Source organism: Cajanus cajan, chromosome 4, assembly GCF_000230855.2.
Source record: "Cajanus cajan strain Asha chromosome 4, NIPB_CcT2T_4, whole genome shotgun sequence".
Lineage (NCBI taxonomy): Eukaryota > Viridiplantae > Streptophyta > Magnoliopsida > Fabales > Fabaceae > Cajanus > Cajanus cajan.
This window is the reverse complement of record NC_138520.1, coordinates 2,110,254-2,254,432: the sequence shown is the minus strand read 5'-3', so window position 1 is coordinate 2,254,432 and position 144,179 is coordinate 2,110,254. Positions and strand designations below refer to the sequence as shown.

Sequence of the window (144,179 nt, the reverse complement as noted above, 5' to 3'; positions counted from 1 at the left end):
CTTGTCTTTTCTCTTCCTGCTCTTTGGATCGGGAAGAGCGATGACAGGGGGCGTCGGTCGGGGGCCTCCATGACTTGCGGCTGAGGATCAATCGAGACACTACGATGATCTTCGGCTGAGGACCCAGCCGGAGCCTTGTTCCTCATCAGCTGCCGATAAGACAAGCCCAACCCCTGCTGCGCCATCCAACCTGCAAAAATACAACAAGTCACAAATCAACCTAACAAGCACGAGCAACAGCAGATAAAAACAACACATACCCTCTAGCTCAAAACGAGGCCGAGGCGACTTGGGAAGCAGCACCAGGAACCGAGACGGGATGCACTTCGGCAATCCCTTAAGAATGCTTAAGGCCGACACTTCGGCGTCGGTCATCATATCCTCGGGAAAGTCATCGTATTTCCGAGGCTGACGAGTCCAATAGAAGGGAAAAAGAGGCTTCCCGTCAGCATCGTAAAAATAATTTCTGCCGACTACAGGGTCTATGATCACCTTCACAAACCCTGCTTTAAAGCCCTTAAAGGACGATGTGAAGGGCGTCAACAGCGGTCGGTCAGGATTCCAAATCAACGACAACCACTTCACAGTTTTATTAGACGGGCGTGTACAGAAAAAATGCAAAAATAAACCTACAGCCGGCTCTACATAATGGTATCTACACAACACCCGAAACTCTTGCATATAAGCCCACGCGTTCGGGTGCAACTGGGTCGGAGCCACGTTCAACACGCGAAGGACCCCCATCTGGAAATCATCAAAAGGAAGCGACATCCCCATTCCCGAAAGAAACACTCGTACATATAAAAGAAATCCCCTTGACCTTCCCGCTTCGCAAGGAAAACCAGATCGAGCTCCCCAGGGCCTTCGGCCCGGCATCGACGCAGCATGATAGGATAGGGGTCCCAACCTTCCCATCGGCCCATCGTGCACAGACTAAGAAGGCGTATCACGGCGGCCCTCTCATGAAAACGAGAGAAATAGGTCGCGACTTCACCATCGACCCAATCGTACCCGGGGATCTCGCAAGGAGGGTATTTCTGCCTGTAATCCCCAGGGCTCATCTCGGCATCGGGTAATTCCGACCCAGTGGAACTCCCCGATTCCCCACTACGCTCTGGCCCCGACCCAATGGGACCCTCAACTATCTCTACTTCGGCGTTAAATGCTAGCATCTCGGCATCCACATTTTGGGCCGACCCCCCATCGCTGGCCGAGGACCCTGACGACAAGGTGACACCTTCGGTGGCCATTATCACACAATAGATAAAAAACAAAAACCAACCTTTTGGGAGTATTCGGCTCAGTGAAGAAAATGTACAGAGGCCGTGTAGAGAAAGCTTGAAAAAAGAAGCCCCACCTCAACACCTTATATAGACCACTCGAGGCCACCCAAGAGGCTCACAATAAATGCACCTGAGCGCCAAAGGACACAACCCTAGGCACGAAACCCGAAGGCGGCGGTAGCATGCAACGGTCACTATCTAGACGACACAACTCCCGAAAATGCACACCCCCCTACGTTCTAAACCCTAAAACTCCCCGAGCCTCTTTAATGTAAAACCCCTTCGTCTTTCATCCTTGGGCTTGGGGGGGTAGTGTACTAGTAAACACCCTTTCGGTCATGCAATAGGCCGAAAGGGGCGCCCAAACTAATGAAACGCACCAATTGGCACCCCTTCGGTCGGACAATAGGCCGAAAAGGGGGGCCCGAACCAAGGAGCCACACCAACTGCCCCCTCAGGTCAGGCAATAGACCGAAAGGAGTGCCCTAGCCGATGAAACACAACACCCCTTCGGCCCCAAGCTTGGCCGAACACCCCTTCGGCCCCAAGCTTGGCCGAACACTCCCTCGGTCTCGTGGGTAGCCAAAAACCCAAAGAGAAGGGATCTGAAGCTATTCAAAACACCCCTTCGGCCCCAAGCTTGGCCGAACACCCCTTCGGCCACAAGCTTGGCCAAACACCCCTTCGGCCCCAAGCTTGGTCGAGCACCCCTTCGGCCTTATGCTTAACCGAAAACTTGAAGAAAGAGCCTATGATAAACACGTGGCAAGCCAAATGCCTACTATGCATTAATTACCATACCAGATTAAGACAGGATTAAGGTTAAGTCATGTATTACCCATTTCCCAAGGATGAAGGCCCATCAGGCCCGCATATGTCACTATAAATATACAGGTGGTGTGACATAAATGAGGTACGTTACTATTCAACATAAAAGCATTTATTGCTCTATACCAAACACTTACTTGATCGTTGGAGTGCCTTTGCAGGTACCCTCCCCACCCTTTAAAGACGGTGTTCGATCGAGACTGAAGACTTAGAAGATCAAGCAGGAAGAACGACGAGAAGAGTGTTCCTACGCAGGAACAACAATAAAAGTGATTGTCTTATTGACAAATCTTTTCAAAAACCCTTTTAAAAATACTCTAAAACAAGTGAGCAAAGGAACATTGAAGCACTAAACAAAGTAAAAAAACCAGGTCACGTGGCGATCTCAGATAAATGTAATAAGTTTTATGTAAACACTATTTTGTTTAAACACAATAACTTCTCTTCCTCAAGCATTAATAGATGCAAAATATTTTTATATTAGTTCATTTGGTTCGCTACATTTTATATTTATCTGTTAAAGTTAATTGATCGATAAATAAAATAATGAAGTCAAACGTAACTCCCTAAATTAATAAGAAGTTTTTTTTACTGAAAAATTAATAAGAAGTTAAACGCATAAATTATAAATTCTAATAAATTTTAATGAATAAAAGAAATATGTTAAAAAAGTGTAATAGAGAGTAACCCGTGATCTAGGCTTATTGTCAAATAACATCCACTTATGATTGATGGTGAGAGGTCGTTTGATGTGAAAGACATGTAGAAGATCATCTTTGATTTCTCAAAGGAAGGGAATTAGTCGGGCTCAATTTTATGGCGGTATTCGTTTGTTGCATTTAAGTTTTAACTCTTATAAAGTGAAAAGTTATTATTATGAAATAAATATAGAATTATATTTATTAATTAAATATATAATAAAATATCAATTAATTTCTCATGGAATAAGCTACATTTTTTAAAGTGTATAATAATAATTGTCACGTTTTTTTCAAAATTGAAAAAAAAAATCAAATTAGTTCTTGAAACTTCATCTAAGTTCTTAAATTTAATGATATATTAATGTTATTTTAGTCCTCTTATATATATATATATATTTAAAGTCTCATTTTTTGAATTATAATTGATATATATGATTAATGAGTTGCACTTTTAGGAATCTGTTAATTTTAAAGATTACAGTAACAGCGTTGTATACTTTTCTGAACTAAAATAATTATTTACTCTTTCTCACATTATAATTCCAATTGAGTTTGGTACGTAATTGTGTGACGTTTCTTAATTTGTTATCTCAAAACTTTCAATTCTACGAATCAATTTACGAAAGTGTGCTAATACTTTGGATAAATTATTTCATCTAATCAATTTCTTGAGTAGATGAAAAACGAGTGAGTTAGGTACGTAGGTAATGACATTTCATTCTCTTTGGCTAAATTCACGACACATGTAAGTGGTACTAAGTACTAACTGCTAAAAAAGAGAGAAAACGAGTACCACCACATAAACATAAACATACATGACAACAAAGGAATATTACCAATACATAGAATCCAAGAATGTGAGTTCCTGAGTTGGATGTAAGAAAGTGGATCCGCTGATCCACGCGGAAATTGATCCATGTGGTACCTCATAAAATATAAGGTTGACACATCAAGTCACACCAACAGTGACTCGCATATGTCAAAAGTGATCTACGTTATTCCTTAGCTTCATAATCATATCCGACAGAGATGTATTTTATATGCATGATTCTTGTCATTCGGTGGAAGTTCATCCCCCAATTGATAACTTAAAGACGTTAATATTTTTCATCTAGGAGTGGCATATATAGGTAAGCATGCACATAATCACAAATTCATTTGAAAGTGATCATCATCAAAGGTAAGGCTGTTATAGCCCCAAAACTGGTCCACGCACTATTCTAGCTAGTACTAATTGCTAAAACAAATGAAAACAGCACCAGAAATACCTTCTTCTCCACCACCACCACTACCACATGGCCAAAAAGAAAACGCAAACGAGATTCTCTTACTCTAACGTACCAAGAAAAAGCCAAAGAAGTCACAACATTAGTAAGTTGTAGTGAAAATCTTTCCTCACACGTATATTGTTCTAAGTAATTAATGGGTTTTTGGTCCCCCAGGCAGAGTCCAAGTGTCAGCATTCTAACCGCAATCAGTAAACCATGATGGGGTGCCATACTGCAACATCCCTAGTCCCTACCATAGTTGGGAAATTCGTTAGCTTAGATTTGAAATGATAATGAGAAGGAACATGATGATGATCCATGATATATATTGATAACACGTTGAAATAAAAAAGGACGCACCAATATTATATTTTAGATATATAACAATATACTGAATATAGCTAGTATTATAGGACTTTCCGAAAATTCTAACTTCTAAATCATTGAAAGGTAAGGGCACCCCTAAATATTCTAAAAAATGTGATCAAATCATTGAAAGCTTAAATTCATTTGAGAGTCGCTAAGGCGAAATTACTGCTTGAGTGGTTAATTATATGCAATTTTTTTTAGCAGGATTTAATATCAGTACAAAGATATCCAAAAAACTTTTTGCTTGCGTATATATAAGTGCATGTGAAAGGCTGCAGCTAGCGAGAAATATCTGTCACAAATAAGTGCATGTTGAAGGCATAGATTGCCAAGTGTGCCATGGAGAAACCATTGACAGAATTTTATCAGTTTCAATCATTACAATATTTGTTGCTTATTGTTCCAGTCCACGACGCATCAAGTATATTGAGAAAGACTTTTTTACCAACTCTGGAATACCGTTTTGCTTTAATATTATTAGTACATTTTAACTCTTTAACAACCCTTTCCTTTTTTCAGATTTGTTAAAATATTACTATATATTAAATAAATAAGTTATTTTACAATATTTTTTTAAAAAATATTATTAAATAAAGTAACATCTTTTATTTATCTAGTAAAAAAATGTTATAGAGATTATTTTGTAACACTTTTTTAAAAAATATTACTTTAATTACTTCTAAAATCAAAGTCTCACATCGAATAAAAAAAATATATTTCTCTCATATCTAAATGTTATTCATAATTAAAGTCTTACATCGAATAAACGAATGACTCATAAAGAGTATATATAATCATATATATACTTAAGATAAATAAACTTTGATATTTGATATATAATTAGTAGTGACTAATTAAGAATGTCTTTAATCTTCTCTTAAAGAATTCTTAGGAACTTAAGAAACATAAAAAATATAATAAATGAGATTAATATCTAAATTAAAATTAATTATTATTTGTTAAAGTTAACAAAAACTCAGCAATATTATTAAAATGTTACAAAAATACTACTTTGATAACATTTTAAAAATATTGTCTAATTGTATAAAAAATATTATTAAAAATATTTAACAACATGAACTATATACAACATTTGATAATATGTTATTAAAAACGTTTAGTAACACTTTTATACAATTAAGTAAGAATTTTCAAATATTACTAAAAACTAATTGAGTTGCAGTGTTTGCATATATATATATATATATATATATATATATATATATAATACATATATTGGATAAAGTTTCTATGGTATAAGTATCAGTAATATCACATCGTAGGAAATTGAATTAATCTTTGTTCAAACCGCATCTTGTGAGGATTAATAATTATAAAAACAAATTATGTACTAAGCACACACAAGTCTCATCTTATGAATGTATTTTAATTTAATTTCCTATATATCTTTTACTAACTCCTAGTCCTCAACACTGCAGTAGTCATCTATTTTGTCTATCATTCTTCCACGTAAGAGGATATTAATAAGTGAATTTTTTGATTTTTATAAATATTATATAACACTCTTAATTAAAAAAAAAAAAAAAAACTTTTCTCCCCAAGACTCAACTCTCACACATCTTATAAGGTTTACTAAGTCTTGTGCCAGTAAAGAAATTTCTAACCAAAAGTAATATGAATCTGCTTAACCTTTCATCGCTTCAATTAGACATGAATTCAAATCCATCCTTTATTATAAATCAAAGCCCTCATTTTTATTAATCTGCTTGTTTTTTTATAACTACTCTAATCGCTTTGGATATGCTCTAAGATGCATTGGATAAGAAATCTAGAGGAACTTTGGTCTCTCAATGTGTTTTCTTACATTGTTGAACTTAATAACCCTCAAAATAGAATGATTGTTAGTTTCCTCGTAATATTTTTCTAATATCACTGTAATTTTTTAATTATCCATACGAATCAAACACTACAAAAAATCAAGTAATTATTGGCGGTTTTTTTCTGGCGGTTTCAATAAACCGCCAAAAAATGTTACTTTTGTGGCATAAATATCAATCGCTAGAAGTGACGACATTTTCTAGCGGTTTCAAACCCCCAAAATGTTCAATCCCTTTTATTTATGCCTTTCCTTTTATTGGCTAGCCGTATCACAATAGGTGACCAATTAGATTAAATTAAAAAATAAAAGAGAACTAATAAAAATAATTTAAATAAAATAATATAAAAACAATTTCCTTTGTTAAAAAAATATGAACCAAATTGAAATGCATTTTTACATCCGCATTCAACCCACGCATTCCTTTTACACGAAACCCGCTATACGATTTCACATAAGCAAAATGAAAATCGATTTGTGAAAAGTGATCGTTCGTTTTTCCCTTTGTTGAATTTAGGATTCTTATTCGATGCGATCCCGAGCTCGTAGATCGACCTGAAGCTTCCGTTTCAAGGATTTTTTTTAATCATTCTTTTTCCTAGCTACCGGGTTAGATTATGTTTTGTAATGCTCGCTTTGTAATTTTCTTAATCATGCGGATTTGTACGAAGGATACACAAGTAGGGTTCGTGTTGTAATTTATTTATTGAATTATTCATATGAAGGAATTGTGTTGTACCAGGTGAGTCCTATTTCGGTTTTCTGGATTGAGTTTGTGGAACATGCTTTGGCTTTGGTAGGTTGAGCTACGGGATTTTGTCTTGGTTTTGGAATTTTGATGTAGTAGGTTTATTTGGTTGGTGATGGTGTTTTGAGTAAGTGGTGGCAACTATTTTTGAAAAAGTTGTACGAATCAAAACTCAAGGTATTTAAAGTGTTCCCTTATCAGTTTCGCAGTGAAACTCAGGATTATGTTTAATAAATGGTTTATTTTATACAAGATGCAGAGGTTCTTATTCCAATATTACCATTCCTAGATGAGGTTCTCCCTATTTTTCTTTTAATTGGATGTAAATTTTGTTGTTGCCTTTTTTTTATTAAAATCATGATTTGTATATCAAGAAAAGAATTAAGTCATTGGATTTGACTTAAATAAGACGTTTTTATCCATAGGTATTTCTTTTTAATTTTACTTTCTTGTTATCTTGAATGACATTGTTCTTCATTTGGTGAACATGTTTTAACAATTCTTTTGATAGGTAATGCCAATTTTCCCTCATATTGTAAATCTTCCTTTGGAGAAGTTCCAAGCAGCACTTGGTCGCATATTGCAGGTATCATTTGTTCCTTTACAGTCAATTAAGTGATATGCACCATGTGATGCCAGATAATTTGCTACAGTATAATTCACCAGTTATGCTATTCCAAGGTAAAAGTGGCATTCAATTATGGTAATGAAGAAACATTGTACTAGGGGGACTATATAAGATGTTTCCAGTTGAAGTAACAATGAAAACTATTACAGCTTTAGGCACAATAATGGCTTTAGTTCTAATAATTACTGTTTTTGATTAAATTCTCATGATTCAAGGAACAATACCTCATTTATTAGGATTATCCCTGTGTTTATGAAATTTAGCACTTGTATTTTAGTGTTAACTTCCATGATCAGCAAAGTTAGTGGAAAAGACACACCACAGTATTTTAATTAAAAAAATAGTTCTGACCTGTTGCGTACATTTTGGTAATTGAATTAATTGCAGAGTTCTTTTACAGGGATCATCACAATCTAGTCCGGTGCTTACTCCTGCTGAAATTTTAATTGCAATTCATGGAATTGATCCTGAAAGGGACGGAATTCCCTTGAAAAAGGTAGGTATCTAATAATGATAGATTTTATGCATCAGGATTGTTAAAATATGAAGACACATTTTGCAGTTGCACAACTAAGGTGTTATATACAGGTCACAGACGCTTGCAATGCTTGCTTTGAGCTGCCGCAAACTTTTACTCAAGAAGTTATTGCCAGAGTTTTGAATCAGTTGGTGTGTTATGTGGAATTTTTATTGTGTGCCTTAATTGAGGAATCCAACTTGTAGTTGATTGTTTACAGCTTACAAATATAGCTCTAGTTTTGAAGCCCCACATATATATTCATCGAAACTGCCATTTGTCTTTTCTCTATTGCCCTGTTAATATTCTACCTTCAATTTAGATAATTATTTTCCGACTGAAAAGATTCTAACATGCTACCATCATTCCTTGTTATCCGTTTCTATTGAATCGGATATTCTGATCTATTTGTACTAAGTGGTGGCAACTATTTTTGTATCGTCTACTCATTAATAAAAGAGGAGTTCTTGTATGAAAAAAGTATCAAGAAACACAATAACTAATCCAAAGCTAAGATAATATTAAAAGAAAAAGTGAGAAAAAATAGGTTATCTAGTTTAAATAATCTTGTTATTCTGCTTTTGACTATTCTCTTGTTATTTTTAGTCATCATTTTCACTTCCGAATGTAAATTTTATGTCTTCCATAATGCTAAATTTTGTTTGGTGGTTGCATCATATTTACTTCAGTATGTAGAAAAAAAAAAACTTTAGATTTTTCAAGTAGTGTGAAGAATCTTCAACTTTCTGCATGCTTGTTTTTATCCTCTAGTAGATGACTTGTTTAAGCATTGTGTAAAAAAGGAAAAAAAACCATTTGTGGCGGTTTAAAACCGTCAGAAATATTGTATTAGGCATAATTAAAATGGATTTTGTGGCGGTTTTAAACCGCCAGAAAATGTCAAACAAGTCAAACAAAACTACAATTGTAGCCTTTTTAAATTGGTATTAAAATGCATTTTGTGGCGGTTTTAGACGGCCACAAACAGATTGAATTTTCTGACGCTCAAAACCAGTGGCGGTTATTAATGACGCCGGTAATGCAATTTGTGGCGGTTTTTAACCGCCAGAAACCACCAAAATAACCGCCACAAATAACACATTTTTTTGTAGTGAAACTCATCAGTATTATAGAGGCACAACAAATATTAGACATACCACTCAACCAATTGAACTAAACTTATTGGTAATTAAGTAATTTGTATTTGAACCAAACATAATTCTATTTGTTTATTAGTTAAAATGAAAAGAAAAAAAAATTTATGCTCTAATAATATGAAAAGGTATACTTTAATCTAATTACAAGTTGACATGTATTATAAGTCTATTGATTTTTATAATATTACTTTAAAAATAACTATCATGGTTTTTTTTAATCGATGGTGTATGTTTTGTTTTTTAAACTAGCAAGTGATAGTATATAAAAAATAAACTTTTATATAAGATTTAAAGAAAATAATTCTCATAAATTCTAACAGATGAAGTGAAAAAAGGTGGACTGACGCAACGCATTTTAACCTTACCCTCTTTTGGGTGCTCGCCCTGTTCGATAGGTTTTCTTCTTATTTATTAACGTGTTTTGTTTCTTGTTGGGTCAAATGACCCCGCGCTTTAATTAAAAAGAAAATGATGTAAAACTTGACGATGGTGTATTATGAGACGTTTGCTACCTTCAAACCATACGTCCACTAAAGTGAAAATAAAATATTTCAAAGTTTAACATACATAACCACGTGCAATATCTTATTTTCATGTCAAAATTATTAATTTTATGTGTATATAATTTATTACACACATATTCCAACTATAAATTAATAATTAACATCATCATATCATGAACTGAATTTGGCCCATATTTGTGCATATCACTACAGCTATCTCTCATTTCGTTTTCATGTTAATCATATACCTAGTTGTTCACTTTCCTTCCTATTCTTTTTCTTTTCACCAATATATATATATATATATATATATATATATATATATATATATATATATATATATACTTAATTATCTATACATTGTTAGTATAAATTTTTTTTTACACTAATAACTAATTATATCTTTTAGTTATACCATATCACTATTAAAAATAAGTATATTTATAATAACATGGTATAATTAAAAAATATAATTAATTGTCAGTAAAAAAAAACTTTATACTGATAATGTATAGTTAATATTATATATATATATATTTTGCTCCAACTTGAGCAAAGCTTATAGGGTATATGGTCTATATCCTTGGCACTGGTATTCTTGCAGCATGCAGGCACTTATTTTTTTATTTTATATATATAAAAAAATCAGAATGCATAACGTTTCTATGACAAATGACTGAACAAAATAAAAGGAGCTTAATTAATTGATAAAAATATTTATGTAGATACACCATTTTCAAAGGCCCAAACCCTACACACTTTACCTGTTAGAGGAGATCAATGACATACAGCTCAATCTTTATAACAATTGTGCAAATAAATTATTTTAGAAAAAACAATCAAAATCTGACCATTTTTTTTATGTAGACTATTAGAAGAGATTATAGTAAGTCTTTGTAAATTTATTTTACTCAATAAATTATATATTACATTAAACTTCAATGATTTAATTTTTAAAGTAAAAGTTTTTAATATATATATATATATATATATATATATATATATATATATTAAGTTTATAAATTTTTAAAAAAATTAAAAATTATTTAATATTTTACTTTATTAATTCAAATTCATTAATAATTATAAAAAAAATTGTGTTAATTTAAATTTATATGACAAAAAATTATATAAATTTTAAATTTTAAGAAAATTTATAAATTTAATCTATACATTGAAAAAAATTATTTCCACTTTATATAAATCTTTTTGTTCCGTGTTTATATTTTTTCATTTTATTCTAGAACTGAAATGTATCTGCTCATAAACTAATAATAACTTTTTAATTTAATGTAAGAAAAAATAAATAAAATATATATAATAACCACTCATTTTTTATTTTTATTAGAGGTACAAAATGTTATTGTTTTTACTAGTGATTAAAATCTAGAAAAAAAATAATTTTTATATTGTTAGTATATTGATTATTATTTTTTATTTGTATCTAATTTACAGTACGTTCGAAATTTCCTTAGGTTATAATTTAATTGTGTTTGATATAGATACTTAGAAAGTTTTGATAGTGGTCTTCAATAAAATTACTAAGTTGATGAATTAGTTGTTGAATAGCATGAATTGGTATATATTAAATTTATAAATTTTATATAAGACATATTATATATGAAAACAATTAATAATTAAGGAATATTTTCATTAAAGTATATGTTTTAAGATTTAAATGCTTAACATTATAAGTAAGCACCCGTGTTTGGAGCGAATCATCTATAATTCAAATAAAATTGTTTTTAATGAAAGATATTTTTAAAGTTAAAATCTTATGAATTGCACTTTGCATGTTTGGTAAGTTATTTTAGTTAGTTTCTATTTATTTGTTTACTATTTGAAAAGTTTGATTGACCTTATTAATAATTAATGTTTGGTAAACACTACGCAAGCTCTTTTTAGTAATTTGAAATGCCTTACTTTGGAGATGTTACTTCAATTTGCAATTTTTAAAACGTTATCTTCTAACTTCTTATATACTTTATTCTTGCCTTATTTTTAAAATTTCTTTTTATATGCATGAAAGATAAAAAAAAATTATTAATGTAAAATAAATTTAGATAAAATTACTTTTGGAATAAATGAATATATATATATATATATATGTATATATATATATATATATTCTTATATATTAGATATGAATTATTATTTTACCTAAAGATGTTTTATGCATCTTTTTTAAAAGATGGTTTGTAGATATTTTTTTTAACTTTTTATTTAATTCAAATTTTATTTATCATAATTATTTATAAATAAAATGTTAATATTTTAAAATAAACTATCAATAAATAAAAATATGTTTTTATTAAAATTTAATTTATTTATCATAAAACTAAAACATAACATATATGTTTAAAAATATTTATTTAAACAAAATTTAAATATATATAATAAACTTATATGTGCATTATACATGTTAAAATACTAATGTGTTTGTGTGTGTATGTCTATATATATATATATATATATATAAGGAGGGATCCACTAACTTTAGGAATAAATTTATCACACTCAATAAAGACATATTCTACATCAAATTGTAATGATTCAACCATTAAATTGAAAAAATTTAATACATAGATTAAGTTGGCAAATTTTTAAAAATTTTGAAAATTATTTGATACTCCATTTCATTAATTTAAATTAATAGATAATCACAAAAATATTTTATACATTGATTTAAATTAATGAAATGGAGTATTAAAAAAATTTTAAAAATTATTTGATACTCCATTTCATTAATTTAAATTAATAATATTTTATACATTGATTTAAATTAATGAAATGGAGTATCAAAGAGTTTTTAATTTTTTTAAAAAATTGCAAACCTAATCTATATATGAAGAATTTTTAATTAAATGGTTAAATCGATAAAATTTGATATAAACTGTGAGTTATTGAGTGAAATAAATTTAAACATATATAAAGAGAGAAACAAAAAAAAGGAATTAAATGACTCTAAGAGTAACTCTTCCTTAAGTTACTCAACTCAATAACTCAATATTTGTTGAATTTTAACCATCTAACCATTAAATTAAAAATTCTTAATGGTATAAAAATTTTTAAAAAATTTGAAAATCATATATCATACTTTATTATATTGATTCAAATGAACATATAAAATGCTTTTATATTGGACTTTTAGCCTTATATGCTCATAGCCCATGTACCTCGCACTGAGTGAGTTTATGCATGTTCTAGTGATGTTATTTGTTTTGAGCAGGGTGCTTCTATGGTAACTTTGAGCTAATTTCACTCACTCAGAATATCGCTTCAAGCAATAATTTATATCTCAAGAAAGAAAAATACTAAAAATACTTAATATTTAAACAATTAAATCCTAAAACTGAAGTTACCTCTTGACAAAGTATTTTGTGATAAAAATAACTATAAGCATAGAATATACTAATAATTGTTTAAATTGAATAAAATATATATATATATATATATATATATATATATCTTTAATAATTATAAATCAAAATTGACATAATGCATTCATTTAAAAATATATTAAAATATGAATAATTTGATAATCTTTTTTACTGTCTAATTTTAACAAAATTTGACAAACATTTAAGGTAATATAAATTTACAATACAACAAAAATAACTTTTTATATAAAGTTATTAAAGAATGTAATATTTATTAAAGTTACACTAATGTAATTTAATTTCTCCTATATATATATTAGCTATATTTTATTTTATTATTTAATATTTTTTTATTTTTAGTGGTTAAGAGTTTATTTGGGATAGTTACAAAAAAAAATTTATTTTATTTTAAAATACATTTTTAAAAACAATTTACATTTGATAAGAATAGAGTTGAAATCATTTTTATCTCAAATACAAAATGCTTATACATCCATTTTTAAAAATTTAAAAATGATAAACTTTATTTTTAATTTTAAAAAAATAATTTTTCATTACATTTAATAAGGAGCATTTCTTGTTATCATTAGCACAAATATTATCATCATTATTACCACTATTTCTATTGACATTGACATTGTTACCAACCAACAATGTATCATTATCAATACCTTAAGCATTAATATTTGAGTTAATCACCAATACACCGCCAATATAAAGTTTTTTTACACTGGCAATCAATCAGATCTTTTAAATTATTTTATTAAATAAGTAACTGACATAACACTATTAAAAGATCTGATTGGTTGATAGTGTAAAAAAACTTTATACTGGCAGTGTATAGATGATTAACTCTTAATATTTTGTCAATATCATCATTAACATTATTGTTGTCGTTGCTGACAAAAAATATACTCTTAAACTAATTTTAATATGATAAGAAAATTTTATAGTAAATTTACTTTAAAACTAAAAATTTAAAACTATTGTATTAAAAATTTTAAAACTAAAAATCACTTTGTAATGTATAGAAAATAAAGGTTCTCATAAGTAAACTTAATAATATCTTAACAATCTTATAATGAGTATGTTTATCAATTTCTTATCCTTAATAAATCGTCACTAAGTCTCTTAAAAAAAGTAGAATTACAATGAATATCTTTTTCCATTATCTTAACTAATAAAATATTTATTCAAATCATATTTATCTATTAAGGTAATTTTTGTATTTATCTAAATTTTTTTAATTAATTATCTTCTTATTAAGAAAATATGTATAAAAAAATTCGATGAAAGAACTCATATCTAGAAAAAGAGGTATCAAGTATATTTTTAACCTAATTCATCATCTCTATGAGACTACTTCTTGTCAAAGTCCCTTTTCTTTTTCAAATACTTTTACCGGCATGAACTATTGAATTAAGAAACCAAGTGCATCGAAGTCCTACACCTAAATTCTAATAATAATGCATTCCAAACACAACAAGTTTGGAGTACTTACACAATTTAATATTTTTTCATAAAACACAAAAGTTAAATTACATTAAACATTATAAGTTTCAATAAAGAAAATTTAAAAGAAAAGTTTATGAAATCTTCAAATCAATTGCTCTCATAAAGGACAACTCATGTGACGTGACTTGACCAAAACACTCCAACATCAACATTTTTATAATTTTTATATAACTTTTTCATTAATATTTATTTAATATAATACATGTGAGAATACAATTGATTATAAATTTGAGTTGAGTATGCTAAGTAAGGGCAAGAGTCCAGATCTCAGCTCATGGCATCAAAGACTGAATAATGAGTATTCTTCAACTATATATATAATCTTTCATAGAGTTTTGATGCGAAAAACCTACAACAGGTGAACACACTACAATAAATGTTACATATAGTGACATATATATCACTATAAATATAATATATGTAGGTATATATTTATTTGATATATAGTTATACACAATTTTAGTGTTAATTTTGAATGAGATTTAACAACATATTTTGTGTGTGTTATTATAATCTATATCTACACTTATTAATAATATACTAACATATATTATAATTATTATGTGAGTAAAAGTAATTTTTAGTGACATGTATAGTGTCACTATAGGATATGTGTCACTATATGACAATTTTGTTATAATGACAAGCTAGACAAACAATTCATGAGGTTGAACACCCCAAAAGAGGAGGAAAAGGTAGGTTTTGCTGTGTAATCTTGAAGGAAAGGTTAAACAAAAACGATAGTTAGATGAGTTGGTAGCACATTAACACCACCTAATCCTGCAACAGCATATATAAACACCCCCAACAGCTCATCTAATCATGAATAGGAGGAGCAGTACGGAATTTCAGAAAAAAAATATAGAAGAAATAAAATAATTAAGTTTATAAGTATAAATTAAATGTAATAATTAGTGTAACACAATATCATCTGTTATGTCTGATTTTAAGCATTAAATTATATTATTTAAATGTCCATTATTTTTTAATTAATTATGTTGTTAAAATATTTATTCGTAACTTTTATTATCGATTTTATGTCAAGGAGTCATGGAAGTGTCATCTTATCTATCATTTTTCACTTATAAAAAAATTAAAATATTTTTTTAGTTTCTATAATTTTACTTACTTTATTTTTTAGTTTCTATAATTTAAAATAAATATTTTTAGTTTCCATATTTATCTTTTTCAATCATTTTTAGCCTTTATAGTTTAAGATAATTTTTTTAGTTCTATACTTGCAATTTTATATATTTTTAGTCTCTATGGTTAATTTTTTTTAACATCTATTTTGTGTAGTCGTGGTAAAGATTTTTAATTTTGTAAAAGTAAAAGAAATAGTATCTTAACAATATAACGAGATAACATGTGAAGTTACAACAGAAGCATGCAGAGTCAAGAGACTTAATTTAGAATAATTCAACAAAATAAATTTGATATCATATACACAAAATTAAATTCATGTCAATACAAAAAAGATAATATTTAAAAAAAAATAATGATTAGAACTAAAAAGATTAAAAAAAAAAGGTTGCAAGTATAAGAATTAAAATATTTATATTAAATTATAAAGGACTAAAAAAAATTTTAAAAAATAAGTATAAGACTAAAAATATCTATTTTAAACTATAAAGACTAAAAGATAAAATAAAAAAAAATTATATATAAAAAAAAAGTATTTTAACCTTAAAAAAATGTTATCTTCTAATTTAAATAAATGCAATTAAATGATTATATAGAAATAATAATGAAAAATGTTATTATGGTGATCAGATTAATATTATATATAATTATAAAAATAAGAAAGAGAAAATAACAACATACATTCTTTTAACACTACCACTTTATCTTGAACTAATTAGTTATGTGGATCTTTGTCCATTCATATAAACTACGTACCTGTCAAAGGTAACATAGAGACTGTTCAAAATGCATGATCTATTATCATGGCCAGAGAGAGGGAGAAACAGAGAGAGCGTGTTGTCTTAATCAGAAATATTATTTTCAGTATCCATATTACAATTTTCCCACTTGTAAGCTGTTTTCCAAAACAACCAAACAGACTGAAGAGTATATGCATTAGAGTGTAAGCAGGTCCTAAATGATCAGTAAATTAATTCGATAAATTCAACTCGATCTAACTATATTTAATAAGTTGATTTAGGTAAGAGTTAGTTTGAGTTTCTTTTAGTTGAACCAATTATAATTAAGCAGGATATATATCAGGTTAATAATGACTTCTCCAACTCTACTTGATTTAAATATAGTATTAATAATAAAATAATAAATATTCTACTTGTATAACTTAAAAAAAATAACTTGATTTAAATATTCTACTTGTTTTCAAAAAAAAAAAATCACTAATTGATAATATGTGTAAAATTTAACCTAACTCACACCTATAAGCAATTTCGTAAAAAATTGTAAACTTGTCAATATTAAACTATTACAATGTGACTAATATTTAATGGTGTCAAAGTGAGATTTATTAGGTGATTATCTAACAATGACTCTCAATCTTGTGGAATAGTGATAGAGTTTTATCAAATTATTGGCTCTATTGTTGTATTATTCATTTCCACTATGTTACAATGCATGGTTTTTCATGATCAGGATAATTAAGTTGAGTTATATTTATATTTTGAAATGACAGCAACTCCGTTGTGTCTCTTGATAGACATTAGGTAAAACTCAATTCACCTATTTACACCCTTAACATGCATGATGAAACATTTGTTTTTTTTTTAGGAGTTGATGAAACATGTTTAATTAGGAGTTAGACAATAGCGCTATCTAGGCTGGACTGGACAGACAATGAACCGGCCATGTTGCAGCTGCATTCAGAGCATTACTGCTCAATTGAATGGTGACGTCACTATTATTTGTGGCTGACTGAGAGCCACCACATTTGTATCTCTTTCCACTTAGAGAGGATCTAACATTATTCTCCAGATGAAATGAAACTCCTAAATATATTAAATTACTTATCATTGATACCTCACATTACAATTTTTTTATGATTATTATGTAATTTGAGTTTAAATTTAAGATTGTATTAATAAGTGGTTTAATCTCATTAAAACTTTTTGTTGAAGTTAATGGTTTTTTTTTTTTTACTTGTAATCTTAATCATACTTTTTTGCTAAAGCTAGTGGCCAGTCTGTCTAACCAAACGAAGTGCACTTCTTTACCACAAATGATCAAAACTGAAAATGATCCAACAAAAAGAATTTTGATCTACCAAATGAAATATAAAGTAATAAAAACCAAATAGTTTTAAATCTAATTTTAAAATAATCTAATAAGAGTTTAATTCAATATTTTAAAATGACATTGTAGCTAAGAAGTTTACATATTAATATTATCAGTATGATTAGTTAAAAAAATTATTAAAATTCAAGTTAATTTAGCTTCTTTCTTAGACTTGAATTGTACTGTAGGTTTGACAATTTATTTAAACTTACTTTTTAAGAAATAAATGTTTTCAATATATTTTGATTAATCGATTTAATTTATATTTGTTTTATTGTATTTTTTTCCAATTTAATTTATATGCTATAAACTTCTAATAATTTTACATATTAAAAAATTAATTAAATTTTATTAGAATCAATTAATTAGTTAATTTTTCAAAAATATTCTAACTAAATTCACAAACATTGATACTATCTATAGTCTATATTTTACACTCTTTATTAGTTTGGTTTGGTCCACCATTCAACTTATTCCATGTATTAAATATTTAGGCGCTCATTTATGCATAAGTATCCAAAAACATAAAAATATAAGTGATTTTTCAGAATTATTACTTATTTATTTTTAAATATGATATTGATAATTTTCGTACGAGACCGTGAATATACATAAAATGATATTTTATTTTTATTATAATTTATTTCATATTCAAATAAGAAGGAACATATACACAAATTAATTGTAGGAAACAATAGTGTAATATTTTTAAAGCAACAAACCAATTATTTGTATTTGAAAGAAATAACGGATAACTTTGTATAAAGGGAAAAATAAAGTGGATACTAAATTATATTCACCGCCTAAAGAAGAAAAGAGAGAAAATAGATAATACTATATGATAAAAAGATAAATTTATAAAGAAAAACAATGAATTATGATTGAGTATTTTTTTGTGCGTGTGAATTATTGTTAGAGTATTTGATATAGAGAAGAATAATGTCATATAAAAAGGCTGACCCATCAAAACAATTAATCTCTTTTCATTTATCGCTTTTGCTGCTGTTTAACATTTTCCATAATTTTATGAAAATGTAAGTTGGTGAACGTACTCGTGACTAGCGGGGACTGGCCTACAACGAGTTTAGCCAACCCCATTAGGTTTTGTCGCAGTTTTTAAGTCTTAAATGACGAGGACGTTTATGAGATAGGGTAGAGGTTTCAGTTTCACGCGTTCAACTATATACATGCGGTTGCTCATGTTCTCTATATATATGAGCTAGCTCAGCCACACATCTTGCATAATTTTTCTAGCTCCTTCTATAAATTACCAGTGTCAGTGGTTCTTATAATGTATATGGCCACTCAAATAATATAGAACTTCATTCTAAACCAAACTCATCATATCTATATTTCTGATATCCTGAAGAGATGGCTGAGGGTAAAGTAGCAACAGCTCAGAAATCTCTTCAGGATTTTGATCCTCAAAAGAGCCCCAAAAGGAACAAGTATGCTTTCGCTTGTGCCATTTTGGCTTCCATGACTTCCATATTACTTGGCTATGGTGAGCGTTCATTATAATACACGTTGACACAGGACATGCATGAATATTATATTACTAATAGGCAATAGCATATGATATCTATATGTATGTATATGTATGTTTGATGCATGAAAGCTTAGAATTACTGAGTTTGTTGTGATGATGTTACAGATATTGGGGTGATGAGTGGAGCGGTTATATATATAAAGAGAGACCTGAAATTGACGGACGTGCAAATTGAGATCCTGGTAGGGATCATAAACCTTTACTCTCTCATAGGTTCGTGCCTCGCCGGAAGAACCTCCGACTGGATCGGACGCCGTTACACCATCGTCCTCGCCGGAAGCATCTTCTTCACGGGAGCCATCCTCATGGGATTCTCTCCAAACTATGCCTTTCTGATGTTCGCGCGCTTCATCGCCGGCGTCGGCATCGGCTACGCCCTCATGATTGCACCCGTCTACACCACCGAAGTCTCACCCCCTTCCTGTCGTGGCTTCCTCACCTCCTTCCCCGAGGCACCTACACACTAATTACTAATTACCCATCGTCTTCTATTATCTTATCATATTATCAAAACTTACGTAAACATCAATTCAGTTGTGGACACTTCTACCGGCTGAAAAAAATAAAATTAAAATAAGTTTTTTTCGAACATAAAACTAACTTATGTTTGGATTAAAAATAAGATTTCAAAGAAGTAAATAAGAAATTTTTTATAAATTAATAATTTTTTTTTTCTCTTTTAGAAATGATTTAAGAGAAATTTACTAAAATGAAGCCAAAATAATAAGTTTTTTGATAAATTAATAAAAGAATTTTGCATAAAATAGATTATGAATTTAGTTAACACACTCTTAAATACACATTGTTAATCCTAAGTATTTGATTCAGCGGTAGGGATTGATCTACGTTTAAACAAGATCAGAAATATTTTGAATCCTGACTTGTGTATGCAGTCGTATTAAATCTTAGGGCAGTTATCCCACACTTTCAATAAATGTATTAAAAAGAGTGTATAAGAGAGTGTACCTTTCTCTTATAAAGATTCTAAAGTTTTGTTTGGATGGTTAATTATAATTATGATAACAAGATACGAATTCTCTTGAGTCTCAACACGTTCTATATTACTTTTAACTCTCACTTGTTGCATTTGGTATACTAAAAAAAGATATATTTACGTCTTATGTTATATATGGTGTGATTCAGGTATTCATCAATGGAGGGATATTACTAGGATACATATCAAACTACGGATTTTCGAAGCTACCACTTCACCTGGGATGGAGGATGATGCTGGGAGTGGGCGCGCTTCCATCGGTGATCCTCGCAGTCGGAGTCTTAGCCATGCCGGAGTCCCCGCGGTGGCTGGTCATGCGTGGCCGCCTCGGAGAAGCCACGAAAGTGCTCAACAAAACCTCCGACTCCCTCGAAGAGGCCCAGCTCCGGCTAGCCGACATAAAAGCCGCGGCCGGGATCCCGGAGTCCTGCAGCGACGACGTCGTTGAGGTGACCAAACAAAGCCACGGCGAGGGCGTGTGGAAGGAGTTCTTCCTCTACCCTACGCCGGCGGTGCGGCACATCCTGATCGCCGCCCTCGGCATCCACTTCTTCCAGCAGGCTTCGGGAATCGACGCCGTCGTTTTGTACAGCCCGGAGATCTTCAAGAAGGCCGGCCTGGAATCCGACGCGGAGCAGCTCCTGGCGACGGTGGCCGTTGGGTTCGCCAAAACGGTTTTCATCTTAGTGGCGACGTTTCTGCTGGACCGGGTGGGGCGTCGGCCGCTTTTGCTGACCAGTGTTGGCGGAATGGTGTTGTCGCTCCTGGCGCTGGGCCTGGGCCTGACCGTGATTGAGCAGTCGCGCGTGGTGCTAAAGTGGGCCGTTGGGCTGAGCATAGGGACTGTTTTGTCGTACGTGGCGACTTTCTCGATTGGGGCGGGGCCCATCGCGTGGGTGTACAGCTCGGAGATATTTCCGTTGAGGCTACGCGCGCAGGGTGCGGCGATGGGAGTTGTGGTGAATAGGGTGACGAGTGGGGTGATTTCGATGACTTTCTTGTCGCTCTCTGATAAGATTACCATTGGTGGGGCCTTCTTTCTCTTTGGGGGAATCGCTGCCTGTGGCTGGATCTTCTTCTATACCATGCTCCCCGAAACACAGGGCAAGACCCTTGAGGAGATGGAAGGCTCTTTTGGTAAATTCGCAGCCTGGTCCAAGTCCAACCACAAGGACAATCCCCAAATCCAATTAGCCAATTAGCCAATTAGCCAATTAGCCAATTAGCCAATTAGCCAATTAGCTTGCTTCATACTTTTCATCGTCAGTAACTATCTACTGCACTGCGTTGTAATATGAGAGTTATCCAAGTGTGCGTGGTAATCTATTCCAATACTACGCTTCTAAAATATTAGTACTAATTAATGTAACATTTCCTTTTTCCTGTTGATATTTCATCATTTTACCTACATGCTCCAACCCAATTACTCTTCTTATGCATGCGTACTGTTGAAAATATATTCTTTGATTAGATCTTATTGTTTTAAAAGATTAGTTCTTAATTTTTAACCTAAGTATATCTTGACTTAAAAACAAAAAAAAAAGCCATGTTTCCTTAATTTTGGAGGACTAAAATTCACATTTTGTTAGGAGATAATGCATAAATATAATGGACTTGAACTATGAAACACATTTTTTTTATTCAATGAAAGCTGCCAATAAAAATACTTTGTTACTGTGAAAATTCAGAAGAATAAATAACTTATAATTATATTTTATTTAGACAGATTGGACCCCTAGAATAAATACTCGTAACAGGTCTAGGTCTAGCTAGATCAATTTAACATATAATACTTCCACTCATTTTGGATGTCTTTGTTGTAGGTATCATTGAGTTTGTATCTGATTATCATTCATATTCTCCCACCCTTAAAATCTCAAATTAATAATTATAATAACTAATACTAGATGAAATATATTTTTAATTGATTTCACATTTTTTCTTTTTCTTTTTTGAGACCAAGACATGATTAAGTATTTAAGTTTATTTTATAAAAAAAAATTGTGCATTTTTATTTATACCTATATATAAAAGAAATTCTTTATTTTAATATACATATTATTTTGATAATTTTAACCCTACACAAAATCTATTTGAATTGCATAATAATAATTAATAAAGAATATAAAAGTCTTTTATATAAAAGTATTATTCTTGGAATCGTCATTAACTCCACGTTACTTTCACTAACATAACATTAACTCCATATATATGAAATGTCTTTTTTTCATTAATATATAATTAAGTCAATAGTCATATAATCACTTCCAAAATTATAGTGGTGGGTGAATTTAGATAGCATGCAGAAGGTTTAAGAAATTAAAATAAAAACATTAAAGTTGCTACATGATATGAATCCAAATCCAATGATGGGTATATTTTTTAAAATACAAGTTTAGGATGATACTATTGGAGTTGAAAAAATGAAAATATACCAATTGGGGTGGTAATACACACTCTAGGAAAAAAGAAGTATTTATTGCACTTTAATATTTTATGAAAAATGTTAACCAATATCCTTGTTGCATTGATTAAAGAATTAAAAGTAAAAAACTGTTATTATAAAATATATATATATATATATATATATATATATTTATTTATTTAGTGAGCATATCAAGTGAGAGGGAATTTATTATGAGAGATGAGATGGTTAAAATATAACCCTTAGATTAATTTCCTCTCACTTAATTAAACTCTAAATTTTCTCTCACTCGATTAATCTAAGGATTATATTTTAACATTTTCATCTCATAATAAATTCTCTCTCACTTGATATGCTCCCTATATATATATATTCTTCCATGTAACTTTATTTTTGTTCTTAATGAATATTTTCTACATATTGATTTCTTAACCAATATTGTTCTAACACTGGTTAGAAAGAGTGCAAGACCCATATTTTATTTTCAATATACTAAAGATCATCTTTTTCAATAAAAAAAGTATTTATTACACTTTAATATTTTAAAATATGGTGTCACATCATGTATATATATATATATATATATATATATATATATATATATATATATATATATATGTGTGTGTGTGTATGTGTGAGAGAGAGAGAGAGGGAGAGAGAAAAAAAAAACCTTTTCCCTGTTCAGAATATCGGATGATGAGTATCTATAGTCAAGAGAGGATACAGTTGTTCAAATTCATATTCTAGTGTGCTGGCTGATAAAGAAGCGGACGACTGACCTCAATGAATTGTATTAACCATCAATAAATAAGATTACAAAGCTGTATTTTTTACATCACGAGGAACTCGCAAAAAAATATTACAGAACATTTGGATCTTCATTCGCCATTTACTACTATTCCCTCCTCCTCAATACTATAACCAAGAAAATTCCTCAAAAAATCAAAGCACAAGACAACAATGAATGTAAAACTACAAGCAATCATGTACATGTTAGGTCAGCTCTAAATTATCTCACTTCTCGATGCCTTGCTGCAGGTACTGTATCAAGTCATAGCCAGCAGTGGTCCACTTGTTATAAGCATCTTTACAAACATGGGTCATGAAATTGGCTGCTTCACGCTCACTCATCTCCGGATGAAATCTCTTCCGAAGATTGCCAATCGGGTCACCTCTGCTGAAGCAAGGTAACCCGCTGTCTAGCATTAATGCCACTGTAGTGATGATCCCATCCATTCGTCGACGGGCAGCAAGGTACCCTTTCACACACAAACTAGATGTACAATAAACAGTGAAACAAAGAACGCTCAGTTTTTAATATATGGACATGCTGGGAAAAAAAAAGTTTGTGATCTAGATTCAAATGCCCTTATTACCTTAAAAATTGGTTCCATGTTTCACTCTTCATAACACCAGATGGATCTAGTAATTGTGTCATTTCATGGCTCAGCTTAAAATGAGCACTTTCAAAACGCATATTCCCACCCGGAGAAGTTTCTAGGATGAAACCGAAGTCAATATGAACAAGCCTCCCAACACTGCATCAGCATGCATATTAGTGATGCCTTTAATCGGACCAGAAAGCAGAAGGGGCAGGGGGAATAAAGATCGCAGGTGAATCGAAACAATGAGGATATTCAAATGCTTCAGAGGCATCTAAAGCTAAATTCAAATCCACTAGCAACTATAACTGACTTGCTGACAATGTAATGGAAGAAAGACAAAGATCTTACTTATCAAAGAGAAGGTTCCCATTGTGCCTATCCTTTGGTTGAAGTAAAAGACTAGCAACGGCATAACCAGCACTGCTAACTATAAAGTTCTGGCGAGCAGCCTCAAAACTGTTGGACCCAACAGGTCCATAGTCTTGCTGAAATATCTCAAACAAACCTCCATCGGTCGTTTCCCCCATCTGACTTCTACTTCGTGTATTTGGCACAACCTGGAAAATGTAAAATAAAATAAAAAATTACAAATCCACAAAACAACTACCCCATACATGACATAAGTAATTAACATTGAATCTGGTTTCCAACAAAACTCTTTGGAAGTCATTTAATATTTTTTTAGAAATACAAGGCCAAAAAAGAATTTTTTTTTAAAAAATAATAATGACAACAGAACCTTTTGACCTAACTGTTTTAGTATGGTTAATTCAGCACTTGCATTATTTCTTAGTTAAGCAAAATGGAAAATGATAATACCATAAAATTAGCACCATAAACCAAAGTAGCATCATAAACCATCATTCGCATGTTGCATAAGTATCTAACAAAATCAACTAAAATTATTTGTTGAGTCCAAAACAATGTATACGTGTTCGATAAAAAGAGAGTTTCAACGTGATTCAACTTGTTTGTGTCCTAGGATCACAAAACTTGCAAGTCTTTTAACATGAGAATTTGAACAACCATGACTCCTAGAATGAATGAATGAATCCAATTTTGCTCAAAAGAAATACATCGCTCAAAAATGCACTTCCAGAGGCTACATAAGATGACAGTTATCGCTGCACTTCCATTATGATCAAGAAAATACTTTGACTGATGACTCACAGAATTCTCACAATGTTGAAGCATATTGGGAATAAACTCACCTCTATTATACCTCTCTCAGGACCAGTAGGCAGAACACCATAAGGAAATAGATAAAGATTTATTCCCACAGCTTCAAATATATCTCTTAATAGTGCTATTACTTGAAGGGCAAGAACATCTTGTCTACAGTCATCTCCAACCTTAAATGTAACAGAACACAGACAGCCCAAGAATTAAAAAAAAAAAAAATCACACACGAATTAGGCACAATTGACAAGAAGCAAGAAAATAAATATGTGCTGCCAAAAAAATTGGTTTATCTAACATAACACTAACCATACTCCCAACATATTGCTACTCTTTATTTGATTCATATATCATATGTAACTATATCTAGCCATCTATAAACCCACCCAAAAAAAGGGAGGAAAAAAAAACTATTTAAGAGAATATACATATATAACTAGAGTATACATGAGCCATACTAAGATTATATTTAAAGAGGGTTAATTTTCTAAGTCTCTATAGCTTAACGTTCTGCAGTTTTATTTACACGATAATAGAGTATGAACGCAAATGCTAGGATTGAGCCTTTAAAGGATATCATCATAAATACAGCCCAGCTAACCTTGAAAATGCAAGCTTGTGGCTTTATATCATTTTGGTCCCCATCTCGATCAGCTACATTAAAAGTTATCATGATTGGGACTTTTGCAGCTGATTGTAAGGGAATACCACTATCTACTCGAATACCCTTAACAAGTTTGCCAGGAGCTGTTGGTAGATAAAGGTCCTCGCCATCCAGTTCAATTTTCTCCAACTCCCTATCATATGTAGTAAAAATACACATTAACTTTTACCAAAAGCACATTGAAAATGTAACTTAAAAACTCACAATAAAAATCAAGCCTTCAGACATTTTCCAGTACCTTCGGATACCAGCTCGACGCTCTTCTTTAGGGAGTGGAAATAGTACACCAGAGATGGATGTAACTTTGTCAAAGAAATCAAATTCTCTTTTAAATATGTCAAGGGCCTTCGGATTAAATCCATCAATTATACGCTGCCTAACAGCTGGCAGCAGTTCTAAAAATGAACCATTCTGAAATAAAAAAGAGATACAAACTATGTAAAGTAAGAATTGAAAAAGAAAAAAAAAGGATTCTATGATGAAAACATCACTTTGAATATATTATATTGAAGTGTGTTATCAACACATTCTCTAATACACTCTTAACTATAGGCTGAAATAGTGAAATTTATTTGAAACTACAAAAATGAATGAGGTTCATTAAACTAGGAGTGCCATGGGACTTACGAAATTGTGATTTCCAATAAAATTCCGCCAATAATAATAAAGAATGTGTTTAAAAGTGTTGTAGAGTGTGTTGCTAATATTTTCCATTTATATTTTCACAAAGTACTGAAAGTAGTGCTGCATATTCAAATGCTAGTTTCAAATGTATCTGCAAATTGAGTAACTTAATGTAATCTGAGCAACTATCATGTTGATGCTAAGCTCGAGATAGTGTTTTCTCATTGCATCTTCTTATCTGTCAAGACAAGAAACATATTACACCATATAATTTGATTATGAGCCTACAATGTTCTGAAAACTAAGAGCTTGAATATATAATTACACATTGCAGCTCACCATTTAATTCTGAAGCAAAGAAATAGGTAATGCACTGATTGCTATAACTTTACAAGCCTGAAACTAAAATTATATCCCCTCCAATTTTATGTCTCACTTTCACCTTTGGAGTCCCAAAATGCATCTCACTTTGAGAACCAATAAGACAACTTTTTACTTTACTCAACTGTTCTCACTTTTCTTTCAAATTCAAAAACATTGAAGATACTTTTGACAATGCTTGATTTGATGCAAAAAAAACTAAAACGTATGTTCTTAGAATTCTTAAAATATATGAAAAGTCAAATGAGACACATAAAAAGGTATAACAAAATTTTTGAAGAAAAACTTAACATAGAATCAATCAATAGCATAAACATAAATTCTTAAAATACATGTATCAATGATAATAATAATAACTAGTGCACAAAAGACACTTCGTGCCTCTGTGAATTATTTTGAAAAAGTAATAAATAATAAAAACTATATAATAATGGATAGTTATTAAAAATTACAGACAGTTGTGGAGTGAAATTGACAGAAAAAAATAAAACAAAATTATAATTTGTAAAAGAGTAGTTATAAAAATTATCTAAGAAGTTATTACCTAAAGAATGAAGTATCTGACTTGCATAAATTCTGACACTAAGTGAGGACTTGAGTTTAAAGCTTAAAATTCATGACATTTTCATCAGTATGTGATAACAATAACTAATTAACTATACTGGATACAAAGAGACTTTCTTTTGGCATACCTTCCCACTGTTTGGATCTTTTCCTGGCTCAGGTACATCCTCACCCTGCCCAAAATAAAATCAGTGTTTAACCATTTATTAAATAATAAAAAAACTAACTTTAAGAATGCATATATTATCAACACTAGAAAAAAGGGACCATAACCCGCAGGTAAGAAAAACACAATTATAAATAAGAATGATGTGTATAACAAGTAAAAAAATAGCAATCATTTTCATGCATAAAAATCACAAGTTATACCTGCAAATGCCAGATAAGAATATGAGCAAATATGTCACTTCTTTGAGCAGCTCTAAGCAAATAACCTTCAACTAATTTCTGCAAAAATGAATTTAAGCAATTGGTTACTACCAAAAACGTATTAAAAGTCATTATTGGCTTGACATTACTTACACTTTTACATCAATTATTAAAGATTAACTTCAGAAATGTAAAATTCAGAAAAGTTCAAAAAATATTTTAGAAACTTTCCTTTTTGAAATGTCTGAGTTGAAGAGGTTTCATTCAACGGGATTTTTCATAATGTCGAAATATTGTATATGTTATTAAAAAAAATTAAAACAAATGGAGAAGTGACTCCAAAAATTCAGATAACAAAGCATAATGAGATTCAACAGGGTGAAAAAATTAATTTTATTGATATTTTAGTTTGAGCAGCCGTAATCTTTTCAAAATCTCAATGTGATTACATGACTTTAAGAAGGAAAAAAAAAAGGCTTATTTATGCTGTAAAAATGGTGAAAGAAAGAAAGAAAAAAGGGAAAACCAGGTTTTATATTGCCATTGACAAATGGTAAGAGGAAAGCACATAGTAAGGGGATAAACCATGAAATTAAATTTCAATAGATATCTAACCCCTTCGTCATGTCGCAAGGACTGCACCAGCTGTGGCATGAAAAAGGTCACCCGTTCAGGAGGATAGGATTCCAGAACCCTTAGAACATATGCCATGACCCGTGGATGCCCCTTGTATGCAGGTGTGAGGAACTCTAGAGCTTGCGTAATAGAACAAGGAGCCCAATGAGGCAATTGTTGCAAGAGCACTGAATTATCATCAACTGCCTTTGGGGTGATAAAATAAGGTAATGCTTCTGGAATGTTGCGCACATCCACTATATTTGCCTGTAAAGCAATGGTATTATCTTATATGTTAAAACAATTCCCATTTTGCAGACACTCAACTGACTAGGACTTACAGTTCACAATCTTTATTATTGAAAAGAAAAAGGGAAAGAAAACATACCTGTACAAGCTGAGTTACTTCAGTTTTTACAAATGAATTGGCCGGAAACCTTGAGGCCAAGGATAAAGCAATCCTAGGATCCACAGAGAAGGCAGTCCTAGTATATTCTACCCATTTATCTGCACTATTCTTGGGTCGGGAACTACTTTCCCTGAAAATACATACCAGGCATTTGAAAGCTTAGGACAAGAAGAAAAACAAAACACAACAAAATTCCAATGATCAGAAACAGATATATACTTGGTGTTAGTCGGCTGTGCCCAGACGTCAAGCCTATCAGCCTCATGCTGGCATAGCATTAAAAGTAGCTGCCTCCGTTTTTCTCTTCCTACAGCATAGTTCTCCATTTGACCCCAAACAGGATGATAGAGATCACTCTACACAATTGTAGAAATTAGGATTAGGATATCTGTAAGTCCATTGGAAAAATTAAAACCACTTTCATAGAGAAATCAAAAATAAAAAGTACATGATAATGATTTTAAGATTTAAGTCAAAAATTTAATGTTCCAAAGTCCCTAGTGTAAGCAGATGTTAGTACTAGACGTAGAATTATTACCGCATCAGCCAAAGAGTTCCCATTTTCTTGTCCATTTCCTTTTGAACCAAATTGGACGGTATCCCCTTTCATATTTGAAAGGTAGTTAACAAATAGAGAAACAGACTGAGCCTCACACTGAGCAAAGTTTGTATAGTTTGTGTCATACCATTCAGGCTCAAAAGCAAACCAACCCAAAGCGGCCCTACAAATGCACCAAATAACATTTTCAATTAGTCAAAAGAGGTGAACATGATAATCCAACTTGCGTCTATCTTTGCAAGAAATAACATTTTCAATTGCTGCAAGAGCACTGAATATTGAATTATTTAATGATCAGAATTGAAAGATAAGGGGTAAAATTTAATGATATTTAAGTCACGGAGAACATAATGAAAAGATTGGAATTTTCTGCATAAAAAATTCAAGTGTAAGAGACTGATTTGATTTGAGCAGAGTTAGTCTACATAACTTCATCAGTTCCAAGTTGTGCAGTTTCCAATAAATGTTTGAAGCCACCAAGATACGGGAATTAAAACCATGCAAGAGAGGAACTTAACAAAAAAATACAGTTTGTGATCTTTCATTAACTATGGCAAGCACTTGCAAAATGCATGATTTATGAAGAACAAGGCAAGGCAGAAATTGATGAATAAATCATAGCAAACAAAGCAATATTGCCAGCACTACACTTAGCAGTTAGCATGAGTAAAGAAAAAAGAACAATTTAGGAGAAATGCACCAAGAATGCCAAAGAAAAACTATAAGAGACACTGGTGTTCACCTATAAATCCGATCTTCCAACAGCTGAAGCCCCATTTGAAATTTTTGCAGATTGCCCTGAAACTGGCAAGAGCAGTACTTAAGCCCTAGAAGCATAAGAGTGAAAAAAGTGCCAGTGGCCGCAGGATGGCGCGAAAAATTCCAGGGAAGCTTTGTTGTCCCCTGCAACATCCTACCAAGAAGCAGGAGTTGCTCCACACTTTGGTGTCGAACTGCCTAGAAGAGACAGGATAAAAAGTGATTTGGGGAATTAATTCAAATAATTGCAATATTTTAAGTTGAAACTAGATTCAGTATTTAATACATTAGAGGAAGGGGCAAGGCAATGCCTTCAAGCATTTTGATCTTGCTTCAATGTCATCACATGTATCGACACATTGAATGTTAAAAAAAAATCATCAGCAATTAGCCAATCAGCATAAAAGCACTAGCAACTAACATTTGGTGGCAATTTAACACTAAAACAATATCCCACATGCTCCACTAACCAAGAACTGACCATCAATCTTCAAATAAAGGGTGGTTCATGAAAGGTTCCTGAATTCATAATCTGTATCAAACAACTATAACATAATTGTTTGCCAAAAAAACAGTATACTGAGCGAAATCAAAGATTCAACCATACCAATTTCACATTCAACTATGCCCATTTAAATATAGCAACAAACAAAATATAACTTACATATAATCCTGACAGCAATTTCAACTAAAGTGTTGGAAATCCAACACCAACTGTTGATATAGTTGTGTATAAGTGGGGAGCAATCCTAATATTATAAACTGATTTTATAAGGTTGAATAAAGCCCATAACCAAATTTTGTAAGATAGTATCAGAATTTATCAATCTACCCACAAATATCCAATTCTACAAACTTCATACTCGAGATCTCCAGACCTCGGCATGGGATGTGTTAGAGATCACACATTAACTAGTGATTTGGCTATAATAGTGTATATGAGGTTCAGTCCTCACCTTATAAGGAGGTTTTGTAACGTTGAGTTAGGTTCATAATTCACTATTTTAAGATGATGGTTTATTGATCATTAATTTATTATTACTTAGTCATCACAATGTGAACAATGATTCAAAGGCAAATCTTAGCTTACTTAAACCAAAAAATTCACCCATTAATCAATCATGAATTAATGAATTTTGTATACAATAGGTATATGAAAACACAATATGGCCACTTAAGATCAAAACAAACTCATAAGATAAAATCTGTTGTAAATATATCATAGATATTTAGCAGGTCAAAAATATCTTTAGATATTTGCTTCCCTATTTCCTTATTATTGTTATTTCCTTTTATAAGCACACATAGTCATTTACCCTATAAAAGGGAGATTAATGAATGTACAAAATAACTTTATATACAGTTTTTTTCTCTTTCAACTTGGTATCAATATCCATCCTAGGTCTATTGCTGGGCCACTTGCATTTGCCACACTCTAGGTAGATAGCCCTGGGAGTGAAGGGGAGTGTTGGAAAGCTGCCTAAATTGTGGTCACCCGTAGCCCACCTTAGTACAGCCTCTCTAGGGGCTGCCTAAATTGCAGTCTCAAGGGTGGTGACTTAGCTTCGCATTAACCAAAGATGTCTTAAACAGAGCTCACAAAGCTTGGCCAGTCCTCACTTTATAAGCTGATTTTGTGGGATTGAATTAAGCCCTAAGACCAAATTCTAAGAAAATCACAACAATTTTGTGAATTAGGCATCTTTTTAAACATTTGGTTTTTTTAATTTTTAATTTTTTAAATGATAAATTAAATGATTTGAACCAAACCAATTCAATTATAGTCGGATTGGTCTGGTTTGAATTGCAAAAAAACAATTAGAGAAATCCAATCCAAACCGGTTTGTGTCCACCCCTACCACAAACTACAAATAACTTCACACTCCTAATTACATAATCTAAAATTAGATATATACTCCTTATACATCACTACCAGAAGTTATTTTCTACACATAACTGCCATCCTATATCTATTCTAAATTTCTAATAGATAAATAACTAACTACCGGTAGTTATTTTTCATACATACTGTCACCCTGGAGTTTTTAATACAAAAGTGATATCTCGGGGCAATTATTTTCAACACAATTTCTACAATTGCCCCTAACTATTGGTTCCTTTCACAAACATTTACACAAAGCAATAATTATAATGTTTAGTTAAACAAGTGTCAAAAAGAGAAAATGGACATTAACAAATCAGGTGACCAATGTCTAACCTCAAAGCGATCAATGAGAAATCCAAGCCATAGTCGATGAGCAATTATCTGCTCAACAGGATTAATCTCAGGCTGCAATTCAGGCTCCCCAGGGGACAAGTGAGGCTTAAGTTTTGCAGCAGGTCCAGAATACCTTGCTTCAGATGCAAAAAGACCCCGCTTGGTGTCAATTGTCCATAACCATGCATCAACAAGCTCAGCAAGAACAAGAGCTCCAAGCTGAGGTGCAGCAGAAACCAACCACGTCCATACAAAAATACCAGTTTCCATTGCATCATGGGTGGAAATGTAAGCAGGACACCAGCAAAGAAGACGAAGAAGTTGTGAGAAGCCCTCCACATTCGATTTGGATCCAGAACTCTTGTCCATAAGAAAAAAAATAACTCAGATAAAGGTACAAAATATAGATTCCCTGAGAGTTCTAACTTTTAGTATTATCAACTAAAATACTTGCAAGAAATGTGTTTACCAAATTTGATAAAAGCAGCACAGTGGCCTGAGAGCAAGTTTCACGAAATTCAGACCTGACCACTTCCCCACCTTTCTCTGCTATGTTGACAAACTGTTGAAGTAAACGCACAAACTTGTTAAGCAACATTCCGTTGAATGAGTCATCCTGAGCTTGTGGCTGCTGAGGAAAAGCTCCAGATATAATTCTTTGAAGCCCGGCTCCAAGTCCAATACCAGGAGGTGTACTGGACTGAAATCCACCAATGCTGTTATACAACCTTCTCATTCCAGCAATTTCTCCAGCATGGTTGCACTTAACTGTTGCTGCAGCTTGGTTACACTTACCAGAACTGATAACCTCTAAATTAAAAGACTCCGATGCTTTTAAGTTTGCCCCTGAAGCTGCAGCTGCTGCAGCCATGACTGCAGGAATATTTGCTGTTTGTATTGGCCAATTGTCATTTTTCCCAGTGCCAATTTTTATCTCGGATAAAAGTAAAACAACATCAATTGTGGGCTGTGCTCTTTGCCAAGTATTTGCTTTACATAGTTTATCCTGACATGAAATACAAAGATAGAGATGGTGCAAAGAGAAAACTGTGAGGACTTAATAAAAATAATATATTTACAATGTCACCTATAGAAAATTTAAACAGAAAGATATCTGCATAAGCAAGTAACCATCAGAACGGAAGGAATTAAGTTAAAACACAATAAAATGTATGCAACCACCACATTCTGGGTCCAATTTCAGAATGAAAGTTAACTACAATCAGCAGTGTAGCCATATTATATGGACCATTACTTATGGTATGAAAAAAAGAGAGGAAATAATAGGACAAATGAAGGGAATCAACAGAAGAACAGAAAATCAAACCTCAATTTTATAAATTTTACTTTTTTTGTGCAGAGAATGATGTTCAACCCGTGAGGAAAAGAATATCATCTAGCATCTGACACTTGCTTAAAATAGGAATTTGTATTTTAATTATGGCTTATTTAACCTTTTTTACAGCAATCTTAAATAACATTTTAGTACTTGTAAAATAGGATGTTTTTGTTTTTAGTCCTTTTAAAAAAAAGTTCATTCTCGCCCCTATAAAAAAAATTGTTTCATTTTCGTCCTTGTTATTTTATTTTAGTCCTTGAAATGTATCTATTTTTTCATTTTAGTCCCTATAATATGTTTTTTAATTTTTAGTTAGTCCCTTTAAAAATATTAAGTAAGGACTAGAAGCAAATTATTCACATATTACAAGGACAAAAAGAAAACAATGAGTATATTACAAGGACTATAATAAAATAACAAGGATGAAAATGGAACAAATAGCGATGAAAATGAAAAAAAAAACTAAAAGGACTAAAAGCAAAAACACCCAATTTTACAGGGACTAAAAAGTTATTTAAGGCCTTAATTTTCAAATAAAATTTTAATTCTAGTTACATACAGGGAACAACATGTCTTAGCCCCCTTCAAAGAAAGCATGCACCCCATATTATTGAGACTATGATGACAAGGAAACTACAAAAAGCTAAAATATTGATTTTCATCAATGAAACAGATCAGTTCAACCTGTAGAAGGCCCTGGCTAGTGCATGGAGCACTTGAAACTGATTTAATTATCCATTCTCGAACAATTCTCTGATACAAGGTACGGATTGTTGCTGTCCAAGCAGGATCATTGATGATGGTAGTAGAAGAGTCATCATTAAATGAAAACAGGAAAGAATCTATGCAGGAAGAATCCCATAAAACCTGCAAAGATACCATTGATCTTAAATATATTGCAGATGTCAAGAAAAGAAGATGGAGACACATTAGAGAAGTAACTACGTGCACATGTAAGCATATTTATAACATTTGTTTTTCAAAATTTACCTGTGGAAATTTATCTCTAAATTGAGTCAATAAGTTCTCTGCAATATCTCGTATATGATCTTCCCTCTGGGAGAGACTTTTTATAAGAAAACAGGTATGCATTGTAAGTATTGAATCTCGTGCCTCAGCTTCATGGCCTATTTCAGACACTCGATCTTCCTGAAGCCAGACAAATCAGTTGTGTCCATAATCCATATTGTGCAAAGACATAGATAACAAAACAAAAATCAGCCTTTTAACAAAAAGAAAATCAAAGATTAAAAAAAAAAAATCATCCTTTGAACAAAAGAACAACATAAACAGGCACATAAATGAGAGCAAAAGTACATGAGCTAACCACAACCATTAGGTCACATACGCCTAATCTAGATTAGATCACCATAAAAACTCTTAATCATGATAACTTAAAAGAGCGCCAAGCCATTGAATTTGTCAATTACAAGTATACAGATATGACAATGTTCAAACATCTTTTGAAGCAGTTCAATTTTGGACATAAAAATAAGTAAAGGCAGATACCTTACCAGGAAGTACATGTTTAGTAGAATAAACAGTGAGATAAACATATCTTGATCAGGATTATGGCACTAAATAAAAAAGTTAAAGAAAGGAAAAAATAAAGCAAATATAAGACTTAAAATAGAGGGAAGAGGCACTTTCAAAAAGTGTGTAAATAAGCCAATAATTAAAAGCATAAGCAGAAATTTCAAAGAGCATTTTGCTTCAACAAAATTAGTATGTATTTTATAACATGTTCCAATGAGTAATACTTCCATGATAAATTCAACATAAGTTCAACCACCTTCGATGTATTCATAAATATAAAATGATTGATGCAACAAAAATAACATTCTCCAAAACAAGAAACAGAGAACATAGACTTGTTTTACATACATACATAGGCATTTTCCATACCACCTTATATCTTTGGGATGAATAGTAAACAATTGCCAGCTCAATTTAGGCATAAACTAGGTAAAGTAGTAAACATGTCCAAGCTTTATGGATTGAGGTTTATGGCCACAATGAGTACACATAATGAGAAGTATTGACAATAAATGTAGTCAAAAGTCAAACTGATGCCTACCAGCCACGACACAGCTGTTTCAAAAGCCCTGTGGACAATTGCTGTTAAACACTGGAAGACAGCTGGCATTAAATTTGGAGTCTTAAGATATTCAAAGACACAAGTAAAGGCACTTCTTGTAGCATCAATAATGGTGCCACCATTTAGGATGCCGCCATTGCTGCTGAAGCGGATGATCTCAAGAAAAGCTACAGCAAGAAGATAAGTAGCCTTCACTCCTGCAAAACAAATAAACAAAAGTAAAGCACCACAACAGTCATGACAGAGTGGGGGTTGTACAAAAATAAATATCAAAGTTAAGGAGCGGGAAGGAAGTAAACTCCAACCTAAATAGAAAACTAGAAATCACATTATAAATTATAATTTTCCAATTTGTCAGGATAAAAGTGTAAATTTAACCATGCTGCAAAAAAAAACGGACATGAGAATTTAAATGTATAAGTGGAAATGAAACATTAGTTGTTTGTCAACAGCACAAGGCTATTAACAAGTTGTGGGTGTATAACCAATATGTAAAAATGATTAAATAATAAAACAATCACATTAACCATGAAAGGTTGTAATCCTATTCACTAACCAATAAAAGCTAACTTCACACTTCTATATAATATGAAGTTGATCACAAAACATGTCAGAAGAAATAATCATTGATTTTGATGTTTGTCATTGGCATGTGGCTATGAACAAGCACTATTGGAGATGCCAGTCTAAGACACACCAGAACATAGACTGTCCAAGGCATGTGAAATATTGTTATGATCTAATTGCAAGGTATGGAACTTGAGTCCCACATTGGAAGCATGGGATTCTAGTGTGGGGTTTATAAGCCCTTTGGCTCTCCAACTACAATGACTAGCTTTTGTGGTATGGTCCTCCCAAGGCTCTTATCAATTGGTACAATAGCCTTCCACCATTGCAGTGTTCACCTAAGACTAATCAAAGGGCTAGTGCACAGCCAACCTATGTGAGTGCCAAGGCTGTGGAGAGTGGTGGATGTTAGGGTCCAATTGCAAGGTATGGGGCTTGAGTCCCACACTAGAACTTGGAAGTATGGGATTCTATAAGGCCTTGGATTCTCCAACTACAACAGCTAGCTTTTGTGGTGTGTTTCTCCCAAAGCTCTTATCAAATATCATCCTGAACTAACACTGAATTGTTTCCAACAATAATGTACATGGCATGGAAAGGAGTGTTATAATACAAGTAAAGGATCTGATAAGCCTTACACAAGATGCAGCACCACTGTCTAAAAATCTGAAGGAGTTAACAATTCATAAATACTTAGAAAGCGAATGAATATAAAGCAAGTACAAAACACCTGAGATTGTGGTCATTGCTGTGACATCAACTCTCCCTCCTAAAGCTGCAGAAAGAGCAGTTCTTTGTGCAAGAGCAGCTTTCTCATTGCCACTGCCTCGGCGACTGCCTGGGTTGTGCAAAGCATTTAGTTCTAACTCATCCTCAAGCCATTTCACTGAGCTAACAACCTGAGCAGAAACAGGGATATTTAAAAGTAAAACTTCAGTCTAGTGCACAGTAAACAATTAAATTCTGGGGGTGATAGAAAAAGCTATTGAATTTATAATAAACTATAAAAGTGCAGAAGAAAAAAAAACTAGATGGTACTACACTCCCTCTTGATAATGATGAAACATTAATATAAAGTAAGACAAATAACAAGGCAAAGCAATAAATTTCCTAATTTTATTATAAAATTATTATATAAAACTATAAGCATACACAGCAAAAAAAAAAAAAACTAAAAGAATTGTTCACCCAAAAATTTCAAGATCTTTTAGTATCAACTTACTAGTGGAGGAGTCCCCTGGGCAATTCGTTGAACAGCAGAAGACCACTCTGCATTCCACATATATGGTCCATTTACGGCTTGAAGGGAAATTGCACCATTGCTTCCCACACTGTTCAGTGTAGTGGAAACTGACTTTGTAGTTACTGGAGTCTTCTGTATTGGTGGTGCCAGGCCAAAAAGAGCAATATAGAACCAAAGGTTGCGAAATTGTTTTAAAAGTGATGGCTCCACATTTACGGTAGGATCAAAATCAGAACAAACTGCAGCAACTGCAGGGAGCAGTGGACCCAGGAAATCTGCTCCACTCCTGCAGTGAGTAAGCATCAGATTTGAAATTTCAGAAAGCATAATTCATCATGGAAATGAAATTGAATTTACACCTATCCAAATTCTCAACATGTTATTAGAATATTGTCATGCATGTGCTCAGCATAGAAAAAAGGTATACCTTCCACTTTTAGACTCAGCAGCTAAACCAACATCTGAGCACAGAGAGAGCAATCGATGACGAAAATCTGAACGCAATTTATCACCAGTAAGACCACTAGCAATATGAAGAAATCCTGCAGGTAGAGTCTAGAATGTAATTCAACTAGTGAGAATCCATTTGACAGTTCATTACACCAAACAAACCAAATCTAACGTGTGTTATTGACATTTTTAGATATACTACATACTTCAACTCGTTCAGTTGTTGCTTCAGCTGCCTCTGTTTTGCTTTCAGCTGATCCTACACTGGAAAGTTTGTTCAAGTAACTTCTAGTCATCAAAACCACTGTTTCACGGTAAGATTTCTCAAATCCTAAACTGGCCATTTGAGACACAGCATCAAGAAGCTGTATGGATCACAATAAAAATGTAAGACTCATATAAGAAACCAAAGGATTGATAAATAATTGAACAAAGAGGAGGATCATAAAATATGTTGACAAATTTCATATCAATTTCAAAATACATGCTCTGAAGACAAAGTTCCATACTCGGAGTCTCAACAAACTAGGAGTTGAAGCATCACCCTCTTCTAGGCTTTCAATAAAAAGTGGTAATATCACGTCTACCAGCTCAGACTTGTTGACTGCAACACTCAGCTTAGCAAACAGGCGTATAACATTAAGCTGTACAAAAGGAACTGCAGGTTTCTCTTGGTTGTCCTGATGGCAAAACAAGATTCCATATGAAAGCAAATAACTTAACATGTGAATAGATACAATAAAATTAGCATGCTTAAACTAAAAAAGATGTCAATTATTTGGACCATAAAATACAATGCAGATGAAACAGGAAAAAACCTACTAACCACATGAACAGATATATAATTACAAATGCAACTGATGAGATTAAATGGAGTGAACAATGAAGTATGAAGTCCATAAAATATGTGTGAAATATAAAATCAACATGTATAACATCTGAACGTAGAGACGTGATATTTTTTTGTATAGATATTGCAACAACAAAAAAATGACATTACAATGTTGACATGACTGGAGCAGATATACATTTATTTTTATTTATCACCAGCTCTGTATTATGGACATGTGACATTAGTATATTTACCTGTTCTCCATAATCATTTCGTTCACGTATGCTTGTGGCTAATCCCATTATGTATGTGTCCACAGGAGCCCGCTCCTTAGTCCAGCAGGATTCAATAATCTGACAGCTGGCCTTTGTGACACTCTCAAACATGGCTGCCTGGTTGTTACTCCATGTATCAGGCTGTCACAAAAATTATTTTGAAATTTAAAAAAGACATGAAATTGAATGTCAATTGGAATGTAAATTTGAAAATAAAATTAAAAACATGGAAATATAATATTGAAAAGTAACAAAGTGCACCTGAGCACAAACGTTGAGAACAATTGGCTTTAGGCGAATGAGCAAGATGCGCAGCGGCTGTCCTCCTCGGGCATTTGCAACTTTGGCTACCCCAAGAAGCAATGAATTGAAGAGCTCTTCACACGATCTCAACTTACGCCATCCAGAGAGTAAGCATGCTTCGGCAGCATCTATCAATATCGCAACTGCCTCATAAACCAATCTCTTAACAGACCTCGAATCAGAATCCAGCGCTGAGAGGCTCTTGATTTTCAGGTTCACCGCAGCTTTATAAACTGAAAGTTTGGTATTAATCCTAGCTTTCAGAAGTGACCCCTGCTCATGCCAATCCCTCTTCCTTATCTGCAAGAACATACAAACATGAAACACACCTCACTCTCAAGATTGACCGAAATAGACCAGCACACTCTCTACTACTGACTGTAATTTATTGTAATCACAAACAAATTGTAGGTCCCACTAATTATTTAATCAGTCCCAGTCGTTAGTCATGATTATGTAATTTCTAATAAATTTTAACCAATAGTAAAGTGTATCCGAAAGAGTGTGTTAGAGAATGAGCTAACACTCCTCTTGACCTGAATCTTAACTACATTCCACAATCCATAACGCGGAAACCAAGATACTCGGTAATTCGCACAAGCATAACAAACAAAGTAACTACAGAGGGAAGGGAAGCATAGTTAGAAACGAGTTATACCTTCAGAAAAACAGACATGGACTGTATCTGCTTCTTTCCAATTAACCTAACCTGCTCCAAAAGTGCAGTGTCGACTTGGAGCTTCTCCAACACATGAGCAATCAACTTAAAAGCTATTTCCTGCCTCTCCAAAAACTCCACAGACTCTTCCTCGAACACAACAACTTGCTGCCCAGACGAAACCGTGCCAAGAGCACCATCGTTTAAACCCAAATTCTGCGCCAATTGATCAGCACTGGTCCTCCAAACATGGTTTCCCCCATTCACCATCCCCCGCGATGACGCAGTGCTAGCATCATCCGCAGTCTTAGAAGCCGCACTGCTCGAAGAACCCGAAACATTGTCATTCCCGGGACTGCCATTGTTATTGTTTTGGGGCGAGCTCTGCGACGATGAATTTTCCGCAGCGAGTTCCTTCGGCGCCGCGAATTGGTCGATTAAACAGGTGACCAATCTGTTGGCATCAGAGGGCGTAATTGGAAGAAAGTTGTGCGACAGAGCGGACAAGAAAGCCCTAGCAATGCCGGAGCGCGGTTCGCCAATCGCCGTTATGACTACTTCGCCGAAGAAGGCTTCGAGCTCCTCGGACAAATCCGGCGAGGAATCCGCTGCCTTGGAGACGTAGGCGATGAAATCGAGGAAGAAAGAGGCGACGGAATCGGCGCTGAAAGGGTGAGGCCAGAAGGATTGAGTGAAGGAACGGGGAACGAAGCGGAGGAACTCGATGACGACGGACTTGGGGCGCAGATCGGCGGAATCGGGGCAGTTGGAGAGGAAGCGGGCGACGGCGAGGACGGCATTGAGCTGGGAGCGCGAAACCCTAGGAGATCCCGAGGAGAGGTACTCCGGCGGGGGGCATTTGTCGCATATCCAAGAGAGCTTGGCGGAGAATTGCGACGGGTTCTGCGCGATGAGGTCGCACAACTCAATCAACGCTTCCATCACGATTTGCAGGAGAAATTCGAACGGCGAACGAGGGGAATTGGTCCCGAAACAAGAGGTGTCGCATTCGATTCTGTTTCTCTCTCTATCACTGTTAACCACGCAGCAACATTGTTGCTGTTCTTCTGGTCATTGCCATGCCATGGACATTCTTTCTTTCTCCCTTATTTCCTTTTTCGTATTTTTTTTTTCCGTTTTGGCGTTGCCTAGGATTAGAATTCGAATTAAGGTTAGAAAATTCGGATTAGAGTGACAATTAATACAAAATTAAATCAAATGGGGACTACGGTCTTCACCCTGCACGTCACCCTTTCTCGCTCGCACGTGCTTTTTTTTAACTAGTCATGATAATTTTTTTCTTTTACTGCATGAGTTTAATTTTAATACAGCGTTTATTTTACATTATTACTCTATTAAGAGTAATTTTTTAATAATGTTATCATACATCAATATAATAATGAACTGGCATAAAAAAATAATTGTGTCTTCTTGTATTTCTTAAAAAAAAAAAAATTAGCAATAAATAATAAGAGAATCAGAGTAGTTTTAGTTATAAAGGTAATTTTTTTAAAAATAATGAAACGTGAAAGAGTAATTTGGGAAGTGGTTATAAAAAAATTGTATACAATTATCAGATTTTGTTTAAATGTTGCATATGCAGATGATTGTATGTATAAGAATCTAGATTTGGTTTTTGTTATTATTAATATAATTTTTATCCATCAAAAAATATTATTAGTAAAAAATATTAACTCTTTTTAACTAAAGTTTGTAGTTCAATTTTGACTTGAGTATAGAGTTAAAAAAAAGTATTATTTTATTTTTTAACATATGATTCAATAAAAATAAATTATATTTTTTTATTAAATAAAAAAAATATTGATTATTATGCTTAATAAAATCATATCATATAAACTATCAAGGACATGAATCAATTAATGTGGTATACAATCTACACTTTGTTACTCATATCATATTTATATTTAATTAATATTTTCAAGTTCAAGTTTCAAATATGTAATCTGAAGAAAAATTTTGTTAATTATAATAATTTTAAAGTCATGAAGACTGTAACGTCAATAAGGTTTTTGATTTAGACCACAATTATATAATATTTTTTTCTAATTTAAAATATTAGGTGATAAATTTCGTTATGGTATCATATATTGTTTACTATTATTTTTATTAACAAAACTATATAATTTTTTTACACGTGAAGATAAATGTTATTTAAATTAAAAATAATATGAAGATAAATGTTTAAGTATATTCTTATTATTTATTAAAAAAAATGACAGCATTTATTATAAGGTTAATTATTTAGCATCTATTTTTAACTCTAAATATCCCATCCGCAAAACAAAATCCGATGAAATTAGTATAGAATCTAAATTTAATGAATGAATCTATAATATAAAAAATAAAATTTTAATGAAAATTTTAATTATAGGATCACACATTTAACTAAAATTTCTTTTTATTTTATATAAATGTTACATTAATTTACATCTTTAATTGGAAGACAGTTTTAATAATATATTAGAGGCTCTAAGATTTAGAACATATTTAATTACTAAAGATAAAATAAATACTAAATTCATCATAGTTGTTGATTTATGATCACAACTAAAGGGAGGATAATAGTTTTATTCTTTCTTTAATTGATTCTCCTTAATTTCTTAATAATACTTTAGTTTCACTTAAGATGGGAAGAAGAAAGTATAAGTTACTATATGATATATTGAAGACCATAACTTTTTAATAATGTGTTAACTTATAAGAGTTTCCATTATTTCCTAATAAGTTGATACTGACATATGTGTATTTAAATTCATATAATCTAATTTAGAGTATTAATCTAGTAGAGACGTTTAATTTAACCACTTAAAATACATTTCACTGATAATAAATAATTAATATAATTATTTATAATATGTGTCGTTGACCATAAAATTGAGTCAATTTCTTTTTTCATGCCTTTGTAGTAGGAGGGCATTTTAGACCATAATCAACCATAAAAAGGTATTTTTGCACCCATGACTAATGTCAAAGAACGAGAGCACACGAGAACCTACATATTTTGTAAAAACTTTGATGTATGAGGTGACAAAAAAAAAAAAAAAGGTAGACAATAGGATTAGGCCTGGATTATAAAAATTTGAGTTAAAAAAACTCAAGTTTAACTTAATTAATATTATTTTATTATGTGTAATTTACAGGTAAAATATTTATTAAATATAATTAAAATTTATTATAAATTATATATATATATATATATATATATATATTATTATGTTTGAATGTATAAATTATATTAATAATTTGTTTAAATAGATATTTTTAAATATATAAATTATATTTTAAATTTATAATAAATAATATATTGTAGTATAATACGTATTTATTGATAAATTATTTTTAAAATATTAAAAATAATTATAATAAATAAGATCAAATTAAATAAAAGGTCAAAAAAATTCTTAAAAATCCTCTCGTCTAAAAAAATCTTAAAAACATTATTGCATAAGATATAAATTCGTATTTAATATATAAAAATTTATTTTATATCGATGTTCAAGCATGACCATGTATATGAATGTTAAATTTTATATAAAATATTTATAATTATGTTATCTTTAAAAAAACATTTTCTAAAGATACTTAAGGCTATATATCATAAGTCTAGTTCAGTTGTTTAAGCATGTTTAAATTTGATTCTCATGCACAAAGGGGAAAAAAAAAAAAAAAACTTGATTATGTAAGTGTTATACCGAAAAGGAATTAGATGATATGTTTTGACCTCTCTTTCAAATGTTTCAACCACACCTTTTTCTTTGGCCATTTTGATTGTCGAGATGGTCAATGATGGCGCTTTGATTAAAGTTGCATTATCATCTTAACCTCAATCACTTTGATGACCAAAACTGCTGAAATAATCCATGATGAGTTCACCCTTATAAGCATATCCTATTTAAAACGATCCCAATGCTCTTGGTCGTTGAGCAAGCTAAGACAGCCAACACTATCAAACTTCAAAACACTCAACACAAATTTTCTAACTAAAAAGAGCAATAAACGAGATTAACAAGTTAATCTATCATTAATAATCATATTACTTAATTGATAATCAAGGAACAAAGTCTACCAAACTCAAGTCCATCATAGTCAATATAAATGGTTACACAAATTAAGGTAAAACTATTATTTATTTACTCAATTACATATATGAACATGTCCTAACTTGAGCGTTGGAGTTATCAACTTGTAAGAAGTTCAAAGTTCGACGTTAAATGTTTACTAGTGTACCCTTGGACATGTGTATTTTGGCGCCCATCGTGGGCCTGAAGATTGAAGATTTCAAGCAACAAACTACTATCAGAATGGTTACTATGTTGAAGAACACAATTGTGGAAGACCCTTGTTTTGAGCAATACCATGTGGAAGTGGTCGATGAGACAGATCTCTCAGATGTCATTCATTAATTAAGAGAAGAAATGGCAACCATGCATCAACAATGAGAAAGAGATGCCAAAGAATTATTGACATTAAGACAAAAAAAAATGCCCACTTGAAGAGTTAGGATCCATCTTGGAGATTGTCTCTCCCAACTCATACCCAATTTGAAGTATCCTCATATCCTTCCCAAGGATACCCATTCCCCATCTCTCAATGACCACCCTAGCAAACACTACACCCATAGCGCTAACTCTTCACCAACACACATTCCTATAGGGTCACATTGACACCCTTCTTTCCCACCACTATGCAGGCACCACTACTTTAACATTAGAAGTCCCTTCCATTGGATAGGTATAATGGTACCACAGATCCCGATGAACACATAGATGTTTTCCTTACTTAAGTCACACTAAGCATGACAAACAATGCTACTATATGTCGTATCTTTCTTGTTTTTCTTAAAGAACAAGCATTGATTTGGTTCAACCGACTTCCACCTAACTCGTTCAATTTGTCTAAGACCTTTGTTTCTCAATTTACCATTCAATTCACCACTAATCAGCCTCATCTATTTACTCTTTTTGACATTGGTGAGTATTAGACAAGAGAAGAAAAAAAAGTCTCTATGCATTGTCATGGACAAATTTAACAAAGTGGCTTTGGAAATCAAAGATCTTAATTCGATCATCACCTTGCATCACCTCACAACGACATTGAGACCAAGACCTTTCATTAACAGCCTGTGCAAGAAACCACCACACAACATGGATGATCTTCGCCGACGTGCTAACAAATACATGCAAATGGAAGAATTATCAAACTTCCATAACCAAGCTCGAGCCGAGACATCTACAACCAAAGGTGATAAGTTGGAAGATATCCCCTTTATGAGTTGAGGAAAGTAGTTGGTATCACACAACTGACCTATGAGGGGATCAAGATATTCTTAGTATACACATATTAATGCAAGTCGTTCAAGAGTACATGAGTAGGCCCTCACAATGGAGATATTGTTGGTACCCAAGCATGTCAATACACTGTGAGAGTAAATCCTTCCAAGTCTTGTCGCTATCATCAAAATAAGGGACACTTAACTAAATAGTGTATGACCCTTAAAGATAAAATTTAAGATTTAATAAAGCAAAATTACAAGACTTTGTTGATCGACCACCCTCATCCCAAGAGCGAGTAAGTGGCCATCCTTAGGTCCATAGTTGAGATGATATTGGAATAACAAATACCAAAGTTCATAAGGAGTGTAGTCGGTCCAAAGAAAGAAGAATTGATGCACATCATGAGCAACCCAGACGAGTCATCAATACAATAGTTAGAGGATCCATGCGAGACGACCCTACTTCCTCGACACAAAAGATACGTTTGAGAGCAATTCGAGTGGTGCACTCAATTGAAAATTGCGTCACTTGGAGGATGCTAGTGATAACGTTCACTAATGCTTAGACAGCCCTATGGCAAAAAGTGTCAAGATCCATAATTGCATTGTTTGAAAGACCCTAATTGACTAAGGGAGTTATGTCGATATCCTCTACTGGGAAACTTTTCAATAGTTGGGAATATCCAAAAGTAGTTGACACCATACAACGAATCCTTGGTCGAATTCTTTAGCAAAATGGTAAAAAAATCAAGGGCTCCATAAACCCTTTCACGTGTTTTGTTTTGATGAAAAGGAACATACAAACATTTGAGTTAAGTATGTAGTTATACACGTAAACACTTCCTACAACATGCTCTTCAATCATTTCTCTCTTAATACACTTGAAGCCACAATATTGACACCACATTTGGTAATGAAGTTTCCCTCAAATCCATAAGAATCCTCATTGTACATGTTGATCATAAAGTGGCCAAAGAATGCTATTTTGCAAGCTTGCCAGTAGTTTGACTATTAATTAAGAGTAGTTCAAATTGACACTTATATTAATAAAATTAAGTAATAGAATAACATTGAACATTTTTTAAAAAAATAAAAAATAAAATTAAATATTTTAAAAGTAATGAAATAACCTTTAAAAATAGTAAAAACAAGTTAACTCTTTAAAATGAATAATTAAAAAATATAATTTAAAAAAAAAAACATTTTGACATGCACGTATCAAACTGTTGGCACAACAAGTTACTTGGATGGTTCAAGAAAATCATAATTATAACGGATCGATCCAGAAAAATTGACCCTATGCAGGTTAGAAGTTTTTTGGGCTGACTTATACATTTAACTTTTTTTTTGTTAGCTTTTTTTTCTTCCAGAATTTAAGCTAGATAATTATTGTGATGTTTATTTTATTTAAAATAATAAATAAAATATAAATAATTAATTTATTCTATTATTACATTTAAAAAATTAATAATGTGACAATTGTTGCAATTATTTTTAATACGAAAAAACTTATATAAAAGTAAAATAGTTTTGCAATAAAACTTTAAAATATCATTAAATATTTCAAATTATAATAATTATATATATATATATATATATATATATATATTAACATTATAATCTTCAAAAAAATGTTAAATAAATAAAAAAAAGTACTAATAATGAATATAAACAGCAGTATTAAAATATAAAAAATAAAATGTATAATAAATTAATGCTACAATAATAAGATTAACAAAATGTTACTGCAATAGTATAATGATGATAATAATAATAATAATAATTTAAAATCTAAAATAGTAAAAAAATTAATATTATCAAAAAGGAAATAAATATAATATAAAAACCACACATAATAATAAAGTATTATTATGATAGTCAAAATAATAACAAATTAAAAGAATTACAAAATTAAGAGATGTTTATACACTTATATCACACGGTGACACGATAATCAATTCTAGTTAAAAATAATTATACATGATTTCTTATAATTAAATTCATGTTTGAATCCTATAAAAAAAATTGTTTGAATAATTACAATATTTTACTGGTTTAAATAATTATTTGTTGCATATAATCTTATAAACTTTATGTTTTAGTAAAATGTCTCTTTTAACTTTTTTATATACTATTTTTATTTCCTTTTAATTTTTATTATCTATTAGAGACTTAAGAAAAAGTTTATAAAATTACAAACCCTAAAAAAAAAAAAGAAACAAAAACAATACTTAAAAGAATCAAATAAAATTTTAAATCATAAGAGTTAGAATATAAAAATTTATGAAATTAAAAATGTCAAACAAATTAAACGTATTTTTTTATACTTTAATTTGTAGTTATATTTTTTTATTATTATATTATTCTTTTCAATGAAGTATGAAAGATAAAATTTTCTTTTTTTTTGGTACGTTAAGAAGTCAAAGCAAGACAAATTACACAGTAAAATATGAATACTTATAGCAGGATATATAACAAGATTAGAACACCCAAAGCAACAACAAAGGTTCAAAAATTGCGTTATCTTAGACATCTTTTTGTAGTCTCATGGAAGTGTATATAAATGTATGAACTACCTCTTCATCTATCGTTCTAGGAATTAAAAAGTGGAAATTTATCGATAATAATGTAGACTTACATTTTTTTTTCTTCTTCCAAATAGATTAGATAAATGAATGTGTCAATTTGACAAGTTGAATCCACTTGTAATGAATTTATGTTAAATAAACATGTTTATTTTATATTAATTTTTTTTATAGATATTTATTCTTAATCTATATAAAATAGAAATATATTATTTTAATCATATATATTTTCTACAAAAAAAAATATGTCAATAGAGTAGAAATATATATTTTAATCCCATATATTTTTTATTTAGATGGGTTAAATTTGTATGTAAACTTAATAGGTAAAACCTGAAACTTCTTGAACCTTTGGTCTTGGTTACGGAGACGGATCTTACGCATAGTTTCGGATTTTTCCTTCATATTCGGCGAGCAAAAAAATATCTCAACCTCAGTGGAAAATGTCAACCGAAAATATGTTGCTTTTGTATATGAATCGTAACTGTCCAGGTTTGTCTCCTTAAAATAAATATTTCGAATTTTGGATTTTTCTCTTTAAAACTGGCGGAAGAAAGAAAGAAAGTTGAGATTAGTTTTGAGATATTTTTGTTCTAAAAATATTTTTTATTGAATTTTATTGTCAAGGCTAAGATATTTCCTTATGAGATATCCGGAATCTCTGTGTCTCATTGGTTCCTCTGAGACATCATGTTACTCTGCAACAGCCATGGAGTTGTTTCCCACTCCAAGAAACTCAACTGCTGTGCCTTTCCTCTCTGCGCAGGTTGATTATCCTCGCTACTCCGATGTTTCAACCATTGTTAAATCAAGGTGTGTGTTGCGTTTGATTGGTTAGTTGTGAAGTCAGTTAAAAGCTTTTCATGTATCATTCTTTCTGTGGAAGAAAATTAATGAATCAAGAGTCATAATAACACAGTTTCTTAATGATTAAACTAATTAAATTTTTTGGCCCGATTTAGAGTGTCAATATGATAATTTTAGCATTAATTTCTATTAGTTTAGAAAAACAAAAATCATAATGATTAATATGTGATCATTTTTCTTTTAGGTCCATGGAGAAGGAGCCAAAAACTGCTCAGTTAACAATTTTTTATGCAGGGCAAGTTGTTGTGTTTGATGATTTTCCTGCTGATGAGGTGGAGGAGATAATGTTATTTGCTAGCAAAGGAGTATCCCAAAATCAAAAATCCTTTGCACATGCTCACACTCATAATAACCAGCAGAAGAATCATCCTTTAGTTATTCCCAATACCACCCCTCAAGTACCACCCAAACCATTTTTTTGTGGTACTTTCTTTTGATCTCTATTTTTTGAGATGACAAGAAAATCCTTTTGTATTATGGATCTTACATTTTTTCTGATCATAAATTTCATTTCTAATATTCTATGCAGACATATCAATTGCTAGGAAAGCTTCACTTAGTCGGTTCCTTGAGAAGAGAAAAGATAGGCAAGTGTCTCAAACAAAGAAATGTTGTTGGGTGAATGTATCTATACTTATATATACAAATAATTCTTTAATTTTGTGTATACTATTTTATTTTTATAAATTATAATTACTTCTAATCTATTGAATTACATTTTCTTCTCCAACCTCTTTAATTTCTTTGTTTTTTTTTTATCAAATTTCTTTCACTTCTTAAATAACTAATTACTATTTTTTTTAATATTTTTTATTTTTTAAAAATATAGAGAGGCACATAATGCTTCTTATATGCTAATGTTTATAATGAGGCTTTTCATGTTGTAAATACACATAAACCATATCTTAATTAATTTTGTTAATGTTGTGTTTGCAGAATTGCTGCCAAAGCGTCATATCAAACAAACAATCGCAACTCTTCTAATAAGCTTGGATTATGTGCTAAGCCAACACATATTTGAGTGCAGTTGCAATTCTAAGTTTTTTTTGTTCTTTGATATTTGATTTGCTAGCTCTCTCGTGTTTAACTTCTCTTCTATGACTATTATGATAGATATAACATTAATCGTATTAGATTTTTGGCTCCAATTATTATGATTCCAAGTATTTCCTGTAATTACTATTTCAAATTCTTGAATTCATTCTTATCATCATTTCTTTTGTTCTACCTTTCTTCATTTGTTGTTGTCCTCCGCTCCATTTTCCGCTACTCGTTGCTTTATTTTGCCATTTGGTGAATAATTGTTTGTAAAATTTTATTATAAATAATTCTTAAAATTAATTTTTACAAAGTATTAGGTGGTAAATTATCTTATATTTGACGTTGTTTCCTTTAACAAACTTGATACCGTGTGATGTATTACGCTTTTTACATCGAAAGTTTACGTCGATTATTAAAATCTAACCTAATATGCGGGGCAATGATTTTATTTTTTTTTATAATGTTGGATTAGCATTCTAATTAAATGAGTTGGCTTATAACTAATTAAAAAATATTTTAGATTTTTTGTATAGATAATTATATTTGACACAAAATATTTTTTAAAAATCAACCGATCTAGAACATGGATGTCATTCACAAATTTTGATATTCCTAAAAACACTTTCATAATTGGTTGTATTAAGAATCAATCTTTCTCAATACAATCTATTTAAATTATTGGTACCTTTTAAAACTTTTAAAATTTCATGTCCGAATATATAAACGATGAGACTCAACCGCAATTTTTTTTTTGTTTTAGAGAAAAGCTTAGATTTTTTTAGTAGAGAAAAATTTAGATTAAGGAAAAATACAACTAGATATATATTTGTTTTAGAAATGAATGAACTTAACTAGTTGTACCATCTTTGTGGGTTTCAAGAGAAAAATATGAGTTTGAACAACTTTACAAAAAATACCTAAAATGAAATAGAATAAAAAATAAAAAATTTAAATATATTTTTAATGCCGGTAAAATAAACAAATTTTCATTTTGGTTCTTGTAAAATTTTTCTTTGTTTTTGATCTCTCTAAAATTCAAAAGTAATGTTTTTATGTTCCTATTTTTATATAATCATTTTTAATTGTTTGTTTATTCATTAAAATGTTAAGTGACCTTTTTTAGATGCTACTCACAATGGTTAGTGATATCATGTGAGTGTTTGATGCTTCTAAAAAAATGTATAGGTCTTCAAAATAAATGTTATATATATATATATATATATATTAAAATTATTGTTAAATATCAAAAATAATAATTTTAGATTTTAGAGGAATAAAATAAAAAAAATTATATTTTAAGGGAGTAAAACAAAAATTTACTCATTTTGCAAGGATAAAAAATATTTTACAAAGACTAAAAATAATTCTTATAAATTTTAGAAGGATGAAAAATAAATTTTTTTTATAGATATTAAAATCAAAATGCACTAATTTTGCAAAAATTAAAAATATATTTAAGCTAAAATAAATAAAAGGATTATAGATTTGATTAAAGATTAATTTTTCTATTGTGTAACACCTTCTACCCCTCATGTATAATAATATAAAAATAAATTTTCTAAAAAAAATCCATTAAATAACTCAAAACTGAGGCAAAAGGTACCACATTTAGAAGACTAAATCAAACTATTACAGGAAATTATGGAAACATTTTCAAAGGAAATAAATTATAATCCCTATTGCAAAAGAATAAAAAAGTAATCCTATACAAACTCATATTGTCACATGTAATCAGAGCATCTTCATCGACCACCTAAACTGCTCTAAAGTAGAAATCACTTGCATATACATCACAAAGTAAACACAAAGAAATAGGGCAATGATAATATATCTCACTCCGATTACCAGTATAGGAAAAAGTCAGATAACTACACACAAATAATACTCACAATTTGAAATACATAGGGCTCTTCAATAATTAATCCATATATATAAACACTACAACAATTAAAGTAATAATTATAGGTCACACTTCATCACATCTCAACATAAACCAAATCTACAATTCATATGCAAACAATATGTTATGTTCATGTAAAGAGAAGACCCTCCTATTTATATGTATGTGGTGTTAGTAAAACATTTTTATCACTGTTCAATGGCTAAGTAGCCTAGGAGTTCACACCAAGTCAAGTCATCACAACACTATACACTAAAAGGACATACAACTAGGGTCTTATCAGGATAGCAGAGTCGTGCAAGTTTCATCTTATGCACACAATGGACGAAACTGGAACTTCTCAAACTCAACTACCCCAAGGAATGATCCCCAAACTTTTATACAAGAGAACCTTCTCTAACGATGTATTCCATATTGTACTCATCACAACAACACTTATGAAAATGATGAATGATAAACAAACCTTAATGCAAGATTACAATTACAATTCCATACCCACAATATCTCATATCGTAGTTTCATTTCTCTACAAAGCTATACTTACACTTTTCATATACTTATCACAATTCTCTTATCTTCTAATGTCATAGGTTCACAATATATATATCACACACATTATCTATTCCAATTCCATACATTCAATCCACATCTCATTCATAAGAATCATTAAGTACCTAGTTCACACACATAGATCAAGTATATACAAATTCACTTCCAAAAATAGGGTTTCACCCAACGAGGGACACCCTATGCTTGGTGCATTCAAGGCCATGATCATTTGAAAAGATCATGCTTGACGTGATTCTTCACATGCCTGATGAAATGCGTCCAAGGAGTCTTTAGAGCTCTCGCATCCAACATGACCAAGCCCATGCCTGACATGAACAAGGCCATAAGCATTTTGGAACTCTCACGTCTAGTGTGAACTAACCCACAACCGACGTGATCATCCTAAGGAGTAATCTATGGCTTTTATGCTTGACAAGCCCAAGCTACCACTCAACGCTATATTAGTCAGGGTTCATTCTGCATAATTCACGAGTCTTCCCACATACAATTTCCACAACTCATGCAAATTTAATCAAGTAAAGGAGCATTTAAGGTCTAATTAATTTTGTTATTTTCGCATGTAATTTCAAATATACAATTGGTCCTCTACTTAAAGCTTTAGATACATCCTTAGGATTTTCTCAAAACCCACAAACACTCATGGATTCATAATCAAATTCAAATCGTATGTCAAATATATAATCACATACATATATCATTCAAAACACAAAAATTATACATGGCAGATTCATGTCAAGTTTAGGTTTAATCCCTCACATATACATACACATACAATCTAGGGAATGATGACCAATTTCATGTGCCACCCAACAATTAACCTACACCTTGAAGTGATATTCTCACTCCACTTTACCTTGATGGACGCTAAAATCGAGATTCTAACCTCTGCGCTCCTCTCTGGTTCTCTCGAGTTTGTCTTCCTCTTTAGATCACAATATGCATGATCAGATAAAAAGTGAGACAAACCTAATACTACTAACGTATTTAAACAAAAACCCTAACCCTCACCTGCGTGCATAACATGTACATGTTTTTAATTATTTATTTGGGCTAATCGAAGTTGAGCTTTGTATCCCACTTTAGGTACGAACACTACAAAAAATATTACATACAGTAACATATAAAAAATGTCACTAGAGGTACAATATATGTAAATATAAATTTATATAGCTACACACAATTTAAGTGTTGATTTTGAATGTGATTTAACATATTTTGTGTCTTATAGCCTATACCATTTTTTAACAATATATTAACATATACTATATTTAGTGTGTTGGTAAAGTACTTTTTAATGACACTTATTGTGTCACTATAACATGTGTGTCACTATAACGTGTGTGTCACTACATGTCAATTATTTTGTAATGGGGTATAGTATGATGTTTTATTTTATTTTCTTTTTTTATTTTCTTTTTTCTAGAAATGGATTCAAAGTGGTCCGGTTGAATTTTATAGAGGCAAGGAAACAAAAAACAAAGGAAAATGGCCTAGGTTGCCCACAGAAATTAAATTTCGAAAGGCCAGTTACATGTTTAAAGATTTCCATTACCCAACATTTATATTTTATGACGACCAATTAAGATGAAAAGATTTCATGTGAAAATTCATATATCAATGGATATATTTTGGTGGGTGTCACTGATACTAAATAGCGCCACAATAACACGACTACACGTGTAAGAGTTCAATTGAGTTAGACAATACAAGAAACAATAATTTCTTATCATATCAAAAACAGCAATTACAGTAGCACAAGTTCCATTTACCAAACAAGAAAAAATAAAAATAAAAACAAGTTGTACTTGCATATTTACATTAGCAACAAATTAACAAAACAAGTGATGAGCAGAAGTTAATGTAATCAAGAGGACAATGTCTAAAATAGTCCTATATAAACGACTGATTGTATATATCTATGTAAATAAAAAATTACACATTCCAAAACAAGAATTTTTGTCTATTCTGATGAACGTGAACTTGTAAATTTTCAACCGTAAATCAAGCATACAAATAGTTGTATTAGTTACCAAAAAGAAAAAAACACAGTTCTATTAGTTGGAGAGACAAGCTAAGCTTGTGGGGCACTTTCTATTCTCTCACGAGGCAATTCGCACCATCCTATTCTTGGAGATACGAAAAATGAAAATATTTATTTTTAAATACCTATTACTATATTTATTAGAAGATTATAAAAAAATTATCGGATATTTATTATTTTCAGAAAAAGTTATACATATTCTTATGTTTTAGGAATTATTTATTTTCATGATAGTGTGTGAGAAAATGATATTTCTATAAGAATAAAAGAAATTATTATTTTTTTTTTCAAAATTTAAAAATCTTCTTAAAAATATTAAATTATAACCAACTGCATTTTTAAATATATTCAGAAATAACATTATTAATTATAATATTTTTGGAATGTGATTTCTATAAATTTAAAATGATACCTTGTTTTGTTTTGACTGTGAGTTTGTTGATATTGTTAAAATCATCATGTCTGAGGTATTATCACAATTTTGTCTTAAAAAAATGTTTGAGTGAATTTAGAAAAAAGAATGTTTATAAACTATCCTTGAACTTGTCGATTCCTAATTAGTGTGAGACATTTTTAGGCATATCAGAATAAACCTCTTATTGAGGCTTAGAGGTAAGAGTGACTTAGGCTCTTCTTCTAGTGTCAATGTCTAATTGTAAGTTTATTAGACTCGTTAGGATTAACGCATCTAAGGTATTATTCATTTTGACATTTATTAGACCATTACGATTTTATTTAGGGATGACAATGGGTAGGGTCCTATAATACTTGTCTTCATACTTGTGTTAAAAGCAAAACCTATATTTAGCCCTATACCCGCGCATGCAAATCCTCATTCCTCGTACTCGTTAGGTACTTGTATACCCATACCTTACCTGTGAGGCTGTGACTCACATTTTACTTATGTGTAAAGTAAATAAATCAATAAAAAGATAATATTTCACACAAGTAATATAATATTAATTTGCTAGGTCATTAACATTGCAAAAATCTAACATAACAATTCTTATAAATAATAAAGATTAGAAAATATTCAATTCTTGTAAATAATTTTTTTTAAAAAAATCAACATAATAAAAATTATAATTAAATTTTTAACATCATGATTATGTGTTAATAATATTCTCTAAGTCCTGTGAAAAAAACTAAATAAAAATTAGTTAGATTAAAATTATAGATTAAATATACCATAAATTTTAAAAAATAAATATATAGACAATATTTGATCTCATCATTAAAATCAACTTCTTCATATTTTTGCAAACGTTTGTAGTCTATATATTATTTTGATCCAATAATACCAATAGAAACTATATGACAAGAAAATGAATTATTAAAAAATTTAAAATAATAATTAAAATCAATAATAAAAAAATAAAATAACTTATTAAATAAATAAATTTTAATTATTTATTACCTTGTTGTTTGTGTTTCAACTAATTTTGTGCACACATAAGTACCTCCAAAGTAAATTCATGGAACCTAGAATGATGAAAACTCAAAAATCTACCTCTAATACTAAATGCAAGTTTTGAAACTAGGATTGAAATCGAGATCATCAACATCCTTAATAATTTTTTTGCAAAATTGGATACTTAATCCCATTTATTTTCTACCATGCAAGAATGTAAAAAATAACACTTTTAGACAATTTTTCTTCTTCTTTCAAGTAGAGCTTTATTTTAGATGTTTTTTAATTAATGTTTCAATTATATCATTCACAAATGATTCGTGATTACTAAAAAACTTATTAATGTTTATTATCCAAGTTTGACTCATTGACATTTGCTCGTGAAGTTGAACTTTCTACTATTCTTTTAGTTTTAATTTGATACTTTTCAAACAATAAGTAGTATAATTTCTTAATATTATTAATTTCAATTTAAGATGAGCTATTATAAAGCTTAGAAAAAAATATTCCAACAATTTTAACTTGTATCCTAGATTTAAAATAATAACAATATTATTATTATTATTATTATTATTATTATTATTATTATCTATACTAATATATAAAGGAGGTATCCTTTTCGGTAATCACCTTGGTCTCCTTTTTTTTACCATTAAAAAAAATTAGAAAAATATTTTTTAATCAAATTTAAGAATTTGAAACTAATGAATTTATATTAATATATAAAGTGGATACCACTTTCAATAATTACTTTTAGTTTTCATTTTTATATGGATCATTTTATCCTTTGTTTATTTTTCAATAATTACTTTTTTATAAGTTTTTATTTTTTTCTTTATTTATTTATTTTAATACAATACAGGCACGAAGTGTCTTTTTTTTGTTAGTTATATATAAATAAATTATTATTTAATAATTATATTATATTATATATATGTATAATATATATATGTATATAACTGCAGGACAAGATAGGTTGGGTACCATAGTACCTATATCCGTACCCACTAAATTTTGTAGATCTATACCCTTCCCGAACCTATATTTATATAAGTGAGTATTTATCCATTTCATATAAAAGTGTTTTGTAGATACGTATAGGGTCTAGGTCCTTTTTATCATCCTTAATTTTATCTTTGAAAAAATACTCAATCAATTAAGAAAAAAAGATATTTATAAATTATTTTTAACTTTAATTTCTAAATAATGTAAGACTTTTTAAGTATACCAAAACATAACTAAAAAATCTAGAAGAAATTAAATAAATGTGTTCTGGTTGTCGACAGAGAAAACTCTTTCAACGGAGCATTCAAGAGTAATCGACTAAGAGCTAGTTATGTCTATTTAGCCTGCATTCTTTTGTAGTTGTATGCCTGTTTCTATCTCTTATCCCAAATAATTAGGATTGCTTTATCGTTTTAAGTATTTATTTATTTATTTTATATTATGCGTAACTGACTTATTTTTATAATTCTATCTTTACTTACTACATATTCTAATGACTATTAAATTGGCAGGTTAATTATCATGATCGTAATCAATCGGTGAACATGCTCAGTCTCAGACATACTAGCCGGTCGATAGCCTTGAGAACAAGGTCAATCGTCTAACGACCTAGGAGGGTACAAAATGATATGTGGACACTTTTCAATATATGAGGGTGAACAGATGTAACAAAATAATACCGGAATATATATAGACAAATTTTACCACACCTTTGTGTTTTTTTTAGAGGGTTTTGAAATCTTTCTTATGTGGTATAATTATAATGGTGAAGTAATACATATCATGCTACGTCACTTACATGAATAGTGAATTTTTTGAAATTGCTGGAAGGTGGGAGTTAACAAATAATAGATATATAAGAGCATCTACAATAGGAGTTGCTTATAAGCAACTCTCAACCACTTTAAATGGGTCACACTGTGCCACATCACTCATAAACAACTCATCTTATATTTTTACAACTTTTGCTTCAATAGAAATTTCTTATAAGCACCTCAACTTTTTTACAACTTATACTACACTTTTTGACACCTAACATTATATTTTATGATAAATTTTTATAAAATTAATTATTATGAATAATATATAAATATGAATAACTAATAATTAAAACAAATTACATAATTAAAAAATTTCAATAATAAAAAAAATATAAAAAACTTTAATAATAAAAAAAATTACATAATAAAAAAATACCAAAAATTACAATAATAAAAATAAATTTATTAATAAAAAGAAAAACCAAAAATTACAATAATAAAAAGAAATTTCATAATAAAAAAAATTACATAATAAAAAAAATTACATAACAAAAAAAAATACCAAAAATTCACGTCTCACTCTCTCTACACTCTCTTTTCACTCTCGGTTCACTCCCTTCACTCTCCCTTCAATCTATTCATGCGGGGGGTTCTGGCGGCGGTGGTCGCATGCGGAGGGGTCAAGGGCGGAGAGGTTGGGGGGGTTTGTTGGCGGAGGTGGTCGCATGCAGAGGGGTCGCGCGCGGAGGAGTCAAGGGCGGAGGGGTCGCGGGGGTTCTGGCGGAGGTGGTCGCACGCGGGGCGGAGGGGTACGACTTGGTGGTTCTGGTGCTCGCGGGCCAAAGGTGGTTCCCGCGCGGGCGGCGGGTCTGGCTATATGGAGCCGCGCGGGTGGTGGAGGGGTCCGCGCGCCGGCCGGCCGTTCTGGTCATACGGTGGTCCGCCGTGCAGAGGGTGTCGCGCAGAGGAGACGAAGATGAGGTGAACATGTTTTTTTTGGTTTTTTTTTATTTTCATAAATCTGATTCATATTCCGCGCAGATGCATTTTAGCCAATCAAATTTTCTAAAATTTGGAGCCTCAGTACTAAGCGCCGTGCCTTGTACAAGCAACACAAATTTTTTTTTAAGGAACTCATGTGCCATGTAGGATCACTCCAATGGAAGTTTCTAACAAGCACCGTTCCTTAACAATAAGCAACACACTAATGCTGGAGGTGCTCTAACAAAATAATAATACTCCCTCGGATTCACGTATTTGACGCAAACGTTGAAAATTTCTCGGTAACTTTCTTTTTCATCCGAGTATCTTTTGTACTCAACCTTTCAATATTTTTTATTTTAAAAAAAATAAATAAAACATCTCTTCAAACTAACATCCAAATTGAAATGACCTAATTAAAAAAAACTAATGATCATAAGGAAAACAAACACTGCCAGTACCCAGTACATTGTCATATGATGGCTTGATCAAGCATGGAACCACTCAGGAACAAACTGTTTCAAGAGATTCATATAAGTATGGTAAAGAAGACGATTTTTGGCACCAGTTCGATGGACTTGGGCGTGCTTGCAAAAATATCTGAGTTGATTAAGGGTACAGCAACCCAGCATCTGGCTTAGCAACAGGAACAACCAATTAATTTCCCTTTTCTTAGTGCTCCCAAGGATGGGTTTAGCACTATTTTCTTTTCCACATTGTGAGCATTTTGGCAACTGTGGATTCACCCAAGCATCTGGTGCCCTATCACGCATGTCTCCTTCCCTCCCAATGAATTCCTGTAACTCAGCCACTTTCTCCTCTAGATCGAGCCTCATCTCGAACTCCTGCTCGCACCTCTTGCACTGAACTCTCCCTGTGATCGTTAGAATATTGTTTTGCAACAGATATCTGCGGTTGTGCACGATGGCCCGGCGATCGGTGGCCCAAGGGAAAGGTGCAGGCACGGTTTCACTCTTTCCTTGAGAGGGTGCACGACGACGGCGACGCAAAGCGGGTGCGACGGGAGCAGTTACATTCAGGTCAGCAGCAGCATCTTGATGGTTGTTGTTGTTGTGGTCGGAAGATAACTCTAACGTAGGGTTAGTTTTGCGGTTGGTGGATGATGACTCAAAGGTAGGGTTAGTGCTGTGGCTGGATTCGCTTGAAGAAAACTCTAACATAAGGTTAGTGTTGTGGCTGGTCGATGGCATCCACAAAGAGTCATGGTTAGGGTTAGGGCATGACATTTGCATCTCTAACGACGGGCTATTTGTTTGAGGAGGAAGGAGAGGGTTAGGGTTAGGGTTAGGGTCAGGGGAAGACTTTCTGGCTCTCTTAGAACTAGGAAACCAGAGATAGAAACCAAGATCATCCTGGCGGTCGTGAGCATCCTTATGGTCTTGTAAGTGGTCTGAGTTCTCCATTCCGTAGAAAATGGTTGATGAGAAAAGGAGAAGGAGAAAAAGTGATATAATATTTCTGAGAGACAACAGAAAGTGGATCCTGTAGAGTATAAATAGGAAGAAAGATATATTAAAATGGCTATTCAAATTTCATGATGGCTGTGACGTGTAAAGACTAGTCTTTGCCTTTCTTTTCCGTGTCCGTTTGGGATGCTCACCAAAGGTTGGGTATGTTCAAATATTTGTAGTTGCACAATGGAAATCTTTATGAACGTGATAATTGGTTCAAAATAACTGACTCTTTTCGAGATATAAATTTTATATCTTGTATCGGGAATATATATTTGAATTATGTCAAAAAGTTCAATAAACAAAGTAATTAATTAATTAATTAATACTTCTAACTTCTAAAATCTGATGTGTCCAAAATTATATAACCAAACTAATTCAGTTAATTGAAACTTCTCCCTTTTTATGCGTTTCCACGAGCATAGGTGAAGAAATTTCTAACAAATTAATCTGGTGTTATTTAATTTTTGATTCTTTTAAAATAATTTAAGTTATTACATTAGTAATTAATGTGTTAACTTCGCTGTGACAATTTGAGAATTGTACAAATAAATCTATTTAAATAATTAAAATTAACTAAATCGAATTATCAAATTGCATTGAAAAATATATTTAAAAAAAATCGCATTGAAAAGAAAAAAAAAGGTTTAGTAAGTTCACCAACCAACTTATTTTTATATAAATATATGTGGCTGTGTGCTAGCATAGATAATATTTTGTGAAGACCAAATATTAACTTTTGTGAAGACCATAAAATCTAAATCTGTCAATATGGTAGTCGTAATGGCACAACAAAACTGCAGCCAAAATATCCTCTACACCAAACAGCAATAGTATATCAATATATCTAAGGCCACAAAAATACATCAACCCTTCCAAACTCACACCTCAACTTCATATTCAAGTTTCCCACTACAATCCTAAACCAAAACAACTCACATATTTAGCACAACAGACTTAGAAAATAAAACTCACATGCTACCTAAACCATAAACGGTAAACATGCCAACACCAACACTCAAGGGAATTACCAACATTTCAATCTCTCACCAAGGAGACAATCACCTTAGATTCAACAGCTACAACTATAGATGTCAGAAACTTCACCAATAGCAAACTCTTAGTACACTCGACAAATCAATGTATCACTCACATCTAAAGTTCTAGTTGGCTAGCACAAGGCTTCGTTCACTATTACTGGCACATATGTTCGCAACACGAGCGATACTATTTAACCACTACTTCTTACATAAGTAAGAAGTATCAAAACCAATGAGTAATCATCAACCAAACTATATCATGTCTTCCAGATAAATCCTAAGAACACAATGCACACAAATAAATAAACAAAATCAATCATCACATTAGCACATCAATAAGTTACAGTCAAATCATCACATTACTCATCTACCAAACAAGCATAGTAGACTCATAACTCACGGCCGATTGGATCGACCTGCTTTGATACCATTAAATGTGACACCCTTACTACCCCCAACACATATATAATATAATTTAATTAAGAAGAATAAACTTTCAAAGGGTTCATAAAAGGGTTCACATAAAACTTCAAATCTGTTCTTTCTTCAATATAAGAGAATGACTGAAAAATAAAACTTGAAAGGTAAAATTTAAGAGTTTACAATTTTAAAATCATTTATTACAATACCAAATCCATGTAAATATTCTGTCCTAGAAATCCTCTGCCCCGATATCACACTATCAGAGCATTCCCATAATTTAACTGTTGGCATTCTAGATGCCACTCGTAGCCGGATCTTCTTCACCTAAAATATCCACAGTTTATACGGTGAGAAAAGAAAATATCTATATGCAAAGTACATACAAACACATCACAATATAATCTCATCATAATTCATTATTTAATAAAATATATATATATATATATATATATATATATATATATATATATATATATATCAATCATTCATCATCTTCACATCTCAATTCACATTTAACATATCTCATTTCACATACATATCTCAATCCATCATAATCCACACCAATTATACAATTTACAACATCATTTCCATATTCATAATTCATGTCAATCTTACAATTAACAATATCATTTCCACATCCATAATTCACACCAATTTTACATTTAACAAATATCATTTCCACATCCATAATTCACACCAATCTCACAATTAACACTATGCCAAGACCTCGCCACATCTGACACAAGTGATACGGGTTAATTGCCTCCCACACCAAACCAGGGTCACGCCCTTCCTGTAGCATCACTTACCCAGGGGCCGTGCCATCCCTGGTCATTAAGGAGTACGCTCGTCCCTGAAGCATCACCTACCCAGGGTTCGTATCATCCCTGATCATCCAGGAGTACGCTCGTCCCTGAATCATCAACTACCCAGGGTTCATATCATCCCTGATCATCCAGGAGTACGCTCGTCCCTGAAGCATCCACTACCAGGGTTCGTATCATCCTCGATCCTTTAGTGTGAGGAACCACAATCACATTACAATCCACATAGTCTCTTGCAATTAACTCTATGCCAGGGCTGCCATAATCGACATAAGTGGTGTGTGTTAACTGTCTTACTCATCCCACACCATGCTAGGGTCACGCCCTCCCTGTAGCACCACTTACCCAGGGGTCGTGCCATCCCTAGTCATTAGTGTGAGGAAACACATCGCAATCACATTTTTAATCATGTCCATACAACATCTCATCTCATATCACGATTCCATATCACATACACAATTCCATATCACATACTCAACAGATAAGTCTAACAAAATAAGGGTTTACACATCCTCAAGCAATTCACATCTCAATCATCAATTCTTATAAAATAATATAAGAATAACATTCATAAACTAATATAATAAACATTGGAATGATCAATTTAATATAATTTTAACATAAACAGTAAAATCCCCAATTGTTCCAAAACCTAACTCATAGGCACTTTTCTACAATTTCGTTCTCCCTCTCAGATCATCATTCTTACAAATTATTAGCATATCTATAATCCTCAACACATACAGAATCTAATGGGATCCTCAATTTCTCAAACAGAAATCATCCAATTTTTCACAACCTAACTTACAGGCACTTTTCTATAATTTCATTCTCTCTCCCAGAGCATCATTTTCTCAAGTTAAACATATATTCGTAATCCTAAATATATATAGAATCACATAAGATAATTAATCCTCCAAACAGAAATAATTATAAAATTATTCATAACCCTAAGGGCTCTTCCTCTACCCAATTCCCTCATGTAACTCTATATATAAATAATCTCATTTTCCCCCGTACCTGGATAAATAGGAACTTGGGCAGAACCTCCTCCTCTTTTTCCTTAAACAAGGATCGGAACTAAAACTGGAGTAGAACCTCATCCTCTGAGTTCCTCTTGGTCTTCAGAGAGAAGAAGAGGAACGAAAGAGAGAACAGAAGAGAAGAGAGAGTGAGAATGAGAGGTGTGTAGAAATGAGAGGATTTGAGGCCTATTTATAGGATTTTTCGCCCACCTACCACTACGGCCCGTTCCAAAATCGGAACGGCCCGTTCTGGGCCCTTCAAACCTATGTAAATTTTTCAACTGGAACGGCCCGTTCCCAAACCAGAACGGCCCGTTCTCCCATCAGAACGGCCCGTTCTGCTTCTACAATTTTGGCCATACTCACTATTCCAGAACGGCCCGTTTCAAAATTGAAACGGCCCGTTCTGGACCACGAATTGGGCCTTTGGCCCACGAAAAATGGGCTGTTACAACAACTCCATTTTCACAAGTAAAAGATGCCTTGTTTGAAGTTGCGTTGAAAAACAAATTAAAGGAATGGCTTTTGGAACGAATTGTCCTAGGCTACAAGACTTCTGAATATGATGCGCAAGGCCAAGGTGTAATTCATTTGTGCGCAATGCTGGGATATAATTGGGCAATTTCGTTATTTAGTTGGTCAGGCTTGTCACTGGATTTCCGCGACAAATTTGGATGGACAGCTCTTCATTGGGCAGCATATTATGGAATGTATGATACACGGATACCTTACTTGTCTGAACAATTTGCCTAGCTGCAACCAAATTGGCCTGAAAAACGTTTTCTGTCTTGACTTCACTGTTCAAGTTCCTTTCACTGTAAAGATAATCAGACAACATAAGCTATACGATCTTATCATGAAATTAGGCACTATATGATATTTTCAGTTTCCAGTAATGAGCATGAACTAACTATTCATTATTTATTTGATTTAAAATTTGTGTTTGCAGGGAGAAAATGGTTGCAACCCTGTTGTCTTCCGGAACAAAATCCTGGTTGATGTACTGCTGCTGATCTTGCATATATGAAGGGGTGTGATGGCTTGGCAGCTTACCTTTCTGAAAAGTCTCTGGTTGAGCAGTTCAATGACATGAGCTTAGCTGGAAATATGAGTGGCTCACTGGAAACTAGATCAACTGATCCAGTGAATTCTGAGAACCTTTCTGAGGACCAACTCTACCTAAAGGACACGTTGGAAGCTTACCATACAGCTGCTGAGGCAGCAGCGCGCATTCAAGCAGCATTTAGGGAGCATTCGTTAAAATTACGATTTCAGGCAGTTGAATCTATCAGCCCAGAGGATGAAGCACGTCAAATAGTAGCAGCAATGAGGATCCAACATGGCTATCGCAACTACAAGTCAAAGAAAAAGATGGCAGCCGCTTCTCAGATTCAGCTTAGATTCCGTACATGGAAGCACAGTAGAGAATTTCTCAACATGCGGCGTCAGGCTATTAAAATTCAAGTAAGAGCTACTCTTCCCGTCTGTTATTGTTGATTGTCCTGAGTTAACATGTCATATTGAAAATTGATGTTATTTTTGGAGTCAATTTGAATTCATGTCAATTGGCTCAGATCTTAATGTGTCCTGTTCCACAAGTTATGAGGCAACCCAAGATCATCCTAGTACTATAACAGACCACATATTTGAACTTGACAAGTGAACTATTTTTGTTCTTGACTTTTAATAATTTTTACTAGTTTGAATAGAATCTAGCTGAATGACCACCATCATGGGAAAAAAAAAAAAAGGTTACCCTTATTTTCAGTAGAGAATCTCTCAAAATTCTTTCTAGTCTGCAAAAGATCAATCCTCTCTTTACTACAATTTACACCCTGGAGAAGATTAATGGCACGTGTTTTGAATTAATGTCATACTTTTTATCCCAATTTCTTGCCAAATATTTAAATTAATGTCATGCTGGATTTTACATTTAGAAGCTGTTAAGTATATTGACGCAAGACTGATGATACAATATCGGTGTAAATGAATTGGATTACAGTCAAAGATAACAAAACCACTTGTGACCACATTGCACTTGCATCTGGTGATTTTTTTTTCTCACATGGAGCCAGGTTTGACTCAATGGTCCTTGGTTACTGTTACCCGCATTGAATGCGTGCTATCCTAAACTAAATATGGAGCTGATAAAAAGATTAAATGAATACTCTAACCCAGCTAGTTACTGAAATATGGTGATCTGAAGTGTAAACCTGGATTTACTCATCTATTTATTGTTTCCGAAGTGTGTTTTTTTTCCCAATCAATGCCCTTGTAATTATGAATTCTAATAATGGATATTGCCACCGCTTTTGACATTGTTTTTGTGCTGTAATTCTATATGCTCTCAGCTAATCCTTTCTCAAAATATAAATTTGTAATCTATTTTTCCCTGTAGAGTATATCCTCAGCACAGGCTAAAAGATTCACAAAATTCAGGGAAAGGAAAGGGCTTATTGAGAAAGATGTGGTAAGCTGGAAACTAGTGCAACACATTCTAAATTAGAATGACTATAATTGATTATTTTGTATTTTTGAAGGTGAGAACTGATAGATCGCTCGCTTTCTATGAAGTGATAATCCAAACGTATATGTTCTCCGAGATATCCTGTTGACATATTCATTCTACAACTTTGATCTTGGTTATTGCCAGGTAATTATGTTGTTATTAATATCATATGTCTTAAACACCAAAATATTAGCATTAACCTTTTCCGAAGTTATGAGCCCTCTTGTTTCATTAAACAAAGAATGTTTATATTCACTACAGCAGGGGAGGGTGTATATCAATAGCTATTATCTTCTTGAACCAAGTATATTTTGTAACCATGAATCATTATGCCGACCTCTTTATTGTTTTCATATGCTGTCTTCTCCCCTTACTCCTCGTTAGATTAAACAAATATTATGTATTCATTACAGCAGGGAGTGTTAGACAATAAATTTAATAGAACACAAAAAAAATATATTTAGATTTTCCAATAAAACCAATATCAACGATACAATGAATATTATAAAATTAAAATAGAGCAATCAATAACAACTAATCAAATACAAAGAGTAAATTAGAATATTAAATAATAGGTTTAGAGTAGCCTGAGTTGAAGCACACAGAGCGTTATCCTTATAGAGAAAACGTCCCCACTGCACTGGTAATTTTGAGTCTTATAATGCGCTCCTCTCCCAAGATACGTCAACCCGTTCGAATGTAGTGAAAGATTCCCGAACTAAAGAACATTGCTCCAAAATTATAATTTTGTAATAAAAATAATATTGAGAGAGAGATAAAATGAACTTGCAAATGTGTTTTTCTCACGTAGCAATGTGCATAATATAGGCACCATATTGGACAGTTAAAAGCATGTCAAATTCACGTGCACCGTGATTCCTAATTTTTTGTGACAACAAGAACCAATGGATAAGAAAAATGTTTCGTGGGTATTAACCACTTTTGTAAAAGTCAACATATGGTCACGTCCAAAAACCAAAACGGTTTTGCAATTTGAACGTTAAAAATCACGAAAACCAACTTTGATAAAAAAAACGTAATTAATTTAAATTTTAAATTATAACATAATTTCTCAACAATCTCCCACTAATTTAAAATTTTAAATATAGAAAAAGATGATATATATATATATATAAACTTAAATATTTTAGTGGAGCATAATATATTATATTTTCAGTACAAGGAACCTTCCGGGTTTGAGCCTTATACCTAGTGCATATGAACTTCCATTTGAGAGAATATGGAGACATAATTGTCTTGAGCTATATCCCTTTAACCAAATTTTAGAACATAACATGTATAATAAAGGTGTTCATATGAGTTCTAATCAGTGGAGCGCATTACGGCCTTGCGCATGTATCTTGTTTCGTGAGTGTCATTTAGAGATTGTCCATATATCTCACAGTAGCGGCCCCACCACCACACTCACTAGGTAAATCCTTCCAAGGGTGGTCTGTGACACCCACCCCTACAACAATTGTCATTGGGTCCATTAAGAGATATTTTTAATTTTAACACAATAAATATAAATATTTGAATACCTCAACCTTTTACTGTCACAGTTTACTTTAGAGTACACCTTGCCATAGGAATGGAACATGCAATAATTTTGCAATTTATAATGGTGTACTTAGTTAACAAACAATTTCGTTATTACCCATTGAACTTCATTTATGGGATCGCCATTTATGTGGAGACGGGTGTCCATTGTTGCAACTAGTTGATGGACTTTAGTCTCATTCCCCTCGACGATTCAAGTACTTGTTGACGCGTCAACCCTTTTGTGAGTGGATCCGCAAGATTATTTTCAGACCTGATAAAATCAACATAAATAACACCATGAGTTATCAAATTTCTGATAGATTTGTGTCTTATTCTCAAGTGCCTTCTTTTTTCATTAAAGTTTTTGCTAGTAACTTTAGCAATGGCAACTTGACTATCACAATGCATTGAGATTGGAGGTATAGGTTTATAATGGCAAGTCATATAGTAAATTTTTAAGAAATTCAGCCTCACTACTAGCAGTATCTAAGGCAATTATTTCAGCTTCCATAGTAGAACGAAAAATAATAGTTTGTTTTGCAGATTTCCAAGCTACTGCACCTCCAGCTAAAGTAAAGACATAATCACTAGTAGATTTAGTTTCATCAAAGTCAGAAATCCAATTTGCATCACAAAAACCTTCAATTACAGCAGGATAACATGCATAGTGAATGTCATAATTAACAGTTCCTTTGAGATATCTAAATAACCTTTCTAGAGCAAGTCAATGTGAATGATGGGGATTATGAGTATATCTTCCTAGCCTACCAACAGCATATGCAATGTCCGATCTTGAGAAATTAGACAAATACAACAAGGAACCAATAATTTGAGAATATTTAAGAGGAGAGACACTTTCACCAATATTTTTCTTCAATTTAATACTAGGATCAAATGGGGTAGAAACTGGTTTCACATCAAAATAATTAAACTTTTTAAATATTTTTTCAATATAATGTGATTGTGTCAAAACAATACCATCATGATTCTTAATCAACTTAATACCTAAAATAACATCAACAAGACCAAGATCCTTCATTTCAAAATTAGTAGACAAGAAAGACTTCACATCATTTATAATATATAGATTACTACCAAAGATTAAAATATCATCCACATAGAGACATAAAATAACACATGAATTATCATCAAATTGTTTCACATAAACACATTTATCACTATTATTAAACTGAAATCCATATGAAGAAACAACTTGATCAAATTTATCATGCCATTGTTTGGGAGCCTGTTTTAAACCATACAAGGATTTAACAAGCTTGCAAACTTTATTTTCCATTCCAGGTTCTATAAAACCTTCAGGTTGATTCATGTAAATTTCTTCTTCCAAGTCACCATTTAAGAAGGCAGTTTTTACATCCATTTGATGAATTTTCAAATTAAAAACACATGTAAGTGCAATTAAAACTCTAATAGTAGTAACTTTAGAAACAGGAGAGTATGTATCAAAGAAATCTACACCTTCTACTTGTTTATAACCAATAACAACAAGTCTTGCCTTAAACTTATCTATGGAGCCATCTGTTCTCAATTTTTTCCGAAAACCCATTTACAACCTATATTCTTGCAACCAGGAAGAAGGTTAGTCAAAAACCAAGTTTTATTGATTTTAAGAGAATCTATTTCATCATTAATAGCTTCTTTTCAAAAAGGTGCATCAACAGATCTCATAGCTTCACTATAAGTTTTAGGATCATCTTCAAGTAAAAAAGAATAAAATTCAGGACCAAAATTTTTAGCTTTTCTAATTCTTTTACTAATTCTAGGTTCAAAATCCTTGTTAACAATACTACTAGAAGGTAAAACAGAGCTAGAAGTATCATAAACAGGTTTAGACAATTTATTCTTCAAAGGAAAAATATTTTCAAAGAAAACAGCATCTCTAGATTCCATAATTATATTATTAGAAATTTCAGAAACTTCATAATTAATAACTAAAAATCTATAAGTAGTACTATATAAAGAGTATCCTAGAAAAACACAATCAACCGTCTTGGGACCAATTTTTCTTTTCTTATTAATAGGAATATTCACCTTTGCAAGACACCCCCACACTTTGAGATATTTCAAATTTGGTTTTCTATTTTTCCAAAGTTCATAAGGGGTTTTATCGGAATTTTTATAAGGAATTCTATTCAAAATGTGACATGCAGTAAACAAGGCTTCCCCCATAAATTATCAGGCAAACCAGAACTTATAAGCATAACGTTTATCATGTCTAATAAAGTACGATTTTTTCTTTCAGCAATTCCATTAGATTGAGGAGCATAGGGAGGAGTGACTTCATGAATTATGCCATGTGTTTCAAAAAAATTCACTCATTTCATTGGAAGGATATTCCCCTCCTCTATCAGAACGAAGAATTTTAATACTCCTTTCTAATTGATTTTCAACTTCTGCTTTATAAACCTTGAATTTTTCAAATAACTCACTTTTATGAATAATCAAGTATACATAGCAATATTTTGAGAAGTCATCAATGAAGGTAATAAAGTATTTCTTTCCACCACGAGTAATAACACCATTACTATCACATATATCACTATGAATGAGTTCAAGTACACAAGTTTCCTTTTGGACAGAATTTTGAAAAGATTTTCTAGGTTGTTTGGCTTGAACACAAACTTCACATTTTTGTTTCAATTCATTAAAAGATTTAGGAATAAGATCAAGTGTTATCATTCTTTTAATAGAATTCAAGTTAACATGTCCAAGTCTACCATGCCAAGTGTCACAACATTCAACATTTGAAATAGAAGATGAAGAAATGCTAGAATTTTTATTAATAAAGGAAGACATGATACTAAGTTTAAATAAACCATCACAAATATATCCTTTCCCAACAAAAGAACCATGTCGAGAAATTACAACTTTATTGGATTCAAAAACAACTTTAAAACCTTGTTGAACTAACAAAGCAGCACTAATCAAATTTTTTCTAATTTCAGAAACATGAAAAACTTCATCTAAAACAATACAATTTCCAGAAGATAATTCTAATTCTACTCGGCCTAGACCAATGACGCGCGCTAGGCTCCCATTCCCCATGCTTACAGTACGTGTGCCACATTCCTGATATGAAGAAAATAATTTTTTATCAGCACACACATGAACATTAGCTCCAGAGTCAATCCACCAATCATTTGAGTTATAAATAAAATTTAACTCTGGGCTAGTGACATGATACCTGTTAGATGGGGAATCCGAGCTAGCATTAGCGGTAATAACATTAGCTTGAGGCTGAGACGAAGATTTGGGATCAGATGTAATGTCTTTTGGTTGACGACGATGATGAAAACAATCTTTAGCAAAATGATTGTTTCTTCCACAAACAAAGCAAAAGAACTCATTTCCTTGAATTTTACTCTTTGGTTTGTAGTTGTTATTAAAAGCTTTGTTTTTATTTTTAGAGAAATGAGAGCTTTGACCAAATTTATTATTGGAAAAACCAGATTTTTTGAAAAATTTTTGTTTAGGCTTATTAGCGTTTTCCACTAAATGAGCCTTAGCCTGAAAAGGGGTTTTATTATAAACCTTTTGTGAAATACGATGTTTATCTTCAATTCGCAAGGTAACCAATAAATCAGATAAAGTGAAATGATCGGGTTTATGTTTAAGACTTCTTGCAAATTCAGACCAAGAATGAGGCAATTTAGAAATTAACAGACTAACAAGCATTATGTCAGGCAAAGTAATTTCTTTCATTTTCATATCATAAATAATATTTTCAAATTCATGAACTTGGTCAGAGAAAGGTTTTCCATCTTCCATTTGAAAATAAATCATTCTTTCACAATAGTATTTTCTTAAACCCTTTTCAGCAGAACCATACTTTAGTTCAAGAGCGTCCCATAACTCCAAAGCAGTTTTTGTATGACAAAATATTTTATAAATATTATCAGATAAAGCACTCAAAATACGACCATGACACAAAATATCTTTATCACTAGAAGAACTAGCTTCAACCAAGGCACAATCAGGACAATTTTTAGATTTTCCATTTAAAATAACAGAAAATAAATTAAACTCAGTAAGCCAAAATTTCATCTGTTGTTGCCAACATAAAAAAATTTTCACCAGTAAATTTTTCTGGCTTACTACTCAAAGAATTTAAAATATCCATTGCAGACATGTTGATATTGAACAAAAAAAGGAAAGACGTTTTCTCTCTAAGATTGTTAGAAAATAAATTTAATAGAACACAAAAAAAAATATTTAGATTTTCTAATAAAACCAATATCAACAACACAATGAATATTATAAAATTAAAACAGAGCAATTAATAACAACTAATCAAACACAAAGAGTAAATTAGAATATTAAATAATAGGTTTAGAGTAGCCTGAGTTGAAGCACGCAGAGCGCTATCTTTAGAGAGAAAACGCTCCCACTGCACTGGTAATTTTGAGTCTTATAATGCGCTTCTCTCTCAAGATACGTCAACCCATTAGATCGTTTGAATGCAGTGAAAGATCCCCGAATCAAAGAACATCGCTCCAAAATTATAATTTTGTAGTAAAAATAATATTCAGAGAGAGATAAAAATGAACTTGCAGATGTGTTTTTCTCACGTAGCAATGTGCATAATATAGGCACGATATTGGACAGTTAAAAGCATGTCACATTCACGTGCACCGTGATTCCTAATTTTTTGTAACAACAAGAACCAATGGATAAGAAAAATGTTTCGTGGGTATTAACCACTTTTGTAAAAGTCAATATGTTCACATCCAAAAACCAAAACGGTTTTGCAATTTGAACGTTAAAAATCACGAAAACCAACTTTGATAAAAAAAACGTAATTAATTTAAATTTTAAATTATAACATAATTTCTCAACAGGGAGGAGTACCTTAATAGATATTGTCTTGTTGAACCCAGTATATGTTGAAACCTTGAAATACTATGCCTTTGGGTACATTTGTTTTGAAGTATGTTACTACTTTCCCGTAATCACATTCCTAGGAATATTTAAAAATGTGTTTAGCGGGATTTTAACATTCCTGAGAATATTTAAAATTTTAAATTAATTAAAATAAATAATGAGTTGAATAAGTGGGTTAAAATATAACTTCCCACATTCTCATGGGAATACAACTTTCCCATCCTTCACCGTGGGAAATGAATTATGTTGTGGCTACTTTCATAGGAATAAATTATACCCGGGAATACTTTTTCAAAACTCTAAACAAACATGGAATATGACATTTCCAACTCTATTCTCAAGATTGAGTTTTTAATCTGTGAAACAAACACACTGTTTTCATATGCTGTCTTTCCCCCCTTCCTGCAATTCAAAATACTGGTTATAGTTGAGGATTATTATCTCATATAGTTCGGGAATCTTATATACATGCTGTTACAGGGAATGAGTGATCTTCTATCTCCAATTTTGTTTGTGATGGATGACGAATCAGAGGCATTTTGGTGTTTTGCTGCTCTAATGGAACGGCTTGGACCCAATTTTAATCGTGATCAAAACGGCATGCACTCTCAACTTTTTGCATTATCTAAGGTGTTTATCTCTTCTCTCTCCCCTTTACAAGCCACTTACACATCATTAATTTTTAACGATTAGGTTGTCTTGTTTTAATTGGTTAATTTTACAGTTCACACTATGCTTGCCTTCAGTGGCTTTATATTATTTTAACACTCGTGTACAACTTAGTGGGGAAAGGCTTTGCAGTTGTTGTATATGCACACAAGCTCATTATGAATTCATCTTACAAGGCATCCACATATACAGGGTGTGCTTAAATAATTTATAAAGATTACAAATTGATTTTTTATAATGTTAAAAGTTGTTAATTTAATGTATCTTTATGTAATTATATTTGAACAAGAAATATACAAAACACATAAATATTTTTATAATTATAGGTAGAATTTACTAAAACCGCCAAAAAATGTAAACAAGAAAAATAATAATAATTTTGTGGGGGTTTAAAACTGCCATAAACATGAATTAGGCACTCAAATAAGTCAAACAAAACTGCAATTTTGTGACGTTTTTTAACTGGTTAAGTGATTAAATTTTCTAACACTCAAAACCAGCGTTTACAAAATATTCGCCACAAACCATTTTTTACGACCGTAGATCTAACGGTTATTAATGACGCTGGTAATGTAATTTGTGGCGGTTTTTAATCCCAAAAACTATCAAAATAACAGCCACAAATCACACATTTTTTGTAGTGGTAGTTTGATAATTTGATTTAGTTGGAATTTAATAATTATTTAAATACAGTTACTTATCATCTCAAATTGACAACAAAGTTAACACATACTAACCTAGTCTTCCAAAAATTAAATAGGACTTAAGACCAGAGCAAAAACAAATCTACATGTCCTCAATGGAGAGAAAATGAGTTAAAAACTTCACGTCTTCACCTATGCTCAAAGAGCTTCGTATTTAAATGTAGACAGGAAGTTCCGTGAATAGTTATTATTTGATTTAATGTATTAATTACTTTGTTTGTTAAACATTTTGAAATTTCATATTTTGAAGAGGTATAACAATTGAGTCATCTTGGGCTTATCATAAAGATTGTTATTCGAAAACGGTCAGTTATTTAAAAAAATTAACATAATAAAAATTGTAATTAAATTTTTAACATAATGATTATATATATGTTAACAATATTATCTAAGATCTGTGAAAAAAATTAAACAGAAATTAGTTAGATTAAAATTATAGTTTAAATATATTATAAATTTCAAAAAATAAATATATAGACATTTGATCTCATCATCAAAATCAACTTCTTCATATTTTTGCAAACGCGTATCTTCTAAGTCTATATATTACTTTGATCCAGTAATACTAATAGAAATTACATGACAAGAAAATGAATTATTAAACAATTTAAATTAATAATTAAAATCAATAATAAAAAATAAAATAAATTTTATTAAATAAATAAATTTTAATTATTTATTATCTTGTTGCTTGTTTTCAACTAATTTTGTGCACACATAAATACCTCCAAAGTAAAATCATGGAGCCTAAAATGATGAAAACTCAAAAATCTACCTCTAATACTAAGTGCAAGTTTTGAAATTAGGATTGAAATCGAGATCATCAAAACATCTTTAGTAATTTTTTGCAAAATTGGATACTTGATCCCATTTGACTCATTGACATTTGCTCGTGAAGTTAAACTTTCTACTATTTTTAGTTTTAATTTGATACTTTTCAAAATAATAAGTAGTATAATTTCTTAATATTATTAATTTCAATTTAATATGAGCTATCATAAAGCTTAGAAAAAAATATTCCAACAATTTTAACTTGTATCTTAGATTTAAAATAATAACATTATTATTATTATTATATATAAATAAATTATTATTTAGTAATTATATTATATTATATATATGTATATAACTGCAGAACAGGGTAGGTTGGGTACCATAGTACCTATAACAGCACCCACTGAATTTTGCGGATCTACACTCCTCCCGAACCTATCTTTACATAAGTGGGTATTTATCCATTTCATATAAAAGTGTTTTGTAGATATGTATAGGTCCATCTTATCATCCTTAATTTTATCTTTGAAAAGGTACCCAATCAGTTAAGAAAAAAAGATATTTATAAATTACTTTTAACTTCAATTTTTAATTAATGTAAGACTTTTTAAGTATACCAAAACATAACTAAAAAATCTAGAAGAAATTAAATAAATGTGTTCTAGTTGTCGACAGAGAAAACTCTTTCAACGGAGCATTCAAGAGTAATCGACTAAGAGCTAGTTATGTCTATTTAGCCTGCATCCTTTTGTAGTTGTATGCCTGTTTCTATCTCTTATCCCAAATAATTAGGATTAATGCTTTATCGTTTTAAGTATTTATTTATTTATTTATTTTATATTATGCGTAACTGACTTATTTTTATAATTCTATCTTTGCTTACTACATATTCTAATGACTATTAAATATTGGAAGGTTAATTATCATGATCGTAATCAATCAGTGAACATGCTCAGTCTCAGACATACTAGTTGGTCGATAACCTTGGGAACAAGGTCAATCGTCTAACGACCTAGGAGGGTACAAAATGATATATGGACATTTTTCAATATATGAGGATGAACAGATGTAACAAAATAATACCGGAATATATATAGACAAATTTTACCACACCTTTAATTTTTAGAGGGTTTTGAAACCTTTTTTTATGTGGTATAATTATAATAGTCAAGTAATACATATCATGCCACGTCACTTACATGAATAACAAAATAATACTCCCTCGGATTAAGTATTTGACGCAAACGTTGAAAGTTTCTCGGTAACTTTCTTTTTCATCCGAGTATCTTTTGTACTCAACCTTTCAATATTTTTTATTTTAAAAACGATAAATAAAACATCTCTTCAAACTAACATCCAAATTGAAATGACCTAATTAAAAAAAACTAATGATCATAAGGAAAACAAACACTACCAAGTACCCAGTACATCGTCATATGATGGCTTGATCAAGCATGGAACCACTCAGGAACAAGCTGTTTTAAGAGATTCATATAAGTATGGTAAAGAAGACGATTTTTGGCACCCGTTCGATGGACTTGAGCGTGCTTGCAAAAATATCTGAGTTGATCAAGGGTACAACAACCCAGCATTTGGCTTAGCAAAAGGAACAACCAATTAATTTCCCTTTTCTTAGTGCTCCCAAGGATGGGTTTAGCGCTATTTTCTTTTCCACACTGTGAGCATTTTGGCAACTGTGGATTCATCCAAGCACCTGGTGCCCTATCATGCATGTCTCCTTCCCTCTGAATGAATTCTTGTAACTCAGCCACTTTCTCCTCTAGATCGAGCCTCATCTCGAACTCCTGCTCGCACCTCTTGCACTGGACTCTCCCTCTGATCGTTAGAATATTGTTTTGCAACAGATATCTGCGGTTGTGCACGATGGCCCGGCGATCGGTGGCCCAAGGGAAAGGTGCAGGCACGGTTTCACTCTTTCCTTGAGAGGGTGCACGACGACGGCGACGCAAAGCGGGTGCGACGGGAGCAGTTACATTCAGGTCAGCAGCAGCATCTTGATGGTTGTTGTTGTTGTGGTCGGAAGATAACTCTAACGTAGGGTTAGTTTTGCGGTTGGTGGATGATGACTCAAAGGTAGGGTTAGTGCTGTGGCTGGATTCGCTTGAAGAAAACTCTAACATAAGGTTAGTGTTGTGGCTGGTCGATGGCATCCACAAAGAGTCATGGTTAGGGTTAGGGCATGACATTTGCATCTCTAACGACGGGCTATTTGTTTGAGGAGGAAGGAGAGGGTTAGGGTTAGGGTTAGGGTCAGGGGAAGACTTTCTGGCTCTCTTAGAACTAGGAAACCAGAGATAGAAACCAAGATCATCCTGGCGGTCGTGAGCATCCTTATGGTCTTGTAAGTGGTCTGAGTTCTCCATTCCGTAGAAAATGGTTGATGAGAAAAGGAGAAGGAGAAAAAGTGATATAATATTTCTGAGAGACAACAGAAAGTGGATCCTGTAGAGTATAAATAGGAAGAAAGATATATTAAAATGGCTATTCAAATTTCATGATGGCTGTGACGTGTAAAGACTAGTCTTTGCCTTTCTTTTCCGTGTCCGTTTGGGATGCTCACCAAAGGTTGGGTATGTTCAAATATTTGTAGTTGCACAATGGAAATCTTTATGAACGTGATAATTGGTTCAAAATAACTGACTCTTTTCGAGATATAAATTTTATATCTTGTATCGGGAATATATATTTGAATTATGTCAAAAAGTTCAATAAACAAAGTAATTAATTAATTAATTAATACTTCTAACTTCTAAAATCTGATGTGTCCAAAATTATATAACCAAACTAATTCAGTTAATTGAAACTTCTCCCTTTTTATGCGTTTCCACGAGCATAGGTGAAGAAATTTCTAACAAATTAATCTGGTGTTATTTAATTTTTGATTCTTTTAAAATAATTTAAGTTATTACATTAGTAATTAATGTGTTAACTTCGCTGTGACAATTTGAGAATTGTACAAATAAATCTATTTAAATAATTAAAATTAACTAAATCGAATTATCAAATTGCATTGAAAAATATATTTTAAAAAAATCGCATTGAAAAGAAAAAAAAAGGTTTAGTAAGTTCACCAACCAACTTATTTTTATATAAATATATGTGGCTGTGTGCTAGCATAGATAATATTGTATTCTTCAATTAACTATCTTAAAAATTAAACTATGAAAATATATAATAAAAAAAAAATTTAAGACAAATGAAGCATTTATACTTCCAACAAAAATCTTCTTTCTTTTTAAACATGCATTTTTGCTACACATAAAACAAATAATTTATGTAAAATTACATGAGATAAATAATTTATTTGAATAGTCAGTATGTATAATATTTATATATAAAATTTGTACAAAAGTAGTTATTTGAGGAACATGATATCAACAATAATAGAAAAATAAAAAAAATATTATTATGCACAAAGTTTTACAAAAAGATTGATATTTGATTTTGTAATCACAAAACAAAAACTTATTTTTAATGTCTTCAGATTTTTAAGCATGCATTGTTTGAAACATTTATAAACTTAGTTTATGATATGTATTAAAAGTCAACAATAACAATACTTTATTTCAATTTATGATATCATTTGGTTGGTGCAAAATTTTACCAAAAAAACTTAAAAAAACATGTTACTAGAAAAACTTTAATAATTTTAATTTTTTACATGTGACATAATAATAATGTAAACTTGTTAGTCTATTTATTATATATATATATATATATATATATATATATATATATATATATATATATATATGATAAACTAGGAAATTTACATTATTAGACTTCACAATTTTTTTTATTTGTTACTATTTATCAATATTTATACACTATTAAAAAATATAATATCTAATAGTATTAATAATGTGTGTGTGTGTTTGCTTCAAAAAAAAAATGTGTGTGTGTGTAACTCAAAATTTGTTGATACGTACTAGATGTAAATCTAAAAACTTACACCAAATCTTATCATTTTAATAAATTTTTATGTAATATAAATTTAATTGATCAAACTTTGAAATTATATGATATTATACTTAAAATCATGTATATCAAATTTTACATGATTTAAACTTTTTTAGATATATTTTTTAAAATAAATATTTGTACATATTTTAAATATCATATTAAATGTTAAAATAAAAAATATGCAATGAACTAGTAAATAATTTTGAATAAAATTTGATATAAATAATTTTGAGTATAACATCACATAATTCAATGGTTGAAATTATTTAAATTTGTATTATATAAAAAGTTTAAAAGTATAAAATTTGATATAAGTGTTTAAATTTTATACCTGGTGTCAAAATATCCAAACTCTATCTATTTATCTATCATCTCATATATATATATAGAGAGATTAAAAATTGCATTGAGCGTTAACTCTTAGATTTTAGCTTAATTGGACTTCTGGTGATGATGATCCTCACCTCTCTTAATTATTATTGCCCATAATTATTGTATCTTGTAAATAATTTTATAACAATCATATTTTTGGATTATTAGTAAAAATATATAATAGATAAAATTAGTAATTATTTAATTTAATTTTTATTTATCATAATTACTTATAAATTAATTTTATTATTTTTAATATAATATTAATAAAAAATAATTACTCACGGATTTATCTGTGGGTAATTATCTAATTTAATTTTTATTTATTATAATTACTTATAAATTAATTTTATTATTTTTAAAATAAATTATTAATAAAAAATAATTACCCACGGATACATCCGTCGGTAATAACATTGGTAATTTCATGAGTATTGTTGATAATATTTTTAAAAAAACATTTTAAATTTGTATTAAATAATAATCTTGTTTTATTAAAAACAATATAGTTCAAAATTGGTAAAATTATTATAAATGTTAAGAAATTATCTTTTAATTTTAGATTATCATGCATCAATATCATTTCACTAATTATATATTTCTCAATTTAAATAAAATTAACTATATAATATTAAAATATATTGATAGTAAATTATTATTTTATACTATCATTTAATTATAAATTATATATATATAATAGTTGGTATGGTAAATTAATTAGCATGAAAAATTTAGTTAAGTATTTAAGAATTTAATTTGTTAATCTTTTATCATTACATTTTTTAAAGTTATCGACGATTTTTTTTTATTTTCTAAGAATAATGTTTTAGACAGATAATCCGTGGGAAATATCTGTCTGAAACATCATAATATTCCCACAGAAAAAATCTGTGGGTAACATCCATCTGAAATTTCAGACAAAAAAAATTTGTGGGTAATATCCGTCAGAATCAGTTATGTTTCAGACGAACACATATCCGTCGGAAAAATTCATCGGTAATGTCATTTTTCAGACAAATATTTATCCGTGGAAAAAAGTCTGTCAATAATAAGTTTTTTTTTTTGTAGTGGAAGGGTGAGGTACTGAACTTGTTTTTTGAGGGACGAGGAGGAGACGTAAAAACAAAATCAACACAATTAGAGAAATTGGAAGGGTGGGGGAGAGTTTCTCATATAGGGTAGTAGTAGAAGGTTGTGAAGAGTTTACTGAAACAACGAAAGAAGCGGTACAAGTGTGTAATTTTCTTTTTTCTTTTTATTCTTTTTTTGGGATCGATATGTTTGGTTCTATATGTACACTTTTTCTTTTTTCTTTTTTTTTCTTTTTGGTACCATTGGTACCTTTTTAATGAAAATTTTTCTTAGCTGTTAAAAAAAATCTTTTATCCATGGTTTTCTATTATGAAATGAAGTATTATTATTTTTTATTATTTTTATATTATAATAATTATGCATGATAAGTAGAAGTAGAAGGTGTCACAAAACTTCTAAATACTAAATAAAATAAAGGTTAAAAACCTAATTTGGTCCCTTATAATATTTTTGTTTCAATTTAGTCTCACTTTAATTTTTTATTTCAATTTGGTCCCAATATTTTAAATTATTATAATTTGGGACTTCCATCCAAATGATTTAAACGGAGTTAACTGTTGGCCACGTGGATGCTAGGTGGATGCCACGTAGATGCATAGGTGGATGCCAAATTTCATGAATACACCTGGAACTAGAATGGTCCGTTCTGCTTGCACATGTTATGTGTTAATTTTGCAACTGGAACGGGCCGTTCCAAATGCAAATTTAACACACCATGAGTGCAGCAGAATGAGCCATTTTGAAACCAAAACGGACCGTTCTGGTGTTAGAACGGGCCGTTCTGGATTCAGAACGACCCATTCCAGAACGCCAACTTCATCAATGCATTAACCAAAATGCTGCAATGTGATTCAAAAATTGAAAATAAAAATTCATAACATATCATAAATTCAAAGACAGAAACATGGTTCAGAAACTGAAAACAAAAATTTAGAACATAACATATACTAAAAAAATTCAAAGAAATTACTGAGAAAGGAAATCATCTGGGTAACGCTGAAGGGAAATCCTAAACCACAAAAATTTAGGTTGTACCTCCTCAAGAACAGGTTGTTATTGTTGGGGTACATCGTCAATGACTTCAAGGAGAAACACCGTTTCGTTTCATTCTTGACTGTATAGTGTCAATTTGGTAGTAAGTGGTTCATTCCTGTTTGACTAACAATGAAATAAAACATGTTACCATTGTCCTTAGTGATACACTGCATTGTCATTAATGATACACTATATAGCCCAAATGTTTAGCAATTGAAGTTATCAATCCCCATTGACAATGTTACCAAATCTAGTATTTGAAATATTTTGTACCTTGGGTCTTTTTCCTTGCACGATTCACAACCGTGAACTATAATCATCGACCGTTTGTGTTTGGCATTCTAGAATCAGAACGATTCGTTCTGAAACTAGAACGGGCCGTTCACGACTCGTTCTAAAACTAGAATGGGTCGTTCTAGTTTCAGAACGGGTCGTTCTGGTTCCAGGTGTATTCAAGAAATTTGGCATCCACCTATGCATCTACATGACATCTACATGGCATTCACCTGGCATCCACGTGGCCAACGGTTAACTCCGTTTAAATCATTTGGACAGAAGTCCCAAATTGCAATAATTTAAATTCTTGAGGACCAAATTGAAACCAAAAATTAAAGTGGGACTAAATTGAAACAAAAAAATATTATAAGGAACCAAATTAAGCTTTTAACTTAAAATAAACCTAAAACACTTGAATAAAACTAATAGTACTTTATATGAAAACTCTTCATAATTAAAACTTAAAATTGAGAGTTTGTCATTATTAAAATATACATTAAGGTAGTATATTTTTATTTTAGATTTAAATATACTTTTAGTCTTCATAAAATGAACAAATTTTAATTTTTATTTCTATACAAAAAAATTATTTTTCATCCTCTAAAATTTAAAATTATTATTTTTAGTCTCTATTGTTATGTGATTATTTTTATTTATTTATTTATTTATTAAAAGTTTAAATGATATCCACAACTATTAATACATGACACTTTTAACAAATTTAATAAATTTTTAAAATAGATGTTATTTATATACTTTGAAATTAGTGTTAGGAAGCAAGATAATGATTTTAGTAAGGCTTCACAAATTAGCCAATAAACGTTCTCTGAGGATCTTTGATATTTCTACCAATAACTTATGCAGAGCTTGAGGCTTAGATAAAAAAGGAGAATGATCAGCCCCCTTCAAACGAAAAACCTTTTCTGGGGAGCTAGCATTTATCATGTTCTCCTGCAGTCAAATGGGTATGGCATTGTCTTCAAGGGTTTCTATAAAAAAAAACCGCCTTACAGATCCATATTTCATATCTGAAAGGGAAAGCTTCTCTAGAACTGGTGCAAATGGTACAGACCTCATCGAGACAGACGCAAGTGCAACATCTTTAGTGGGACTTTGGTTGAATAACAAATCCCTCAACAATGACTTGTCCAGATCAAAGGCAGGGGAGGGTGATAATTCCCATTAGAATATATAAAATTCTGAGCCTGTTGAGAATTAATATATAAAAAGTAGTAAAATATACCACTACAATAAAATTTTCATATAGTAACACATATTTTATAGTGACACAATACGTGTCACTAAAAACTACTTTTACCCACACAATAAATATAATATATGTTGGTATATTGTTAAAATGTGTAGGTATAGACTATAGTGACACACAAAATTATGTTGTTAAATCTCATTCAAAATCAACACTAAAATTGTATGTAACTATATGTCAAATAGGTATATACCTACATATATTATACCTATAGTGACATTTTTTGTAGTGTACCCAAAATAAATATAATGATTTTAAATTTTTGAGAAATGAAAATGAAAGAAAAAATATTTTACAAGAATCAAAGCTAATATATACTCATTTTACAAGAAATGAAAATATTTTACAAGGACTAAATATAATATTTACAAATTTTAGAATGATAAAAAAAATATAAGGATCAAAATCAAAAACATCTTCCTTATTTTATAGGGGTTACAAATATATTTAAATCTTTATTTTATATAAATATTTATAGTAATAAATATTTTTAAATATATAAATTATATTATAAGTAAAAAAATTATTAAAATTATCTTTATACTTATGATAAATATTTTATTTTGTAATACAAAATTATTTTTAACTATTGTTATTTTTTTATAGAATATATTAAAATTTAATTTAAAAAATAACTATAATATCGTCTATTTTGATATTATATATTTTTAAAATCTGGAAGTGGACAATATTATTGTTTATTGCAACTTTTTATTTTTAATTTTACTAGTGGACCGTTTTGTTTTTTATTTAAAATTTTATGAAACGACGGTTAGTTTTAAAATAACTATATATATATATATATATATATATATATATATATATATATTAATAAATCCATTATAAGCATATAATAACATTGAGTGGGGAGGCCCATGGAAGATATTGTGGCACAATAGCTTACTCTGTTTAGAGTGTTGGATTTTGCATAGAATCAATTCAAAATAAATTTCCAACAAAAATGAATTTTTCCTAGAAGGGAAAATAATCAATGAGACCGAAGAAATTTGTGTAGGATGTCTTGAGAAGATGGAGGATACTAATTAAGCGTCTATTCTTTGAATGTAACCTATTTTTCTTAGTTTTGCATTTATGCTTTTTGGTGGTTTGGTTTTCAAACCACAATGTATGATGAATTACAAGAGCATATCAAGCATTTGCAAGTCTAATTGGAGGGAACAGTACTGATGTCAATTGCTGAATTTTTTTTTACCAGCCAAGAAAAAAACTTATTTATATAATAATATGGGGTATAAGGGGTATCAGCCGTTTTACAGGAAAAAAATTTACTTACATGAAGAACTCAAGTAGTTCCGTACTAATACACATAGCAATTGAGATTTCGGAGACGTTAAGATTCATTTATGGAAGTGGCTTAAAGCAAGAAAAAATATATTTCTATTACTCTTTAACTCATTTTCTCTCCATTGAAGACATGTAAATTTGCTTTTGCTCTGGTCTTATTAAGTCCTATTTAATTTTTTGGAAGACTAGCTAGGTTAGTATGTGTTAACATTGTTGTCAATTTGAGATGGTAAGTAACTGGATTTAAAGAATTATTAAATTCCAACTAAATCAAATTATCAAACGCACATTGGGAAAAAAAAACTTACTAACCAATAAAATGTTTTTATTTTTTAAAATACTTTTAATAGTTTCAACAACCGAACCAAAATTAATTAATTATCAAATTGATGAACCCATAAAATTCAAATAAATTACACTTAGTTACTTACATGTGCCTGTGAAGAGTGCAACTATAAGGTGATCGAGCTCCATTGGGAGTGTAAGTTTTAATATGCTTAATTAATAACTGAGTATTGGGTTGAAAACTTGTTTTGTGTCTGAATATTCTAATAATAATTAGTTATTAGAAGTAATATTTTAGCTTGTGTGTTGTACGTGTATAAATTTTGTGTGGTATTTTAATATTCTAATAACTACTAGTAATATTTTAGATTTTCTTTTGCTACATTAGTAGTAGTAATATATTTTAGTTTTTATATTATACTGAATAAATTTTTATTTGATATAATTAATATCATCATAAATAAATATTTTTAACAATATAAATTATATTATGATTAAAATTGTAATAAATATTTTCCTTTGAATATATATGATGTATTTTTAAATTACGATAAATAATTCAAATGGTTATTAAAGTTATTTTAATTATAACTATTGATAATTTCTTAAAAATGAAATTTCAATAATATTTTTACTAGATAGATTAAATGAATTAGTTATTCTCTTATTAAAAAGATAATATTAGAATTATAAATAAGTGATTTTACAATTTAAAAAACTAAAAATTTATTATATGAGTATCTTGAGTTCTTTATATCTAATATACTCAAAAAAAATCATACGAAATAAAAGAGAGAGTGATATAATTGTCTTGAAAGTTAAAACAACTAAAATTAACAACTTTGAAGAATATATAGAGAAAAGAAGTGTAATAGGATAAGGTTTGTGTCCTTTTGAATACAAAACAAGATATTTCAAATTTCTTTTATCTTCTTGTTAAAGATCGTGTGCATTCAAACATTAATTTTTTCTTAGTAATCTCTTTATAGGAATATTGATATGATTGAATATTTCTTAAATGTGATGATATTAAATAACCGACTATTTTCAAATAAAAATCTTTATCATATTAAATTGAAAGATGACTCAATCATTATAATTCTTCAACATCTAAAATTTCAAAAAGTTTAACAAACAAAGTAATTAATACCTTTGTATTCTGATGTATCCAAAATCAAATAATAACTATGCATGGAACTTCCTGTATATATTAAAATACGAGACTTTGAGTATATTTTGACCCATTTTCTCTTCATTTGGGCCTTGTAACTTTGCTCTCCTATGGTCTTAAGTCGTATTTAATTTTTGGAACACTGTTAACCTTGTTGTCAATTTGAGATTGTAACTAAAGGTGTTTAAAGAATTGTTAAAATCCAACTCAATCAAAGTATAAAATCGAATTGTAGAAAAAAAAAACTTTTAGTATTTGATATAATTAAGTATATCTAACATTTTATTCTTGCAAGTGCATCCGATAAATTTGAAGGATAATTAAGTATATATATTAAAATTACTCTATTATATTTTCAATAAATTAAGTTAATATAAAAAGAACATTTTATTTTATTTAAATTTGAAGGATAATTATACAATCATACCATTATAAGTATGTTAAAGCAATATGATATGATAGAACTTAAAACAAATAAATTTTAACGATCAAAATTAAACATGATATATAGAAAATGTAATTCAATTTAAGAGAATAAAAATATACTTTATTGATATTTTAGTATGCACAATGTACAAGTTAAATATTTATTATATTACTAAAGTTTATAATAAATTATGATTTAAATATATTTTTAGTCCCTATAAAATTAATAATTTTGATTTTGGTCCTTCTAAAAAAATTTCTTTGTTTTTCATCCTTTCAAAATTTATAATCATTATTTTTAGTTCTTGTAAAATAAGAAAAATTTGATTTTAATTCTATAAGATATTTTTCTTTGATTTTCTTCTCTCCAAATTAAAATCTAAACTAGCTATTTTTAGTCCTTAATGATCATTTTAAGGTTGGTAAATAACATTTATTTTAAAAGATTTATAATTTTTTTTATAAAAGTGTTAAATATCAATATAATATCAATAATAATTGTAAATAACACTTAAGATGGTTACTTAATTTTTTAATAAATAAAAATTAGTTAAAAATGATTAAATAAAAATATAGACTAAAAACAATAGTTTTAATTTTATAGGGATGAAAAACATAGAAAAAACATTTCAGGAACTAAATCAAAATTTGCTAATTTTATAGGAACTAAAAATATATTTAAGCCATAAATTATATATAAAAAAGAAATTAGTATGCCTGAATATATAAATTATATTTAAAATTTATATAAATAGATAATTTTAAACATATACATTATATTTTATATGTATGATAAATAATTTATATTATAGCACAAGATTATTTTTACTTATAGATAATTTATTTTAAAATATTAAAATTTAATTTATAAATAATTATGATAAATAAAAATTAAATTGGATAAGTAGTTAAGAAGATCCCTAAAAATTCTCTCTTAAACAAGATTTCCTAAAAATGCTCTGATGTATATATAAACAGAATAAGTTAACAAATTTATCTTATTAGACTTCTCAAATATTATTAGATGTTTGGTAGTTTAATCATTTTAAAAGTTAGTTGTTTCGTGTTGTTTAGACTAGCAAAATCATATTTTTTAACTTTTCTTCACGTTAAAATTTGGGATATTTTAGTCGCACTTGTTTCTAATTTTATCCATTATATATTTTTACTAATAATCAAAAAAATATAATTATTGTAAAAATATTTACAAGATAAAATAATTATGGGAAAAAATAATTAAGAGAGGTGATAATCGATCATGATCACTAGAAGATAATGCAATTACAAGAAATTAAAGTCCAATTAAGCTAAAATCTAAGAGATAACACTTGTGCAAAATTTAATCATTTCAAAAGTTAGTTGTTTCGTCTTGTTTAAACTAGAAAAATCATATTTTTAAGTTTTTTTCACACATTAAAATTCAAGATATTTTAGTCGCACTTGTTACCAATTTTATCTATTATATATTTTTACTAATAATCCAAAAATATGATTGTTATAAAAATATTTACAAGATACCATCATTATGGGAAATAATAATTAAGAGATATTACAAAAAATTAAAAGTCCAATTAAGCTAAAATCTAAGAGTTAACGCTCAATGCAATTTTTAATTTATATCTATATCTATATATATATATATATATATGAGATGATAAATAAATAGATAGAGTTTGGATATTTTGACATCATGTATAAATTTTAAACACTTATATCAAATTTTATACTTTTAAACTTTTTATATAATACAAATTTAAATGATTAATTTCAACCATTAGATTATGTGATGTTATATTCAAGATTATTTATATCAAATTTCATTCAAAATTATTTACTAGTTCATTGCATATTTTTTTATTTTAATGTTTAATATGAAATTTAAAATATGTACAAATATTTATTTTTTAAAAATATATTTTAAAAAGTTTAAATCATGTAAAATTTGATATACATGATTTTAAATATAATATCATCTAATTTCATAGTTTGATCAATTAAATTTATATTACATAATTTATTAAAATGATAAGATTTGGTGTACATATATATATATGATAAACTAGGAAATTTACGTTATTACATTTCACAATTTTTTTTATTTGTTACTATTTATCAATATTTACACTATTAAAAAAATATAATATCTAATAATATTATATAAATAATCCCCTCCAATTTACTTGATTGCATATAGAAGGGAGAGTATTCATAAGCATTTAAAGGAGCATATTATATATATATATATATATATATATATATATATATATATATATATATATAAAATAATAATAATAATAATAATAATAATAATAATAATAATAGACTAACAAGTTGACATTATTATTATGTCACATGAAAAAATTAAAATTATTAAACTTTTTCTAGTAAAATGTTTTTTAAGTTTTTTTCGTAAAATTTTGCATCAACCAAATGATATCATAAACTGAAATAAAGTATTGTTATTGTTGACTTTTAATACACATATCATAAACCAAGTTTATAAATGTTTCAAACAATGTCTGCTTAAAAATATGAAAACAGTCTGTATTAAGCTGGGGTTGGACTTTTGTTTTGTAATTACAAAATCAAATATCTAATCTTTTCGTAAAACTTTGTGAATAATAATATTTTTTTTTATTTTTCTATTATTGTTGATATCATGTTCGTCAAATAAGTACTTTTCTACAAATTTAATATATAAATATTATACATACTGACTATTCAAATAAATTATTTATCTCATGTAATTTTACATAAATTATTTGTTTTATGTGTAGCAAAAATGCATGTTTAAAAAGAAAGAAGATTTTTGTTGGAAGTATAAATGCTTCATTTGTCTTAAATTTTTTTTTTTATTATATATTTTCATAGTTTAATTTTTAAGATAGTTAATTGAAGAATACAATATTATCTATGCTAGCACACAGCCACATATATTTATATAAAAATAAGTTGGTTGGTGAACTTACTAAACCTTTTTTTTTCTTTTCAATGCGATTTTTTTAAAATATATTTTTCAATGCAATTTGATAATTCGATTTAGTTAATTTTAATTATTTAAATAGATTTATTTGTACAATTCTCAAATTGTCACAGCGAAGTTAACACATTAATTACTAATGTAATAACTTAAATTATTTTAAAAGAATCAAAAATTAAATAACACCAGATTAATTTGTTAGAAATTTCTTCACCTATGCTCGTGGAAACGCATAAAAAGGGAGAAGTTTCAATTAACTGAATTAGTTTGGTTATATAATTTTGGACACATCAGATTTTAGAAGTTAGAAGTATTAATTAATTAATTAATTACTTTGTTTATTGAACTTTTTGACATAATTCAAATATATATTCCCGATACAAGATATAAAATTTATATCTCGAAAAGAGTCAGTTATTTTGAACCAATTATCACGTTCATAAAGATTTCCATTGTGCAACTACAAATATTTGAACATACCCAACCTTTGGTGAGCATCCCAAACGGACACGGAAAAGAAAGGCAAAGACTAGTCTTTACACGTCACAGCCATCATGAAATTTGAATAGCCATTTTAATATATCTTTCTTCCTATTTATACTCTACAGGATCCACTTTCTGTTGTCTCTCAGAAATATTATATCACTTTTTCTCCTTCTCCTTTTCTCATCAACCATTTTCTACGGAATGGAGAACTCAGACCACTTACAAGACCATAAGGATGCTCACGACCGCCAGGATGATCTTGGTTTCTATCTCTGGTTTCCTAGTTCTAAGAGAGCCAGAAAGTCTTCCCCTGACCCTAACCCTAACCCTAACCCTCTCCTTCCTCCTCAAACAAATAGCCCGTCGTTAGAGATGCAAATGTCATGCCCTAACCCTAACCATGACTCTTTGTGGATGCCATCGACCAGCCACAACACTAACCTTATGTTAGAGTTTTCTTCAAGCGAATCCAGCCACAGCACTAACCCTACCTTTGAGTCATCATCCACCAACCGCAAAACTAACCCTACGTTAGAGTTATCTTCCGACCACAACAACAACAACCATCAAGATGCTGCTGCTGACCTGAATGTAACTGCTCCCGTCGCACCCGCTTTGCGTCGCCGTCGTCGTGCACCCTCTCAAGGAAAGAGTGAAACCGTGCCTGCACCTTTCCCTTGGGCCACCGATCGCCGGGCCATCGTGCACAACCGCAGATATCTGTTGCAAAACAATATTCTAACGATCAGAGGGAGAGTCCAGTGCAAGAGGTGCGAGCAGGAGTTCGAGATGAGGCTCGATCTAGAGGAGAAAGTGGCTGAGTTACAAGAATTCATTCAGAGGGAAGGAGACATGCATGATAGGGCACCAGGTGCTTGGATGAATCCACAGTTGCCAAAATGCTCACAGTGTGGAAAAGAAAATAGCGCTAAACCCATCCTTGGGAGCACTAAGAAAAGGGAAATTAATTGGTTGTTCCTTTTGCTAAGCCAAATGCTGGGTTGTTGTACCCTTGATCAACTCAGATATTTTTGCAAGCACGCTCAAGTCCATCGAACGGGTGCCAAAAATCGTCTTCTTTACCATACTTATATGAATCTCTTAAAACAGCTTGTTCCTGAGTGGTTCCATGCTTGATCAAGCCATCATATGACGATGTACTGGGTACTTGGTAGTGTTTGTTTTCCTTATGATCATTAGTTTTTTTTAATTAGGTCATTTCAATTTGGATGTTAGTTTGAAGAGATGTTTTATTTATCGTTTTTAAAATAAAAAATATTGAAAGGTTGAGTACAAAAGATACTCGGATGAAAAAGAAAGTTACCGAGAAACTTTCAACGTTTGCGTCAAATACTTAATCCGAGGGAGTATTATTTTGTTATTCATGTAAGTGACGTGGCATGATATGTATTACTTGACTATTATAATTATACCACATAAAAAAAGGTTTCAAAACCCTCTAAAAATTAAAGGTGTGGTAAAATTTGTCTATATATATTCCGGTATTATTTTGTTACATCTGTTCATCCTCATATATTGAAAAATGTCCATATATCATTTTGTACCCTCCTAGGTCGTTAGACGATTGACCTTGTTCCCAAGGTTATCGACCAACTAGTATGTCTGAGACTGAGCATGTTCACTGATTGATTACGATCATGATAATTAACCTTCCAATATTTAATAGTCATTAGAATATGTAGTAAGCAAAGATAGAATTATAAAAATAAGTCAGTTACGCATAATATAAAATAAATAAATAAATAAATACTTAAAACGATAAAGCATTAATCCTAATTATTTGGGATAAGAGATAGAAACAGGCATACAACTACAAAAGGATGCAGGCTAAATAGACATAACTAGCTCTTAGTCGATTACTCTTGAATGCTCCGTTGAAAGAGTTTTCTCTGTCGACAACTAGAACACATTTATTTAATTTCTTCTAGATTTTTTAGTTATGTTTTGGTATACTTAAAAAGTCTTACATTAATTAAAAATTGAAGTTAAAAGTAATTTATAAATATCTTTTTTTCTTAACTGATTGGGTACCTTTTCAAAGATAAAATTAAGGATGATAAGATGGACCTATACATATCTACAAAACACTTTTATATGAAATGGATAAATACCCACTTATGTAAAGATAGGTTCGGGAGGAGTGTAGATCCGCAAAATTCAGTGGGTGCTGTTATAGGTACTATGGTACCCAACCTACCCTGTTCTGCAGTTATATACATATATATAATATAATATAATTACTAAATAATAATTTATTTATATATAATAATAATAATAATGTTATTATTTTAAATCTAAGATACAAGTTAAAATTGTTGGAATATTTTTTTCTAAGCTTTATGATAGCTCATATTAAATTGAAATTAATAATATTAAGAAATTATACTACTTATTATTTTGAAAAGTATCAAATTAAAACTAAAAATAGTAGAAAGTTTAACTTCACGAGCAAATGTCAATGAGTCAAATGGGATCAAGTATCCAATTTTGCAAAAAATTACTAAAGATGTTTTGATGATCTCGATTTCAATCCTAATTTCAAAACTTGCACTTAGTATTAGAGGTAGATTTTTGAGTTTTCATCATTTTAGGCTCCATGATTTTACTTTGGAGGTATTTATGTGTGCACAAAATTAGTTGAAAACAAGCAACAAGATAATAAATAATTAAAATTTATTTATTTAATAAAATTTATTTTATTTTTTATTATTGATTTTAATTATTAATTTAAATTGTTTAATAATTCATTTTCTTGTCATGTAATTTCTATTAGTATTACTGGATCAAAGTAATATATAGACTTAGAAGATACGCGTTTGCAAAAATATGAAGAAGTTGATTTTGATGATGAGATCAAATGTCTATATATTTATTTTTTGAAATTTATAATATATTTAAACTATAATTTTAATCTAACTAATTTCTGTTTAATTTTTTTCACAGATCTTAGATAATATTGTTAACATATATATAATCATTATGTTAAAAATTTAATTACAATTTTTATTATGTTAATTTTTTTAAATAACTGACCGTTTTCGAATAACAATCTTTATGATAAGCCCAAGATGACTCAATTGTTATACCTCTTCAAAATATGAAATTTCAAAATGTTTAACAAACAAAGTAATTAATACATTAAATCAAATAATAACTATTCACGGAACTTCCTGTCTACATTTAAATACGAAGCTCTTTGAGCATAGGTGAAGACGTGAAGTTTTTAACTCATTTTCTCTCCATTGAGGACATGTAGATTTGTTTTTGCTCTGGTCTTAAGTCCTATTTAATTTTTGGAAGACTAGGTTAGTATGTGTTAACTTTGTTGTCAATTTGAGATGATAAGTAACTGTATTTAAATAATTATTAAATTCCAACTAAATCAAATTATCAAACTACCACTACAAAAAATGTGTGATTTGTGGCTGTTATTTTGATAGTTTTTGGGATTAAAAACCGCCACAAATTACATTACCAGCGTCATTAATAACCGTTAGATCTACGGTCGTAAAAAATGGTTTGTGGCGAATATTTTGTAAACGCTGGTTTTGAGTGTTAGAAAATTTAATCACTTAACCAGTTAAAAAACGTCACAAAATTGCAGTTTTGTTTGACTTATTTGAGTGCCTAATTCATGTTTATGGCAGTTTTAAACCCCCACAAAATTATTATTATTTTTCTTGTTTACATTTTTTGGCGGTTTTAGTAAATTCTACCTATAATTATAAAAATATTTATGTGTTTTGTATATTTCTTGTTCAAATATAATTACATAAAGATACATTAAATTAACAACTTTTAACATTATAAAAAATCAATTTGTAATCTTTATAAATTATTTAAGCACACCCTGTATATGTGGATGCCTTGTAAGATGAATTCATAATGAGCTTGTGTGCATATACAACAACTGCAAAGCCTTTCCCCACTAAGTTGTACACGAGTGTTAAAATAATATAAAGCCACTGAAGGCAAGCATAGTGTGAACTGTAAAATTAACCAATTAAAACAAGACAACCTAATCGTTAAAAATTAATGATGTGTAAGTGGCTTGTAAAGGGGAGAGAGAAGAGATAAACACCTTAGATAATGCAAAAAGTTGAGAGTGCATGCCGTTTTGATCACGATTAAAATTGGGTCCAAGCCGTTCCATTAGAGCAGCAAAACACCAAAATGCCTCTGATTCGTCATCCATCACAAACAAAATTGGAGATAGAAGATCACTCATTCCCTGTAACAGCATGTATATAAGATTCCCGAACTATATGAGATAATAATCCTCAACTATAACCAGTATTTTGAATTGCAGGAAGGGGGGAAAGACAGCATATGAAAACAGTGTGTTTGTTTCACAGATTAAAAACTCAATCTTGAGAATAGAGTTGGAAATGTCATATTCCATGTTTGTTTAGAGTTTTGAAAAAGTATTCCCGGGTATAATTTATTCCTATGAAAGTAGCCACAACATAATTCATTTCCCACGGTGAAGGATGGGAAAGTTGTATTCCCATGAGAATGTGGGAAGTTATATTTTAACCCACTTATTCAACTCATTATTTATTTTAATTAATTTAAAATTTTAAATATTCTCAGGAATGTTAAAATCCCGCTAAACACATTTTTAAATATTCCTAGGAATGTGATTACGGGAAAGTAGTAACATACTTCAAAACAAATGTACCCAAAGGCATAGTATTTCAAGGTTTCAACATATACTGGGTTCAACAAGACAATATCTATTAAGGTACTCCTCCCTGTTGAGAAATTATGTTATAATTTAAAATTTAAATTAATTACGTTTTTTTTATCAAAGTTGGTTTTCGTGATTTTTAACGTTCAAATTGCAAAACCGTTTTGGTTTTTGGATGTGAACATATTGACTTTTACAAAAGTGGTTAATACCCACGAAACATTTTTCTTATCCATTGGTTCTTGTTGTTACAAAAAATTAGGAATCACGGTGCACGTGAATGTGACATGCTTTTAACTGTCCAATATCGTGCCTATATTATGCACATTGCTACGTGAGAAAAACACATCTGCAAGTTCATTTTTATCTCTCTCTGAATATTATTTTTACTACAAAATTATAATTTTGGAGCGATGTTCTTTGATTCGGGGATCTTTCACTGCATTCAAACGATCTAATGGGTTGACGTATCTTGAGAGAGAAGCGCATTATAAGACTCAAAATTACCAGTGCAGTGGGAGCGTTTTCTCTCTAAAGATAGCGCTCTGCGTGCTTCAACTCAGGCTACTCTAAACCTATTATTTAATATTCTAATTTACTCTTTGTGTTTGATTAGTTGTTATTAATTGCTCTGTTTTAATTTTATAATATTCATTGTGTTGTTGATATTGGTTTTATTAGAAAATCTAAATATTTTTTTTTGTGTTCTATTAAATTTATTTTCTAACAATCTTAGAGAGAAAACGTCTTTCCTTTTTTTGTTCAATATCAACATGTCTGCAATGGATATTTTAAATTCTTTGAGTAGTAAGCCAGAAAAATTTACTGGTGAAAATTTTTTTATGTTGGCAACAACAGATGAAATTTTGGCTTACTGAGTTTAATTTATTTTCTGTTATTTTAAATGGAAAATCTAAAAATTGTCCTGATTGTGCCTTGGTTGAAGCTAGTTCTTCTAGTGATAAAGATATTTTGTGTCATGGTCGTATTTTGAGTGCTTTATCTGATAATATTTATAAAATATTTTGTCATACAAAAACTGCTTTGGAGTTATGGGACGCTCTTGAACTAAAGTATGGTTCTGCTGAAAAGGGTTTAAGAAAATACTATTGTGAAAGAATGATTTATTTTCAAATGGAAGATGGAAAACCTTTCTCTGACCAAGTTCATGAATTTGAAAATATTATTTATGATATGAAAATGAAAGAAATTACTTTGCCTGACATAATGCTTGTTAGTCTGTTAATTTCTAAATTGCCTCATTCTTGGTCTGAATTTGCAAGAAGTCTTAAACATAAACCCGATCATTTCACTTTATCTGATTTATTGGTTACCTTGCGAATTGAAGATAAACATCGTATTTCACAAAAGGTTTATAATAAAACCCCTTTTCAGGCTAAGGCTCATTTAGTGGAAAACGCTAATAAGCCTAAACAAAAATTTTTCAAAAAATCTGGTTTTTCCAATAATAAATTTGGTCAAAGCTCTCATTTCTCTAAAAATAAAAACAAAGCTTTTAATAACAACTACAAACCAAAGAGTAAAATTCAAGGAAATGAGTTCTTTTGCTTTGTTTGTGGAAGAAACAATCATTTTGCTAAAGATTGTTTTCATCATCGTCGTCAACCAAAAGACATTACATCTGATCCCAAATCTTCGTCTCAGCCTCAAGCTAATGTTATTACCGCTAATGCTAGCTCGGATTCCCCATCTAATAGGTATCATGTCACTAGCCCAGAGTTAAATTTTATTTATAACTCAAATGATTGGTGGATTGACTCTGGAGCTAATGTTCATGTGTGTGCTGATAAAAAATTATTTTCTTCATATCAGGAATGTGGCACACGTACTGTAAGCATGGGGAATGGGAGCCTAGCGCGCGTCATTGGTCTAGGCCGAGTAGAATTAGAATTATCTTCTGGAAATTGTATTGTTTTAGATGAAGTTTTTCATGTTTCTGAAATTAGAAAAAATTTGATTAGTGCTGCTTTGTTAGTTCAACAAGGTTTTAAAGTTGTTTTTGAATCCAATAAAGTTGTAATTTCTCGACATGGTTCTTTTGTTGGGAAAGGATATATTTGTGATGGTTTATTTAAACTTAGTATCATGTCTTCCTTTATTAATAAAAATTCTAGCATTTCTTCATCTTCTATTTCAAATGTTGAATGTTGTGACACTTGGCATGGTAGACTTGGACATGTTAACTTGAATTCTATTAAAAGAATGATAACACTTGATCTTATTCCTAAATCTTTTAATGAATTGAAACAAAAATGTGAAGTTTGTGTTCAAGCCAAACAACCTAGAAAATCTTTTCAAAATTCTGTCCAAAAGGAAACTTGTGTACTTGAACTCATTCATAGTGATATATGTGATAGTAATGGTGTTATTACTCGTGGTGGAAAGAAATACTTTATTACCTTCATTGATGACTTCTCAAAATATTGCTATGTATACTTGATTATTCATAAAAGTGAGTTATTTGAAAAATTCAAGGTTTATAAAGCAGAAGTTGAAAATCAATTAGAAAGGAGTATTAAAATTCTTCGTTCTGATAGAGGAGGGGAATATCCTTCCAATGAAATGAGTGAATTTTTTTGAAACACATGGCATAATTCATGAAGTCACTCCTCCCTATGCTCCTCAATCTAATGGAATTGCTGAAAGAAAAAATCGTACTTTATTAGACATGATAAACGTTATGCTTATAAGTTCTGGTTTGCCTGATAATTTATGGGGGAAGCCTTGTTTACTGCATGTCACATTTTGAATAGAATTCCTTATAAAAATTCGGATAAAACCCCTTATGAACTTTGGAAAAATAGAAAACCAAATTTGAAATATCTCAAAGTGTGGGGGTGTCTTGCAAAGGTGAATATTCCTATTAATAAGAAAAGAAAAATTGGTCCCAAGACGGTTGATTGTGTTTTTCTAGGATACTCTTTATATAGTACTACTTATAGATTTTTAGTTATTAATTATGAAGTTTCTGAAATTTCTAATAATATAATTATGGAATCTAGAGATGCTGTTTTCTTTGAAAATATTTTTCCTTTGAAGAATAAATTGTCTAAACCTGTTTATGATACTTCTAGCTCTGTTTTACCTTCTAGTAGTATTGTTAACAAGGATTTTGAACCTAGAATTAGTAAAAGAATTAGAAAAGCTAAAAATTTTGGTCCTGAATTTTATTCTTTTTTACTTGAAGATGATCCTAAAACTTATAGTGAAGCTATGAGATCTGTTGATGCACCTTTTTGAAAAGAAGCTATTAATGATGAAATAGATTCTCTTAAAATCAATAAAACTTGGTTTTTGACTAACCTTCTTCCTGGTTGCAAGAATATAGGTTGTAAATGGGTTTTCGGAAAAAATTGAGAACAGATGGCTCCATAGATAAGTTTAAGGCAAGACTTGTTGTTATTGGTTATAAACAAGTAGAAGGTGTAGATTTCTTTGATACATACTCTCCTGTTTCTAAAGTTACTACTATTAGAGTTTTAATTGCACTTACATGTGTTTTTAATTTGAAAATTCATCAAATGGATGTAAAAACTGCCTTCTTAAATGGTGACTTGGAAGAAGAAATTTACATGAATCAACCTGAAGGTTTTATAGAACCTGGAATGGAAAATAAAGTTTGCAAGCTTGTTAAATCCTTGTATGGTTTAAAACAGGCTCCCAAACAATGGCATGATAAATTTGATCAAGTTGTTTCTTCATATGGATTTCAGTTTAATAATAGTGATAAATGTGTTTATGTGAAACAATTTGATGATAATTCATGTGTTATTTTATGTCTCTATGTGGATGATATTTTAATCTTTGGTAGTAATCTATATATTATAAATGATGTGAAGTCTTTCTTGTCTACTAATTTTGAAATGAAGGATCTTGGTCTTGTTGATGTTATTTTAGGTATTAAGTTGATTAAGAATCATGATGGTATTGTTTTGACACAATCACATTATATTGAAAAAATATTTAAAAAGTTTAATTATTTTGATGTGAAACCAGTTTCTACCCCATTTGATCCTAGTATTAAATTGAAGAAAAATATTGGTGAAAGTGTCTCTCCTCTTAAATATTCTCAAATTATTGGTTCCTTGTTGTATTTGTCTAATTTCTCAAGATCGGACATTGCATATGCTGTTGGTAGGCTAGGAAGATATACTCATAATCCCCATCATTCACATTGACTTGCTCTAGAAAGGTTATTTAGATATCTCAAAGGAACTGTTAATTATGACATTCACTATGCATGTTATCCTGCTGTAATTGAAGGTTTTTGTGATGCAAATTGGATTTCTGACTTTGATGAAACTAAATCTACTAGTGATTATGTCTTTACTTTAGCTGGAGGTGCAGTAGCTTGGAAATCTGCAAAACAAACTATTATTTTTCGTTCTACTATGGAAGCTGAAATAATTGCCTTAGATACTGCTAGTAGTGAGGCTGAATTTCTTAAAAATTTACTATATGACTTGCCATTATAAACCTATACCTCCAATCTCAATGCATTGTGATAGTCAAGTTGCCATTGCTAAAGTTACTAGCAAAAACTTTAATGAAAAAAGAAGGCACTTGAGAATAAGACACAAATCTATCAGAAATTTGATAACTCATGGTGTTATTTATGTTGATTTTATCAGGTCTGAAAATAATCTTGCGGATCCACTCACAAAAGGGTTGACGCGTCAACAAGTACTTGAATCGTCGAGGGGAATGAGACTAAAGTCCATCAACTAGTTGCAACAATGGACACCCGTCTCCACATAAATGGCGATCCCATAAATGAAGTTCAATGGGTAATAACGAAATTGTTTGTTAACTAAGTACACCATTATAAATTGCAAAATTATTGCATGTTCCATTCCTATGGCAAGGTGTACTCTAAAGTAAACTGTGACAGTAAAAGGTTGAGGTATTCAAATATTTATATTTATTGTGTTAAAATTAAAAATATCTCTTAATGGACCCAATGACAATTGTTGTAGGGGTGGGTGTCACAGACCACCCTTGGAAGGATTTACCTAGTGAGTGTGGTGGTGGGGCCGCTACTGTGAGATATATGGACAATCTCTAAATGACACTCACGAAACAAGATACATGCGCAAGGCCGTAATGCGCTCCACTGATTAGAACTCATATGAACACCTTTATTATACATGTTATGTTCTAAAATTTGGTTAAAGGGATATAGCTCAAGACAATTATGTCTCCATATTCTCTCAAATGGAAGTTCATATGCACTAGGTATAAGGCTCAAACCCGGAAGGTTCCTTGTACTGAAAATATAATATATTATGCTCCACTAAAATATTTAAGTTTATATATATATATATATATCATCTTTTTCTATATTTAAAATTTTAAATTAGTGGGAGATTGTTGAGAAATTATGTTATAATTTAAAATTTAAATTAATTACGTTTTTTTTATCAAAGTTGGTTTTCGTGATTTTTAACGTTCAAATTGCAAAACCGTTTTGGTTTTTGGACGTGACCATATGTTGACTTTTACAAAAGTGGTTAATACCCACGAAACATTTTTCTTATCCATTGGTTCTTGTTGTCACAAAAAATTAGGAATCACGGTGCACGTGAATTTGACATGCTTTTAACTGTCCAATATGGTGCCTATATTATGCACATTGCTACGTGAGAAAAACACATTTGCAAGTTCATTTTATCTCTCTCTCAATATTATTTTTATTACAAAATTATAATTTTGGAGCAATGTTCTTTAGTTCGGGAATCTTTCACTACATTCGAACGGGTTGACGTATCTTGGGAGAGGAGCGCATTATAAGACTCAAAATTACCAGTGCAGTGGGGACGTTTTCTCTATAAGGATAACGCTCTGCGTGCTTCAACTCAGGCTACTCTAAACCTATTATTTAATATTCTAATTTACTCTTTGTATTTGATTAGTTGTTATTGATTGCTCTATTTTAATTTTATAATATTCATTGTATCGTTGATATTGGTTTTATTGGAAAATCTAAATATATTTTTTTTGTGTTCTATTAAATTTATTGTCTAACACTCCCTGCTGTAATGAATACATAATATTTGTTTAATCTAACGAGGAGTAAGGGGAGAAGACAGCATATGAAAACAATAAAGAGGTCGGCATAATGATTCATGGTTACAAAATATACTTGGTTCAAGAAGATAATAGCTATTGATATACACCCTCCCCTGCTGTAGTGAATATAAACATTCTTTGTTTAATGAAACAAGAGGGCTCATAACTTCGGAAAAGGTTAATGCTAATATTTTGGTGTTTAAGACATATGATATTAATAACAACATAATTACCTGGCAATAACCAAGATCAAAGTTGTAGAATGAATATGTCAACAGGATATCTCGGAGAACATATACGTTTGGATTATCACTTCATAGAAAGCGAGCGATCTATCAGTTCTCACCTTCAAAAATACAAAATAATCAATTATAGTCATTCTAATTTAGAATGTGTTGCACTAGTTTCCAGCTTACCACATCTTTCTCAATAAGCCCTTTCCTTTCCCTGAATTTTGTGAATCTTTTAGCCTGTGCTGAGGATATACTCTACAGGGAAAAATAGATTACAAATTTATATTTTGAGAAAGGATTAGCTGAGAGCATATAGAATTACAGCACAAAAACAATGTCAAAAGCGGTGGCAATATCCATTATTAGAATTCATAATTACAAGGGCATTGATTGGGAAAAAAAACACACTTCGGAAACAATAAATAGATGAGTAAATCCAGGTTTACACTTCAGATCACCATATTTCAGTAACTAGCTGGGTTAGAGTATTCATTTAATCTTTTTATCAGCTCCATATTTAGTTTAGGATAGCACGCATTCAATGCGGGTAACAGTAACCAAGGACCATTGAGTCAAACCTGGCTCCATGTGAGAAAAAAAAATCACCAGATGCAAGTGCAATGTGGTCACAAGTGGTTTTGTTATCTTTGACTGTAATCCAATTCATTTACACCGATATTGTATCATCAGTCTTGCGTCAATATACTTAACAGCTTCTAAATGTAAAATCCAGCATGACATTAATTTAAATATTTGGCAAGAAATTGGGATAAAAAGTATGACATTAATTCAAAACACGTGCCATTAATCTTCTCCAGGGTGTAAATTGTAGTAAAGAGAGGATTGATCTTTTGCAGACTAGAAAGAATTTTGAGAGATTCTCTACTGAAAATAAGGGTAACCTTTTTTTTTTTTTCCCATGATGGTGGTCATTCAGCTAGATTCTATTCAAACTAGTAAAAATTATTAAAAGTCAAGAACAAAAATAGTTCACTTGTCAAGTTCAAATATGTGGTCTGTTATAGTACTAGGATGATCTTGGGTTGCCTCATAACTTGTGGAACAGGACACATTAAGATCTGAGCCAATTGACATGAATTCAAATTGACTCCAAAAATAACATCAATTTTCAATATGACATGTTAACTCAGGACAATCAACAATAACAGACGGGAAGAGTAGCTCTTACTTGAATTTTAATAGCCTGACGCCGCATGTTGAGAAATTCTCTACTGTGCTTCCATGTACGGAATCTAAGCTGAATCTGAGAAGCGGCTGCCATCTTTTTCTTTGACTTGTAGTTGCGATAGCCATGTTGGATCCTCATTGCTGCTACTATTTGACGTGCTTCATCCTCTGGGCTGATAGATTCAACTGCCTGAAATCGTAATTTTAACGAATGCTCCCTAAATGCTGCTTGAATGCGCGCTGCTGCCTCAGCAGCTGTATGGTAAGCTTCCAACGTGTCCTTTAGGTAGAGTTGGTCCTCAGAAAGGTTCTCAGAATTCACTGGATCAGTTGATCTAGTTTCCAGTGAGCCACTCATATTTCCAGCTAAGCTCATGTCATTGAACTGCTCAACCAGAGACTTTTCAGAAAGGTAAGCTGCCAAGCCATCACACCCCTTCATATATGCAAGATCAGCAGCAGTACATCAACCAGGATTTTGTTCCGGAAGACAACAGGGTTGCAACCATTTTCTCCCTGCAAACACAAATTTTAAATCAAATAAATAATGAATAGTTAGTTCATGCTCATTACTGGAAACTGAAAATATCATATAGTGCCTAATTTCATGATAAGATCGTATAGCTTATGTTGTCTGATTATCTTTACAGTGAAAGGAACTTGAACAGTGAAGTCAAGACAGAAAACGTTTTTCAGGCCAATTTGGTTGCAGCTAGGCAAATTGTTCAGACAAGTAAGGTATCCGTGTATCATACATTCCATAATATGCTGCCCAATGAAGAGCTGTCCATCCAAATTTGTCGCGGAAATCCAGTGACAAGCCTGACCAACTAAATAACGAAATTGCCCAATTATATCCCAGCATTGCGCACAAATGAATTACACCTTGGCCTTGCGCATCATATTCAGAAGTCTTGTAGCCTAGGACAATTCGTTCCAAAAGCCATTCCTTTAATTTGTTTTTCAACGCAACTTCAAACAAGGCATCTTTTACTTGTGAAAATGGAGTTGTTGTAACAGCCCATTTTTCGTGGGCCAAAGGCCCAATTCGTGGTCCAGAACGGGCCGTTTCAATTTTGAAACGGGCCGTTCTGGAATAGTGAGTATGGCCAAAATTGTAGAAGCAGAACGGGCCGTTCTGATGGGAGAACGGGCCGTTCTGGTTTGGGAACGGGCCATTCCAGTTGAAAAATTTACATAGGTTTGAAGGGCCCAGAACGGGCCGTTCCGATTTTGGAACGGGCCGTAGTGGTAGGTGGGCGAAAAATCCTATAAATAGGCCTCAAATCCTCTCATTTCTACACACCTCTCATTCTCACTCTCTCTTCTCTTCTGTTCTCTCTTTCGTTCCTCTTCTTCTCTCTGAAGACCAAGAGGAACTCAGAGGATGAGGTTCTACTCCAGTTTTAGTTCCGATCCTTGTTTAAGGAAAAAGAGGAGGAGGTTCTGCCCAAGTTCCTATTTATCCAGGTACGGGGGAAAATGAGATTATTTATATATAGAGTTACATGAGGGAATTGGGTAGAGGAAGAGCCCTTAGGGTTATGAATAATTTTATAATTATTTCTGTTTGGAGGATTAATTATCTTATGTGATTCTATATATATTTAGGATTACGAATATATGTTTAACTTGAGAAAATGATGCTCTGGGAGAGAGAATGAAATTATAGAAAAGTGCCTGTAAGTTAGGTTGTGAAAAATTGGATGATTTCTGTTTGAGAAATTGAGGATCCCATTAGATTCTGTATGTGTTGAGGATTATAGATATGCTAATAATTTGTAAGAATGATGATCTGAGAGGGAGAACGAAATTGTAGAAAAGTGCCTATGAGTTAGGTTTTGGAACAATTGGGGATTTTACTGTTTATGTTAAAATTATATTAAATTGATCATTCCAATGTTTATTATATTAGTTTATGAATGTTATTCTTATATTATTTTATAAGAATTGATGATTGAGATGTGAATTGCTTGAGGATGTGTAAACCCTTATTTTGTTAGACTTATCTGTTGAGTATGTGATATGGAATTGTGTATGTGATATGGAATCGTGATATGAGATGAGATGTTGTATGGACATGATTAAAAATGTGATTGCGATGTGTTTCCTCACACTAATGACTAGGGATGGCACGACCCCTGGGTAAGTGGTGCTACAGGGAGGGCGTGACCCTAGCATGGTGTGGGATGAGTAAGACAGTTAACACACACCACTTATGTCGATTATGGCAGCCCTGGCATAGAGTTAATTGCAAGAGACTATGTGGATTGTAATGTGATTGTGGTTCCTCACACTAAAGGATCGAGGATGATACGAACCCTGGTAGTGGATGCTTCAGGGACGAGCGTACTCCTGGATGATCAGGGATGATATGAACCCTGGGTAGTTGATGATTCAGGGACGAGCGTACTCCTGGATGATCAGGGATGATACGAACCCTGGGTAGGTGATGCTTCAGGGACGAGCGTACTCCTTAATGACCAGGGATGGCACGGCCCCTGGGTAAGTGATGCTACAGGAAGGGCGTGACCCTGGTTTGGTGTGGGAGGCAATTAACCCGTATCACTTGTGTCAGATGTGGCGAGGTCTTGGCATAGTGTTAATTGTGAGATTGGTGTGAATTATGGATGTGGAAATGATATTTGTTAAATGTAAAATTGGTGTGAATTATGGATGTGGAAATGATATTGTTAATTGTAAGATTGACATGAATTATGAATATGGAAATGATGTTGTAAATTGTATAATTGGTGTGGATTATGATGGATTGAGATATGTATGTGAAATGAGATATGTTAAATGTGAATTGAGATGTGAAGATGATGAATGATTGATATATATATATATATATATATATATATATATATATATATATATATATATATATATATATATATATATATATAATGAATTATGATGAGATTATATTGTGATGTGTTTGTATGTACTTTGCATATAGATATTTTCTTTTCTCACCGTATAAACTGTGGATATTTTAGGTGAAGAAGATCCGGCTACGAGTGGCATCTAGAATGCCAACAGTTAAATTATGGGAATGCTCTGATAGTGTGACATCGGGGCAGAGGATTTCTAGGACAGAATATTTACATGGATTTGGTATTGTAATAAATGATTTTAAAATTGTAAACTCTTAAATTTTACCTTTCAAGTTTTATTTTTCAGTCATTCTCTTATATTGAAGAAAGAACAGATTTGAAGTTTTATGTGAACCCTTTTATGAACCCTTTGAAAGTTTATTCTTCTTAATTAAATTATATTATATATGTGTTGGGGGTAGTAAGGGTGTCACATTTAATGGTATCAAAGCAGGTCGATCCAATCGGCCGTGAGTTATGAGTCTACTATGCTTGTTTGGTAGATGAGTAATGTGATGATTTGACTGTAACTTATTGATGTGCTAATGTGATGATTGATTTTGTTTATTTATTTGTGTGCATTGTGTTCTTAGGATTTATCTGGAAGACATGATATAGTTTGGTTGATGATTACTCATTGGTTTTGATACTTCTTACTTATGTAAGAAGTAGTGGTTAAATAGTATCGCTCGTGTTGCGAACATATGTGCCAGTAATAGTGAACGAAGCCTTGTGCTAGCCAACTAGAACTTTAGATGTGAGTGATACATTGATTTGTCGAGTGTACTAAGAGTTTGCTATTGGTGAAGTTTCTGACATCTATAGTTGTAGCTGTTGAATCTAAGGTGATTGTCTCCTTGGTGAGAGATTGAAATGTTGGTAATTCCCTTGAGTGTTGGTGTTGGCATGTTTACCGTTTATGGTTTAGGTAGCATGTGAGTTTTATTTTCTAAGTCTGTTGTGCTAAATATGTGAGTTGTTTTGGTTTAGGATTGTAGTGGGAAACTTGAATATGAAGTTGAGGTGTGAGTTTGGAAGGGTTGATGTATTTTTGTGGCCTTAGATATATTGATATACTATTGCTGTTTGGTGTAGAGGATATTTTGGCTGCAGTTTTGTTGTGCCATTACGACTACCATATTGACAGATTTAGATTTTATGGTCTTCACAAAAGTTATAGCCTTGGACGTTATCTTTCCAATGAAACTGGAATTAGGTAAAACGAAGGTCTAGAACTCCAGTTATAGCTACTTTAGTGATCAAAGGTCTAGCTGTAAGCGCCGAATATATCTGCTGAGGTTTTTGAAATTTTTAGCTAAGAAGATGATCTTTTTGGAATCTTATGTCTTCATAAGAGTTGTAGCTTATTTTCTTAGCTTTCTTTTGAGATAGGTTTGAGTTCATTTGGATGAGTATAACTCTTTGTGTGTCATTTGCTTTGACAGTTGTTGAAGGTAGGTATATGCTATAATGATGTTTTTGAGTTGTTAGGCATAGCAAGGATAAAAAAAAAAAACAAAAAAAATAGATTTGGATATGATGTTTTGAGGTTTTGTCATTGAGAGATTGTTTAAGATGATATGATGCTATATGGTAAAGTTGGTTCATGTACATGCTATATGGAGTAAATGGTGATTGATTCGTACATGCTTAGGAATGGTATATATGAAGGTTTAAAGTAGGTATTCTAATATGATTTGATGTGCATGTATGTTGATATGAGGATAGATGACCTTATGGATCAATTAACAAGTATTTATGTGTTTAGTAAGATTGACCTTAGGGTGTGATATCATCATATTGGAGATGAGGATGAAGATGTATCCAAGACAGCTATACGCTAATTTACCTAAGTATGATTTTTGATTGTATGAAGTGAGTTTTCTAGGTCCTGTAATTTCTGGCGGAGGTATGCCGTAGATCTATCTGATATAGAAGTTGTGCTTAAGTGAGAGATACTTGAGTCTATTAATGAGGTTAGGAGTTTCTTGGGTTAGCTCATTACTATTAGAGATTTATTGAGTAAATTTCTAAGATAGCATTACTTTTGACTAGGTCGTCTAGGAAGAGTGTTGTCCTTGTGGGGGATAGTAAGTGCGAGAGTAGTTTTCAAACTTTTAAGGAAAGATCGACTAGTGCACTAGTGTTAGCATTGGTTGATCTTAGTAAACTTTTTGTGGTATAGGTTGATGCTTCTAAGATAGGTTTGGACAGAGTGTTGATGCAAGAAGAAACAATAGTAGCTTATGCTTCTAGGAAATTGAGAATTCATGAGAGGAATTACCTTACCCATAACCTTGAGTTAGCAATTTTGTCATTTATACTAAGATTTGGAGACACTACTTATATGATTCTAAGCTTGAGGTATTTAGTGATCATAAGAACCTTAAATATCTTTTGACCAAAGGAGTTGAATATGAGATAAAAGAGATAGTTGGGATTTCTTAAGGAATAAGATTTTGATCTTATTTGTTACCCAGGCAAAGCCATTTTGGTGACCGATGCTTTGAGTATGAGACCTTTATATTTGTCTTCCCTTATGATTAGAGAGATGAATCTTTTTGGCTCAAATTAGAGATTTAAGTTTGGCTTATAAGGTTACCCTTAGTAGTGTGAGACTAAGTATGACTTGAGTAACGAATGGATTGTTGAAGGAAATTGGAGAAGCATTATTAGTTGATTCATTTTGGTGACAAGATATGATGCTATAGGATAAGGTGATGGATAAGAGTTTAACTTGGGTGTAGATGGAGTAATGAAATTAGATATCTGATATGTATACCTAGTAAACTTACGCTTAGGTGCTTGATCTTTAGAGATGAACATAGAAGTAAAACCAATATTATGGCAGATGCCTTGATTATGATGACCTCTGATATATTATTTTTGATGATTTAAGGGTTGGATTTGATTGAAGAATTTAGAGACTTATGCTTGGTGTGTGAGATTATCCTTAGGATCATTGAATTGATTATGTTGAAAGTGACTAGTGAATTAATAAATGAGATTAGAGAAGCTTAGGAGTCAGATCCTTTCTTAGGGAACCAAGTGGAGAAAATTGGTAGAAGTATAGATAACCATTTCTGAGTAGAAATCGACATTGTTTTGAGGTGCAAGAACAAACTTGGGTGCTTAGTAACCTTGAATTAAGAAAAATGATCTTAGAGGAAGGACATAAGAGTATTCTTAACATTCGTTTAGGAGTTATTGAGATGTGTCGGGACCTTAGAAGGATGTATCAGAGTGGTGCAATAGAAGCACGGTGGCCTAAGATAAAGAGAGGAGTAGAGGAATTTGTATACTCGTGTTTAGTATGTGTTGAGATTTTCGTTGAAGTACTTTTGTTATAATTGTAAATTAGTGTAATTCTATCAACGGTCTCAAACACGGCAAGTATACCGGCCGTTCAAGTAGTAAAAATATCGTATCCACAGGGATTAGAAGGTAATATAAGCATTTATTGACTATTCGTGACTAAAGAATAATTCCAATTTCATAGTTTGTGCAGTGAATTCAAAGTTGTGACTATTGGAATGAAAGCTGTAAATAAATATTGTTTTGTGAGTGGAAAAGGTAAGGAATGGTATTGTGGTATTGTGAGGTTGTGGGGGTCAGATTTCACCGAACGTAACACTAATGTATCCTTAATCTCTTGTTGAATTCATTGCTTAGTCAACCCAAGAGTTTACTCAAACCTAATCCCTTAGAGAAAGAGCCTAGGTGCGGATATTGAATATCAATCCCTTGAGTACCCAATATCTACACCCGCATTACGGGCTAGGGTTTAAGACTACTAATGGGTCAAGCTCTATCCCTAGATACAATCACCACTAGGCATATGTTTCAGAACTAGTTTCAAAGGTTATTTTCCAATACCCATGGAACCTTAAATCATGCAAAGGGTGATCAATCCAAAGCAAGCATTACGAATAGAAACAAACACAACAAAGAATAAAACAACATGTATATATATCATTAAAACCGTAAAGATTACAATAGAGTACGTTGGTTACATCTAACCCCACAAAATGGGTGAAACCACTCACAACAATGAGGGCAAATACAAAATAGAGATGGAAGAGGAAGTGAAGAACCGAAGGAAAGATCCGCACACGGACGATCCCAAGCCCTGGGAATCCCTTCCGCAGCTCCTGGAGGCGCCCAATGTGAGAATGGAGAGAAAGATCCCCGAAAATGGCTTCAAATACGAGCCTGAGAGATCAGATTAGGGTTCCGCGCCCGGCGCACAATTCTTCGCGCCCGACGCAAGTTCTTCTAGAGAAGTCAAGCACTCTCTGTCTCAACACAAGCCCGGCGCAATTCCTTTTGCGCCCGGCTTAATTCCTTTTGCGCCCGGCTTAATTCCTTTTGCGCCCGGCGCAATATAACTGGCAGAGATGAAATACTCTGTTTTTGTCACGCCCAGCGCGGGTTATATTGAGCCCGGCGCAGAACCTCTTCTCTGCTCCTTAGCTTCTTAGGTTTCCAATCCTAAGAGTCTTCAATCCTCAAGTCACTAGCTCAATACCTGCACAAAAAATGAGGTGTATTAAGGTATTGTTAGCTGAATTTGGGTTAGTTATATCTGCACACAAAATGAACCAAAAAGAGAACAATTATATTGCAATGGTTCAAAGGATGAGTGGAATTTGTTCAATAAGTCTCATCCAAAAAGAAGTAAAATTGAGACTTAACAACTCCCCCAAACTTAGAACCTTGCTTGTCCTCAAGCAAAAGGTAATTAATCTAGCAGATAACAAGCAATGCAAGTGAGTCAATTTCTACATCCTAGTTCACTTGTATCTTCTTTTCGCAAGCATGAACCTCAGATGAATTTCCAATCACAATTATTGCAATAGAACATGACAAGGTGCAAACAAAGGTTTCAAAAGAGATCAAAGAGCTGAGAAGAGTAATGACTATCTGTGTATGCATCCTCACTAGGAAAATGTTTCTCTCTATGCACACTAGTGTATCAGGGTGAGTGTTTCTCTCTAGTCTACTACTCACGCCACATAATTCAACTTTGCTCTTCGTTTCCAAATGAAACCAGTGGTAAAACAAATGCAGACACTTATCACAAGGTCTTTATTAGGGCAATCTGGGTCAAGCAGGGTCAAGCGGTAACAGTTTTATGGTTTTTCAAGGATTGAAGGTGCTATAGCTTAAGAGAGCAAATAAGATTTTACAATGATGTCCCTCTCCATACCCCATTACAACAATTTGGCACATGCCCTTTACCTGATCCAAGCCATTAGCCTTTATGAGATGCATATTTACATTTTTGCATCTTAATATTTTTGTTTTTGTTTTGCTTTGTTTTTCTCTTTTTTTTATTTTATTTTTTATTTTATTTTTTTTTATTTTGTTTTGTAATGGCTAACCACATACTTTCTTCTTCCCAAAATTCCCCATTCTTCAACTCCCCCAAACTTATTTGATGTCATCAGTTTGCTCTCTTAACCAAAGCAAGGGTTATGGTTAATTTTTCATGGTTTGGGACAAGTGGAAGGTGTGGTGTTTAGGTTTAGAAAGGTATGGGTCAAGTGAAGAGTGGAGATGACTTTTTGGCTTAGATGGTTACAAAATAGAGGAGTATGAATGCCTTGATCATATAAGTGCACAACATAAGCAAACCACCAGGGAAACTCAAGCAAAGTCTATCATGCAACTTAAGCGTAGTTCACTCATAAGTGTTTTAGGCTCAAACCTCACCCGACTATGCATCCACAAATTATCAAACTCAGCTCAGTTCTATGATCAACATTGAAACCCGTATGCAACTAGTCATGAACTAAAGATCTAATGTGACTTGAAAATGTCTAAGGTACACACACCATAAACATCAAGCAAACTATAATCCAGAATCGATCACAAGCAGAACAAGTATCAACAAGATCAAAAACCATGCTAAGGCAGACTATTCACAAAAGAACCAACAAAGTAATCACCAAAAAAGAACTAAATATAAAAACAGTTAAAATACTGAAATTAAAAGACAAAAAATAATTTGCAATAGACAAAGGTAAACTAAGGTAGGCTCCCTATACTTCCCTTTATGGGGTCTGGTCGTCATCATCTTTAGGGGCTGCTCCACCATCAACGGCTCCGTCTGCATCAGCAGCTCCACTCCCCCAAACTTAGGAGCCTGGTCCCCAGGCCAACCAGTATATGCCTGAAAGTCCTAGAAACCAAGAGTGGTCGCGGAGTATAAGCATGAAAAAGAATGGTGAGCACAAAAATGTATACATAGTGATGACCAAGCAACTATAACACAATGGAGAATATCCTTAGACCAAAATTAAGCACAAAATGCATGTACACGGAAATGGACTAAGACAATGCAACACAAACAGAACACAAAGAAACATGAATGAAAAATAGTTAAATACAAGGTATCAGGAATGTTTTGCGCCGGGCGCAGAACAGATGCGCCGGGCTTCATATCAGTAAAACTCAACGAGGTCCAAAATCTGATATCGCGCCGGGCGCGTTTAACGCATGCCCGGCGTGGTGGTTCCAGAGACCAAAAATTGAGTACTAGGCCGGGCGCAAAAGAGTCACGCCCGGCGCGTAGTCACTTTAAAAGGTCAATTTGCCCAGATTTTAAATTAGGATCAGGCCTTATTTCCACCTATACACAGAATTGCCTCATTCCTCACATTCCAAACAAAATGTACCCTATATTTACCCATTCAAACATGATTCTAACAACTAACACATAACACAAACAACATATACCACAAAACATATAACACAAAACACAACACATAATACAAAACAACACTTATAACACAGGACAACATGCAACAAAAATCTAAAACACAGTTCAGATCTCTGGGTTGCCTCCCAGGAAGCGCTTGTTTACTGTCCCGAGCCTGACGGTGACCAACTTGAAGTGCTCTACTCTCCTTCTCCTCCTGTTGCTCTTGTTCCTCCTTGCTTTGTGCTCAATCTCATGATTGCTCAACAATTGCTCAGAGGGATTGGTCAATCTTGTTCATAGTACCTAGCATACAAGAGAAAGTAGAGGACTAGAGCGCCCAGGTCAGCTTCAACAATTCATTGCTACCATAAAATGAAAATAAAAGTAAAAGAATAAGTCACAAATAGCTATAAATACTAAATCGCCATTCTAATCCCCGGCAACGGCGCCAAAAACTTGTTGAGATTTTCGTTGAAGTACTTTTGTTATAATTGTAAATCAGTGTAATTCTATCAACGGTCTCAAACACGGCAAGTATACCGGCCGTTCAAGTAGTAAAAATATCGTATCCACAGGGATTAGAAGGTAATATAAGCATTTATTGACTATTCGTGACTAAAGAATAATTCCAATTTCATAGTTTGTGCAGTGAATTCAAAGTTGTGACTATTGGAATGAAAGCTGTAAATAAATATTGTTTTGTGAGTGGAAAAGGTAAGGAATGGTATTGTGGTATTGTGAGGTTGTGGGGGTCAGATTTCACCGAACGTAACACTAATGTATCCTTAATCTCTTGTTGAATTCATTGCTTAGTCAACCCAAGAGTTTACTCAAACCTAATCCCTTAGAGAAAGAGCCTAGGTGCGGATATTGAATATCAATCCCTTGAGTACCCAATATCTACACCCGCATTACGGGCTAGGGTTTAAGACTACTAATGGGTCAAGCTCTATCCCTAGATACAATCACCACTAGGCATATGTTTCAGAACTAGTTTCAAAGGTTATTTTCCAATACCCATGGAACCTTAAATCATGCAAAGGGTGATCAATCCAAAGCAAGCATTACGAATAGAAACAAACACAACAAAGAATAAAACAACATGTATATATATCATTAAAACCGTAAAGATTACAATAGAGTACGTTGGTTACATCTAACCCCACAAAATGGGTGAAACCACTCACAACAATGAGGGCAAATACAAAATAGAGATGGAAGAGGAAGTGAAGAACCGAAGGAAAGATCCGCACACGGACGATCCCAAGCCTTGGGAATCCCTTCCGCAGCTCCTGGAGGCGCCCAATGTGAGAATGGAGAGAAAGATCCCCGAAAATGGCTTCAAATACGAGCCTGGGAGATCAGATTAGGGTTCCGCGCCCGGCGCACAATTCTTCGCGCCCGGCGCAAGTTCTTCTAGAGAAGTCCAGCACTCTCTGTCTCAACACAAGCCCGACGCACTTCCTTTTGCGCCCGGCTTAATTCCTTTTGCGCCCGGCTTAATTCCTTTTGCGCCCGGCGCAATATAACTGGCAGAGATGAAATACTCTGTTTTTGTCACGCCCAGCGCGGGTTATATTGAGCCCGGCGCAGAACCTCTTCTCTGCTCCTTAGCTTCTTAGGTTTCCAATCCTAAGAGTCTTCAATCCTCAAGTCACTAGCTGAATACCTGCACAAAAAATGAGGTGTATTAAGGTATTGTTAGATGAATTTGGGTTAGTTATATCTGCACACAAAATGAACCAAAAAGAGAACAATTATATTGCAATGGTTCAAAGGATGAGTGGAATTTGTTCAATAAGTCTCATCCAAAAAGAAGTAAAATTGAGACTTAACAGTATGCTGGAAGTCTTTAGGAATTTTTGTAGCACTTAGACGCTCCATTTTGGAAGTGAGATGGTGAGTGGATAGACCTTAGTGGTAGGTTTGTCTAAGACGCTTAAGAGATTGATTTTATTTGTGTTTCAGTGGATAGACTCGCCAAGTTTATCTGTCTTACCCTTAGAAATCCTTTGATAAAATTGATAGAGTTGTATATCAGTAAGGTAGTGAGGTTGCATAAGGATTAGAAAGTAAGAAGAGAGAAGTCTACCATTAAAAAATTTCGGGGACGAAATTTCTTAAAGGAGGGGAGTATTGTAACAGCCCATTTTTCGTGGGCCAAAGGCCCAATTCGTGGCCCAGAACGGGCCGTTTCAATTTTGAAACGGGTCGTTCTGGAATAGTGAGTATGGCCAAAATTGTAGAAGCAGAACGGGCCGTTCTGATGGGAGAACGGGCCGTTCTGGTTTGGAGAACGGGCCGTTCTGGAAGCAGAACGGGCCGTTCTGTTGGGTTTGAAAACGGGCCGTTCTGGTTTGGGAACGGGCCGTTCCAGTTGAAAAATTTACATAGGTTTGAAGGGCCCAGAACGGGCCGTTCCGATTTTGGAACGGGCCGTAGTGGTAGGTGGGCGAAAAATCCTATAAATAGGCCTCAAATCCTCTCATTTCTACACACCTCTCATTCTCACTCTCTCTTCTCTTCTGTTCTCTCTTTCGTTCCTCTTCTTCTCTCTGAAGACCAAGAGGGACTCAGAGGATGAGGTTCTACTCCAGTTTTAGTTCCGATCCTTGTTTAAGGAAAAAGAGGAGGAGGTTCTGCCCGAGTTCCTATTTATCCAGGTACGGGGGAAATGGAGATTATTTATATATAGAGTTACATGAGGGAATTGGGTAGAGGAAAGGCCCTTAGGGTTATGAATAATTTTATAATTATTTCTGTTTGGAGGATTAATTATCTTATGTGATTCTATATATATTTAGGATTACGAATATATGTTTAACTTGAGAAAATGATGCTCTGGGAGAGAGAACGAAATTATAGAAAAGTGCCTGTAAGTTAGGTTGTGAAAAATTGGATGATTTCTGTTTGAGAAATTGAGGATCCCATTAGATTCTGTATGTGTTGAGGATTATAGATATGCTAATAATTTGCAAGAATGATGATCTGAGAGGGAGAACGAAATTGTAGAAAAGTGCCTATGAGTTAGGTTTTGGAACAATTGGGGATTTTACTGTTTATGTTAAAATTATATTAAATTGATAATTCCAATGTTTATTATATTAGTTTATGAATGTTATTCTTATATTATTTTATAAGAATTGATGATTGAGATGTGAATTGCTTGAGGATGTGTAAACCCTTATTTTGTTAGACTTATCTGTTGAGTATGTGATATGGAATTGTGTATGTGATATGGAATCGTGATATGAGATGAGATGTTGTATGGACATGATTAAAAATGTGATTGCGATGTGTTTCCTCACACTAATGACTAGGGATGGCACGGCCCCTGGGTAAGTGGTGCTACAGGGAGGGCGTGACCCTAGCATGGTGTGGGATGAGTAAGACAGTTAACACACACCACTTATGTCGATTATGGCAGCCCTGGCATAGAGTTAATTGCAAGAGACTATGTGGATTGTAATGTGATTGTGGTTCCTCACACTAAAGGATCGAGGATGATACGAACCCTGGTAGTGGATGCTTCAGGGACGAGCGTACTCCTGGATGATCAGGGATGATACGAACCCTGGGTAGTTGATGATTCAGGAACGAGCGTACTCCTGGATGATCAGGGATGATACGAACCCTGGGTAGGTGATGCTTCAGGGACGAGCGTACTCCTTAATGACTAGGGATGGCACGGCCCCTGGGTAAGTGATGCTACAGGGAGGGCGTGACCTTGGTTTGGTGTGGGAGGCAATTAACCCGTATCACTTGTGTCAGATGTGGCGAGGTCTTGGCATAGTGTTAATTGTGAGATTGGTGTGAATTATGGATGTGGAAATGATATTTTTTAAATGTAAAATTGGTGTGAATTATGGATGTGGAAATGATATTGTTAATTGTAAGATTGACATGAATTATGAATATGGAAATGATGTTGTAAATTGTATAATTGGTGTGGATTATGATGGATTGAGATATGTATGTGAAATGAGATATGTTAAATGTGAATTAAGATGTGAAGATGATGAATGATTGATATATATATATATATATATATATATATATATATATATATATTTATTAAATAATGAATTATGATGAGATTATATTGTGATGTGTTTGTATGTACTTTGCATATAGATATTTTCTTTTCTCACCGTATAAATTGTGGATATTTTAGGTGAAGAAGATCCGGCTACGAGTGACATCTAGAATGCCAACAGTTAAATTATGGGAATGCTTTGATAGTGTGACATCGGGGCAGAGGATTTCTAGGACAGAATATTTACATGGATTTGGTATTGTAATAAATGATTTTAAAATTGTAAACTCTTAAATTTTACCTTTCAAGTTTTATTTTTCAGTCATTCTCTTATATTGAAGAAAGAACAGATTTGAAGTTTTATGTGAACCCTTTTACGAACCCTTTGAAAGTTTATTCTTCTTAATTAAATTATATTATATATGTGTTGGGGTAGTAAGGGTGTCACAGTTGTTTGGTCATCAATTGACTTAATAAAATATTGCCAACTTTTGGAGATAAATGATGTTTTGGAGGAAAATCTTCTAGCCTGTTTCAATGCATTAGGTGATACTTTACTTGAGAAAATGTTAAGGCTTTTATCTGTAGCAAAGAGCAAATAAGCAAGCCTTATCTGAAGTCGAAACTCATTCCAGTTGTATTTGTCTTCCATTGCAGCAGTTGGATCATGCAAAATAGGAGTACGATACTCAAAATTAACAACTTGGCTAATAGGCTTATGGCCATCGAAGCTCAAATAGAGATTCACCAATCCAGGAGAATGTGGTGATACCCAGCACCGGTAAACTCTAATTTGAACAATTTCTACAGGAACACTTACATCACCACAGACAGACAGTAGGTTGGACTTTGCAAGGTGTTGATAGTTATTATGAAAATATCCAGTCACCAAGATCTGCAAGAAGTCAAGAGACATGAAATGTTTACTTATTATTGCCAAAAAAAAAATGATAAGAAATGTAGGAATTGGTCATGTTTGTAGCCAGAGTGCTAGTGGTGCCTACTAAAAATGCATTCTTTTACATTGAAAAAGAATTGACAGCAAGTACTCCTCATGGAGTTTTAGGTTTTGTAGTTTATAGCTTTGAAATTCCACAACCATATTATATTGTCTAAATGCTGCATGAAAATGCTGAGCAATCAACTAAGAAACCAAATATTACAGTTGGTGATAAAGGGTACAATCATAACAAAAAATAACTAGATATTAGACATCAGAGAGAAGCAAAAGGAAACCTTTGTTTTCTCTGTGGAAGATGCCCATGCAGGGGACACCTCAGTGAGATTAAATACTTGTTCTGGCAGAGAATGTTGTTGATTATCAGCCTCCAGTGACAAATATGGTTCATGAACAGATGAAGAAATTGGTGCTTCGAGAGCTGACTCATCTATAGAACATGGTGTATCTGGTATGATGTTCATCCACATTCCAAAGCTGTCCTGACTTTGCAAACCTTCATTGACCAAAGTGCCCAAGGTATTGATACCAACAGGAGATATAGAACTATCTTTCAGAACATTACCACTTTCTAGGAAACTGTAAGTAACACTATTGCTCCCAGAAACTGGCTGAGATAAATTACCAAAAGAAGGAATTCCTGCTGAAGTATTACTGGATACCTGGTAACAAAAGCCCTATATAGGTTACAACAATAGCTATCATAAAGCAAGCAATACAATGTATCCAACTTATGTTTAGAAAATAATTTTCAAGTGAAAAGTAGGAAAGCAGAAAGAGAGGTATGTCAATTAAAAAGAATGGTAGGAGAAAATGAAAACCTGCCACTGGTTCTTTATGTTCTCATATTCTGACTTCTTGACCGACTTCAGGTATTCTCTGTCAGCATATGTCGATTCATATGAATAATATCCCAAAAGCAAACCCCAAACCTATCATTTATATATCAGCTTTATCAGATGAAGAACATGTTTCAATTCATAATCAAAATGCTTATAGTCTAAAGCTCATCGCATATGCAATACACAAACCTCATTTCGTAATTCATGGTTAATTCCACCATAAAATACTCTCTTTCTCAAAGTATTTCATCCAAAATACCTGTAGAGGCATCCAAATGCTAAATTATCGTGATTGTTGGAAACGTTGGCCTTCAAATTCGTCCAAACTTAAATGTGTGACTTCTTCAAATCGAAATCGTCGAATCTGCAAAATATTTGGACTTTTTTTTTATTTGATTATGTAAAATATTATTTAAACTTAGCCACCCAATTATATTCGATCACTAAATAAAAATTTTAAAAAATAATATAAATTGATTAAAAATAATTATAATATTATTAATGAGTATAAATTTTTTTTTTTAAGAATAAGACATTAATTTATAATAAAAAAAATTATATGCACTCCTATATAATTAATTAATATCAATAACTATTTTGCGCAAAAAAAATTAGATTTTTCTTTTTTATTGTTCAATTTTTAGACTTTTTTTTATTAGAGTATATGAATTTTTTTAAAAAATTTCTTATTTATTTCAATCCATATTTATAATATATATTTCTAAATTAATTTAATATTTTTTAAATAAATTATCAAAAATTATAATTAAGTTTGTGTCGTAATTTAGTTTTTGATACTTTGTTTTGTTAATTAAAATTGATGGATAATTATTAAATTATTTTATACATTAATTTTAATTAATAAAATTAAACATCAAATAGTTTTTAAATTTTTAAAAATTATGCATATTGAATCTGTATATTAAGAATCTTTAATTCAACGATATGATTAGATCGTTGAAATTTGATATATAATGAATTATTAAAAAATTTATTCTATAACTATTTATATTTTGTTGTTAAAATAGGTCATTTCAACATCTAAATCATCATAAGTTTTATGGATATGATTTTTTAATTTAAATAATTATTATTTTAGGATTAAGGTAAGTTTTAGGATAAAAACTAGTTTTATATTTAAAGTTTTTTACTATTCACTCACAACACATAGGTATGAAGATTCTAATAATTTTTTTTTACTATAACACAGAGTCTTCCACCAAATAAACAATCTTGTTTATAATAATATTGATATGATTAAGGCACTGCATGTTTCTATATTTTATTTGAAAAAATTTTAAAAAAAATTGAGATTAATAAATAAAGGTTATTAATTGATATATAAAAATAATAGAGTAGGTAGTTATTAAACAATAGAGTGGATAGTTATTAAAAAAATGATAGTTATTAAAAATAATTATTTTTTATTTTTTTAATAATAAAATAATATAATAGTGTACCAAGGAAACCAAAAATAGTTACTAAAAGAAATGTCTCTTTTACCTTAATTTTTTAACTTATTTTATTGACAATAACTTTTTTTATATATATAACAAAATATGTTGTGTGATGTTTTAACCTCTTAACTTTTTTTTCCCTTTTTTTGTTAGTTAACTATAGCTTATTGCATTTAAATTAATCAACTGACTCAATGATAAGCATAAAATATTATTTTACTAATAATTAAGGGTAGGTATATGGGCTAGTCCGGCTCATTTAAGGCCCAACCCACAAAGTCCACATTTTTAATAGATCAGAGATAAGTCTGCCCCATAAAATAAGTGATTTTTTTTAAAAGACCTATATTCGTCCCATGAAGCCCGTGGTTAAACGGGTAAGCCCACAGGCTTAATAAATTTTTTTTAAAAAAACTTCCTTATAGGAAAAAATATATATAAAAAATTATATTAAAATATAAACATCAAATAATCTAAAATAAAAAAATTATAAAAAAAAAATTTCCTTATTTTCTATCCATGTTTTCCCATTTATGAAACTACACTTTACTTTTAAATTGCATAGCTTCTGCTTTCTAGTTCCCCCCTTTACCAAACAATACCATAATCAGCTATAATTAAAAAAATAAAATAATTTATGCAGTGGGATTTTTTATATTGTTATTTAATTTAAATTAAAATATATTTTTAGAGGTTTTATATATTCACTTACTTTACTTTTTTAGAGGTTTTATATATTCACTTACTTTACTTTTTTTTAGAGGTTTTATATATTCACTTACAGTGAACCACCTCAATCTTCAGTGCGCACAATATAGGGAAAATAATATAGGGAAAGAAGCCTCTATGCGCACGCGAATAAACATATTAAGTTAATTAATATTTTATTTAAAATGTTAAAATTTAACTTATAAAAACAATATTTTAAAAGAGAAGGGTTATAATAACACTGGTGTAACTAAGTATTACATCACTCAATAACTTTATATTAAATGTGAATTTTATAAATTCGACCATTAGATTGAAAGTCTTTTACTCTTAGATCATATATACAAAATTTTATATGAATTCAAGATGATTTGATACTTCATTCTTGTAAAACAAAATTGACGTAATATATACATTTCAAAATATACTAAAATATGAATACTTTAATTACCTTCAAGTTGTTCAATTTTAACAAAACTTGATATAAACATATAAAGTGATATGAACTTTCAATTTAACGGTTGGATTCACAAAATTCACATTTAATATAAAGTTATTGAACGATGTAATACTTAGTAAAAGTTACACCAGTATTATTATAATCTTTCTCATTTTAAAATATATAAATTATTATTTAAATTTTTAAATTTATAATATATAATTTAAATTATATCATAATATTAATTTTAAATAGAAATAAGTAGATTGTTAATTATAAAAGTAAGTATATATATAAATAAAGATGAATTAAATATAATATAATAATAATTATTATTAGTAATATAATTATTATATATATTATTATATATTTATAACGTCTGAACACACCGAAATGAGAGGGATCCAAATATAGTATAAGTATGAGAATGTATAGTTGAGAATGACTTAAATGAATTAATTTGTACTACCTATACTAACAACATGCATCTGCTTTTCAGTAGCTTATCTCATCAGAACTCCACAATTAAGTGTACTTAACTTTGAGTAATATAAGGATGGGTGACTGATTTAGCGACCAATTTAGAGTAAACTAAAAAATCATTTTTTGTTTTATTTAAAAATAAAAACATACTTAGCAACCGATTTAACAATGTATTATTCGGTCACCAATTTAGTCCTCATACACAACAGTGACCAAAACCATTGCAACCATTTTGCGACCGAAATTTTCGGTCGCTAAACAGCGACCAATGATATTTCCGTCGCTATATACCTTTATGAGGGTTTTTGCTATACTTAAATTTGGTCGATAAGGTAAATAGCGACCGTCTTTGCCAATTTATCGACCAATTTTAGTGGTTGCTAAATGCCATATTTTTTTGTAGTGCCTAACCCTAATCCTATGTTAGTACTAAAAGAGAAACTTTAAACTAAAAGTGCTAAAAAAATAATTTTATTAAAAATATTTTCACAATAAATAATATATATGGACATTTTAGTCTACCCAAAGCACATAATAATTTTTTTTTATATAACTAAAACTGTAATAATAAATATTTGTTTACTATATACTATACTATAATTAAAATTTGCAATAAATAAATAGTTTTGACACAATAAATTATATCTTTAAAATATAATAAATAGTTTATATTGTGATACAAAATTTTAACTATTGATATTTTTTTTGAAAAAATATTGAAATAAATATCAAAATGTTATATATATTATTTCAATACTCAGTTCATCAATAATAAATCATTTATTTGATATAAAAAATCAAGACACACTTGCAATAGAAGAGTGAGGTCAACCCCTTCATTATAGGAAAATGATATTCAAATGAGAATAATAATAGTTCGGAACATAAAATTAAGTATTAATTATGTCATATTAACGTGTGTGTAAATTTTGTGAATTTAAAATACAACTTATATATTCAAAGAAAATTATTTATTATAAATTTTAGTCATAGTATAATTTATTTATAAAAAAATATTTCTTTACTATAATTTTAATTATGTATAAAATAAAAACTTATTTTTATAATACACAAACTAAAATATTACTAATTATTATAATAGTATTAAAATACAACACAAACTTTTATATTTATGCAATATACTAATTAAAATATTTTTTACTCGAATATTCAAACGCAAGACAAGTTTTTAACTCAAATACTCTGTTATTAATTAAGCACATTAAAACTTACACTCCCAATGAAACGTATGTGGATCACCTTACACTAGTACTTTTCATGGGCATTTAAAAGTTACTAATTGTAATTAATTTAATATTTAAAAGTAATTTGATTAATGAACTTACTAGTTTTAATTTTCAATTCTGTTCGATAATTTGATTCAATACATTTTAATTCTTTCAAGTTTAAACGTGCTTACAATTCTCAAATATATTGTCAGCAAAGTTAACACATGCAAAAATTAAATAAGACTAAATGGAGAAAAATTAAGACCAATAATATTCCAATACATATACGAAGTTCTGTGCATAAAAATAAGTTAGTTATTATATCAGCATTCAAAGTTATTAATTACTTTATTTATAAAACTTTTTGAAATTAAAGAATTTAAAGAATGAAAATATAAAGATTGAGTCGTATCTTCTTGTTTATTCTCTTGATTTGTCTTCAAATAGATATAAGAAATTCATCTCCTATTACCCTTTATATACGAAGAAGACTCTTTGTTTTCACTTTCAACCATCACAGCATTTTACTTTCTTTTTCTTCTTCGCATTATTTTCCCATCAATTGTGACACCCTTACTACCCCAACATGTGACACCCTCTACCCCGCATATCATAACTCAATAAATTTAAATATAACATTTAATAATCAAACATGTTTAAAGAGTATCACATTTTTAACATACACAATCAGCAGAAATTACAAAGAAATAAATCTCAAGTTTCCAAAATAATAACATTAACATCCTAATCTAATCTTATCTATGCCCCGATGTCACATGTCCTATCAGAGCATAGCCCATAAAGAAGCCTAAGCTTCACGACCAACATTCTCAGCCTCATACTGATAATCACCTGTATAACAGTCAGAGAAAAACAACACAAAGAAAAAGGGAGTGAGAAAACATCTCACTCGGCTCACAGTGTAGAAATATATACCAGATAGCCAAGCACAAACAAAATATGTATAACATAGATTAATAACAATATCACATCTTACTCATTCAAGGCATATTCATTTGTCATATAACATCAAAAGACACATGTATGGACACAGACTACATTTTATCATGCATGTGGCGCCAGTCACTTATCACGTAGTATATTGCCGCTAGCAATACACAAAGAGTAGTCTAGGAGTACATGCCGGGACACAACCTCTGCGCACTCTCACTAGAAGGACATACTACCAGAGTCTCGTCGGGATAGCTAAGCCGCGCAAGATACATCCCATGCACACAATGGGCGAGACTGGGACTTCCAAACCGAGCCATCCCCAAGGACTGATCCCCACAGCTTTTACACTAGGGGGCCTTCTCTGGCGGCGTATTCCATATCGTACCCTTATCACTTTATGCAAATGATGCATGTCAAACAAGACTCTATGCATTCTCATATCACTTTATCACTTTCCATGGTCATTTCTCTTTATCACATTTCATATCTCATTGTCACATTATCACATTATCTATCTCATGGTCAATCATATCTCATGGTCATTTCACATCATATTTCATCATCACATCATATCATTAGAAACATCACATTCACATTATCATATCATATTCATAACTTTCACAATCATAATCTCAACAGAATTTCTATTCATACACACATATTAACCAAGCAATTAGAACATACAAACAATATAACATACAACAAACACAGGATTGGGGGCCAATCCCACTACCCAGCATACAATCCCACACCCAGAGCGAGATTTCTCACTCCCCCCCTTACCTGGATGACAAGCGCTGAAACTAAAGAAGAGCTTCCTCCTCTAGGCTCCTTCTACTAGGATAGAACCACCTCCTATGGATTCCTCTAGGTCTTCAAAGAGAAGAAGAGGAGAAGAAGAGAGTATAAGAGAAGAGAGAATGAGAATTGAGGGATGGTTTGCAATGGAGAAGTGAAGGGCTATTTATAGCCTTCAAGACACATTAAAAAATGGAAAATAATGAAAAAATCTTAGACAAAACTAAGTGGAATGAATTAGTGAGATGAATTATTAAAGTTGGTGGGATGAATTAATGGAGTTGGTGCCATGTTCTTTTCCTCATCGACTTTAGCTACTGATTTGGACCTTATAGACAGCCGAATCTGAAAATATTTCCTTCATCAAAGTTGTAGGATTTTCTCTTATCTTTCCATAGCCACCAAGTTTGTATCATTTGAACAACCACCGACCAAGTTATACCCCACAAACCGAGGCTTGCCAATCAGTCCAGCGAGAACCAATTGTATCAATCAAATTCCAATTTTTGACCTCCTAAACTACCGATTTTGCAAATGGCTATTTCTGTAAAAGTTGTGCGTTTTTCTCTTAGATTTCCATTGACACCAATTTTGCATCATTTGGACCATCACAGCCCAAGTTATGCCCTAAACACCGAGGTTTGCCAGTCAGCCCAGCGAAAACGATTTTATTGAAAAGAAAGTTTACAACTATCTAATTAAGCCCAACAATATACATATATTTCTAAAGCCTACAATTAAGCATAAATGAAATGTGAATTAGCTACAATTGAAGTAAAATATAATCACAAAATTATGACCAAATACCATATAATAATAATAAAAACTGGGATGTTACAATTCTCCCCTCCTTTAAGAAATTTCGTCCTCGAAATTTACCTGAAAACAGGAATGGATGAGCTTCCCGCATTTTGCTTTCTAGTTCCCATGTAGCGTCTTCTTCAAAGTTTCCTCCCCAAACAACTTTGACTAAAGGAATTTCCTTACCTCTTAGTTGCCTTACCCTCTTGTCCTCAATTCTCAAAGGTATGGTTTCATAAGTGAGGTTATCCTTTAACTGAATGTTGTCGGGTTCCACAATATGAGATGGGTCATGAATGTATTTTCTAAGTTGAGAAACATGGAAGACATCATGAAGATTTGATAGGGATGGAGGTAACGCAATTTGGTAGGCTACATCACCAACTCTTTTAAGGATCTGGTAGGGACCAATGAATCTTGGAGTAAGTTTGCGAGATTTAAGTGCTCTACCAATTCCAGTCCAAGGAGTTACTTTAAGGAATACATGATTTCCCTCTTTAAACTCAAGGTCTTTCCTTCTTTTATCATAGTAGCTCTTTTGTCTACTTTGGGACGCTCTCATTTTATCCTGGATCATCTTAACCTTTTCGGTGGTTTGTTGAACTATCTCAGGTCCCAAAATGGCACTCTCTCCAGGTTCTACCCAACACAAAGGTGTTCTACATCTCCTACCATACAAAGCCTCATAGGGTGCCATCCCAATACTGGAATGGTAGCTATTATTGTAGGTAAACTCTATCAAAGGTAGGAAACTATCCCAAGTACCTCCATGTTCTAAGATACAAGCTCTCAACAAGTCTTCTAAGGATTGTATGGTCCTCTCAGTCTGGCCATCTGTTTGGGGGTGATATGCTGAACTCAACCTAAGCTTAGTGCCTAACGCCTTATGCAAGCTCTCCCAAAATCTAGAGGTGAACCTAGGATCTCTATCAGAAACTATACTAGTAGGAACCCCATGCAACCTTACAATCTCACCTATGTACAACTTGGTTAATCTCTCCAAAGGGTATCTAATGTTAATGGGAATAAAATGGGCAGACTTAGTTAATCTATCCACAATGACCCATATAGCATCCAAGTTCTTCCTTGTCCTAGGTAATCCTACTACAAAATCCATCGAGATGCTATCCCATTTCCACACAGGCACATCTAAAGGTTGTAGCAGACCTGAAGGTTTCTGGTGTTCTACTTTAGCTTTCTGACATACTAAGCAAGCATACACAAATTCCTCTACCTCCCTCTTCATCTTAGGCCACCAGAACATTTTCCTAAGGTCTTGGTACATCTTAGTGGCTCCTGGATGGATACTAAGGCTGCTCCTATGACCTTCTTCTAGGATTGCTTTCTTAAGCTCAGGCACACTAGGAATGCATAACCTGTCCTTAAATCTTAACACCCCATCTACTCCAACTTTAAACTCACTTTCCACACCTTGATTCAACTTCTCTACTTGACTCAATAAGAAAGGATCTGCTTTCTGACCTTTTCTAATCTCATCTATCAAGTTATTAGTCACTCTCAAGGCTCCCAACTTAATACTCCTAGAGGTCAGTTCACACACTAAGCTCATATCTCTAAACTCTTCAATCATGTGCAACTCCTTAATCATCAAAGAAGAGATTCTCAAGGATTTTCTACTCAGAGCATCAGCTACAACATTAGCCTTGCCAGGGTGGTAATTTAATTGAAAATCATAATCCTTAAGGAACTCTAACCATCTCCTCTGCCTCATATTTAGTTCTTTTTGGTCAAATAAGTACTTAAGGCTCTTATGATCACTAAAAACTTCAAATCTAGACCCAAACAAGTAATGCCTCCACAACTTAAGAACAAATACTACTGCAGCTAATTCAAGGTCATGGGTAGGGTAGTTTTGTTCATGGATTTTCAATTGCCTAGAAGCATAGGCTATTACCTTTCCCTTCTGCATAAGTACCCCTCCTAAACCCATCTTAGAGGCATCACAATACACTACAAAGGTTTCATTAGGGTCAGGTAATGCTAAAATAGGGGCACTAGTTAACCTCCTCTTAAGTTCCTGAAAGTTCTCTTCACACTTAGAGTCCCACACAAAAGGTTGATTCTTCCTAGTCAATTTGGTCAAAGGTAATGCTAATTTAGAAAAACCCTCTATAAACCTCCTATAATACCCAGCTAACCCCAGAAAACTCCTGATCTCAAAAACTGACTTAGGTGTTTTCCACTCAAGTACAGCTTCTACCTTAGAAGGGTCTACAGCTATCCCTCCTTCAGAAATCACATGTCCCAAAAAGCTTACACTATTGAGCCAGAATTCACACTTAGACAATTTAGCATATAACTGCTTCTCCTTAAGGGTTTGAAGGACAATCCTAAGGTGTTCAGCATGTTCTTCCTTAGTCTTAGAATATACAAGGATGTCATCTATGAAGACTACTACAAATCTATCCAAATAGGGGTGAAAGATCCTATTCATATAATCCATGAATACTCCAGGTGCATTAGTTACACCGAAAGGCATAACTAAATACTCATAGTGCCCATAGCGGGTTCTAAAAGCAGTCTTTGGGATATCCTCGGATTTCACTCGGATTTGGTGATAACCTGATCTCAAATCTATCTTACTAAACACACAAGCCCCAACTAGCTGGTCCATAAGGTCATCTATTCTAGGCAATGGATACTTATTCTTGATGGTTACTTTATTTAGTTGCCTATAGTCTACGCACAACCTCATGCTCCCATCTTTCTTCTTGACCAACAAAACAGGCGCTCCCCAAGGTGAGACACTAGGTCTAATGAATTGTTTCTCTTGAAGTTCTTCTATCTGTTTCTTGAGTTCAGCTAACTCCTTAGGGGACATTCTATAAGGTGCTATGGATATGGGTGCAGTACCAGGTACTAAGTCTATGGAAAACTCAATCTCCCTCTCAGGTGGTAAGCTAGATATGTCCTTAGGGAAAACTTCAGGAAACTCTCTTACTATGGGAATCTTACTAGGCTCATGGTCTTTCTCAAGAGTTAAACAGGCGAGAATCATGTAAACCTTTTCATTTTCCTTTAAACAAGTTTTTATTTTGTTAGCACTTAAAAACTCTGCGCCCTTATTCTCACCAAAAGATATGGATTTTTCAAAACAATTTAGTAGGACATGATTGGAAGATAACCAGTCCATTCCAAGAATGATATCGAGTTGACTAAGAGGCAAACAGATAAGGTCAACCAGAAACTGTCTTTCAGAAATAGAAATTGGGCATTTGAGGCAAATACTAGAAGTAGATATGGGACCTTCTGTGGGAGTTTCTACCACTAGATCATAGCTCAAATAAGACACTGGCAATTTCAATTTTTGGACACAGGCAAAAGAAATGAAAGAATGAGTTGCACCAGAGTCAAACAGTACAACCAAAGGATTCTCAGCTATGAAACAAATACCTTGTATTAAATTATCGGACTGAGTAGCTTCAGCACTACTAAGAGCAAATACTCTTCCAGTAGTTGTTGGACGTTTAGGTTGAGAATTAGCTCCTGTTCCCATCATACGTTGCTTTGGCGATTGTGGACACTGAGTACTAATATGACCTTTGCCATTGCAATTGAAACATGTTATTTCTTTGTCGGGACAGTTATAGTGTTCATGCCCACGCAGCCCACATTTCTTGCATCGATTAGTAGGGGTAGAAACAGAGCCTCCTACACTAGCAGCACCACTTACGAAAGAATTTCTAGCAACGGATCTACTCTTAGCATGATTTCCTTGAATTTTGGTAGGAACAGAGTAAGGCTTACTCTTACCCAGAGCACTAGAACCTGCAGCACGTATAGGACCTCCAACCCCTTTGTAGAAACTAGCACGTGCACGATTATCACGATCATAGATTCTACTCTTGTTGACAAGCGTTGGATAGTGATAGATCTCTTGATAATTAATTGCTGTTTTTATCTCCGGACGAAGGCCATTCACGAACTTAATACACTTAGCCCTTTCACCACCCTCACCATGGTAATGAGTACAATAGCGAACCAAGGCATCAAATTTTGCAGCATACTCTGCCACTGTATCATTTCCTTGTTTCAGCTCGAGAAATTCAACTTCTTTCTGGCTTCTTACATCATCCGGGAAATACTTTTCGAGGAAGACTCTCTTGAAGTTGTCCCAATTCAATTGCACTCCTCCATCAATCATCCTTTGAAGAGCTCCTTCCCACCAAAAATGGGCATCAGCAGTCAACATGAAGGTAGCCAGCCTCACCTTCTGAGCGAAAGGACACTCCATGGCATTAAAAATCTTTTCGATTTCCATTAGCCAATTCATCGCAACATCTGGGTCATATCCTCCTTGGAAAGTAGGTGGATTATTTTGTTGAAATCGCTCTAACCAGTTAGGAGTGATTTCAGCCCTATTATTGTTACTCACGGCTTGTGCTAACGCTTGAAGAGCATCAGCAATTGCGCGATCATTTCTACCAGCCATAATCTAAGAAAATAGTACACATGACAACAAACATAATCAACCATCATGCTAGTATAAATTTCTCAACTATCACACAAGCACAGTAGACTCATAACTCACGGTCGATTTGATCGACCTGCTCTGATACCACTAAATGTGACACCCTCTACCCCGCATATCATAACTCAATAAATTTAAATATAACATTTAATAATCAAACATGTTTAAAGAGTATCACATTTTTAACATACACAATCAGCAGAAATTACAAAGAAATAAATCTCAAGTTTCCAAAATAATAACATTAACATCCTAATCTAATCTTATCTATGCCCCGATGTCACATGTCCTATCAGAGCATAGCCCATAAAGAAGCCTAAGCTTCACGACCAACATTCTCAGCCTCATACTGATAATCACCTGTATAACAGTCAGAGAAAAACAACACAAAGAAAAAGGGAGTGAGAAAACATCTCACTCGGCTCACAGTGTAGAAATATATACCAGATAGCCAAGCACAAACAAAATATGTATAACATAGATTAATAACAATATCACATCTTACTCATTCAAGGCATATTCATTTGTCATATAACATCAAAAGACACATGTATGGACACAGACTACATTTTATCATGCATGTGGCGCCAGTCACTTATCACGTAGTATATTGCCGCTAGCAATACACAAAGAGTAGTCTAGGAGTACATGCCGGGACACAACCTCTGCGCACTCTCACTAGAAGGACATACTACCAGAGTCTCGTCGGGATAGCTAAGCCGCGCAAGATACATCCCATGCACACAATGGGCGAGACTGGGACTTCCAAACCGAGCCATCCCCAAGGACTGATCCCCACAGCTTTTACACTAGGGGGCCTTCTCTGGCGGCGTATTCCATATCGTACCCTTATCACTTTATGCAAATGATGCATGTCAAACAAGACTCTATGCATTCTCATATCACTTTATCACTTTCCATGGTCATTTCTCTTTATCACATTTCATATCTCATTGTCACATTATCACATTATCTATCTCATGGTCAATCATATCTCATGGTCATTTCACATCATATTTCATCATCACATCATATCATTAGAAACATCACATTCACATTATCATATCATATTCATAACTTTCACAATCATAATCTCAACAGAATTTCTATTCATACACACATATTAACCAAGCAATTAGAACATACAAACAATATAACATACAACAAACACAGGATTGGGGGCCAATCCCACTACCCAGCATACAATCCCACACCCAGAGCGAGATTTCTCACTCCCCCCCTTACCTGGATGACAAGCGCTGAAACTAAAGAAGAGCTTCCTCCTCTAGGCTCCTTCTACTAGGATAGAACCACCTCCTATGGATTCCTCTAGGTCTTCAAAGAGAAGAAGAGGAGAAGAAGAGAGTATAAGAGAAGAGAGAATGAGAATTGAGGGATGGTTTGCAATGGAGAAGTGAAGGGCTATTTATAGCCTTCAAGACACATTAAAAAATGGAAAATAATGAAAAAATCTTAGACAAAACTAAGTGGAATGAATTAGTGAGATGAATTATTAAAGTTGGTGGGATGAATTAATGGAGTTGGTGCCATGTTCTTTTCCTCATCGACTTTAGCTACTGATTTGGACCTTATAGACAGCCGAATCTGAAAATATTTCCTTCATCAAAGTTGTAGGATTTTCTCTTATCTTTCCATAGCCACCAAGTTTGTATCATTTGAACAACCACCGACCAAGTTATACCCCACAAACCGAGGCTTGCCAATCAGTCCAGCGAGAACCAATTGTATCAATCAAATTCCAATTTTTGACCTCCTAAACTACCGATTTTGCAAATGGCTATTTCTGTAAAAGTTGTGCGTTTTTCTCTTAGATTTCCATTGACACCAATTTTGCATCATTTGGACCATCACAGCCCAAGTTATGCCCTAAACACCGAGGTTTGCCAGTCAGCCCAGCGAAAACGATTTTATTGAAAAGAAAGTTTACAACTATCTAATTAAGCCCAACAATATACATATATTTCTAAAGCCTACAATTAAGCATAAATGAAATGTGAATTAGCTACAATTGAAGTAAAATATAATCACAAAATTATGACCAAATACCATATAATAATAATAAAAACTGGGATGTTACACAACACATATATAATATAATTTAATTAAGAAGAATAAACTTTCAAAGGGTTCGTAAAAGGGTTCACATAAAACTTCGAAACTGTTCTTTCTTCAATATAAGAAAATGACTGAAAAATAAAACTTGAAAGGTAAAATTTAAGAGTTTATAATTTTAAACACATTTATTACAATACAAAATCCATATAAATATTCTGTCCTAGAAATCCTTTGCCCCGATGTCACATTATCAGAGCATTCCCATAATTTAATTGTTGGCATTCTAGATGTCACTCGTAGCCGGATCTTCTTCACCTAAAATATCCACAGTTTATACGGTGAGAAAAGAAAATATCTATATGCAAAGTACATACAAACACATCACAATATAATCTCATCATAATTCATTATTTAATTATATATATATATATATATATATATATATATATATCAATCATCATCTTCACATCCCAATTCACATTTAACATATCTCATTTCACATACATATCTCAAACCATCATAATCCACACCAATTATACAATTAACAACATCATTTCCATATTCATAATTCATGTCAATCTTACAATTAACACTATGCCAAGACCTCGCCACATCTGACACAAGTGATACAGGTTAATTGCCTCCCACACCAAACCAGGGTCACGCCCTCCCTGTAGCATCACTTACCCAGGGGCCGTGCCATCCCTAGTCATTAAGGAGTACGCTCGTCCCTGAAGCATCACCTACCCAGGGTTCGTATCATCCCTGATCATCCGGGAGTACGCTCGTCCCTGAAACATCAACTACCAGGGTTCGTATCATCCTTGATCCTTTAGTGTGAGGAACCACAATCAAATTACAATCCATACAGTCTCTTGCAATTAACCCTATGTCAAGGCTGCCATAATCGACATAAGTGGTGTGTGTTAACTGTCTTACTCATCCCACACCATGCTAGGGTCACGCCCTCCCTGTAGCACCACTTACCCAGGGGCCGTGCCATCCCTAGTCACTGATGTGAGGCACCATAATCACATTCATACAACATCTCATCTCATAATTCAAATTCACATCACGTACACAATTCCACCTCACATACACAACAGGTAGGCCCAACAAAATAAGGGTTTACACACCCTTCAAGTAATTCACATCAAGATCATTCATTCTTATCAATCAATACAATAAAAACATTCATAAATTAATATTATAAACAATGGAATTATCAATTTAATATAATTCAGCATAAACAGTAAAACCCTTAATTAAAACCTATCTCACAGGCACTTTTCTACAATTTCGTTCTCTCTCCCAGATCATCATTCTTACAAATTATTAGCATATTTATAATCCTCAACACATACCGAATCTAATGGTATAATTAATTCCTCAAACAGAAATAATTCAACTTTTCCAAAACCTAGCCTACAGGCACTTTTCTATAATTTCGTTCTCTCTCCTAGAGCATCATTTTTACAAACAAATTATATATTTATTGTCCTAAATATATACAGAATCAAATAATGCCAATAATTCTTCAAACAGAAATAATTGTAAAATTACTCATAATCCTAAGGGCTCTTCTTCTACCCAATTCCCTCATGCAACTCCACATATAAATAATCTCTTTTTCCCCCGTACCTGGACACATAGAAACTCGGGCAGAACCTCCTCTTTTTCCTTAAATAAGGATCGGAACTAAGACTGGAACAGAACCTCATCCTCTGAGTTCCCCTTGGTCTTCAGAGAGAAGAAGAGGAACGAAAGAGAGAACAGAAGAGAAGAGAGAGTGAGAATGAGAGGTGTGTAGAAATGAGAGGATTTGAGGCCTATTTATAGGATTTTTCGCCCACCTACCACTACGGCCCGTTCCAAAATCGGAACGGCCCGTTCCCAAACCAGAACGGCCCGTTCTGAAACCCAGCAGAACGGCCAGTTCTGCTTCCAGAACGGCCCGTTCTCCAAACCAGAACGGCCCGTTCTCCCTCTGGAACGGCCCGTTCTCCAAACCGGAACGGCCCGTTCTCCCTCCAGAACGGCCTGTTCTGCTTCTCAAATTTTGGGCCTTTAACTTATTCCAGAACGGCCCGTGGCCCGTTTCACTTTTGAAACGGCCCGTTCTGGGCAACGAATTGGGCCTACGGCCCATTGAAAATTGGGCTGTTACATCAATAACTTCTTGGGTGACCATGAATAACTCAAGGTACTTAAAAGAAGAGAGTGGTCCAACTTCTAATCTCTCACTATGGTTTAGAAGTCCAAGGAGAGTGATACAGTCACCCCCATTGATCGCTCCTGCGCCTCCTCAAACAAATAATTCCTTTATGGAAGAAATACAAATACAAATACCAAATCCTAACCCTAACCCTGTGTTAGTGCCCATTTTTCCGAGAACATCTCTGGTGTGGGTGAAAACGTTATCATTCCTGCGCCTTTTCCTTGGGCCAAGAATCGCCGAGCCATCGTGCAGAGCCGCAACTATCTTGTGCAAAATAATTTTTGCATTATCATAGGGAGAGTGAAGTGCAAGAAGTGTTGGCAAGAATTTGAAATGCTGCTTGATCTAGAGGAGAAAGTGTCTAAATTGCGAGAATTCGTTAAGAGAGAAAGAGAAGCCTTGCGTGATAGGGCATCACGAGCTTGGCTAAATCCGGAGTTACCAAAATGTTCGCAATCAAATGTGTATAATATGTCTTTATTATCTGTAATGTGAATAATCAGAATCTAAGTTGTTATATTCTAATATTTTTTATTACATCTTGTTCATCCTTTAAAAAATGTCATATTTACATAAGAGTACATAGTATTTAGGCTATTTCTTTTTTTAGCCTAAATAAATGAAAATGACATAGTATTTAACCTAAATAAATGAAAATGACATAGTATTTAAACTATTTCTTTTTTTAGCCTAAATAAATGAAAATGACATTTTTTAAAGGATGAACAAGATATCTTATATTTAGTTCTTGACCGAAGAATTAGATTTGTACAAAGAGTTTTATCACTTTAATTTATATTCTTAATTTATACGTTTTTATCAGATGGATTTTTTTTTAATTATACGGATATGATTCTAAATCATTATATGTGGTATTGAATTAATAAACTAGTGAAAAGTAATTGATATCTAAATGATTGAATTCTCAATATATATATATAAATTATGGAATGAAAGTAGACTTCAAATAAATAAAAATAGAAGTGAAAAAAAGGTGAATCTTGTAAGGTTATTTTTAGAATTTTATTATCCTAATAAAAATAAAAGTGACTATTGTAAATTTTAGAAGAGAGTGTGAAAGCTATTATCAAAAGACATAAGTTTGTTTTGTTGAAAGAGAAACAATGCAGCACTACATGCATATTTCTTAGACAGAAAAAGTTTTAGTCCCAAATCAAAAGATATTTGCTTATTTCTTATATAGAAAGTAAAAAAAAAAAAAAAGATATAAGACAATTTAGATACGAATCGTCTTAATGCTTAGAAAAGTATATTGTAATTGAAATACCGAGAGGATTTTAAGTTTTTGGGGGTGACTGCCCTCGGAGCTTAGACCTATTTCTATTTCTGATTATAAAGTATTATGTATAATAAAAAATAGGTTAAATTAAACTTTTCATCATTTGTGATATTTTTTAGATTTATTTTGATTATTTATTATTAAAATATTCATTTTGATTATTTATTTTTATATTTAAATTAATTTATTTTTTTAAAATAATAATAATTTTTAATTTTGTAATATTATTTTGAATCAATTTTTAATTAATTTAAGACTTGAAATTTGTAATATTATTATATTTATTTATATAAAAATTATGAAATGTAATTAATATTTGAATTTAAAATGATTATAAATATAGTGAAAATCGTGTAAAAAATATATTATTTGAACGATTAAAAAATAATTTAAAATTAGATTTTTTAAATTTTTTTATTTTCGCAATGTTTATAAAATATTTTATTTGAACTTCAATTTGTATTAAGATATAAGTAAATTTTATTAAATAAATTTTAAGTCTTAAATTAATCAAAATAAATTCAAAATAATTAAATTAATCTTAATTTAAGAAATAAATGATCAAAATATACATTTCAAAGATTTAAAAAAAAATTAAAAGTATAATTTAACTTAAAAATATCAAATGCTAACTAATTTTCAACCATTACAAATTTTCTAAACTTGAACTAAATCGGTGCATATTTTCCTCATGAGAGAAGCAACACACATAAATATGGAAACTAAGTTCCAACTAAAATGAACAAGTTTTCTATGCTTGAACTAAATCAGTGCATATCTTTTTCATGACATAAACAACACGAACATAAATAGGCACCACCCTATGAATTACGAAATGATTATAATAAAAAAAAAAAAAATATGGTGGTGCTGCATTGTTTCTTTTTTTTTTTTTTTTTTTTACTTTTACTTTCTATATAAGAAATAAGCAAATATTTTTTGATTTGGGACTAAAACTTTTTCTGTCTAAGAAATATGCATGTAGTGCTGCATTGTTTCTCTTTCAACAAAACAAACTTATGTCTTTTGATAATAGCTTTCACACTCTCTTCTAAAATTTACAATAGTCACTTTTATTTTTATTAGGATAATAAAATTCTAAAAATAACCTTACAAGATTCACCTTTTTTTCACTTCTATTTTTATTTATTTGAAGTCTACTTTCATTCCATAATTTATATATATATATATATATATATATATATTTTGAGAATTCAATCATTTAGAGATCAATTACTTTTCACTAGTTTATTAATTCAATACCACATATAATGATTTAGAATCATATCCGTATAATTCAAAAAAAATCCATCTGATAAAACGTATAAATTAAGAATATAAATTAAAGTGATAAAACTCTTTATACAAATCTAATTCTTCGGTCAAGAACTAAATATAAGATATCTTGTTCATCCTTTAAAAAATGTCATTTTCATTTATTTAGGCTAAAAAAAGAAATAGTTTAAATACTATGTCATTTTCATTTATTTAGGCTAAATACTATGTCATTTTTATTTATTTAGGCTAAAAAAAGAAATAGCCTAAATACTATGTACTCTTATGTAAATATGACATTTTTTAAAGGATGAACAAGATGTAATAAAAAAATATTGGAATATAACAACTTAGATTCTGATTATTCACATTACAGATAATAAAGACATATTATACACATTTGATTGCGAACATTTTGGTAACTCCGGATTTAGCCAAGCTCGTGATGCCCTATCACGCAAGGCTTCTCTTTTTCTCTCAACGAATTCTCGCAATTTAGACACTTTCTCCTCTAGATCAAGCAGCATTTCAAATTCTTGCCAACACTTCTTGCACTTCACTCTCCCTATGATAATGCAAAAATTATTTTGCACAAGATAGTTGCGGCTCTGCACGATGGCTCGGCGATTCTTGGCCCAAGGAAAAGGCGCAGGAATGATAACGTTTTCACCCACACCAGAGATGTTCTCGGAAATGGGCACTAACACAGGGTTAGGGTTAGGATTTGGTATTTGTATTGTATTTCTTCCATAAAAGAAGTATTTGTTTGAGGAGGCGCAGGAGCGATCAATGGGGGTGACTGTATCACTCTCCTTGGACTTCTAAACCATAGTGAGAGATTAGAAGTTGGACCACTCTCTTCTTTTAAGTACCTTGAGTTCTTCATGGTCACCCAAGAAGTTATTGATGGGAAAATAATGCGAAGAAGAAAAAGAAAGTAAAATGCTGTGATTGGTTGAAAGTGAAAACAAAGAGTCTTCTTCGTATATAAAGGGTAATAGGAGATGCATTTCTTATATCTATTTGAAGACAAATCAAGAGAATAAACAAGAAGATACGACTCAATCTTTATATTTTCATTCTTTAAATTCTTTAATTTCAAAAAGTTTTATAAATAAAGTAATTAATAACTTTGAATTGTTTATGCACAGAACTTCGTATATGTATTGGAATATTGGTCTTATTTTTCTTCATTTAGTCTTATTTAATTTTTGCATGTGTTAACTTTGCTGACAATATATTTGAGAATTGTAAGCACGTTTAAACTTGAAAGAATTAAAATGTATTGAATCAAATTATCGAACAGAATTGAAAATTAAAACTAGTAAGTTCATTAATCAAATTATTTTTAAATATTAAATTAATTACAATTAGTAACTTTTAAATGCCCATGAAAAGTACTAGTGTAAGGTGATCCACATACGTTTCATTGGGAGTGTAAGTTTTATTGTGCTTAATTAATAACAGAGTATTTGAGTTGAAAACTTGTCTTGCGTTTGAATATTCGAGTAAAAAATATTTTAATTAGTATATTGCATAAATATAAAAGTTTGTGTTGTATTTTAATACTATTATAATAATTAGTAATATTTTAGTTTGTGTATTATAAAAATAAATTTTTATTTTACACATAATTAAAATTATAATAAATAAATATTTTTTTATAAATAAATTATACTATGACTAAAATTTATAATAAATAATTTTCTTTGAATATATAAGTTGTATTTTAAATTCACAAAATTTAGACACACGTTAATATGACATAATTAATACTTAATTTTATGTTCCGAACTATTATTATTCTCATTTGAATATCATTTTCCTATAATGAAGGGGTTGACCTCACTCTTCTATTGCAAGTGTGTCTTGATTTTTTTATATCAAATAAATGATTTATTATTGATGAACTGAGTATTGAAATAATATATATAACATTTTGATATTTATTTCAATATTTTTTCAAAAAATATATCAATAGTTAAAATTTTGTATACAATATAAACGATTTATTATATTTTAAAGATAATTTATTGTGTCAAAACTATTTATTTATTGCAAATTTTAATTATAGTATAGTATTGGACCGTCCAGGTCGGGATCCGGTGATGGAACTAGGTGAGGAGAATGATAATCCTTCACTTGATTCCATGCAAGGACCGAATGCAACTTGAGGTTAATCCCTTGGATGAATCTTGAATCTCCATTGAAGAAGCTTCAAAGGAGGTGAAGTCTATGGAGGAGGTTCGGTTACTTCTCTTGGATGGAGAAAGTTGATGAACCAAAGCAAGGTTGAAGGAACCTTGATGAAAACCTAGGAGGAGTTGGTTCTCACGGATTTTGGTGACTCTTGATTGAGAGAAAATTCAGAAGTTGATTTCTCATATATGTCAAAAGTGAGTACAAGTGTAGGAAAATCAAATATATAGGGAATAGTAGCTTGTAGGAGAAGTTATCCCTAACCATGGTTCATTAAGAACCATGGTAGGATTAACTTAAACTCCTACGGTTTAGCTAGCTTCTAGGAGAAGCTAAACCTTGACCATGGTTCTTTTAGGAACCAAGGTAAGGTTAAGCTAACCTTGCTTGAGTTTAGAAGCTTGCAAGACAAGCTTCAAACTCAAGCAAGAATGCTTGAAAAATTCGGCCAAGGAGAAGGAAGTAAGCTAGGCGGCCCATGGTTCAAATTGCTCCTTGATTTAATTTGAAATTCTTTGATTTGGTTTAGTTAGGTTCATCATATGATGATGAAACCTAGCTAAATCAAATCTATGAAAAATTAGGAGCAAAATGAGTCCAATATGTAAAATTTTGCCTAGGCCCAACTCTGGCCCAATTTCTAAGCACACTCCCTAACTTTGCTAAATGTCACCCCCTTTTTCCTACTGAAAAAATAAAGAATGAGTGTGTCAACTAGGGAGGTTAAATGGAGTTAAACTCTCCAAGTAACCTACCTCAAAATCAATATACAAACACTAGAAAAAGCTAGTAAAGTGCCTCACAAATACAAAGGCAAAAATAACCTATACACAAGACTATGTATAAACTGTACAATATAAACAAGTAGAACTAAGGCCTTCTCTTCATGATAGAGCATTCCAAGTGAAGATTATCTTGGGCCTGACAAGCCCATTAGTCTTCTCTAGATCCAGCTCTTCCTGTATCCTCCTAGCCATAGCTCTGGTCACTGGGCCCTTGGCCCATGGTCTATCATCCGGCCTGACCTCTCTACCTGTGACAGGCCGAGTATGACCTCGACCGACCTCATAAAGGGCTACTCGGTCCTTAACTAACTTGGCCCGTTGACATAGGGGTGGTCGTCCCAATACCGATCGCTCTGATCAGAGGAGGCACTCTCGGTCATCACGCGACCAGGCCCCCTCAGGCTGGTTCTGGTTGGTCGTGTTCCGATACGAAGTCTCCAGGATGCTCCCCGAATAAAAGCAGTTAAGGAAGTCCCTACGTTCTCGGAGCCCATGAGGCCCATGGAAAACAAACTATAAAACCTAAAACCCTAAGGCTAAGAAGGCAGATTACACTTTTGAATGCTCTGGCTTTGAGGCTTGACCTAGGAAAAAACCCTAGTGCTCCCCTTGGCTGGAACATTTTGGCGCCCACCGTGGGGCTACGGTGAAACTTTTCCTACGCCCCAAGAAATACCAGAAACCTACACTTTACCATGGCGAGAGGCGAAAATAACAACAACAACTCACAACCCCCTACCATGGAGGAGATGATGGCCATGATCAATGGCTTAAGGGAGGAGAATGCGCAATCCAGGGAGAGAGAGGAGGCCATCCAACGTGAAAACAAAGAGATCAGGAGGCGCGCAGACGAGATGCAGGCCAGAATAGCGACCAGCACCAGGACAGTGGAGGAGGACGCCATGATGGAAGTCCCCAGGGATTTCTGACCCTTCTCGGAAGCCATAGAAGCCGAGATCATCCCCAGGGATCATAGGATTCCCCAAGTCGACTCCTTTGATGGAACGCAGGACCCCAGCCAGCACTTGACGGATTTCCGAGCTCAGATGTTGATTTGCGGAGGGAGCATGGAAGTCCGTTGCAAGCTATTCATGGGCACGCTCAAAAAGGCAGCGCTTGATTGGTTTAGTGGTCTCCCCGACCGATCAATCACCGACTTCGATGTTTTCAGTCGGCTTTTCATGGCACAATTCGCTGCTAACAAGAAGAAACCGTCGATCACGTCGGACCTATTCGACCTCAAACAGCAGCGTAAGGAGTCCCTGAAGGATTTCCTACAAAGGTTCAACGAGGTCACCTTGAGGATAACGTCTTTGGATGAAAGGATGGCCGTCATCGCATTCCAGAAAGGCCTGAGGTCTGGAGCTTTCGACATCGCGCTGGAAAGGGCCAATTGCCAGACGATGTCGGAGGTGAGAGCCTTCGTGCTGAGCCACATTAAGACGGAGGAAGGGCAGATCAGCAAGAGAGCAGCGGAGAGCCGAGAAACAAGGGGCAGCAATAAGGAGGGCAACAAGCATCTCCGACCGCGGTCGGATTAGAATAAGCGACGCGACCGTTACAACATGAAGGAGAGCAACTACCGACAGGCCGATCATGCTGGTCGGCCGAGGGGCGAGTGGACACGCAACAAGGAAGAAGAGAAGTTCACTCCACTCAACGTTCCCAGGCGGCACATACTGCATGACGTTAACAGTGCGTCACTTTTCGAGTTCCTAGCGGCGACTGACCGCCAGTTGGGACCCTACAAAACTGACTGGTGTGAATTCCATCGTACCCATGAACACACTACGGAGAATTTCTTCGTTCTCGGTAGGCAGATTGAGCGCCTTATCAAGGAGGGTCATTTGAAAAAATTCATTGCAGGGAAGCAGGATGAGGGCTCGTCTGATAGGCGACGCAGACGTGAAGGAGAAGACACGAGAAGAGGAAGGCGTGAAGGGAGGTCTTCCCCGAGAGATCTTCCAGAAAAAAGTACAGAGACTCACCAGCAAGCTGTCCATGGAGACTTCAACACCATAGCGGGGGGATTTGCTGGAGGAGGTCCGACATCAGCAGCTCGAAAAAGATACTCTCGGTCAGTGCTGTCGGACTCAGATTGGGCGCGACCTACTCGGCCAACCATCACATTCTCGGACGCCGACTTTGAGGGTGTGTCTCCCCATGAGGACGATCCTATAGTCGTTTCGGCGATAGTCATGGGTTACAATGTGAAACGAGTGTTGGTGGATCAAGGTAGCTCGACAGACATCATGTTCTGGGAAGCCTTCGTCGGGATGAAAATTCTGACCGATCGCCTTATGCCATATGTAGGTACATTAGTTGGTTTTGCAGGTGATCAGGTAACGGCCAGGGGGTACACCGACTTGGAGACAACCTTTGGCAAAGGAGACAACATGAAGACTATCACCGTCTGATACCTGGTGGTGAACGCCCAGTCGTCCTACAGCATATTAGTAGACCGACCCATGCTGAATAAGTTGGGAGCAGTTGTCTCCACACCTCACTTGAAGCCGAAGTATCCTTTGCCTAGCGGAAAGGTCGGGGTCCTATGTGTAGATCAAGAAGTCGCGAGGAAATGCTATGAGGACAGTTTGAGGGCGAGGAGGCACCTGTATGTGACATAGATTGATCGGGGTGTTCAATCAATCGAGTTAGATCCGAGGATGATTCACTTCGATTCCCGACCAGCCCCGGCGGAGGATGTGAAGGAAGTTAGATTGGACGAAGGCAAAACGGTCAAGATTGGTGTATCTCTGGCTAAAGAAGACGAGGAAGGGTTGCTGACTGTGTTGAAGAGCAACGTATCGGCTTTTGCATGGAGTGCCGGCAACATGCCAGGTATTGACCCTGACTTCCTGCATCACCGTCTCATGGTCGACCCCAATGCGAAGCCGGTGATTCAAAAACGACGAAAGTTTGGGGAGGATAAGAGGAAAGCCATAGCTGAGGAGACGAAGAAGTTGTTGGTAGCTGGTCACATTCGGGAAATCCAATACCCGACGTGGCTAGCGAACGTCATAATGGTACGAAAGAGCAATGGAAACTGGAGGATGTGCACGGACTTCACCAATTTAAACAAAGCTTGTCCAAAAGATTCATACCCGCTGCCCAACATAGATTGTCTAGTCAACAACGCATCGGGGTATGAATTATTGAGCTTCATGGATGCGTACTCGGGGTACAATCAGGTCAGGATGCACCCTGCCGATGAAGATAATACAGCGTTCATAGCCGACCAAGCCACCTACTGTTACAAGGTGATGCCTTTCGGTTTGAAGAACGCGGGGGCGACGTACCAGAGACTTATTGACAAGGTGCTGGCCAATCAGCTAGGAAGGAATGTGGAGGCATATGTGGACGACATGGTTGTCAAGTCGCCTAGCGTGTCTCGGCATTTTTCTGACTTGCAAGAGTCGTTCGACACCCTAGCACGCTACCAGCTCAAGTTGAACCCCGCAAAATGCTCTTTCGGCGTCCAAGCAGGAAAGTTCCTCGGGTTCCTATTGACTCATCGTCGTATTGAGGCAAATCCCGATAAGTGCTCCGCGATAATCAATATGAGAAGTCCCGCGACGATAAAAGAAGTCCAGCAGTTGATAGGGAAGATGGCCTCCCTCTCTCGGTTCCTCTCAAAGGCAGCCGACAAGTCGTTGCCCTTGTTCCAATGCTTGAGGAAGAACGATCGGTTTGCATGGACAGATGAATGTGAAAAAGCATTTGGCGAACTCAAGCAGGCTCTCACCTCACCACCAATCCTCACCAAACCACAAACCGATCTCCCTTTGCTGGTATATTTGTCGGCATCCGATAGCACCGTCAGTGCGGTCTTAGTGCAAGAAAGAGGTAACTCCCAACTGCCTATTTATTTTGTTAGCAGAGTGTTGCAAGGAGCGGAGGTTCGTTATCAAAAGATCGAGAAGTTGGCACTTACCATAGTGATAACCGCACGGAAGCTCAGAAACTATTTTCAGAGCTACGAAATGGTAATCCGAACAGATCACCCTATCAGACAGGTGTTGCAAAAGCCCGACCTTGCTGGCAGAATGATGAAGTGGTCGATCGAGTTGTCTGAGTTTGCAATCAGGTACGAACCAAGAGGAGCCATTAAAGCTCAAGTGTTGGCCGATTTCTTGGTAGAACTGACCCCACCGGCTGAGACTCTTTCGGAGAAAGTGAGTGGATCTTATCAGTCGACGGAGCTTCGAACTTAGGTGGTAGTGGAGCAGGGATCGTCCTTGAGGGCCCAGGAGGTATACTTTTGGAACAGTCGCTGCGATTTGAGTTTCGGGCTAGCAACAATCAGGCAGAGTACGAAGCGCTATTGGCAGGGATAGCCTTGGCAAAAGAAATGGGTACAACAAGCCTGTCGGCCAGGAGCGATTCACAACTTGTGACGGGGCAGGTAGCGGGAACTTTCCAAGCGAAGGATCCCCAATTAGCTCGGTATCTGGAAAAGGTTAAAGTCATGTCGGCTGGCTTTACCAAGTTTTCGCTGAATCATGTCCCTAAGGAGCAAAATTCACGAGCCGATCTGTTGTCCAAGCTAGCAAGTACAAAGAAGCCAGGGGCTACTCGGTCGGTCATCCAAGAGACGTTAACACAGCTGAGTATAAACGAAGCGCAAGGGAATGTCCTGTTCATCCAGGAAGAGCTTGATTCGTGGATGGGACCGTACATCGCATATCTGACTCGGGGGGAATTACCGGAAGACAAAAGGGAGGCATCGTTGGTGCAAAGGGAGTCGGTCAGGTTCGTAGTCATCAATGAAAGGCTGTACTGAAGGGGTTTTAGCTCTCCTCTCTTAAGTTGTTTGACCATGTTGCAAGCATAGAGAGTGATGGATGAAGTACATAGCGGAATGTGTGGAAGTCATATCGGAGGCCGAGCTCTGGTGTACAAAGTTGCCCGAGCAGGGTAGTTTTGGCCATCTTTGAGGAACGACTGCGTCAATTGGGTCCAAAAGTGTGATGGATGCCAAAGACACGCAACGTTGCACCATTCGCCAGCTGAGCGTCTTCATTCAATTTTGTCTCCCTGGCCCTTCCACAAGTGGGGCATTGACATTCTCGGCCCGTTTCCGATAGCCGTAAGACAATTGAAATTCTTGATAGTAGTTGTAGACTATTTCAGCAAGTGGATTGAGGCGGAGCCAGTTGCAACCATTTCAGCAGAGAAGGTTAGGGCGTTTTTGTGGAAGAATGTTGTGTGCAGATATGGTGTTCTGCAAGTGCTTGTTTCTGATAATGGGACCCAGTTTGCGAGTACAAGAGTCCTCGATTTCTGTCAAGGGATCGGCATCTGAATGACATTCACCTTCGTCGAGCACCCCCAATCTAACGGCCAGGCGGAGTCGGCTAACAAAGTCATACTCTCAAGACTGAAAAAGCGCGTCCAAGATTCAGGCGCTTCATGGGTGGAGGAGCTTTCCCGAGTGCTATGGTCATACCACACGACTGTTCATTCGTCGACCCAGGACACTCCGTTCAATCTGGTATACAGCACAGATGCCATGATCCCAATTGAAATTGCAGAGCCGTCAGTACATACCATAGCTTTTTCTGAGGGGGAATCCGACCAGGGAAGACGAGTGGATCTGGACTTGATCTCAAAAACAAGAGAGAGAGCAAGGATAAGTCAAGTAACAGCCTAGAGAAGAGCGGCCTTCAAGTACAATACGAAAGTCATCCCAAGAGATTTCGTTGTAGGAGACGTTGTGTTGAAACGCGCTCAACTAACTCAGATGAGAAACAAATTGTCACCTAAGTGGGTCGTCCCTTATAAAATTGATGATGTGGTCGGCAAATGAGCTTACCGACTGAGGACCTTGGATGGAGGGAGGATATCGAGAACTTGGAA

General features: G+C 32.4%; 10 protein-coding genes across 13 annotated transcripts; 7 read left to right on the top strand and 3 right to left on the bottom strand.

Annotated features, from left to right (window-relative positions):
* Positions 1–6,509: 6,509 nt before the first annotated feature.
* LOC109803225 (uncharacterized) lies at positions 6,510–8,633 on the top strand. 2 transcript variants are annotated; one of them, XM_083073252.1, is made up of 4 exons: positions 6,512–7,211; positions 7,546–7,620; positions 8,063–8,158; positions 8,251–8,632. In XM_083073252.1, exons 2-4 carry the CDS (start codon positions 7,549–7,551, stop codon positions 8,383–8,385), a joined length of 303 nt encoding a protein of 100 aa, XP_082929378.1. In that variant the 5' UTR covers positions 6,512–7,211; positions 7,546–7,548; the 3' UTR covers positions 8,386–8,632. The 2 variants fall into 2 exon arrangements, with proteins under 2 accessions (XP_029128142.1, XP_082929378.1); XM_029272309.2 differs by having other exon boundaries at positions 6,510–7,620; positions 8,251–8,633.
* A 10,531-nt stretch (positions 8,634–19,164) lies between these two features.
* On the top strand, positions 19,165–21,937 carry LOC109802478 (polyol transporter 5). The gene is made up of 3 exons (XM_020363865.3): positions 19,165–19,490; positions 19,641–19,987; positions 20,679–21,937. Exons 1-3 carry the CDS (start codon positions 19,358–19,360, stop codon positions 21,729–21,731), a joined length of 1,533 nt encoding a protein of 510 aa, XP_020219454.1. The 5' UTR covers positions 19,165–19,357; the 3' UTR covers positions 21,732–21,937.
* A 1,792-nt stretch (positions 21,938–23,729) lies between these two features.
* Positions 23,730–41,600, bottom strand: LOC109802274 (Phosphatidylinositol 3- and 4-kinase family protein). 2 transcript variants are annotated; one of them, XM_020363574.3, is made up of 26 exons: positions 40,446–41,599; positions 39,746–40,087; positions 39,464–39,625; positions 38,887–39,057; positions 38,584–38,742; positions 38,355–38,482; positions 37,907–38,213; positions 37,415–37,583; positions 36,097–36,314; positions 35,010–35,168; positions 34,704–34,886; positions 33,150–33,686; positions 32,681–33,040; positions 30,446–30,660; positions 29,683–29,866; positions 29,364–29,500; positions 29,124–29,274; positions 28,736–29,002; positions 28,121–28,198; positions 27,880–27,924; positions 26,421–26,593; positions 26,120–26,315; positions 25,551–25,691; positions 24,688–24,896; positions 24,331–24,492; positions 23,730–24,227 (listed from the first exon to the last, which is right to left on the bottom strand). In XM_020363574.3, the coding sequence occupies exons 1-26, from the start codon at positions 41,385–41,387 to the stop codon at positions 23,969–23,971; spliced, it is 6,054 nt and encodes a 2,017-aa protein (XP_020219163.1). In that variant the 5' UTR covers positions 41,388–41,599; the 3' UTR covers positions 23,730–23,968. The 2 variants fall into 2 exon arrangements, with proteins under 2 accessions (XP_020219163.1, XP_020219164.1); XM_020363575.3 differs by lacking the exon at positions 25,551–25,691 and having other exon boundaries at positions 40,446–41,600.
* A 7,109-nt stretch (positions 41,601–48,709) lies between these two features.
* LOC109802780 (protein TIFY 10A) lies at positions 48,710–50,427 on the top strand. Of its 2 annotated transcripts, XM_083073251.1 has the most exons (5): positions 48,710–48,815; positions 48,951–49,136; positions 49,375–49,613; positions 49,720–49,777; positions 50,127–50,427. In XM_083073251.1, exons 2-5 carry the CDS (start codon positions 48,967–48,969, stop codon positions 50,209–50,211), a joined length of 552 nt encoding a protein of 183 aa, XP_082929377.1. In that variant the 5' UTR covers positions 48,710–48,815; positions 48,951–48,966; the 3' UTR covers positions 50,212–50,427. The 2 variants fall into 2 exon arrangements, with proteins under 2 accessions (XP_082929377.1, XP_082929376.1); XM_083073250.1 differs by lacking the exon at positions 48,710–48,815 and having other exon boundaries at positions 48,858–49,136.
* An 8,049-nt stretch (positions 50,428–58,476) lies between these two features.
* Positions 58,477–60,923, bottom strand: LOC145957563 (uncharacterized). Its single transcript, XM_083073898.1, has one exon. The coding sequence runs from the start codon at positions 60,322–60,324 to the stop codon at positions 59,389–59,391; it is 936 nt and encodes a 311-aa protein (XP_082930024.1). The 5' UTR covers positions 60,325–60,923; the 3' UTR covers positions 58,477–59,388.
* Positions 60,924–64,157: 3,234 nt separating this feature from the next.
* On the top strand, positions 64,158–73,281 carry LOC145957562 (calmodulin-binding transcription activator 5-like). Its single transcript, XM_083073897.1, has 5 exons — positions 64,158–64,394; positions 64,634–65,148; positions 66,083–66,154; positions 66,225–66,337; positions 73,118–73,281. Exons 2-4 carry the CDS (start codon positions 64,708–64,710, stop codon positions 66,297–66,299), a joined length of 588 nt encoding a protein of 195 aa, XP_082930023.1. The 5' UTR covers positions 64,158–64,394; positions 64,634–64,707; the 3' UTR covers positions 66,300–66,337; positions 73,118–73,281.
* Positions 73,282–89,066: 15,785 nt separating this feature from the next.
* Positions 89,067–90,673, top strand: LOC109802781 (uncharacterized). Its single transcript, XM_083073896.1, has one exon. The coding sequence runs from the start codon at positions 89,665–89,667 to the stop codon at positions 90,598–90,600; it is 936 nt and encodes a 311-aa protein (XP_082930022.1). The 5' UTR covers positions 89,067–89,664; the 3' UTR covers positions 90,601–90,673.
* Positions 90,674–90,804: 131 nt separating this feature from the next.
* Positions 90,805–120,424, bottom strand: LOC109794351 (uncharacterized). The gene is given in 7 exon segments (XM_083073235.1): positions 90,805–93,715; positions 100,498–100,577; positions 100,580–100,610; positions 100,681–100,752; positions 117,086–117,196; positions 117,296–117,341; positions 120,396–120,424. Coding segments are annotated over 7 exon segments (582 nt in total). The 3' UTR covers positions 90,805–93,502.
* An 18,963-nt stretch (positions 120,425–139,387) lies between these two features.
* LOC109792335 (uncharacterized) lies at positions 139,388–139,861 on the top strand. The gene has a single exon (XM_020351739.2). The coding sequence runs from the start codon at positions 139,388–139,390 to the stop codon at positions 139,859–139,861; it is 474 nt and encodes a 157-aa protein (XP_020207328.2).
* Positions 139,862–139,885: 24 nt separating this feature from the next.
* Positions 139,886–140,737, top strand: LOC109792338 (uncharacterized). Its single transcript, XM_020351742.1, has one exon. It carries the CDS (start codon positions 139,886–139,888, stop codon positions 140,735–140,737), a length of 852 nt encoding a protein of 283 aa, XP_020207331.1.
* Positions 140,738–144,179: the final 3,442 nt, after the last annotated feature.

Excerpts from the sequence above, each read along its gene's own strand:
- LOC109803225 (XM_029272309.2), top strand. The coding sequence starts at position 7,549 with ATGCCAATTTTCCCTCATATTGTAAATCTTCCTTTGGAGAAGTTCCAA. Across the intron at positions 7,621-8,062 it reads CACTTGGTCGCATATTGCAG|GGATCATCACAATCTAGTCC; the intron begins GTATCATTTGTT and ends GTTCTTTTACAG. Across the intron at positions 8,159-8,250 it reads ACGGAATTCCCTTGAAAAAG|GTCACAGACGCTTGCAATGC; the intron begins GTAGGTATCTAA and ends TGTTATATACAG.
- LOC109802478 (XM_020363865.3), top strand. The coding sequence starts at position 19,358 with ATGGCTGAGGGTAAAGTAGCAACAGCTCAGAAATCTCTTCAGGATTTT. Across the intron at positions 19,491-19,640 it reads TTCCATATTACTTGGCTATG|ATATTGGGGTGATGAGTGGA; the intron begins GTGAGCGTTCAT and ends ATGATGTTACAG. Across the intron at positions 19,988-20,678 it reads TCCTCACCTCCTTCCCCGAG|GTATTCATCAATGGAGGGAT; the intron begins GCACCTACACAC and ends GGTGTGATTCAG.
- LOC109802274 (XM_020363574.3), bottom strand. The coding sequence starts at position 41,387 with ATGGAAGCGTTGATTGAGTTGTGCGACCTCATCGCGCAGAACCCGTCG. Across the intron at positions 27,925-28,120 it reads TTCTTATCTGGCATTTGCAG|GGTGAGGATGTACCTGAGCC; the intron begins GTATAACTTGTG and ends TATTTTGGGCAG. Across the intron at positions 26,594-27,879 it reads AAGATCCAAACAGTGGGAAG|AATGGTTCATTTTTAGAACT; the intron begins GTATGCCAAAAG and ends TTTTTATTTCAG.
- LOC109802780 (XM_083073251.1), top strand. The coding sequence starts at position 48,967 with ATGAGATATCCGGAATCTCTGTGTCTCATTGGTTCCTCTGAGACATCA. Across the intron at positions 49,614-49,719 it reads ACCCAAACCATTTTTTTGTG|ACATATCAATTGCTAGGAAA; the intron begins GTACTTTCTTTT and ends TATTCTATGCAG. Across the intron at positions 49,778-50,126 it reads CTTGAGAAGAGAAAAGATAG|AATTGCTGCCAAAGCGTCAT; the intron begins GCAAGTGTCTCA and ends TTGTGTTTGCAG.
- LOC145957563 (XM_083073898.1), bottom strand. The coding sequence starts at position 60,324 with ATGGAGAACTCAGACCACTTACAAGACCATAAGGATGCTCACGACCGC.
- LOC145957562 (XM_083073897.1), top strand. The coding sequence starts at position 64,708 with ATGAAGGGGTGTGATGGCTTGGCAGCTTACCTTTCTGAAAAGTCTCTG. Across the intron at positions 65,149-66,082 it reads GTCAGGCTATTAAAATTCAA|AGTATATCCTCAGCACAGGC; the intron begins GTAAGAGCTACT and ends TTTTCCCTGTAG. Across the intron at positions 66,155-66,224 it reads GGCTTATTGAGAAAGATGTG|GTGAGAACTGATAGATCGCT; the intron begins GTAAGCTGGAAA and ends GTATTTTTGAAG.
- LOC109802781 (XM_083073896.1), top strand. The coding sequence starts at position 89,665 with ATGGAGAACTCAGACCACTTACAAGACCATAAGGATGCTCACGACCGC.
- LOC109792335 (XM_020351739.2), top strand. The coding sequence starts at position 139,388 with ATGGAAGTCCGTTGCAAGCTATTCATGGGCACGCTCAAAAAGGCAGCG.
- LOC109792338 (XM_020351742.1), top strand. The coding sequence starts at position 139,886 with ATGAAGGAGAGCAACTACCGACAGGCCGATCATGCTGGTCGGCCGAGG.